We start from the raw sequence: 144179 nt of genomic DNA, 5'->3' as shown, positions 1-144179 counted from the left end.
TGTGCACACAGAAGGTCCTGGTTTTGCTCCATGGTATTTCCAAGTTTTTTTTAAAAAAGGATCTCAAGATTGGGGGTGGAGAAGAAATTTGATTCAGTTCACATTTTAGGGCCAACCTATCTAATGCACACTGACATTGCTTTCACTAATGTATTCTTTCATATGCATGCTTTCTCCTAATGTATGCACTTTTGTACATCTGGGTCGCTGGTGAAGTGCATTGCAAAAATGGGAAATGTGCAAATTTCATTAAAAAAATAATTATTGAGAATTTTCAAGATAAACTACAATAAGAATCAAACTAGTGCAAAATTTGGAAATGTGCAAAATTAAGAGAATAGCTATGTTTCGGTTAGCATATTGGCTTGGACTGTGTGGATTAGGAAGCTTCTCATTAAAATGCAGACAAAATCTCATTTATCACCTGTCCCTGATGTCGGCCTAGATCCCCCATTTCTGCTAAGCCCTTCCTTTCACAGGAAGAGAAGATCCTAAAAAGGAGTGTGATGATAAGGTCAATTCAGGAAACGTGACAGTGAGGGCCAGTTACAGAGACAAACTGGAATCTGTTCCAGGGAAAGGAAACAGTGGAAGGGGGAAGGGATTGAAAAGACACTTGTCTATATTTAGAAAGACAGGTGTTGACTTTACTGGTGCAACTGGATGGAAACTGAGTAGCGATGCTAAGAATAGAAGAGAACAAAAGGAAAACATTCAGCCTCTACACAAGCTAGGCTAGCTGCTCTGTTTCCAGGGAGTTTTGAACAACGTAACCCCATCAAAGTCTTTATTACCAAAGTGTTTGTGGCCGCTAAGCCTCTGAGCCAATGTGTCCATGTGAAGAAGAGACAAAAAGAGCCTTTGTGGTGGCAACATTAGGCAAGGCAAATGGGAGACCCTTTAGCGTTATAATTGGCAGTCTTCTAAACAGGCTGCGAGTCCATCCCAACGGCACATAGTCCGAACATTTCAAATACACGATCTTGTGAAGAAATGTGGCAGCATTGTTACAAGGAGTAAAGTGAATTTGCTCGTGTACATGTTTTGCTTGAAGGCAGTGCTTCTGAAACAGCAGCTGTTGAAACAAGACATAGCAAGCAGGGTAATCCCCAGGCTGATGAGTGGTGGATCTGTCTGCAGCGATGATTGTTAAAAACTGCATGACCACATACAGGGCATCCCTGCGGGTTAAGCCTATCTGTGCTGGGCCTGAAATTACCCTCTGAACAGGACAGAGGGTGTTCCAACAAACAGAATTCCCACTCTAGATGATGCAAGTGGATAGCCAATGGGATGCGTCCTGCTTGTTCTGGAGGAGATACTGGCTACCAGGGATGCACAAATCTGTCAATTCCTCTCTGTTACTCATTTCCCCAAGTCCTCCTGGAAATGCACCAGCATTTTAGTGCTAATTTCTCCTAATGCACACGTTTTTGCAAAGCAATATTGCCTGATCACACATTTCCCCAAAGCTATTTTCCCTAACAGATTGCATTTTTGTATTATGGCTTCACTAATATATGCATTTATAGGCACACTTTACAACAGTATTTTGCATTTTTGCATACATTACTTGGCTAGAGAACTGCGTTGCAAAATTCAGGTAAATGAAAGTGTTGAAGGATGGCTAACTGTATCAGCTCGCGTATGGTTTCAGAAAGTGTCAGTCAGGTAGGTTTGCCTTTAAATATGAACTGAATCAAACCCTAACCTTAACTGCAATCTCCGATTGACGTGAGATTCCTGGGGTTCCAGGGTTTGTGTTTCCTTTGGAATGAGGTACAGGAGAGACTGTGATGTCTTTATGATATATGGTTTATTCACACAAATATACAATCTGAGCCTACGATGGAGGGGTTCACAGCATTAACACTCCAAGAGGGTCTTTCCACAGCCTTGGATTCCAGCAGAAATTAGGCATGGCTTTGTCGCTCAGCTGACCTGCTCAATTTTGCTTCTAGCATCTTGCTCACATAACTCCACTCTCCACTCTGGCCTTTGTCCTTCTAACTACCTGCCAGTTGTGGAAAGGGTGCCCACTCATTATCTCACGAGGAAGCTAGCCTGGCTATTCCAGGAATTTAAAGGGTCTTCGCATACAACCTACCCCCCTCCCCAACTTATAACAGTAGATTGGGAGGAATTGTATCTAGGTTGAGGAACCTTCTAGATTTTGGAATTGCTCACACTGCGTGCAACCTGTGACTCTTTTTCTAAAAGTCAAGGGCCTTTATGCATATTACAAAACCACCAGCTACAAGTCGATATACAGTATGTTGTATCTGTGATGTACGCTAGACATATGGAAGCACTGCCCATCTTCCCCTCCCCTTCACCACATGTTCACCATGTGCACATGCCAAAGAAAGCAATGATTCATTCAGAATAAATGCACCAAGCAACAACAATGAAGTTTTGCAGTCTCATTGTAGTGGGTGTCTGCAGGGTACAGATGATGCGGCTGCTAATTTCATAGTTTGGTTCGGCTCAAGTTTATTAATAGTCCACAGAGCTTCAAATATACCCCTCCCCTAAATGGTTCCATACTATCAGAGAGGAATAGACTAAATCAGGAGCCAGCAAACTTTTTCAGCAGGGGCCCGTCCACTGTCCCTCAGACCTTGTGGGGGGCTGGACTATATTTGGGGTGGGGAATGAACAAACTCCAGAGATGCATTTTAAATAAAAGTGCGCATTCTACTCACGTAAAAACACCAGGCAGGCCCCACAAATAACCCAGAGATGCATTTTAAATAAAAGGACACATTTTACTCATGTAAAAACATGCTGATTCCAGGACCGTCCGCAGACTGGATTCAGAAGGTGATTGGGCTGGATCTGGCCCCCAGGCCTTAGTTTGCCTACCCATGGACTAAATTCACAGGAAGACTCCCTAACAATGCATTTTAAATTATAAATCTGAAATTAAGGATGGAGAATAACTTCATTTGGTCCATATTTTCCCATTGAACATACCTAATTTGGTATACCTAATTTTGCTAACATATGGCTCAGGGTGTAATTGTCTTTTGGATTTCACAATTTTCTGAATTTTATAATACAAGTCTCAATTTAAAAAAAAAATACCAGAATGTAGGTATTCTAGGATCAAATACATTTGGAAATGTGTAAAAAGGTAAAGGTAAAGGTACCCCTGCCCGTACGGGCCAGTCTTGACAGACTCTGGGGTTGTGCGCCCATCTCACTTAAGAGGCCAGGGGCCAGCGCTGTCCGGAGACACTTCCGGGTCACGTGGCCAGCGTGACATCGCTGCTCTGGCGAGCCAGAGCCGCACACGGAAACGCCGTTTACCTTCCCGCTGGTAAGCGGTCCCTATTTATCTACTTGCACCCGGAGGTGCTTTCGAACTGCTAGGTTGGCAGGCGCTGGGACCGAGCAGCGGGAGCGCACCCCGCCGCAGGGATTCGAACCGCCGACCTTTCGATCAGCAAGTCCTAGGCGCTGAGGCTTTAACCCACAGCGCCACCTGCGTTGATGAGCTAAAACATGTATTTATGTATGAATTGTTGTGATAAAACACATATTTGAAAACAGATAATTATATGGATTTTAAAGAAAATCAGGTTGATGGGAAAAGGAGACAGAACAGAGTTATGAGCATTTGAGATCAACACAGACCAGAAATAGACTGATTTGTCAATCCTACTCTGAATAGCAAATGTTGGGGACAAACAGCAAGGGAGGGCTATTTCCATCACACTCTGTTTGCAAGTATCCTAAAGAGTGTCTGGATGACTATTCTTGGGAACAGATGGCTGGACCAGAGGAACGCCTGATCCGATATGTCAAGCACTGCAGAGCTGTGCCTGTCCTTATCAAAGATGGCCATGTGACATGGGGACCACCACACTGCATACTAAACAGGCAGCATTGAAAGCAGCCAACCAATCATATAATGAATCTAACACTAGACTGGCATCCTTTAGAATCCGTGTGACTCATGGAGAAGGCGACAGTGCAAGAACTGGCCCATGTGCTAAATTGTGCCAAACAGGAGGACAAAGTGCATTTCAGGAAAGGCTCACCTTTTTCTCAGCATCAAATATGGCCCCAGAAAGAGGAGGATATGATCCTCTACCACAATAATCACCTTTTGCTAATGATGGTAAGTAAAGGTGGGCCAAAAACACAAACACACTTTCAGGTTCTTTCACTTTTTCTCACCTGAAAAATGGGGAATTTTGCTAACATTTTGGTGGTAGTGGATGTCAATAATAATAATAATAATAATAATAATAATAATAATAATTTATTATTTATACCCCACCCATCTGGCTGGGTTTCCCCAGTCACTCTGTTAAGCTTCCAACAAAATATCAAAAACAATACAGCATCAGACATTAAAAACTTCCCTAAACAGGGCCACCTTCAGTTGTCTTTTAAAGTAAAATAGTTGTCTATTGCCTTGACATCTGCCGGGAGGGCGTTCCACAGGGCGGGCGCCACTACCGAGAAGGCCCTCTGCCTGGTTCCCTGTAACCTCACTTCTCACAATGAGGGAACCACCAGAAGGCCCTCAAAGCTGGACCTCAGTGTCTGGGCTGAATGATGGGGGTGGAGATGCTCCTTCTGGTATACAGGACCAAGGCCGTTTAGGGCTTTAAAGGTCAGCACCAACTCTTTGAATTGTGCTCGGAAGTGTACTGGGCTTACTTAACTCCATAAGGTGACCAACTCCATAAGGTTGCTTTTCAAACTTAAATTTAAACTTCAACATCCACTTGTAGCATCACAGTGTCTCTCCAGGAATCTAGGCCAGAATACTCCTGGGAACGATGTTAAGTCATGACATAGCATGTCTCCCAGCGACATTCTTATGGAATAATGTTACACGTCAATTAATATATCCCCATGCACTTCAAAAACCCTCCCCGTTTTCTCACTGCAATTACCCCTCCCGGTAGGGGCATGCCTTTCTCATGGGGTGCATTTTCCATTTCAGGGGTACTGAAAAATATCCCAGCAGCACAATCAGATGTTTCAGTGCTACTATGCTAAGTCCTGCCTTCATCACCAGTTCTGTCCTTGTGGCATCATTCAAAGCGGTTGTCTCACTGAGAGATCTAGGAGACCACCTTTTCTCTCATGAACTTGCTTGCCACTTTAGACCTCTTCTTTAGCCTTTGAAGTTTGGATTTATGACTATCAGAGAAAGGGCCTTTTCCACAGCACTGTTGGGCTCCTGGAACTCTGCTCTGACATGTTCAACTGGTGCCAACTTTCTTATCTTCTAGGCAGCAGGCAAAGTCTATCTTGCACTTTTGTGCTTGTGACAGCTTTTGATGGTTTTTATGATCCTTCTAACTTACCTTTCACATGGAGCGCTTCCATATGAGTTGTTTATTGAACATTCATCCTGATTTGTTTGCAGGGAGATTAGACTATTTAAGAGCATTCATTCTGATTTAATTGCAAGAGGTTAGATGATGCTGTGTTAGAGCAATTGATAGCCTACACTTTCCAGAACATCACTTTCCTTACTGCAAAAAGTCCAGAACCTCAATATTAACTATAAAAGTGCAACCTGAATTTATTAAGTTTGTGGTTGAATCCCAACCCAAAATAGCAACAGTCAAGAAGTGCTCTTCCTGTCTTTTATCTTGATTGCTACTTGCTGGTTCTACTGATCTTTTTGGCTGATTGTGTAGGTGTATTTTAGTAGCTTTTCCAAGTGTGGTGAATTTTCGGGATTAGTGTACCGGGTTCACTGAGATAATGTGCTTCTATTTGCCTTCGTCCAAAGCACCTCTCTGTGACTTATTATTATTAATCCAAGCAGGTGAATTTCACCCCATAGCTGCATCCAAGTATACAAATAGAAAATGTGGAGTCGAGTTTGCATTTTTGCAAGCAAGAGAAGAAGAAGGAAGCTTTGCTTTTACGCATTAGGGAACAAGCCCATATTAGAATGAAAGCGCTGCTTTCCACTCTGGCAATTCCTAAGCCAATCCTACTGCAGAATCCTAATCTCCAAGAGCTGACATTTCATGCCTCGGTCAAGAGTAAAAGCTCTGCTTCCATTTGAGAACTTATCACAGAAAGCTGTTATGCACTGCTCACATATTCTATTTAAATATTGGGTACCCGCTGGATGAGGAAGCTCAGTTATCTGAGCTTTTTTTTTATAAGACAACCCACTTCCTTGCAATATTCATATTATAAAAACCACCATGTACATTTATCAATGGCTCCTTTGCTAAAGACTCAGAGTGCAGTTCATAAGGCACTGCTTCTCTTGGGTTGCCTACTTTACCAGAGCCTTCTATTTGATGATATTCTCTGCACTGGGCAGAGAATACATAGGGTTATGAGGTTTGAATCCAGCTTTCTCTCTTATTGAAGTCTTGTACTATTTCTAAATCATATAAAACCACTGCAGATTCAAGTACCAAGGTAGCCCAGTCACCCCAAATCTCATGCTTGTTTCTTACTCTCCTACGCATTGCTTTTTTAAAAAAATATGGGTTTATTTCTCCTCAAACTACAGGTTTTAGTTTTTATTTTATTTTTCATTTTTTAAAATTAATTTTCCACAAAAAAAATTTTTGTAGACAAACAAAACAGATACACAAACCAACATAAACCATAACCTTATTAAAACTAATCCAATTAACATTATTAAGTGACTTTCTTGTATCCCCCTGGTTGAATTTCAGTGTAAATCATTTTAACGGTTTTCAAAAACCTAAATTCTTAAAAATTTAACTAATTCACTTAACATCTTTCTTGCTTTGCAGTTTAACTTTGAGCATGTTATTTCATCACCCTACATATTTAATTCCTAAGCCTATCTGGTTTTTGCAAGCTTTCCCCAGTTAAGTTAGTTTAACATATTTAACTAAATAGTCTTTAAATTTCTTCCATTCTTCTTGGTGATCCTCCTCCTTCTGGTCGCGGACTCTTCCAGTCAGGTCGGCTAGCTCCGAAAAGTCCATCATCTTCATCTGCCAATCTTCCTACAGGTTTTAGTTTTTAATTCCCATCCACCAATGGCTGCATTTTCAAAAGCCAACATTTGATCACAGTGAATTCAAGGCAAGGTGCCCCCCAAAATGCCTCCTTCCTCAAAATGAGAAATGCACGTTAGGATTATTAGCTTGTGGGTGCCGAAGGGCCATCAAAGTTATAGACTGGTTGCAATTTCTGCCTCTGGCATCACCAGCTGCTTCAGTTTTTCTGCAGTTTGGTTTATGCCACATTCATCTCGCTGTCCGCTATTTAACGAAATTTCCGCAATGAGTTATGCAAGATACAAATAATCAACGTAATCCATGATGTGATTATTTCCACACCATAAATTCCAATGCAAAGGAAACAATTTATATAGCAGGGTGGGGTGGAGGAATGCAATCAGATGTGTATTGTTAGCAGGCTGAAAACAACAGCAGAAGCAAATATGGTTTGGAGTCGCTGGATTGATTTCTATTCTGGACCGTAATGTGCCATGTGGTCGCCATTAGTCACGTCTAGGCAGGTGGTAAACAACAGGACTGAGGAATGAGTTGCCCTGCAGGTGCTAGAATCACAGAATCATAAAGCTGGAAGGGACCATGCAGGTCATCTAGTCCAGCCCCCTGAAATGCAGGAATTATTTTGCACAAGGTGGGGCTGGAACCCACAACCCTGAGTCTGATACTCTACCAATTGAGCTATCTCAGCTTTGACAGACTACAGCTTCCATCCTCCCTGATTGACCATAGTGGCTGGGGCAGAGGAGGCTTTTAATCCAACAACATCTGGAGGGCCACATGTTTGTCAGGAGTTCAGCCTACACTCGAGTAGGACCCTGCCAGAGACACACGCCCGACTGGCATGTTCCCTCCCTCCTGGTCTTTCATTCAGGAGCTTCAAAAGCTTTCTTCTGCCCGAACATCACAGCGATGCCAACAGACATCTTAGGGATCCACAGAGTTTGCACACCTTGCATGACAGACCTCAGCAACTCAGCATTTTGGCTAATCTACTTTATTTACATATAAACACACACGGAGCGCTGCAACATGGCTCCCTCTCTCTCTAGCATCAGACAGCAAAGAGAAAACAACAACAAAGGACAATAGTCCCACTTCACGGAACACAGTAACACAAACATTCTGTCTCCGTCACTTCCCACTCTGTGGAGTCAAAACATATAACATCATGTGAAAGACAAAAATCCCATGACTGCAATCATGGAGCAGGAATTCTAACATTGTTCCCCATCCCCAAAGACCAGATCTCTATTTCCATAGGTTATTTACCAGTGTATATTTCCTCTGCCTACACTTCTTAAACATTTTCCTCTCCCCCTTTTTTGGTGTTGCTCTCAGTGCTCCAAGTGATAGGGAAAGTACCCACTTTGTGAGAGAGAAAGGGCTACTTCAGTCGGTGGCTGATTTTGCTCTGGGCTGCCATTACCCTTCTTTATGTGTCTAGAGTCCTCCCTCTCATCCGATTTAAATTCAAAGCTTTCAAACAGGCACGGAGTAGTTGCACAGACTGAACAGAAAGGGAGTAACAAGGCAATGCTTTAAGTTTCTTGCAAAGCTCGAGTTGTCTTGAAGAAAGTTGCGGCTCAGGCACTGAACCTTCAAACCTTTGTGTCTAATGCAAGGAAACAAGCGAGATCTTTAAGCTGCGAAATCCATAACTTCCAGGCACCTGGAGGCAGAAATATTTTCCCTAAAGCCTGCCCTCAGGCTCTGTGCTATAATAAACTAGGAGTCAACCTAGACTGTGCCTTCTCTGGTTGTACACTTGTCATTTTCCAAGCAATCTCTTGCGGGCTTGTATTATATAACCCGCTAACTTGATACACATACTTACCATGTGCATAACTGTAACACCTGATGGCGATCCAAAAAAAGAGTACACTGCACATCAGTGAATATGCAAAGCATTATAGGATCTTAGCCTTTGTGACATTATCATTGGCCTTGCTGTTTGACACTCATTTTAAAACAGAGGTTTGAACAGACCATGGGCTGAACGTCACATCCAGCCGACAATTATTATTATTTTTTGTGGAAACCCCCCCCCCCAAGCTCCCCATAAAAAAATTGCTGACTCTTCCCAAAGGTTCCAAAGCTATTGTACAGTACTGTCATATCCAAATTTTTCTATGGTTCTTCAAAACAACAAAAAATTTGCCTAGTTAATACGCTTTTACAAAATTAAACTAAAAAAAGAAAAGTTTCATTAGTTGCTCCCAGAGATACACTTTATGTAATGACAAAAGGTTTTTTTTTGCCTCCCCCCCCCATTGTCCATTTTTTAAAGAAGAATATTATATGTATGTTTCCTGCTGTGATTTGTTTTGACCCTCTCAAAATACCCTTTAAAAAAGACCACACCTACTTTTCAGTTTTGACACCCCCCTTTGACATGCCCCTGCAGCCCCCGAAGAGTTAACCACATATCTGTGTGTCCCTTGTCCCTTTCTGTCAAATGCTAGTCATCCCTGCTTTATTTTATATGCAATATATATTTTATATTTCTTACCTGCCCTTCACCGTAATGTCCCAGTGCAAGTCAACAACCATAAAATATACAGTTATAAAACCAGGTGTAATTATAAAAGAAAAACAAGTAAAACTGTACCAATGAGGGAAAAAGCCCAGGATAAATTCAGCAAAAGAAGTGAGTACAACAAAATAAAACATCTTAACTGCTGAAGACCAGGGTAAAGAGGGGTGCCTTCAGCAAATGGAGAAAGCTATACTGTACAGTGAAACTGGCAGACACAACTCTGTAGTGGGGAGCTCAACAATTTTGGGACTGCCACAGGGAAAGGCCTCTCCTGCTTCCCACACTTCTGAGAATGGCAGAACTACCAAGAGAGCCCACTCTGTAGATCTCAACACCCAAGAGGATGGTGTTTAAGGGTTTAAAACACGAATATGAACACCCTGAATTGAAGCAGGGTTCACATGAGCTCTGAATGGAACCCATAATTTTGAAACAAGTTTCCGAATCATCTTCGAGGGCAACCCCTTGTTTTTTTAAAAAAAATACTTTTTATTGACTTTTTCCAAAAAAGAGAAACAAAACAAACAAAATAAAACAATCTTTACAATCATCCTTAATGTCGTCTTATTTACATTGCGTAAGATTACGCTTCGACTTCCTTCCTTCCCAGTCGCGGTTTTCTTAAAATACATCCTCTCTTACAGTTTCTTCTACATTTCTATACACGTCACAAAAGTTATATTAACCCTGCTGTAGTTCTTAAACCTTTACAATTATTTCCTATATATGTTACAAAGTTACTCCATTCTTCTACAAACTTTGCCCCTTTTTGGTGTCGGATTTTATATGTCATTTTCGCTAATTCCGTATATTCAAAAAATTTGGCTTGCCATTCCTTAACTGTTGGGATCGCCGATGACTTCCATTTTTGGGCTACAAGAACCCTGGCTGCTACCCCTTGTAAAGCACATTGCAATTGTCCAATCTGGAGGCTACTATAGCATTTTATTTTTTAAAAAATGTTTCATTATCTCCCTCCTTTTTCTCCAAAGAGCTCCAGGTGGTGCTCATTGTGATCTCTCCCCCCCCGCCATTTAATCCCCACAACAACCCTGTGAGGTAAGTCACGCTGAGAGGCAGTGACCCAAGGTCACCCAACAGGCTTCATGGCCAAGTGGGGATTTGAGCCCTCCATTGAAAACTGGCTGCCTCCCATCTCCTGAACTCAAGAACTCGGAATACATAACGCCTCTGCCTTTTCGGGATTCAGCAACAATTTATTGGCTCACATCCAGCCCATCACCGCCTCTGCAATGTTGTTTTCCTCCCCAGGGAATGAGCAGCTGTTCTGTTTGTCAGCATCGTTTGGCTGACCCCTTCTCAGCAATTAGAAAGCTGCGGACATTTCATATTGCTTCGGTTGAGCCAAAGGCTATGCAGTTTCACTGATAAGCAATGTGGAAGCCTCATTACTCTGGCCAGGTACAAACTTAGAAAACACACCTCCTCCTTGTTTGTTTTGAAAAATTAGAGGATTGATTGGTGACCTCTAGCTTTTAATTCCACTTAAGCTCCTTACATATCTGAATGCCCCAAATTGTATATTTAACTAGCCACGGCGGCACAGATTGTACTACATTCATTATGCACAAGTGTTGGTTTTTTAAAAAAATGCTGTTTAGACACTGTTCTCTGTCCCTTGTGGTATCTTCCATACACTCCCGAGACCAGAGGCTTAACTCATTTCCTCTCTTGTGTGATTGCTTGCAAATCATTGCTTGCGCTCAGCCTGTAGGCTCTCGGAGAAGATGAAAAACCACAATACAACAAGTGGAAAACATATACAACTCATGATGACCTGCCACCAGCACTAGCTCAAACAGGATCAGCACAGAAATAAACGTAAGCTATTTCTGCAAAAGTCAGCTTGTCCCCCAAGCCAACCTGACTTTGGAAGTAAGTCATTCTCTTTCCCTCTCCAACCAAGCCACCTCAATTCTCCTAACATCTCATCGGCCTCTTGATTCTTCAAAGTCTTCCCCCACTTTACTTTGAACCTGAAATGGACCCTCCAGATGTTGCTGAAATCCCATTGGCTCAAACCAGCATAGCCACTGATGAGAGTTGCAGTTCAATAACATTTGGAGGGCCAGAGGTTTCTCGCCCTATTCTAGGTGCCCAGGAACTATGCAGAAACACCATTCCCAAGTTTTTGGAAGTTAGGCCACCAAGCATTGTTCTACTTCCCTCTCCAGAAGTTCAGTACACACACAGGAGAAGAGGGATGTTTGAAGCTCCCTCATTTCTCAAGAACTGCAGGGCGCAAGGTCCCAACAGGTTGTGGCAGTCACTTGGCAGCAAGAGACAAGGGCAAGAGCCATCATAATAAAGGACAGTGAGATATAAGGGGCAGTGGGACTTCCGGGTTGGCGCCATCACCGAATGGCGGACTCCCTCCGAGCTTCGGAGGGAGCCTGCTCGGCAGGGGCTGGGTTCTACCGCGCCGGCGACGCGGGGACCCTCAAAAACCATGGGCGCTGAAACCCATGGGCATGGTGACTCGGCGGGCACCGTTTGCGCCCCCCGACCCGCGAAGGAGCCTTTTTAAAGGCTGTGGAGCGGGTGACAGGGGGGGGTGCTGTGAGTCCTCTGCCTCCCCTGCCGAGCGAAGCCGCATGCCATTCGACGGAGAGCGCTGACTTCTTCCATTGAAAATTTGGTCTTTAAAAGAATAACCCGTGAGTAATTGGAACTTGGATTAAAAAAGGGGAAAAATTCTATTTAAATTCGGAGCGAGCGGGGGAGGTGCAAAAAGGAAGTTAGCCTCCCCCCTGTTGTAGAGGAGCTAAAGCAAAGGATTTGACAACTAAGATCGAGTGCAACCTTTTTTTGATAAAGTTATTAACTTTGCGATGGAAAATTATAAGACTGGGCTGGAGGAGAAAAGTGGAATGTGAATTAAAATGCAACCCCCCCCCCCCGGAAACCCCGGGAGCGATCTGTAAGAGCGCCGGGAGAGGAGAAATAGAGGTTTTGACAGCTGTTAAAGGAGCTGTCAAAGCGGAAGAACAAAAATAGAACTTTGTTACGAGGACTTTGCTGGTCACATTTGTTACAATTTGGATATAAATTGTTTAAAACAAGGAATAATAAGTTACTTTGACTGTTGGGTGTGATCGGGAAGGAAACTGAGTTACTATAATCCCTCTAGAGGAGCTGTGGGACACTACAAGTATTGCTGGCATCGAATTTGAATAGGACTTTTTATCGCCTGGGAAACTGCAGAAATGGAACACTATTTTGTCTACAGAGGTCTACACACTAAAGGAGACAATAGATTTATCTATTGAAGAATGGAAGGGACTTGACGTAATGTTTTGTTCCTGAATAACAAAGCCTCTGCAGAGGAATTAGAAGCTTTTTGGAATTAGAACATTTGTGCAGGAGAGTAGGAAAAAAAAAAAAAAAGAGGAGGAGAGAGAACAACAAGAACAATAAGAATAACAAGAACTGGACAAAGTTGGAAGATAGACTCCTTCCAAGATTGGACATGTGAAACCAAAGATGACCAAAAGATGGCAAAGACTAATAAAAAGACGGCAAAGCGGACTGGTGAAGGACTGTGGTTTAGATGTGGGAGCTCCAGGATGACAGTAGACATTGATGGACATTGGGAACGCAACCGGGAAAGGGGGGAGGGAAATTTGGAATCCAAAGGGTGTTAAATTACATTTTATTCTTTTTTTTTAATCTTTCTGTTTATCTTAATCTGTATTGCATATTAAAGAGGGGAACTCGTGGAAGGGAACAGGTCGATTTTAGGGGATGGGAAAATATTTTTTTTAAATTGGGCCAATGATAATAATTTTAAAATTTGGGGTAAGAATTTGTTGAATCTATTTGAAAGAATTGGAATACAAGAGGGGGAGGGGAGGGGAAGTCCTGGAAAGATGCCAATGAAAATAAGGTTTTAAATTTGGATGTTTTTCTTTTTCTGTTATATTTGAAAATCTTTAATAAATATTATTAAAAAAAAGAGAGAGAGAGAGATAAGGGGCAGTGGGAGCTGATGCAATTTACTGTAGGCTTCTTTCTCTCACCCACACCTAGAAGCTAAGCTATGCTTCTGAGGCTGTTCTGTGTCCCCCTGAAGCAAGGAAATTGGAGAATGGTATAGGGCCTTTTTGGTGGTGGCACACCAGCTAAGTAGGGAACAGCAGCTCGCTGCTCAGAATGTTGCTGTTTCTGTTCTTACACTGCTTCTAATTGGCTCCAGCAAATCTCAAAAGCTCTTATAGGAACTGGAGACCCCCAAACACAAAACAAGTTTTCATAAACACCCTCAAATAAGAACCGCAGATTAGTCTGAAACCGTTTTGAACTGACATAAGTTGTGGCTGCTATAGAACATAGAATCTCTACACTGTAATAAACAAACAAAGAAACAATAATTTGAGCTATTTTGGGGATCTTCTGGAGTAGCTGTTTATTGAGCGTTCCTTTGGAGAGCGTATGACCTGGCATAAGGCAGATTCTAATGTTCCTATGAACAGGGAAAAATTGAACGGAAAAAAATAGGATAATCTGCATCAGAAAGTTTACAGCCTGCATCAGAAATTTTTCAAATGTCTTAAGAGACTGATCTCATTTAGCTTGTTTATTTTACTTGCATTTAGTAAACAAAGCTAAAAATCTTTTGAAACTGTCAAGTTTGCCTAATATAATATTTTCACTTGGCATCTGTTCATTGTTACTAATGAACTTATGAAACGGAGGGGGGGGGGGGGAACCATGGAAAAACAAGGCACCCGAAAAATTTCCATCGCAGATCTTTGCCAATATGTTTTCATCCTTACTTTAGGAAAACGTCCATTCGTTTTTGCCTTCCATCCCTTTGCTGTTCTATGGATTTATTTCTATTTACCTAACTTTTTTCAATAATAATTTTTATTAGTTTTCAATTACAGTCCAATAATAGGCTCATTATAACAATACCAATTTATAATACAATTATTAATACAAATTGTTCAAATACCAAATTATATGATTTAGATAAATTGCCACCCCTGCATGCTAGATTTGATGGTTTGATTATTTTCTTTATTTCTGTGTTCCAAAATTACATTCCGGTCAAAATAATAATCCCTCGTACAACAACTGCAATATTAATAACTTCTATTCGTGTTGACACATTAAATGATTTATAAAATTACAGGTGAGGAACTCAAATTATATCCTTGTTCTTCCTTTGTGTGGCAATTATTCTGTCTGTGGTGTTTCTTCCTGTCCTTGTAAGATGTTATGTTTTTCTGTCCCCTGGTTGTTACTGTTATCCGTCATGTCTTGGGTGGAGCTGATATACCATTGTTACTCCAGAAATTTCTCCGTTCTCTGTTCCATGCATTGTTGCTTTGCAACTTTAACAACAGCTGCAAAAGTCACTCTGTCCCAGTAAATATTACCTGTTGTCACCATTTTACCTCTCAGCCTGGGAAGAAGAGTGGTCTGTCAAACTACATATGACTCAATAAAGTACCTTATCAGTTCCTTGGCAGTTCACAGACTCCTTTCGTCCTTCCTTCCAACTGAAGATATATGAGCAATTATACTTCCAATTAAATTAAATTCCAAGTCTTCTTAGCGTAATTCAGTTCACTTCGTAAACAATAAGGGATGGGGAAGGGTCAGCTCTAGGTTTCCATTATAAACCTTTTGCAAAATTGAGCTTCCCTCCCTTTTTCTTTTTACACACACAGTTTCATTTGATGTTATATTCCATATTTATAATCCAATTTCTTCCATCTTCGCTTGTACAAATATAATTTGAACTAACATTCAGAGGAGGGTTGCCGAATCATAAATGTAGAGAAGAAAACTTTAAATAAAGAAACTGTAGGCTCCCCCCCCCACTGTCTTTTGCACCAAATGAAGTCTTATCTCAAATTCAAACGTTAAAGTCTTTGCAGTTGGTTTGTTCCGCAGTTTCTGATCTCATCTCTTCTAGCACATGCCTGTACTTTAGTTCAATTATGCTCTAATTAACAGGAGAACTGCTGCTTCTTAATTATGGCGTTGGGAGGGTTTTTGCCAGGCGAAGTGCTTTTGTACTCAGCACCTCCCTTGCCCCGCCCCCACATTCAATGCCAGAGCGATAGCCAGGTACCAAGGCGAACTGCATTTGATGTGAGTTCAGGGCCCCCGTCCCTGGGGGGAATTTGCAAGGATAATTACCCTCGATCATCCTTGTTTTTCCTTCACCAATGATCTGCTATTGTGGAGGCTGCCTCCATTAAGGCAGAGCGGAACCGGAAACCTATTTTCTAATTACCCAACTAGCAACTTTCCTGAAATTAGACGTTCTCTGGCCCTCTTTCTTTCACCACCAGACATTTTATGTTGATCTGACTAATCCAGCTGTAAATCCCTGTGGTAGCCCTGATTTTTTTTTTCCAAAACAAAGCAATGCACTACTTTAGTTGATTGCATTTTTTTTTCAATTGAGCGATTTGCATCATGAATGAATCCGGACGAAATTAAGCAAATACACGTCCCATGCAAAGACTTTCACAATCCATTGTGCTTTCCTTTAAAAGTGACTCACAATACATTTCTTCTCAAGAACCGACTTAGTCTTTTGTATTGTTACAAAATGAAACGTTAATATTATGTTTCTACAAAAGCACTGATTTTCTCCTCTTATAGACCTGAGGCACTCAGTGAACAATGAGTGATGGTCTTTCCTGCTTCCTCTTTCAGCTCTGTGTGCCTTTTGTTGTTGTTGTTGTTGTTGTTGGCATCTGTCAAAGCTTTTTTAAGGCTCAGATTAATATTACTGGATCTGAGTAGAAGTCAGATCCTTGGAAAAATGAAGTCTGTGTGATGCATTTTTTTGTCTTTCTGTGTACTTGGTAGGGGAAGATGATCTGGGGGAGGGGAGAGGTTCCCAAAAGGTTGGTGCCCACAACACTCACTGAAAAATCCAAATGTGTCCATAGGCCTTGGATAGAAATTGCTGAATGCACAAAAAGATAGACATTTCAGGATTGCAGGCTGCATCCTGAGCAGAGGCAATTCAGCCCTGTGCCTTGGGTCCCCCACATCTGGTCAAACCATAGCTGTCAACTTACAGATTTGAAAATAAGGGACCAGCAGCCTCGAAAATAAGGGATCAGCAGCCAAAATAAGGGAATTTCTGAACACAGGTATGTTCAACTTCTGAGCCCCTCTAAGCCAAAGGCAGAGAGCCCAGCCAGCAGCCAAACGAAGCCTCAAGCGGTGGTTCCCACAGTGTAGCAACCCGGCAAAGGGGATGCAGCAAGGAAAACCACCGTCACCTCTCCGCTGGGAAGTGCTGATCAAAGGCGAGTCCCCAGGCAACACGGCCGATTTGATCGGCACAAGGCATGCAAGCTCCATCCCCCAGTCGTTCTTAGACTCCTTATTGGGTGAGCGACACAGCCAAGCAACACAGTTGGAGCCTCCCTCCTCCCTGGCCGGCAGGCAGGGAGGGAGAGGAGCTGCTTCCTTTGAAACCTGGGAAATTTAAGGGACATCATCAATAAGGGACAGCAGCGGGACACGGTGCTGAGATAAGGGAGTTTCCCGCCAAATAAGGGACGGTTGACAGCTACGGGTCAAACTTTGTTGTTTTTGCATCCCTTAGGAGATGGTTTCCAGGCAAAAAATAACCAAGGATACTGCAGAGGCAGTGGCTGGCCTTGCAATCTGAAGAGAAGGGCAAGGGAAAGTTGAAGCTAAAAGAGAGTAGATATATCTACCTGTAGACTTTCCCCCACCCCCATCCCCAGAAGCTAACTCTTTTAAAAAAGCACACAGCCAATTTAACACCTCTGATGGGAATACTGGAGCATGAACATTACAATTTTTAAAACCTGAGGCTAAGAAGGTAATGGAGAAAAATCACACTTCACCAAGGGACTGATGAGGATCAGGGAGGGAAATGCCACACAGCATGGAAAGCTGCTGCCAAGGTAGCGAGATGAAGCAGTTGATTAGCTAAGGAGCCTCCTGGCTTATTCCCAGTCCTCAGATAGAAGTTGCTCGCCTGCCTGAAGACGGAAGAGCTCTGCCCCTTGAGGCATTTGTTCTCCTGCTAGCCTTGAAAGACAAAGGCTGCCGGAGTCATCATTTTGGTTGTTATCACAGCAGACACAAGTCAGGAGGAGGAGAGAAGCAGAAAGGAACGGCAGAGGCCTTTGGCCTTCCTCAGCCGAGAGGCAGCCTCACTTAAATTTCATATATATATATATATATATATATATATATATATATATATATAATTTTAACATATAAATTATAAGGTGTACCACAAAACTTATCACTTATACAATCTTTTTAGACTTCCATTAGCACCTCTGATGATCTACCGTTTTAACCACTTCTTATGCATTTCTAAACTTTATATTGCCTTTATATCTCTTGACAAATCATCCTTCCCCTTATCCATTTTTTCAGTAATTCCATTAATACTCCTCACAAAACTTCTTGCAAACATTGTCTGCTCTTCACAAATACTTTTCAGATAATCTGTAAATTTACTCCAGTCTTCCGTGCATTTCTGGTCCCACCGGTTTCGAATCCTTCCTGTTAGTTTGTCTAGTTCCGCATAGTCATTAGCATCATCCTCCATTCCTCAATTGTCGGTAATTCTTCTTGCTTCCATTTTGGGGCCAGTAATATTCTTGCTGCTGTTATTGCATATAAAAAAAGGCTTACATTCCTTTCTATTTATAGCCCTCCCAACAATGCCAAGTAAAAATGCTTCTGGTTTCTTTATAAATGTATATTTCAACATCTCCCAGAAGCTTTTCACCTTTTTACATTCCCACCACATGTGATAAAATGTTCCCTCTTTTTCTTTACATTTCCAACATTATACATTTTCGCTAATTTTACTCTGGTTTCTCTTCAGATCATATAAATCCTTCGGCCTCACTTAAATTTCCATCAGGATCCCATGAAGAAAAAGGCATGGCCTACAGAGCGAGTTCTTCAACCTGACCAGACCTTTGATCCCAGTCTGGAACTTTAAAATACTTCACCACATTTGTCTATCTTTCTCCTTTTCTCTATGAGGAACAGATGGAAATGAGGACAGGAGGACAGGATACTTTCATTAGACAAAGAGCAAGCAGTAAGCTACTGACTAGGAGAGCCATCAGAAAAATATGAAGGAAGATTTACTAAGAACAGGATCTTCTGTTAAAGCATTACATGCAGTAAATTTAATACCGGTGGTCCATAACTGTTCCCAGTCAGCAAACATAATATCATGACCAATATCTTGTGCCCATTTAATCATTGCTGATTTCACCGTTTCATCCTGTGTATTCCATTTCAACAGCAAGTTATACATTTTTGATAAATTCTTAGTATTGGGTTCCAACAATTCTGTTTCTAGTTTTGACCTCTCTTTCTGGAATCCTATTTTCCTGTCCTGTTTGAAAATATTATGAAAATGATCTATCGGTGGTACATGACCCCAGTCAAGCTTGCAAAAATTTACCACTTGCCTAACAATAAGTGTTGGAAATGTAATGAGACTGAAGGCACTTTTTACCACCTTTGGTGGACCTGCCCAAAGGTTAAAGCTTTCTGGGAAATGATCTATAATGAAATTAAGAAGGTCCTTAGGTGGACTTTTCCTAAGAAACCAGAGGCTTTTCTCTTGGGCATGGTTGGCCAATTGGTGTTAAAGAAGGATAGGATTTTCTTTATGTATGCCACTACAGCAGCAAGAATTCTACTGGCAAAGTATTGGAAGATGCAAGAACTACCTACTCTGGAAGAATGGCAAACAAAGGTGATGGACTTTATGGGACTGGCTGAGATGACGGGCAGAATCCGCGACCAGGGGAAAGAGACAGTGGAAGAGGACTGGAAGAAATTTAAAATATATCTCAAAAACAATTGCAAAATTGAGGAATGTTAAGATGTCAGGGGGTAAGAGGTAAAGAATTGCAGCAGTAACTAAAAAACTAAAGGAAACTTTATGAAAGGGAATTAAGACAATTGACTTAAGGGTTGCTAAAGAATCATTAAACAAGGATGCAGGGATGGGGAGGTATGGGGAAGTCAAAAGAAAGAAGGGTATGAAATGATGTCTTTGAAGCTATATTGGTCTAATTGTTTTGTGTGTTTTGTTTTTCTTTGTTTTTCTTCTGTTTGTTTTGTTGTGTTTTTATTATCTGTCTGAAAAACGAATAAAAATTATTTTTTTAAAAAAAAAAGAACAGGATCTTCTGAATGGTGGGTCACTGACTGCTCCCCACAGAGAAATATTCCTAGCACCATCACTATCAACCTTTAGGCACCAGACAGAGATGTTCCCATTCACTCAGGCATTTTGTTATTAATTTTTCTTCATCCTTTAGTTGGGTGGGGTAGGATGTAATAACAATAACAATAATATTTTATACCCTGCCCATCTGGCTGCGTTTCCCCAGCCACTCTGGGCAGCTCCCAACAGAATCTTAAAAACACGACAAAAGATCAAACATTAAAAACTTCCCTAAACAGGGCTGCCTTCAGATGTCTTCTAAAAGTCAGGTAGTTGTTCATTTCCTTGGCATCTGATGGAAGGGCGTTCCACAGGGCGGGCGCCACAACCGAGAAGGCCCTCTGCCTGGTTCCCTGTAACCTCACATCTCGCAGCAAGGGACCTGCCAGAAGGCCCTCGGAGTTGGACCTCAGTATCTGGGCTGAACGATGGGGGTGGAGACGCTCCTTCTAGTATACTGTTTCATTTTGAAAATAATTACAAAAATGAATACTGGGGTAAAGTGTCAATAAAGCTGTTAACAAAATTAACATACAAAAATGCATTACGTTAGGCAAAATGTATTTGCTTGTATGTATATTGCATTAAAATGCTGATTAATTTTCATGAGGACTTTTTTTAAAAAAGCAAACTGACATGGAAATGTCAAGAAATGAATTTAGTGTTGGAAAAATGAGATCTTTTGCATATACAACAAAGTGTGTGTGTGTGTGTGTGTGTGTGTGTGTACACTTTGAATTTCCACTAAAGACACTCAAAATTGTATCACAGAATCATATAACTGTAGAGTTGGAAGGAACCCTGAAGAACATCTGGTCCAAACCCCCTGCTGGAATCTCAACTAAAGTATCCATGACAAATGACCATCCAACCTCTGCTTAAAAACCTCCAAGGGAGGAGAGTCCACCACCTCCTGAGGGAGTCATTTCCACTGTTGAGCAGCTCTTACTGTAAAAAAGTTCTTCCTGCTGTTTAGTTGGAATCAAATCACTTCTTTTTTTAAAATCATTTTAAAATCCATTGACAAATCAATTGAAACAGTATCATTTTAATCAAATAGGACACATTGCAATACTTAATAATTATTGCATCGTTCTAATTCTTCAAGTAGTTTATACTTAATATAGCTAAAAAATGGGGACATCCCCCCCAACTTACATTTTTCACTATTCTCAAGGAAAAAAGCACCTTTCAATTTTGTTCGCACAATACGAAAAGCTCATCTGTTTCTATTTTAGAATAGTTTAATTAAATCCCGAGGCTGGCAAAGAGAGATATGTCTAACTGACACCAGCCACTGAATATAGCATTAGGTTTCAAATATATGATACGGTAACAAAAGAGAAGGGGGAGGCAATGTTGGATTTCATTCCTTTTCTTAACTGCAAATTATCCATTTGCGATGTATTACCTCTCTACGGTGCAAGTGGAAAAGCCACTTTTCTTTTAACTATATCCACGGCTTTTTTTTTCCAGCTGGAACTTACCGGAACTCAGTTCCTGCACCTCTCAGGTGGGTGCCATTACCATTATAAGAGAACAAGGGAGGTGTTCATGGTGAGTTCCTGCACCTCTTTCTATAGAAAAAGAGCATTGACCTTTCTCAAAACTGCTCTTTGTAACAGCCTGTGCCATATACATTAGCCCCTTTGTATGTTACATGAAGGGGCAAAAGTAAATAATAATATAATAATAATAATAATAATAAATTTTTATTTATACCCCACCCTTCCCAGTTTAAAAACTGGGCTCAGGGCGGCTAACAACAAATTTACAACACTTAATTGTAAAAGCAGCATAAAATACAGTATAAAAACATGAATAACAATAAAATTCAAAAATCAAAAAACAATTTAGGGGAAATAAGCGTTAGATAATCCCCAGGGCTAGCTGGCTGAATTGGTCCTACTTGGGCCAGCAAGGAGGCCAGGGGAGAATTAGCTGTGAGGTCTCAGAGTGAGTAATCTTCATAAAAGGGGAAGGGGAAGGAAGAGGAGGGAAATAAAAGATCAGGCTGAATTCAGATTAAAGGCCAGGCGGAATAGCTCTGTCTATAGAAAGGGACTTAAAGTCCCACTTCTGGAAAGTTCCCCTCACTGGGCCGCAATACCTGCACATTAACTTAGAGAGCCTGAGGAAGATAAGCAAGCCTATATGTGCCAGTTTCCCTGGGTCCTAGGACCATGATTCCATGGGGTTCCAGGATCCAAGGAACCCTGTACATATTGGCTTCCCTACCTCAGATCTCCACTTCTCATGAGGCTGGCATAGGCAGGACATTTAGGAATGCAAGAAGAGGCTATTCTCTTTGCAGATCTTGACGCAGTGGACAGTGTCTGGGAAAGGATGCAGTGGCGTGGAAACAAGTCACAAGTCCAGAAATATTTAGAAGCGTCCCATGTTCTGATTTCCTGGTTGTTTGAAAACATCCCAACTGCATGCAACACGTTAGGGCACATTCCTGCTAATCCCCACTGTGATGGCCTGGGAATTGGATTCAGAGGCTGAACCTGAGGAATCCCAGCCTGCACAGGAGTCCCCACCTCCAGGACCAGCTGAGCCAGGGCTGGGGCTTGAACCTGAAGAGCCCTCACCTGTGCCAGATCCTCAGGAGCAGACACCAGCTGAGTCTGCTCTGGCTCCTGAGGTGATGGAGGACCCATCGCTGCAGGTGCTCCACTCTCAGCCCCGTCAGGGGAAGCTGAGGTTGCCTCTGGGTCCGGTAACTCTCCAGCCTCTCCAGAGCTGCAGAGGCTCAGGGCAGAGAGGCGGAGGGAACTAAGTTCTCGCAGAAGGAGTGCTCGCCTCCAGGCCAGGAGAGGCGAGTCACCTGTGGACAGGGGCCGCCCTATGTCTCGGGGCAGATAAAAGCCAGCCAGCCCTAGTCCCAGGTTGTGGGAGCAACATTGTTGGTAGCCTGTTCCTGCTGGCACCCTGTCCTGCTCTTCTGCCAGAGTTCGTGACCTCACCTGATCCTTGCCTTGGCCCCACTTCAGCCTTGATGGACAGCCTCCATACCGCACCCTCGACCTTGAACTGGACTCGGACCACGCCGCATGGTAACCCGCTGGGACCAGCACACCCACTCTATACAAATACCACAGATCACACACTGCCTCTCTGTTATGTGACGGCATGCGTCTGTATAGAGAAAATGAAAGCTGGTGCTGATGTTGCCCTCTGGTTCTATTGGAACCAAGAAACATAGCTAGTAGAGTAAAGGAGATCTGTCTGGTACAGCTGCTTGGCTATGAACTCCACACCTTGCAATGGCAGGACGACAGCTAATAGCCAGTAAGTCATGCCATCTCTGCTCAGCAAAGCAGAAACTCTATGGATTTGCAGGCATTTTAACTGCACGCTGCTGTGCCGTCACAATAACCATGTTTAGGAATACTGATTAAATCTGGGGAAAAACAGGAGAGTTTATGGTGGTGTCAGAGCTGCCTCCAGGTCCCAGCTCACAGAGGACCAACGCTAGGCTGTAGTTATGTACAAAAGTCTTTATTGAGATTCAGTCTCCATTTTAAAGCCGCAGCGTGCAGCTCTACGTCCCGACCTTAGACCGGCGTAGTCCTGTCTGAGTCTCCTCCCCCTCCACACCAGTTTAAGACTCTCGCTTTGCTCCACCTCTTCCTAAATTCCTTTCTCCTCTGGGTCCTCCTGCCCGCTAGGGTCTCATCCTTCCTGGACTCCTCTGACGCTGACCCTGACGATTCTTGCCCCTCCTTCCGGCGGGCTTTAGGACCTGGTTCCCTATCCGGGCTACCTTCTGTGCCGCTCGCCTGTACCTTTGAACTTGGCGCGCGCGCCCAGCCTGCAACTTTCCTCTTAACCGTTAACTCGCTCTCTGATGGAGGCGTGGTCCACCCTGACTCATCTTCTCTCGCTGGTGGTGCATGTGTGGGCTCTGACACCTGGAACTCCTCCCCCCCACTACGCTCTGGTGGGGAAGCTGGTCCTGATTTGCAACTGCTGCTCTGGGAGTCCCCGCTGGCCCCTTGCTTCTGGGGTGTCCCCCTTGGGTCGCCCCTTGTCCTGCCCACCGGCGCCCCCTTCTGTGAATCTTCCGATTCGCTGGAGAGGCTCATGGAATCTATCGAGCTGCTGTCATATTCTCCTACGCTGCCCTCGGATTGCTCCCCCTCGCTTTCCATCTCCTCTCCTCCCTGCGCTCCCGCTGAGTCCCTGACATCCATCCCCCCCTCGAAGCCCCCCCTTCCCCCCTCCCCCTCTTCTGGCGTGGGTTCCGGGTGCTCCAATGCTATGGGGGTGCCTGCCGGATACCGGTCTTCCCCCCTGGCATGCTGCCAGTCCGTGACGGGTACATCGACGTCGCTCTCCTCCGCTTCCATCTCGTTGCCGGCGTGCTCGAAACCAGGATCCTCCCCCAACCCGTCCATGCCCCCTTGTTCCCCCATGTCCTCTGGGTAGTCTGCGTGCCAGGGCCCTCTGAGCAGTCTCCTGCGCCACTCCTCCTCGGGTTGAGTGTCCCACCAATAAGAGCGCTCCGCACCCAAGTCTGAGACCGACCCCTCCGGCGAGGTAGTCTCTGGAACCGTCTCCTCAGCCGAGGAGAACCCCTGAAACGTACTGGCTGAGAGTGTGGGGGTGAAAAGATATTCATCAAAATAATCCTCCGGCATGGGCCTGTGTGGGAAGAGTGCGTGGAACTCGTCTTTGAGGTAGTGCTCCTCCACCGCATAGTACGGCACCCAGCTGTTGGCGCTGGCCGGGGCACCTTCCCTTGCGATGAGATATTCGACGCCCTCTTCCCCCCATCTCGAGTCCAAAATCTCCGTCACCTCGTTGAGTGGCCCCGCCCTCGGCGACCCCCCTGTCATGGGTGCATCTCTAAGCGGACTGGGAGCTGTTCCTGGCTCCTGAAACCTGTGAGGTGCCTTGTAGGGCGTTAGCACCGATCTATGAAAGACCGGGTGCATTCTGGAACCCTCCGGTAGTGTCAAACGGAAAGCCACTGGGTTGATCTGTGCCTCGACTAGGTAAGGGCCCAACTGCTTGTGTCCTAGCTTCTTCTTAGCTAAGGATCTGGCCGGCACTGCCTGGGCCGCTAACCAGACCCAGTCCCCTACCCGTATGTCCTCCCCCACTCTTCTGTGTTTGTCTGCTTGCATCTTGTATACGTGTTTTGCTAGGTCTAACTGTCTACGGAGCTGTTCATGGACCTCCTGTAACTCCTCTGCCAATGCCTCTGCTCCCTGTGGCTCCCCCTCCCCCTCTTTCTCTAAGCCCGGGAAGGTCCTGGGATGTCGCCCGTGGTTGGCAAAAAACGGTGTCACCCCCGTGGACACGTGTTGTGTGTTGTTGTAGGCAAACTCGGCCAGGGGCAGATAGTCCACCCAGGTCGAGGGCTGCTGGTTGGCGTAACATCTCAGGTACTGCTGCATGACGGCGTTGACCCTCTCCGCTTGTCCGTTGGTCTGCGGGTGTCTTGCCGACGCTAGGTTGACCTTGACGTTCAGGATTCCCATCAGCTTCCGCCAGAAACTCGAGATGAACTGGCGCCCCCTGTCGGACAGGATAGACCGTGGCAGGCCGTGCACCTTGAACACGTGGTCTATGAACAGCTTGGCTGTCTGTTCCGCTGTGGCCACCTTCGCGCAAGGAATGAAGTGCGCCATCTTGGTGAACATGTCGACTACCACGAGTACTGCTGTTTTGCCCCTCGAGCTGGGCAGGTCAGTGACAAAGTCCAAGGCTACCCTCTCCCACGGTTCGGACGGGGTCTGTAGCGGTTCTAACAGTCCCGCCGGCGGTCTGTGTACTGGCTTGGCCCTTTGGCAGGTGTCGCACCTCGTGACGTAATCCGCGACTTCTCCCCGCATCTTGGGCCACCAAAAGTCTCTGGCTACTAATTCCACTGTCTTTTCCTTGCCGAAATGTCCGGCGCTTGGTGCGTCGTGTAGCTGTTGCAGTACTGTCGCGCGGAGTTCATCTCCCGGTACGTAGATGGCCCCCTTGCGGAGGAGCAGTCCGTCGCGTATCTGGAACTCGTCGTCCTTTGCCGTGCCGCTGCGCACCTCCTCCATCTTGGAGCGCGCGAAGGAATCTGTTAGCAGCTCGCGCCGTATCGCTTCCAGGTCTACTGTGGCAGAAGCGCATGCCCACGCCTTGGGTGCGAAAATGTGTTTGGCCGCTACCGGTGCTGCTTCCTCCAGATACTGCGGCTTCCTGGATAGCGCATCAGCCATGACGTTGTTGTCTCCGGGGATATATTCTATCCTGAAGTCGAAATCCGCAAAGAACTCCGCCCAGCGGATGTGTCTCTGGTTCAGGAACCGCGCCGTGCGCCAGTACTCCAGGTTCTTATGGTCCGTGCGAACTTGCACCGTGTGTTTGGCTCCGATGAGGAAGTGCCGCCACGCCTTGAATGCTGCATGAATGGCCAGCAACTCTCTGTCCCAGATGGTGTAGTTCTGCTCCGACTTGCTGAGTTTCCTGGAGTAGAAAGCACACGGCCTCCAATCCCCTTGCGGGTCTCGCTGCAACAGGACTGCCCCCACGGCTCTGTCGGAGGCATCCGTCTCCACCCTCATGGGCTTGCTGGGGTTCACATGCAGCAGTTGTTCCTCGGAAGCAAAAAGACGCTTGAGTTTCTGAAAGGACTGCTCCGCCTGCTCCGTCCAGATGAACTTCTTCTTCTTGGAGCTGAGGGTGTCCGTGATGGCCGCCGTCTGCATAGCGAAACCCTTGATGAACTTGCGATAAAAGTTAGCAAAGCCGACAAACCTCTGGACCTCCTTCCGATTGCGCGGGCTCTTCCAGTCCAGTACTGATCGTACCTTGGCACTGTCCATGGCGATTCCCTTGTCGGACAGCTTGTAGCCCAGGAAATCCACCTCCGTCATGTCGAACTGGCATTTCTCCAGCTTGGCGTAAAGCCTGTGCTCCCGTAGTCTTTGCAGGACTTCCTTGACATCTCCCTCGTGAGCCTCCTGCGATTCCGAGAAGATCAGAATGTCGTCCAGGAAGCAGACACACTTCTTGTAGAGGAGCCCCGCTAACACGTGATGCATGAATGCTTGGAAGCAGTGGGAGCCATTTTGTAAACCGAAGGGCATAACCCTATACTCATAGGTGCCCAAGGGCGTGAACATGGCCGTCTTCCACTCGTCGCCCTCCCGCATGCGTATAAGATTGTACGCCCCTCGTAGATCCAGCTTGGTGAAGATGCGTCCCTTCCTCACCGTCGCGAGCAAGTCGTCGATCTTGGGCATCGGGAAAGCCGTGGGCTTGGTTTTCGAATTTAAAATTCTGAAATCAACTACAAGCCTCTTCTGGGGCGTGTCCTTCTTCTTCACAAAGAACACAGGACTGCCCCCCACTGCTTTGGATTCTCGGATGAATCCCCGCTTCAAATTGTGATCTATGAACTCCCTGAGCTCTTGCAGTTCGTCCTCAGACATGGAGTAAAGTTTTCCGGTCGGCAGCGTTGCCCCCGGCAGGAGGTCAATCTTGCAGTCGTAGGGTCTGTGGGGAGGCAGCTTGTCCGCTTCCTTCTCGCAGAAGACCTCCAAAAACGCCTTGTACTTGTCGGGTACCGCTTGCAGCATGCCCAGTTGTAGCTGTGGGTCATCCTCTTGCCCCTCGTCCTCCTGGTTAGTCATGATGCAATGTTCTGAGCAGTAGGAGGAGCAGAAGGTCAATTTACGCTGGTACCATGCCAATGCCGGGCTGTGCCTGTCCAACCAGCTCATGCCCAACACTATGGGCGTGTCTGACAGTTGGGTGACGTTGAAGCTGATGACTTCGCGGTGATTTCCAATGCGCATCACCATTGGCGGCGTTTGCTGTACCACCTGTCCCCCCAGCAATTCTCTTCCATCGACTGTCACTACTTTCAGGGGCATCGTGGCAGGCAGGAGCGCTATGCTATGTTGCTTGATGAAATCCACCCCCATAAAGTCTGCATTGCTACCAGAGTCAATGGTAATAGGCACTTCCATGGTGAGCCCATTGGGAAGCTGGAGTGTTGCGGTGAGCTGCACCACTGGTTTGGGCGGGAGGGGGTCTGTGGGCTGTAAGATTCCTGGGGACTGCTTTACTGATTCGTCTGGCTGGGCCCCAGCGGCTCTGCTTCCAGCCAGACTTCGTCGTTTCCCTGCTGCGGTTCCCTCTGCTGAACTGCTTCTGTTACTTTTGCTGAGGCTGCATTGTGCTTGTGGAGCCTCTGGGGGCACTCTTTTGCCATATGCTGAGCACTTTCGCAGATGTAACACTTCCTGTTCCCTCTAGGAGGCTTCACCTTGGCTGCTCCTGGTGTGAGGGCTCTGGTCGCTGACTGAGCCTTGGCACCACCTATCTCCATCGGCTCCTCTCCCCCTCCCAGTGGAGGCGTGGATTGAGCGCGCGCTGAGTCTCTGGGAAAGAAAGGAGGTGCCCTTGCTGGCGTGCGTCCCCAACGCCCTTCATCTTTGCTCCAGGGACGTTCTTCCAGCCGCACCCCAATCGTCAGCGCCTTCTGGACCACTTCTTGAGTGCTCCGTGGCCTCTCCCCCCTTGCGATTTCGTCTTTCACAGCCCCGTTCAGCCCCTCCCAGAACAGGTCCCTGACGGACGCTGAGTCCTTTTCCCATCCCAGCGCGTTGACCAATGCAAAAAAGCGGGAATGATATTGCCTTACAGTGGCTCTGCCTTGTTTCAGACCGTGAATCTCTCTTCTAGCGACATCCACATCTATCTCTGATAAAAAACAAGCATCCATCGCCTTAATGAAGGCTTTTGCGTTTTGGAGGGCTGGATCATTATCTCTCCACAGATTGCGCAACCACGCTTTAGCTTCTCCATGGAGATGCGTTAGTATGAAGCCTACTTTCTCCTGCTCATCTCTAAAGTCCTTCTCCAGCAACTTTAGCGCAAAAACTACGTCTGCTCTGAAGTTAGGATATTGCTGCAGACTCCCATCGAAATGCGACACCAGGCTCCCCCCTCTCTTCCCGAGCCCGATCCCTTCGGATTTGGCTGCCGGTGGCCCCTGTTTAGTCAACATTTCCAACCTGTTTTGCAGATCCTTGCAGACAGCATCTGATTCCTCTTCTCTCCTCCTTGCCGCTCGTATTTCTGCGTTAAGTTGTACCACTGCTTCTTGCAAAGCTGCCAGTCGTTCTTCTGTAGTCATCTTGTGCTGCTTTTGTGAGCTCGCGAAGCACCAATCTTCGCCCCTCGCTGCGTCCTCTCACGTTGCGAGGTTCTTTGAAATTGGAGACAGGACTTACTGTCAGAGCTGCCTCCAGGTCCCAGCTCACAGAGGACCAACGCTAGGCTGTAGTTATGTACAAAAGTCTTTATTGAGATTCAGTCTCCATTTTAAAGCCGCAGCGTGCAGCTCTACGTCCCGACCTTAGACCGGCGTAGTCCTGTCTGAGTCTCCTCCCCCTCCACACCAGTTTAAGACTCTCGCTTTGCTCCACCTCTTCCTAAATTCCTTTCTCCTCTGGGTCCTCCTGCCCGCTAGGGTCTCATCCTTCCTGGACTCCTCTGACGCTGACCCTGACGATTCTTGCCCCTCCTTCCGGCGGGCTTTAGGACCTGGTTCCCTATCCGGGCTACCTTCTGTGCCGCTCGCCTGTACCTTTGAACTTGGCGCGCGCGCCCAGCCTGCAACTTTCCTCTTAACCGTTAACTCGCTCTCTGATGGAGGCGTGGTCCACCCTGACTCATCTTCTCTCGCTGGTGGTGCATGTGTGGGCTCTGACACCTGGAACTCCTCCCCCCCACTACGCTCTGGTGGGGAAGCTGGTCCTGATTTGCAACTGCTGCTCTGGGAGTCCCCGCTGGCCCCTTGCTTCTGGGGTGTCCCCCTTGGGTCGCCCCTTGTCCTGCCCACCGGCGCCCCCTTCTGTGAATCTTCCGATTCGCTGGAGAGGCTCATGGAATCTATCGAGCTGCTGTCATATTCTCCTACGCTGCCCTCGGATTGCTCCCCCTCGCTTTCCATCTCCTCTCCTCCCTGCGCTCCCGCTGAGTCCCTGACAGGTGGGTTCCATGCTGCACTGTTTCTGCAGGGTCCACCCAATGTCGCAATCAAATTGCCAGTTGGTGCTTTTTCCTTTGTTTGATTCCTTACAATGGAGAACCGTCCTAAGTAAAAATAATCCATTACAGTGGTACCTCGGGTTAAGAACTTAATTCGTTCTGGAGGTCCGTTCTTAACCTGAAACTGTTCTTAACCTGAAGACCACTTTAGCTAATGCGGCCTCCTGCTGCCGCCGCGCAATTTCTGTTCTCACCCTGAAGCAAAGTTCTTAACCCAAGGTACTATTTCTGGGCTAGCGGAATCTGTAACCTGAAGCGTCTGTAACCTGAAGCGTCTGTAACCCAAGGTACCACTGTACACATCTCCATCCACTGCTGGCATAGAAGCTTTTTAGTGCTGGTTGCTGTTTTTTCCCCTTTAAATGGATGGTTTATCACATGCATGGCGATGTGTGATTGGACAGCGTCATTCTATTTCCATTTTCTCCTTACATGAGCAGACTTGCACAAGACCTGTAATAATACAAAATATTTGGGGCTGCATAGTGCATAGCGCCGAGTGGTGTGTGTGTGTTTGTGTGTGTGTGTGCCAATCTTCCTGTAGATTAAGAAAATGTCCCTCTTTCTGCCTTCTCTGACATTCAACTTTGCTCAGAGTAGGAAGGACAATCAAATCATTCCTGAGTCTCTTCCCACTGTCTCCCGCCACCCAAAAAGAAAATTCTCTGGGAGTTACCTGTCTGTACACTCTGGGGTGTGGGGAACTTTAGGGAAAGGCAAGTATCTCCACTAGAAATGGGGAAGGAATTCAATTCAGTACTCATTTAAAGGCAAACTTGTCAAATTTGCCCTTTCCAAAATATTATGAAAACACAGTCATCCTTTGAAATCCTCACTTCTCCCAATTTTGAAATGCAGTTCTTCAGCCAAGTAATATGTACAAAAACGGAGATACTAGGATAGTGTGCAGAAAGATATGCATATATTAGTGCAAATAACATACAAAAATGCACTTGGGGGGAAAATGCAAATTGTGCATATTAGGGAAAAATGCATATAATAATGTGTATATTAGGATAAATTTGCACTAAAATAACTGATGGATTTTCATGAGGCCTTTGAAAACAACAACAAATAAACTGAAAACTGTTGTGGGAATGTGCAGAACTAAACTAAAGGATGGAAAAATGAGAATCGGAGAGCTAGTGAAATTGACAAATTCATCCATTTCTAATCTCTACACAGAAGGAAGCCTTCTTGCGCTTGCTCTCTCTCTCTCTCTCTCTCTTTGTGTGTGTGTGTGTGTTTTAAACCCTCTGATGCTGCAGGATTCTCTGGGGAGGTTTGAAAGAACAGCTAGTTATTGGATTTCCTTCTCTCCTCTCAGCAACATGATCGGTTTCCCTTGATACTTTAAGTTAAAGCTTAATGTCAATTGGAGAGGGATGGGAGAGGCGAAAGATTACAGAAAGACTGGCACTGACACACACACACTCACAGCACTAAGCAGTCACAATGTGTTCTTATTATTACAGATTTTGCCCAATTCTGTGAAATTGTACAAATAATTTTTTTATAAGATAAAGTGAACAGCGGCAGGATCTTTCAGGATGAAAATCACCCTATTAATTGTACACTGCCTTGATATTTTGTATGAGTTAGTGGTTTATAAATACTCTTATAAATAAAATAAATCCTATACCACAGCCATTCTAGACTCCTCCACCCTCTCTCATATTAACACACACACACACACACACACACACACACACACCAGGCAGACCTTGGTTCAATAAATGAGCCTGTATTTACATGGTTCAAAGTTAAGCTTTTATTTGGTTTTAAATTAAAAAAATAAATTTCATTATTAAAGAGTGGAATGGGTCTAAACTAATGTTTACATATTAGTTTTACTTGGTTGAGAATACCACCAGAGAAACAATAAAGGTGTACCGTTATCACCTCAAACAGAAATCTTTTTGTTAGAAAGTTTTGACAGTGGTATAATTCAGCTTAATTGGGGGGAAAAAAGTCTTACAGGTTTACAACGAATGTTAGAAGTAAACACCTGGCGTCCGTGCTATGCACATCTAATTTCCACCTCGCAGTCAATCACTGAACCCGGGGCACTATACGACAGTGCTTATGTCATCTGCTTCCTCTGGTTTCTTTTGCCTGCTTGGCAGGGATTTCAAGTATTCGAGGTGCCTGCGCGCATCCTCTTGATTTTGCCGCACGTAGTAAACGACGTAGGATATCACCATGGTGAACCAGCCAAACATGGTGACCAGCATAGCATAATCAGTAGTCTTTTTAGGGAGGTTGCAGAGGTCGGCGTCGGCAGCGTTGAGGAACGGCCTCCCGGCGTGTTCGTCGATTTCCGAAGTCTTACAGATGATACTGTTGGCCGTTTCGTGGTTGGAGGCCATGCTCCTCAAGACCTGCTGCAGAGTACAATCACAGTGCCAGGGATTGTTTGCGATCCTAGCCCTGGCCTTTAAGTTGTTGAACGCGTTTTTGTGCACACTTTTAATCCGGTTGTCCGACAAGTCCAACATCTGCAAGGTTTCGGCCACCCCTTTGAAGGAATGTTCATCTATGAATTCGATAATGTTTTTGGACAAGTTGAGGACTTTCAACTGGTGCAAGTCCTTGAAGATTTCGTTGGGGATGGAGGTGATCTGATTGGAGTCCAGGTAGAGGAGGACAGTTTCAGGAGGCAAGTCTCGGGGTATTTCCTTGAGGTTTGCATTGCTGCAGCTGACATTCAAACCTCCAGAATGGGAACAAAGGCAACCTTTGGGGCACATACTGGCAGAATGAAAACACAGTATCATGAGGACAAAGCTTTGTAAGAGCAGACACATGGAGAGGGAGCGAGTTAACCACAGGTCTACCAGATGCATGCTGGGATGTCAGCATAATCACACAACCACTTCTCATTTACCCAGCAGTGGTGGCAAAGGGTCTCAGGCACAAAACTCCAATCTCATCTTCTTCAGCGACGTTGCTCAAAAATGTGTTAATGCGCGGGCTTCCTCATGGTCGGTTTTCTTTTCGAAAGAACATTCCTGGAAAATCAAAACAAAAGGACAACAACCACCAATCAGACTAGAAAAGACACTCATTTCAACAAGGCACAAATGCAATTTACGGTGCAATCCTTGGCATGTCTACTCAGGAGTAAGCCCCAATGAGGTTCAGTAGGACTTATTCCCATGTAAGCTGCTGTACTCCATCTCCCATCATCTGCAATGTTCAGGCATGATGGGAGTCCAACACACCTAAAGAGTTCTAAGTTCCCCATCCCTGATGAATAGGAATATAGTCTTAATTGAAAAATTCAATGGGATAGTCTATTATTTTATTAACGCACAGTGCCAACGTGAGTTTCATATGTATTTCCTTCAGAGTACAGACGTCATCCCATCTAATATTACCATTCTTGAGGGACATTGTTTTTCCCCCTTTTCTTTTTTTAAAAAACAGAGGTTTTCTAGAACAATAGTAATAAAACTTAATTACTTTCTTCCTTTTACAGTAGCAGACACATTAATAAGATTTACAGTGGGTCTCCAGCAGCAGTAACAAATTAGGCAAGCATTTTTGTGGTTAATGGCCTTGCAACAAAGTATTCCGTATAGCTTTCAATTCAAATAAAACTATTTAAAGGAGGGCACATTCTCACAAGAAGACTGCACTCCTTTTCAAAGCAAACCAAAATATTGCTGGATTTCATGGCACAAATACAAGCTTTCTTGCCCAGTTTCCTTTTCCTTCAGAATATTTCAATCTACCTGCATGAAAAGGAATTTTGCTACATGTTTGTGGCAGGGACACTGGAAATAAAAGATCTTAAACAATAATATATTTTATTTTTAATTATCACTAGCACTATAACAGAAATGATGGAATACATCCCACTGTAATAATTAAAAAGCTCTCTACAATTTTACAGTATCTAAGTGTAACAATGAAAACAAGTGAATGTGTTTTTGTCTTTGAACTCTCTGAAGAAAAGTGAAAATATTCAAATAGTTTCCCCTTAATTAAATTTGAACAGAACAGGAGAGCAGACAGTGAAATGTTAACATACAACATTTTGCGACACAATTGCTTTGTTGTCCTTTAAGTATGAACTACAGTCCAGTTTTATAAATGAAAGCAGGTTCTTTATATACAGACATTTTCTTTTATGCAGAAGCTGAGAGATTTGCCCACCTTCCAAGCTATATTTACATATAAATTATTCTTATTTTATACACAAAGGGAAGTTACTGCTAATTGAATTCCTAGAATGTAAGCTGGGTGAATCATCTTCAATTTTGATTCCTAAATTTGGGGATAATTTACATATCATCTGTTCTCTTAATTAAGGACTGGGCACAGTATATTGGATATAAAGAGAGGGACAAGAATATGAGAAATCTCTAAGAACCCTAATTTAGCTATAGATATTGTGAATTTTGGCAACTCCCAACAGTTTAGTCTTTGCTTCCCGTATGTAAAATGGGAACAATAATGACCCAACTTAAAGAAGAAGAAAAATGGAACAAACCCAACTTGCACACCTAAAATGCTATATAATATGGAGGTATTAGCAATTTGATCCCCCCCCCCCCATGAAGGTGTTGCAAGGTAAAGCATTTCTATTGTGAAATTCCTGCTACAATATAAGTTAGTAGAAGGCCATTTTTAAATAAATACAAAGCATGCACAACTTAGTTTTGTGGAAGCACCTCAACAGAAAGACCATGAGTTTTGGCGCCTGACTGCTTTTCTTTTTAATTTAAAAAAAAAATCAAGGAAATGTAACATTTATTTATTTAGGCATTTAATTAGTGCTTAATATTTCAAAAATCTCTAAATGGTGTACAGTCAAACAAACAAACAAACAAACAAACAAACAAACAAACAAACAGAATATCATTAAAACACTAAAAAACCCAAACCCCTATAACCTAAAACCAGTAAACCAGCAATATAAAAGCAAATAAAACAAAAATTCAGAGAAAACATGTAAAAAAATTGTCCAGTCTTATGAGTTGGAGAAAGCTTGGGCAAAAACACAAATCTTCCCAAGACGTGTTAACATGGAGCTCTAAATCACATGCGGTTTGGCCCCAAGAATGTAATCCTTGAGCTTCCAACGTTTCCAATCATAAGTCCATTGATGTGCTAAAGTCAACTAGATGTCACAAAAGAATGACTCTATACTTCAGGAAGCCATTGCCTTGAGGGACTCAACTCATTCCAATACTGAAGGTTCCATGTGGGCGTTTCAGTGGTGTAATCACTCTCTCAAAATTTCACAAAGTACATGTTGTGGCTATAAATTCATAGATGTAGGTTATCACACAGACACAGATGGGCTCACATTAGCGATTGTCCATCTGAATTCGGGTGCAGAAATTTCAGAATCTCATCAGTAGGGCTTAAACAAATCTCGGTATTGAATTGGTTTTGTTCTGCTTTCTGCATATTGAATCCTAGGACTAGTTTGGAACAACTGTATGAGAGCTTTATGGAATACAGTGGTACCTCGGTTTATGAACTTAATCCACTTTGGAAGTCCGTTCTTAAACTGAGGCACGCTTTCCCCAGTGAGGCCTCCTGCAGCCTTCTACCATTTGGCTTCCATTCTTTAGACCAAGGTAAAGTTCACAAACCGGGACACTACTTCCGGTTATGCGGAGTTCATAAACCGAATAGTTCGTAAACAGGGCTGTTCATAAACCGAGGTACCACTGTATCAGATAGTGCTGGATATAAATGTGCTAGATCTTGGCTTATCCCAACCTACGTCACATGGTTTTTCTAAGATAGGAAAATCACAAGGAAGCAGCCCTGAGCTCCTTGGAAGGATGCTGAGGTACTGCTATGGCTAAGCCAAAACAGACCACCCAACATAAGAAGATAGGAAAAGGCCTGATGGATCAGGATCCAGAATCCTGTTCTTATAGTAGCCAACCAGATGCCTTTAAGCAAGACCTGGCCACAACAGTGGTCTCCCCACTTGTGATTCCCAGCATCTGATATTCAGAGGTGGAACATCAGAGGTGGAACACAGCCAACAATATCCTTATTCTCTGCAAATTTGTCTAATTCTGTTTTAAAGTTGGTGGCCATTACTACATTTTGTGGGAGAACATGGCATAGTTAAACTATGCACTGTGTGAAGCAGTACTTACTTTTGCTGAACCTGAATTCTGCAACATTCAGATTCGTTGGATGGCTCTGAGTTCTAGTATTATGGGGTGTGTGGGTGTGTTTCTATCCACTTCCTCCACATCATGCAAAACTGTATACACCTGTGTCATGTTGTTTAGTCGTTAGTCATGTCCGACTCTTCATGACCCCATGGACCAGAGCACGCCAGGCACTCCTGTCTTCCACTGCCTCCTGCAATTTGGTCAAACTCATGTTGGTAGCTTTGAGAACACTGTCCAACCATCTCATCCTCTGTCGTCCCCTTCTCCTTGTGCCCTGTGTCATGCCCCTCCTTAATTGCATTATTGATAAACTAAAAAGGCCCAAATGTTGCAACCTTTCTTCATAGGGGAAATGTTGCTACCATGACTGAGACTGAAAAGTTGGGGACTCTTTTCAGCAGTTTGGGTATGGGAGCCGAGATCAAGTACAAGCATACATTTACCATTGGTGCCATTCACGCTTCTCACTACAGTTCTACTCAAAAGACACCAGAGAGAGCGGGAAGCACTGCTTTTACCCTTAACTCAGATCTGGCTTCATGACAATGGCATGCACCAATTAGGAGCACAATTGTTTTTCCACCAGGTAGCGACGGCAGTGGAAAAGGTGAGGGGGAGCAATTGTGTGAAACCATTTTTATGACTTCCCCATATGACTCCCACTCGACCATCTCCGTCAAAGTTTTGGCTCAGCTGAGCTCTAAAATATTTTTACAAAAATGACAAATAACAACATAAATAAAGTTAACAGTGATGTATGCATGTGAGGCTGAGTTCAAACTACTGGTTCTCATATATAGAAAACCCCTGAGTTCTGAGTTTTAGGAAATAGCTGCTATGCCATCTAAATAATCTTTTCAAAAATTAAAGCTGGGTTTGAGGAAATTCAGAGACACAGTGTGTAATAAAAGAAATCTGAAGAACCTGCCAACTTATCGTAGCTTTGATGTTTTGGTGAGAAGCCTTGGAAGGTTGCCAGGTAGCCTCCTATCTGATGATATCCTCATAGGGTGCTGCTTTTTTCTGACAAAGAGGTAGAAAGAGATCTTGCTGAATGAATCACATGGTGCCATCTCATATCTTATGGGCGAGAGGTCTTGGGGACAAAAAGAAAGAAAATGATTGTAGAAAAGGTTGCGCAAAAATGTTTATTTAATGTTAAAAAACTACTCTTCTCTTCCTTCTAATTTCATAATGTGGAACTTATCATAGCAATCAAGCCAAGCAAAAATCGACTGTGCCTTATCCCTGTTACTAATAATGATGATGGTAAAGGTGGTGTTGGTCTAAATATTTTTAGAGTGAAGAAATATGGAAGGATGAATACCCCTGCAGACAAATCACAAGCAATGAAAACTGATTTTGATGAACAAAATGTATAGTGCTAGTCTATAAGATATCTCTAAGCAATGAGAGGTTTCTAGTGGGGAACTTAAATGAAATGCAAATTTTGGAAATGACTTTCAAGAACATGATAGTAAGAGATAACAGCCTTGAAAAGGATACTGGAAATAGCAAGTTGAATGCTGAAGAAACTAAGGGTGCATTTACAATGTGTGTTTGCAAATTTTCAACAATGAAGCAAAATATTTCTGTAGCTCTGTGAGGAGTAAATTCACTTTTAAACAGAGTTCTTATGATTTGATTCTGGCATTCATACATTAAGCATTACATAATGAAACAGGGGTAAAACTGTTGTTGTACTGAGAACAATAATTTATTTACTCTTGTACCCCAGTTTCATCTCTTAGGTGTACATTTTTTGGGGGGGATAAAAAAAAGGAAAAGTATATGGAGATCTTGAACCTCATTGCAAGACTTCCTTGCAAAAGATTCGTAAGACCCAGAATCTTATGAATTCATCTCATTTGATGATTTTCTGTTTCCATAATTCAGGAATATCTCAAGAATATGTCCTAAGCTAAAATCGTGACAATAACTTTTTTAAGAAAGCTTTCTATAAAGTCTTTAAAAAGTTTACCAAAGTCATAGTTCTCATCACTGAAAAACAACATTTCAAAGGCATCAAACCTTTAAGCCTTTAGTAACCAAGCATCAGGGATTCCGAATTACCCCTCTAGTCTTTCCAAATCAGTTCCATTATAAACAGCAGAAGCTGGCTGAGGAACATGCACAGGGCACCCATTAATCACCATCTGCTACATTTAGCAACAATCCACAATACTATATAAACCCATAAATTCACGACCAAGGAGCCATACACTTCTCTGAACATTTCTACACTTGTACCTGTATCTTCCTGAATGGTCTGTCTTAACACAAACTGAGGAGTTATCCTGATAGGATAAAAACAGTGCTTTTATGCTGTTGTTTTTGTTTTATTTTTTAAAATCCCTCACTGTAGAGAAAGTTAAAGGGCTCCTGTAGTTTTCTTAACCATGTATTTCAAAAACCCTAAAGAAATTTCAAAAACCCCTAAAGAAAATGAAAAGTGCTCCCAGCTTAATTGGGCTCCATCCACAAACAGGGTTGGATAAAGCCAGCCAATCATAAAATGATATATGAAGAATGTACTAGAAAAGAGCCAACGTTGGCAACTGTGGCCAGCAAGGAAGTTGCAGAGGTGGGCAAAATATTGGCCAGGTTACATAGAGGCGATTGGGTAAAAGGGTAATTTGTACTTGAAAACACAGGTGGTAAACTGAAAAAAATATTACAAGTTCTGTGAGTCACTATAAAAGTCCTAGGCCGTATTTTTCCCCAGGAAGCATTGTCTCACAAAATGGTTGCCACTTCTGCAGATGGCAACAGACATTTGTGTTCACAGAATTGTAAAGCTGGAAGGGACCACGAGGGTTATCTTGTCCGTGTCCTGCAATGCAGCAATCTTTTGCCCAACATGGGGCTTGAAGAACATTACATGATGGAAACACACTCTTCTGCAAACTAGCACACACATATACATGTTTTTGTGTGTAAATACATGCATGAATACAACCACAAACACTCATCCAGTTACAATATAGCTCTTACATGTATCTTCAGAATTCGAGGAGGCTTACTCGCAGGTAAGGAAGTACAGAAATGCAGCCTAAAATAACAACTCCGAGTTAAAACTGAACAAAGCTGCTACCTATAGCTCTATCCTGCTAAGGAAAACAATTGCATTTTGTGGAAACATATAATATAACATAAAAATAAAATTTGTGTGTGTGTATTAAAGGAGAAAACATTGTTATGTAATAACTCCATGACTGAAAAATGCAAACAGAGAAAGAACATTAAGGGATTGGGAAAAATCATTAAGAATGTTTTTACTTATTACATCCCTAGTTAAAGGTATCACTGCTAAAGTGATTAAGACAACTAAATTGGAATGTTTTGTTCTATTAAAGAACATCATCAGAAGTCACTTGAATGAAGATAATCTATGCAGGCGTGAGAGCAGATCATGTTGTTTAAAGGAACAATAAACCAAATGAGACGAATGCTCTAAAACAAAACAGGACCAGATAATATCTTCGAGACAGATATTCAGTGCTTTTTTCCTGGGGGTACGCATACTCCTAAACATTTTGTGAATCTAAGTCTGACCTCCTTGAGGGGCAGTATTTCAATATGACTAGGAAAATGAGAGTACCCCTAAACATTTTTAAAGAAAAAAAGCACTGAACATTGCATCTTTAAGAAGTGTGGCAATAGGAACATAGATAGTCACCATCTAAACACAATGTTGAACACTTCTGAAATTTTAAAGAAAAGCAGAAAGGCTAAACCACCAACAAGTACAATTAGGAATGCAATATTTCAAGCCACCATAATAGTCCCTGGCAAAACGTAACTTAGAAGGATGCAATTATAAGATTTGTAGCTATTGTCTAAGGCAGGAGATGACAAGAGAGACCATTGCTGCCTTGGCATACAAATCTCCACAGGAAGTATCTGGAACTGAACAGCTAGTAACAATCACAGCCATGCAATTAAATCCAATACCCTCTTAGGAAGCAAATTGCAAAACAAACAACCACAGAAGATATAATTTCAGAAAAGGGAATAATAAAAGAATGGTATGTGGTCCCCAATTACCAGTTAGAAAGCAGCTAATAGGAGAGGTAACACACATACAAACTGTATAGAGACCAGTTAAGAACACCAAAATGGAGGCTTGGGGAGAATGCATGCCCCCAATTCATTTATTTAATTTTTAAATAGATAATCCATTCTACTTTGGGGAGTGCTTTGCAGTATTATGAAAAACTGCAAAGCAAGTTTTTCATTTATACAAAATAAATAAACAAATCTTGAATCAGTTAACAAAGGATTTGTGCTTGACGTCTCAGCTTGGAACCCTTAGCTATTTGGAAGAAATTCAAAACTAACAATTCAGAACCTAAACTGATGCATTCTAGTAAATTCTCATTCATACACACCCACCCAGGCACACACCTCAGTTAATGATCAAAAGAGGAAAAATTCCAGAAGTGTATTGCACAGTACTGTGTGCTCATAGCAGGGAAAGCAGGGAAGTCCCTCCTTCCTGGGATACTGGTACATTTTTATGTTTGTTTAGTTTGTTTGTTAGGGGCGCAGGTGGTGCTGTGGGTTAAACCACAGAGCCTAGGACTTGCCGATCAGAAGGTCGGCGGTTCTAATCCCCGCGACAGGGTGAGCTCCTGTTGTTCGGTCCCTGCTCCTGCCAACCTAGCAGTTCGAAATCACGTCAAGTGCAAATAGATAAATAGGTACCGCTCCGGCGGGAAGGTGAACGGCGTTTCTGTGCGCTGCTCTGGTTCGCCAGAAACGGCTTAGTCATGCTGGCCACATGACCCGGAAGCTGTATGCCGGCTCCCTTGGCCAATAAAGCGAGATGAGCGCCGCAACCCCAGAGTCGGTCACGACTGGACCTAATGGTCAGGGGTCCCTTTACCTTTACCTAGTTTGTTTGTGCATAATAAAAATGCAAATACATACACACACAAGAAAAGAAGTGAAACAGACATGCGCTGAAGCAGGGCTGCTGCCTTGCCCCTGAGACTGAGGGGGCTGGGGTCCAGCGAACTTGGCATGCACCTATGACATCAGCACACCGCGTGGCATGCGTGTGTGGCCACCACAAAACTTTGTGGGCCCTTTCACTGTAAATATTGGGAGTGCCTATACTTGGTGGCTATGCACTGAAGCAAAGCCAAGGAAGTGCTATCCTGAAGCTTAATGGTATAGTGCAGGGGCCAGCAAACTTTTTCAGCAGGGGGCCGGTCCCCTGTCCTTCAGACCTTGTGGGGGCCGGACTATATTTTGAAAAATATATATGAATGAATTCCTATGCCCCACAAATAACCCAGAGGTGCACTTAAAATAAAACCACACATTCTACTCATGTAAAAACACACTAATTCCTGGACCATCCGCGGACCGGATTTAGAAGGCGATTGGGCTGGATCTGGCCCCCAGGCCTTAATTTACCTACCCATGGTATAGTAGAACCTCGGTTTTTTAACTTAATCCATTCCAGTAGACCGTTCGGCTTCCGAAAAGTTCAAAAACCAAGGATCAATGGGTTGGCTGCAAAGTCAATGGGGGAAAGGGAAATGAAAAACGAGAATCGGAAGCTGTTTGGCTCCCAAAAATCGTTTGAAAACCGGAGCAGTTACTTCCTGGTTTTGGGCGTTCAGGAGCCAAAACATTCCAAAACGGAGGCGTGAGGGAACCAAGGTTTGACTGTAGCATTTTTGTATCTTGCTGAAGAGCCAACCAGCAGAAGATGAGGAAAGCAGCCAAGATTTAATTCCTTCTGTTATAGAATGGGAGTTATCCCCTTCACTTTTGCCATTCTTTGGTGATAAGTTTTACCAACATGCTACCGCATGAACTGCTTGTAGCTCATATTTCATCATGGTCCTTTAAGAATATCAAGAGGTGGTGGCCTTGCTGGTGGCTCGGGGCCACTGGTGCTCTGGCGCAATAAACTGTGGTGCAGAAACAAAGCTATACAGAGCTATACTTGTGGATGCTTTTTGCCTGGAACTGCGATTGTTCAATGGGGAAAGAGGCATAAGACTATGGAATACTTGGCCTCACAAAGTCTTAATACTTAGGCTTTGCTCACTCCAAATTGTGGAATACAGCTGAACCACACATAGTAGTAGCAGTAGTAGTAGTAGTAATAATAATTTATTATTTCTACCCTGCCCATCTGGCTGAGTTTCCCCAACTATTCTGGGTGGCTTCCAACAAAAGATTAAAAATACAGTGGTACCTTGGGTTAAGTACTTAATTCGTTCTGGAGGTCCGTACTTAACCTGAAGCTGTTCTTAACCTGAGGTACCACTTTAGCTAATGGGGCCTCCTGCTGCTGCCGTGTCGCCGGAGCACAATTTCTGTTCTCATCCTGAAGCAAAGTTCTTAACCTGAAGCACTATTTCTGGGTTAGTGGAGTTTGTAACCTGAAGCGTATGTAACCTGAAGCGTATGTAACCTGAGGTACCACTGTACATTAAAACATCAGTAATTAAAAACTTCCCTAAACAGGGCTGCCTTCAGATAGCTTCTAAATGTCAGATAGTTGTTTATTTCTTTGACATCTGATGGGAGGGCATTCCACAGGGTGGGCACCACTACCGAGAAGGCCCCCTGCCTGGTGACTGAATGGTCCTTTGTCGCCATGCGTGGTCCTCTAAGACACAGTGTGGGAGTTCACAAATTGCAATGTTCATCAGACTGGCTCTTGGGACATTTGCATGGTTAATTTTGTATCATCAAAGGAATCCCTGCTTTTCTCCCACTGTGGTCCACAGTTCAGCCTAAGCTTCTTTTTAAACACTACTGATATGTATGCATATAATATATTTAACATTCTATATTTAAAGAAACAAAAATCTAAGATGGAACCTCTGTACAAAGCAAGATGAACCACTGTATCAAGTGCATATTAAGTATTTTATTGTTACCAATGGAAAAAACCAACTATGTTTACTGAGTTGTTATTTGGCTACCATTTACAAGGGAGAAATAATTAGAATTGTAATGGTCTGTGAGCACACATATAAGTGTAATAAAAGGGCTCTATTTCATGTACAACAAGAGCACTAGAGGCTATTTAATGGTTGGCATAATTTGGGAAAGCTGAATCCATGTAATCAGGTTCATCAAAAGCTGAATTTCCAACTTCACTGCCAGATACCCAGCTTTTTAATTGCTATCAAGGTGCCAATTCCACTTCCTAAACTTGTAAATTTTGTTTCCGATAACATTACACCAAAGGCACAACTTAAAAAATAAAAATGCAGATAATCATTAAGGCAAATGGCTAATCAAACATACACCCACCCACCTCTAAAGGTATAAAAAAAAACTCTTCAGGAGATGCCTGAAGGTGGAAAGCGAAGAATCCTGCTGAATTATTATTTATTTTGTATTTCTTAGTCGCTTTATCTCGCCCAGGGCAACTCAAAGCAACTTACAACCAACCAACAAGACAACGCACTTCCCCCACAGATACATCAAAACCAGGAGGAAAAAGAAATACATTAAAAACATCCCACCTACTTCTAAAAGGCCACAGATAGTTAAAGGCCTGGTGTGGCGTTTGTCCATTCCTTGTGATTATGTTCGTACAGGGGGGTGGAAATGGTTAATGTAGATTGACCAATGAGAAAGCTCAGAGGCAGAGCCTACCTGGTTTTGAGGCTCAGCCCAGGGTTTTAAACCATGGAGAGATAGAGGAGTGAGAGTCAGACAGAGGCAGTGAAAGTCGAACACAGTGGTTGTGACAGAGTGAGAGACAGGGATAGAACTGAGAGAGAAGAGTGTGACAGTGTGAGATAGCACCACATCTAGTTAAGGACGCACATTTGAGAAACCGTTCTGAACATATTTAAAACTTGTTTGTTCTTCAATAAACTTTAATCTTCGTTGTTGACTTTACAACCTGACTGAAACTCAGTATTTCACCTGGTTGGTGGCAGCGGAAGGATAAAGCAGTGGTGTACAGGTCAATAGTCTGTGAAACGACCAGGGGCTCTGTACGAACGCCACACCTGGTTATAGAGGAAGGTTTTTGCTTAGCACCTAAAGATATATAACGATGGCGCCAGGTGAGCCTCCCTGGGGGAAAGCATTCCATAAATGGGGAGCCACCATGGAAAAGTCCCCGTTCTTGTGTTGCCACCCTCTTGTGGAGGGGGAACCCAAAGAAGGGCCTCCGATGAAGACTGTAGTGTTCAAATCTCCAAAGGAGGAGTGTTCCATGCTCTGGCAACTAGTGCTGGGCGATGTATTGATACATCGTCAAAAAGCAGTTTGAATAATTTTCGACATGGCGATAGATCGTAAATCACGATGTGCATGTGTGCAATGCAAAAAATTGTGATGTGGGAAAACTGTGAAACCACTCATCACTCACTCCGAATCTGACCGGACACAGGTTAGAGCTCAACGTCGAGCCTACCAAGCGGCGATAGTGACGGCGAAGAAGACTTTCTTCGCCGCCTCTATTGCATCTGCAGAAAATAGTAGCAGGAGACTCTTTCAGGTGGTTCGTAATTTAACGGAACCACCTTTACCACCGGGGCCTTGTAAAGACCCCAAGATCTCCTGCAACGATTTTGCAAAGTTTTTTGCAGATAAAATCACTCATATTCGGAAGGAGCTAGACACCACCGTGGGAGCAGTGCCGGGGCGGGAGAGTGCTGGAGCTCTGTCTGGTCAAGTTGCATGAAATCAATTTCAATCCGTTACCCCCGAGGATGTGGACAGGCTGCTTGCATGCGTGAAACCAACCACCTGTCTCCTGGATCTTTGCCCATCCTGGCTAATAAAAGCAAGCCGGGAAGGGCTGGGCGATGGGCTCTGCGGGGTGGTGAATGCTTCCCTCTGTGAGGGAACATTCCCAGATCCGCTGAAAGAGGCGGTCATTAAACCGCTTCTTAAAAAAACATCTTTAGACCCGGCCAGTATGGCCAACTATCACCCAGTCTCAAATCTTCCTTTCTTGGGCAAGGTGATTGAGCGCGTGGTTGCTGAACAACTCCAGGCACGCCTGGAGGATGCGGACCATTTGGATCCCTTCCAATCGGGATTCAGGCCTCATCATGGGACTGAAACTGCCTTGGTCGCGCTGGTTGATGATCTCCGGCGAGCTAGGGACAAAGGTGAGAGTTGTTTCCTAGTTCTGCTGGATCTCTCAGCGGCCTTTGATACAATCGACCATAACAATCTTCTGGACCGTCTAGAGGGGCTGGGAGCTGGGGGCACTGTTATACAGTGGTTCCGCTCCTTCCTCCTGGGCCGTGTTCAGAAAGTGGTGGTGGGGGATGAGTGTTCAGACCCCTGGGCCCTCACTTGTGGAGTGCCTCAGGGTTCTGTCCTCTCCCCCATGCTTTTTAACATTTATATGAAGCCGCTGGGAGAGATCATCAGGGGGTTTGGACTGGGTGTCCATCAATATGCAGATGATACCCAGCTCTACCTCTCTTTCAAATCAGAACCAGTGAAGGCGGTGAAGGTCCTGTGTGAGTGCCTGGAGGCGGTTGGAGGATGGATGGCGGCTAATGGATTGAGATTGAATCCTGACAAGACAGAAGTACTGTTTTTGGGGGACAGGGGGCGGGCTGGTGTGGAGGACTCCCTGGTCCTGAATAGGGTAACTGTGCCCCTGAAGGACCAGGTGCGCAGCCTGGGAGTCATTTTGGACTCACAGCTGTCCATGGAGGCGCAGGTCAATTCTGTATCCAGGGCAGCTGTCTACCAACTCCACCTGGTACGCAGGCTGAGACCCTACCTGCCCGCGGACTGTCTCGCCAGAGTGGTGCATGCTCTAGTTATCTCCCGCTTGGACTACTGCAATGCGCTCTACGTGGGGCTACCTTTGAAGGTGACTCGGAAACTACAACTAATCCAGAATGCGGCAGCTAGACTGGTGACTGGGGGCGGCCGCCGAGACCACATAACACCGGTCTTGAAAGACCTACATTGGCTCCCAGTAAGTTTCCGAGCACAATTCAAAGTGCTGGTGTTGACCTTTAAAGCCCTAAACGGCCTCGGCCCAGTATACCTGAAGGAGCGTCTCCACCCCCATCGTTCTGCCCGGACGCTGAGGTCCAGCGCCGAGGGCCTTCTGGTGGTTCCTTCATTGCGAGAAGCAAAGCTACAGGGAACCAGGCAGAGGGCCTTCTTGGTCGTGGCGCCTGCCCTGTGGAACGCCCTCCCATCAGATGTCAAAGCGATAAATAACTACCTGACATTCAGAAGACATCTTAAGGCAGCCCTGTTCAGGGAAGTTTTTAATCTGTGATATTTTAGTGTATTTTTGGTTTTTATGGAAGCCGCCCAGAGTGGCTGGGGAGGCCCAGCCAGATGGGCGGGGTATAAATAATAAATTATTATTATTATTATTATTATTATTATTATTATTATTACTTCTCTCATGACACCTCCCACCCTTGTTGCTCTGTACTATAAAATAACAGTTCTCTTAATATATTAAAGGTAAGTAGAAACTTATCAGTTTTATATACTAACAGTCGCCAGGACATTGCCCCGTTTGCCTCTATGCAGTTACATCCTTATTTCAGACTTTGTGATATATCGGTACAGTGGTACCTTGGTTGCTGAACGGCTTAGCTCCCAAACAAATAGACTCCGAAACGCCGCAAATCCAGGAGTGAGTGTTCTGGTTTGCAAATGTTCTTTGGAAGCCAAATGTCTGATGCGGCTTCTGATTGAGTGCGGGCAGCTCCTGCAGCCAATCGGAAACCGCACCTTGGTTTTCAAACGGTTCCGGGAGCCAAAGGGACTCCTGGAATGGATTAAGTTTGACAACCAAGGTACCACTGTATATTGCAATGTTCAGCTGGTTCGGCATCATGACATCACTCAGCCCTACTGGCAACACTAAATGTTTGACTCCTGGTTGAGGCCAGTCTGGCTTCTGTGACGCAAAAGGACAACTAAGATAGTGCAATGCATAGAAAACTAGAACTTTAACAAGAAGGGTTCACGCTTCCCTCCTTCTTCATATGCTGTGCAAAGGGATGTTAGTGTCTTGCTAGCTTGCTAGTGTCTCAGTTCTGAGTGGCACCTGGCAACGCGCAGAGTGCCATCAATCCCTAATGAATGACCAAAACACCTTGAAGGACAGAACACTAATGGGATAGGAGAACATAATTTTTAAAAGTGAACAGCAGATTAGGCAGAAAGAAAGAAGTTCAAAAGATCACCGATTCAATGAATAATAAGAGATGTCATCATTGAACAGTAAGCCTCACCTTCAAATTATGTAATACCACTGTTATCTAATAAAATAGCCCCTGGTACCCCTGGTATCAGGAGTTACATTTAGAAAGGAGAATCTGCCGGGTTGTCTTCTGTAAATTCTTCTTTACTTACGACGGTTTTTCCTAGCGTCTGAAAGGGCTAATGGCTGGATAGAGTTAAGGACCTCACACTATGAACCATTGACTCTTAACAATTATGGAATTATCAAATGCTAAGGAGAGCCACATGAACATTTATAGCCATAATTATGCTATGATTTCACAGTCATTGAATGCATTGCTCCTTATTCCAGATTAAAGACTTACTTAATTATACTCTGTGTGTAAGTGAATCAGCACTCTCCAATTGATGGGTGCACGACATGCTAAAAATGAATTTAACTCTGCTTTCCCACCTCTCGAGTCAAAATTATTGAGTAAATATTACTTCATTGTTTGACTGTGCAAGTGCCCCCAACCCTCGCATTCTAAAGAATTGGAACGAGGCAGGAAGTAGCCTCTTTCCTTCAACATGTTTTGTCCTTCAAAGTGCCAATTAAATAAAAATAAGTAGATTTAAGTGAAAGCCTGATTTTCATATAAGAAACAGCCATTAAAAATAATGAACAGCCATAAAGGTAAGCATTTCAGATCACAAAAGGACTTTTTGAAAATTAATTGCTATTCAGTTTCTAAAAGTTCAGAATTTCTGCCATTCAATTTCTTTGCCTCCCTTTTCTTCTTCTTCTTCTATCCTGTCCTTCCCTTACACACTTAGAAACAGAATTAAAGATAAATATACCATGGCCGTGACCTCACCCTGAATTCAAGAAATGTGGGTTCTGAATGTTGAATATAATGATCTCTAGACTCTCTGTTCAGACTTTATTTTCATGGCATATTCCTAACACACATTAAGAAGAACAGGAATCATCATGCCCACTGCCCTCTCCTTTTGTATTTCCTTGGCCTCACTGCCAGTGTAAAGGTATTTTGAGCCCCAAGGTGTCATGGACTTTGAAGATGCTTGTCCCACATGCTCCACCTCAAACTAAGCTGAGGAAGGTCTAGGTCTAGGAGGAACCCCCACAAAGCCTCAGAAGAAGTGGGTCTATCCAGGGCCGTCTTTAGCATATGCACCGCTGGGTTGCAAAGATCCGCCCAGTGCCCCCAAATTTAGTTTAGCCGCCCCCAGATTTTTTTAGTTGCTGAGGTTTTTGGGGAGGGGGGAAGCCAAAGTTGTTGACCATTTTGGGAGGAGGAAGATCGCTCACCTGTAACAACGACGCAGCGGAAACAACTCCTGTTGTTTCCTGACTCGTCGGGAATATTTGACGCTATGGAGTAACAGAGTGACGGAGGAGGGGCGCGGGGACTTTCAATCCATTGTTTTTCACTGCCATTGATTGAGAGGGACTGGTATACAGTAGGTATACATCTGGCACCCCCCAGAATACATTTGGTGCCCCCCAGAATTTGGCGCTCGGGTGCACCACACCCCTTGCACCCCCGGGTAAAGACGGCCCTGGGTCTATGCCACTGGTCTACAACATGTGGTTGATGATTTTGAGGAAATTTTGGTGCTTCATCAAGTTTCTGGAACTTTCCTCTTGGTGTCCATGAAAACACCAGAGCCTTGGCCACTGTCTCCGTTTCCCAGTGGTCTGAGAGACCATCGGGGAGCAAAATACTGAAGTGCACAGGCACACACACCAAACTGAAATTGTGCAGGGACACTTCTGGCATCAGTCAGGAGTTCTTTGACCATCAGCCAGCACTTGAGAAGGGGAAGCAACTGGACTGGGTACCAACTGTTTTCAGTTAAGGCAGGAGGCACTATTCCAGGAAGTTGAATGCTTTCTATGGTGCCGGCCACCAAGTTCTGCTTGAGAAAGTACCAGGCAAAGTTGGGATTTAAGTTTATTGTGGCACATGTGCCTGAATTATGCTCTTGCCAGTACCATTCTAATGTTTGAAAATGTCCTGAAATGCTATTGACTGTGGATGAAAAAATATTTTTATTTAAGGAGCTTATTCCAGTGTTTACATACCAGCACGTAAGCAGAAGAAACCTAATATTTTGCTAAACTGCCCACTGCATTGTACAGTTTCTTCCTGTTTAGACAATAGCTTTCTCCTGCATAACGTAAATGAATAAGGCTAGCTGACATGTGCAAGGGTTTAAAGGGTTCAGGAAATCTCTTTTCTATACCCTATTCAGTGGGCAGCATATAGACTAGGAGTGCTTGAAGAATTTGATCTTTGACAATTCCAACAGAAACAAATCTGATTCTAGCCTTCTGGACTAATGAACAATTAGTGCTTGGCTCTTCACGAGCTTTCACAGTTTCTAAACATTGTGATGTATTTCTCTGCTAAAGAAACACATCAAAATATGTTTAGAGATGTGTATTTTGAGAGAAGATGCATTTAAACATAAGGGTTATTTAAAATGTGCATTTTTAAAAAATCTGATTAATGGTGAAACAGAACAAGTTCAGTGAGTGAATGTATGCAAACCTGACATGGACTGATTTACCATTCCCTAGTGCAGCCCCATCACTTTGTCAGAAAACAGAGAATTTCAGGCTTTTGCTTTCTCATTCCTAGCCTGCATTTTTTTATAGAGAAAGGCAGATAAGCAAGGGCACCCAATTTTCTATGCTTTTCATCATCTAGTACAGTGCCAGCTCATTTCTTGCAATTAACAATTCCAGATGATGTTTGCCACAAGCAGAAGTTTCAATTTTGCACACCACTGCTCACCTCATATCAAGGAAGACAGAGGATATATTTTTAAAAACACAGCTTTACTCATTGCTAAACCATGTAATTTCTACCCCTGACTTGGCTCTGCAGTTCACTTTCATGATCAGGAGTCTTCTGGGAAATGATTTATAATGAGATTTTAAAAATGTGAGGCCTCTCTCCAGGTAGAAAAGAAAAGCTTAGGAGCAATGGGGTTGGTGTTAAGAGTGAAGTAACCAGGAAGGGACGCGGGTGGCGCTGTGGGTTAAACCACAGAGCCTAGGACTTGCCGATCAGAAGGTTCGAATTCCCGCGATGGGGTCAGCTCCTGTTTTTTGGTCCCTGCTCCTGCCAACCTAGCAGTTCGAAACCACGTCAAAGTGCAAGTAGATAAATAGGTACTGCTCCGGCGGGAAGGTAAACGACGTTTCCGTGTGCTGCTCTGGTTTTCCAGAAGCGGCTTAGTCACGCTGGCCACATGACCCAGAAGCTGTACGCCGGCTCCCTTGGCCAATAAAGCGAGATGAGCGCCGCAACCCCAGAGTTGGCCATGACTGGACCTAGTGGTCAGGGTTCCCTTTACCTTTACCTTTAACCAGGAAGCAGACAGGCAGAAGAGGAAGGATGATTATACTATGGAATAAGCTGGTATATTTTGGGGTGCTGTTGCTGCAAGCCCCTCCATAAGTAAGCTCAGGTTGTATATATGTAAATAAACCACATTATTATTATTATTATTAATTTGCATACCACCCTTCACCCACAGATCTCAGGGTGGTTCACAACATAAACATACAATAAAAACAAAAAACAAAATACATAATAAAAGAACACTAAATAAAAACAAAGACACTGTAGCCTCTGTGGTGCCTAGTTTTCCAAAGGAACGCAAACCCTGGAATCTCGCTACTGCTCTGCAGATTGAGGATGGCATGTAACAATGTTATAGCACCTATTTTATTTGTCTCAATTGCAAATTTTGTTTCCAACTTATTAGATACAGAGGCTTTAATTCTTTTATGTTAGTACTGTCCACATTTGCCTGGTTTTTGGGGGGAAAATTGCATGTGAAAATAAATAAAACCTTTTGCAACTAAAAAAGGAAAAACACAAAAACTAGTTAGTCCATTTGCAGCAGGCCAGAGAGAGAGAGAAGTTTGTATCACTATCAGAATCATCTACATGTTGTTATTTGGCAGCTAACATAGAAGACAACGACAATAAGGGTAAAAAGCAGTACTATTGTGGGTTTTTCAGGGGGTATTCAGGGGCATGCAGCACTGGCGCTTCTTTTGTTGTTGTTAAAAGGTGTCGTACTTACTGTAACAATTTCACTGTGAGTACCAGCACCTATTTTTCTAGGAAAAATGCACTGGTAAAAATCTATGCACTTTTATCTGGGAATAAACTCCACTGAACTCAGCTGGCTTCCATGCACAGGATTGTGTTGTAAGGTAGGGGTTTTTTTGTGATACTGCTTTCTTATGTGCATGAAGATTCCAACCAGGCTTTTAGCGGCAAACAGATTCCCTGGCTATGCTTTAATGATTGTCTGCGCATAAGATTAATGCTTTCAGCAAGACAGGAGACGTGACGTAATGTGTACATTTTCACAGCTCTACGCAAAGGATGGGCCACGGCTAAGAGATGAAGCTCAGTCTATATTGGGCAGGGGGCAGAGAGTACCGATTCTCTGTTGTTACATCATATCAGCAAATTCACTGTATATTCACATACCACCAACAATCAAATCTTTCAAAAATGAAGTTTAAAGTCTAGTTTTAATAGCCTGCATTGATGAAAACAAGAGAGTTTAAAAAGCCCATACCAGAAAATAATTCCCCCCTTTTCTTTTTCTTCCCTGGGTCTCTTCAAAGCTACCTCATGGTTTCTCTAAAATCAGCTGATGGGAGTAGTAACACCAAACATCAGGTTGGTAAAAGGCTGCTTTAAATACAGTTGTAGCTTGGATCCTGAATGCCTTGCAAGTCAAACGATTTGGCTCCCAAACGCCGCAAACCCAGAAGTGATTGTTCCAGCTTGCAAACCTTCTTTAGAACCTGAACGTCCAAAGCGGCTTCCGCGGGATCTGATTGGCTGCAGGAGCTTCCTGCAACCAATCGGAAGCCGTACCTTGGTTTCAGAACGTTCTGGAAGTCGAACGGACTTCCGGAACAGATTCCGTTCAACTTCCAAGGTACCACTGTACTGCACAATTTATAGATCTATGCATACAGCACACAGGGGGAAATGTCAGAGGTCTTTGGAAATGGACTGCTTGGGGTGAAGAAAGGGAATTCCACCTGTATTGAACTACAAGGCAAAGCCTAACAACGGATGCAGCAAGTCACATAAACAGCCCATAGTTGTGTGACATAGGTAAAAGGTAAAGGACCCCTGGACGGTTAACTCCCATCAAAGGCAACTATGGGGTTGCGGTGCTCATCTCGCTTTCAGGCAGAGGGAGCCGGCATTTGTCCACAGACAGCTTTTCAGGTCATGTGATCAGCATGACTAAACCGCTTCTGGCACAATGGAACACTGTGACGGAAGCCAGAGTGCACGAAATGCCATTTACCTTCCTGCCGGAGCGGTACCTATTTATCTACTTGCACTGGCATGCTTTCGAACTGCTAGGTTGGCAGGAGCTGGGACAGAGCTCATCCCGTTGTGGGGATTAGAACCGCCAACCTTCTGATCAGCAAGTCTAAACCACTGAGCCACCTGCGTCCCTTTTACATAGGGGAACATGCATAAACAAGGAAGCCTCGGGAAGTAATAAGGCAGAGCGCAACATTTCAGCCCCTGCTAGCCTGCCCTAATTAACACATGTTTTATACAGTGAGACTGTTTGGAAAGAATAATAAACGAGCTGCACATACCAGGAACTCAAAACAGGAAACACCAAAGAAAGCATCAGGGTAATTAGCCCGAGGAAGATCTGTTGATAATAAGGTCAGCGAGGTGGAAAAGACGTAAACAACAAAGGGATATATTCAGCAAGGAACACATTAGTACATAGTACCTACAAAATGTTAATTCGCCGCGGCAGCACAAATCGTTTAGGAAAGATGCTTCCACCAGCCACCTGAGGATCTCCTGCCAAGAGGGAATTCAGGCGAACGTAAGAGGGGGAAAATGAATCAGAGGCCACTGTTGAAAAGAATGGCTAAAACGGAATGGCATTGGCATTGCGACATCTGAATTATCGCAACTTGGGGGCCTTATTACTTTGCAGGTAGCTTAGGTGGTGCATGTTCCAAGGAACTCTGCAACCCTACCCTAGGTATGCTTCCTTGGAAGCTAACAGGGTTGAGTAGGATTTAAAGGTAAAGGGACCCCTAACTGTTAAGTCCAGTCACGGATTACTCTGGGGTTGTGGCACTCATCTCGCTTTATTGGCCGAGGAAGCCAGCGTACAGCTTCCGGGTCATGTGGCCAGCATGACTAAGCCACTTCTGGCAAACCAGAGCAGCGCATGGAAACACCGTTTACCTTCCCGCCAGAGCAGTACCTATTTATCTACTTGCACTGGTGTGCTTTCGAACTGCTAGGTTGGCAGGAGCAGGGACCGGCAAGTCCTAGGCTCTGTGGTTTAACCCACAGCGCCACCCGCATCCTTCTAAGTAAATGTGCAAACAATCAGGGTTCATAAAAAGGAAGAGGGAGCCGAGTTGGTCCACAAGGGAAAAAAAACCAACTCCAACTTTGCGTATTACCTTTATTTGGGAGGATCAAATGAAGTCACAGAAATGTGGCAAACTTGTCACAATATTGAAAGCTTCTTGCATTGTTGTCGGCCCTAATAAAGATATTCCTCAAATGTGAATATCGGTTGCTATCCCTAGCCATTTTGTAAACCTGGGAGCCTGCAGTAGTTTACAGTGCATTTGTGGTTTGTTTGACACTCTCGGTGCAACTGCTGTTTGGTTTATATGTCAACATTTACATGGGGGAAAATGGTCTGTTTCTTCAGCGCCACCAGTTGGAAGTAGGGCCGGGCGATGTATCAATACACCATCCAAAATCGGTTTGAAGTCCATGCCATGGTAATGGATTCATAACGTTCGACAGGGCTATATATTGCAAATTGCGATGTGTGTGTGCTATGTAAAAAATCATGATGTGGGGAAAACAGTGAAGCTATTTGTCACTCGTCTATGATTCCTGGAGCCCCTGTTGCTCTATACTACAGTATAAAATAACAGTTGTAACAACACGTTAAACATTAAGTAAAAATGTATCAGTTTTAGACCCGCCAAGTAGCAGCAGTTGCCAGGACATTATCCCATTTGCCTCTACATAGTTACAACCTTATTTCAGACGACATAATATATTGGTATATTTCTGGTGATATATCAGTTGAGAAACTGAGAAACAGTTTCTATCCAAATGCAATTTTGGTTTTAAACACAGTGTAAGGTAGTCTCTATGGGAGTGTATTGTATTTAATTATGGGGTATCAGTGTTTTTAGGGGGTTAACCAGGCTGGGATAGCAGGCTTGTTGGTTTTTGAATGTCTGATGTAGATTTTTTCCAATTTCGTTGTTCTGTATGGGACAATGATAATAAAGATTATCGTATCGTATCGTATCACAATGTTGAAAACCAGACATCTCTCAGACCTAGTTGGAAGAACCATGCCTACCTTACAACTAACTGGATGAAGAAAGAGTTTTCTGAGAAAACATTATATTCTTGCAGCAGGCATGCAGCCTTGAGGAAAGTTGTTTATATTCTGCAATGCATAAATCAGTGATCGAAAGAAACTATTGCTGAGAAAGACTGAGCAGTCCAATCCTATGCACGTTTACTTGATTGAATGGCAGGGTTATATTTCTAAAGCTTTAAAATTTGTACTTAAAAATAAATCTTTTAAAAGATTTTTGCATTTGCTCAGAAAAGCAGCATTTATGTATACATGTGTGTGAAGCTATGCCACGTTTTATCTAGTTTATGCTCAGGTAAGGATTATAGCTATAAATAAGTCACACTGAATATAGTGGGGTTTATTTCTCCTCTACGCATAGAAGCTTAATTACACTTTTGTGCACCGCTCTACAGTGAAGTCTCTAACTAAATTAAACAAAAAGCCTTCATAACTAGCCTTGTTGATGTTCATGGAAATATAAGCACATAGGGTTCATCATCAGTACCTATCCATCCTTGACTCTACACTGAAAGGGCTATTTTTGTCTTCTTAAGAAGTACAAACATATCTATTGATGCCAAAAATATAATTAACAACAACAACAACAACCCACTGTGTGCTTGCATAGAGAAACGCAAAGGCAAAACATTTGCTTCTCATACAAAACCCCCAAGATTCAACCCCTGGGATCTCTAGGTAGGTCCAGGAGTAATCCCTGTCTGACAGCCTGCCAGTCAATTAGGGCAATACAGTGGTACCTCGGGTTACAGACGCTTCAGGTTACAGACGCTTCAGGTTACAAACCTTCTTTGGCATACATTCCAATTCCCCATTCCTTCTAACTGGAAAAAACCCCACACTTTTATTTGAAGTTGATAGACCTGGAAAAATTTTCTCTTTCTTTCCTGAATATTAGGTCAGTTAAACATGCAGTTGGGTCATTTTAAAACGTCCATCATCGGACGTTTAATTCTCATACTCTGTAGACAGAAATCTTGTACAGTTGTACCTTGGTTTTCGAAGAGCTTAGTTCCCAAATGTTTTGGCTTCCGAACGTCGTAAACCCGGAAGTGACTATTCTGGTTTGCGAACTATTTTTGGAAGCTTCCATGGCTTCTGATTCGCTGCAGGAGCTTCCTGCAGCCAATCAGAAGCCACATTTTGGTTTTCGAATGTTTTGGAAGTCGAACGAACTTCCAGAACGGATTCCGTTCGACTTCCAAATTACAACTGTGCACCATACAGTGGTACTTGGGGTTACAGACACTTCAGGTTACAGACTCTGCTAACCCAGAAATAGTACCTTGGGTTAAGAACTTTACCTACGGATGAGAACAGAAATCGCGAGGCGGCAGCAAGAGGCCCCATTAGCTAAAGAGGAACCTCAGGTTAAGAACAGTTTCAGGTTAAGAACAGACCTCCAGAACGAATTAAGTTCTTAACCCGAGGTACCACTGTACTAAGGGATACATGAACCATAGATCTGACTTGGTATAATGTAGCTTCCAATGTCCTGCAGTAACAGGTATTGTGTAGATGCATCTGGTCCGCAAACCAAAGGCATCAGTTGGTTTAACGCTAGGGGGTGCCAAAATATCCACAAACTACCATCCATACAAAGTGTCCGAAACAGCAGAACTTCATCTGCTCAGAGACGTGAAATTTTTTTCTGGCATGAGCTTTCAACACTTTGTGAGATGCGAAGTTCATGCTTTCCATAATGTTGTGCTCAAAACATTTAAGCTGAAATAAGGAGCAACAGCCTCCATAAGGAGTGGGGTGCAAAATGAACTATGATACTATATTGCTATGAAATTAGATAACAATGAAAGATTTCATCCAGGACTGCAAGAAAAATAACGAGTAGCAGAAACTGTGACCCACCTATTAAAAAGCAAAGGAACAATGAATTCTTCACCTAAATAGGAATATATTTCACGTGGAAAAGCTCAAAAGGCCCAGAAATTCTTTTTCATGTGAGATTTAAACTCAGAATGAATGTTCATTATGATAAAAGCAGTTTATTTCATCTGAACTATTTTAAGCTGCTTGAAAGGGGAGGGAACCCCCCCCCCAAGGTGGCATGTAATTAAAATAAAATATGGTAAAACAAACCCATTAAAAGTCAGCAAAAATAAACCACAAACATCAAGCCCTGAAATTCCAGAATACATAAGTATCAGCAGAACGAAATGAAGAAAAAGCAGGCAAAAATAAGTGGGTTTTCCAAACATCTGAAGTGATGATCTGTCATTCACTGATCTTCTACATTAAAAAATTAAGTCAATCATCTATTCAACATAAATGTTACAAGAGGCTATGCAAGCTGACGAGACACACTTATTCACAGCACAATTTGCAGACATTTATTAAGGATTTTGTTTCCACTCAACCATAGCATTTCTTCAAATGTACAAAAGCAACTTTGGACATGTGCTAAAAACCCAAACAAATTTTCTAGGAAACAAATATGGCAAAGGCTTGCAAGTGCAAACAATATGATTTAATTTGTCTGGCTTGGATGTTGAGGGGGTGGAAGGAGGGGGAGAATAAAAGAGATTAACATGTTTTTGTATATCTAAAGACTTCTACACTGCAATTACAATCATTCCCCAGAGCCATTCAAGGGAAGGGCAAAAATTAAACGGGATCTGGTATCTGTGAGGCCATTTCAGGAAGAACTGGGAGATTCATATTCCAAGATCTGCCTTGACAAAGTTCATTGGAGAGCCTGCTACTAATTACTACCTCACTTTTAACTACCTCATGGTGAAGGTAAGCTGAATCTCAACCTAAAATACATTAATTAGCAATGGTTGCAAGGGAAAATTTTCTCGCCATAAGAACTAGGTCAATTCCACAGAGATCCTCTCTTCCTCATGTACCTTCTTTGGCATACATTCCAATTCCCCATTCCTTCTAACTGGAAGGGAAAAAAAATATTTGAAGTTGATAGACCTGAAAAAGTTCTCTCTTTCTTTCCTGAATATTAGGTCAGTTAAACATGCAGTTGGGTCATTTTAAAATGTCCATAATCAGATGTTTAATTCTCATACTCTGTAGACAGAAATACTGTACAGTCATACCTTGGTTTTTGAACAGCTTAGTTCCTGAACGTTTTGGCTTGGCTTCCGAACATTGCAAACCTGGAAGTGACTGTTCCGGTTTGCAAACTATTTTTGGAAGCCGAATGACCAGCGGGGCTTCTGATTGGCTGCAGGAGCTTCCTGCAGCCAAGCAGAAGCCGTGTTTTGGTTTCCAAATGTTTTGGAAGTCGAATGGACTTCCAGAACAGATTCCATTTGACTTCCAAGTTATGACTGTACACTGGTACCTCGGGTTAAGAACTTAATTCGTTCTGGAGGTCTGTTCTTAACCTGAAACTGTTCTTAACCTGAAGTACCACTTTAGCTAATGGGGTCTCCTGCTGCCACTGCGCCGCCGCTGCACAATTTCTGTTCTCAACCTGAATCAAAGTTCTTAACCCAAGGTAATATTTCTGGGTTAGCGAAGTCTGTAACCTGAAACGTATGTAACCCGAGGTACCACTGTACACTATACAGTGGTACCTCTGGTTACACACACTTCAGGTTACAGATGCTTCAGGTTACAGACTCTGCTAACCCAGAAATAGTACCTTGGGTTAAGAACTTTGCTTCAGGATGAGAACAGAAATCGTGCGGCGGCAGCAGGAGGCCCCTTTAGCTAAAGTGGTACCTGAGGTTAAGAACAGTTTCAGGTTAAGAACAGACCTCCAGAACGAATTAAGTTCGTAACCCGAGGTACCACTGTACAGCAGGTGTTGCCAACTGGATACCCACAAAGTCCTTCACTGGGGACTCCAGACTCTCACCGCTGTTTTTATGTGATAAAAAAATAAAAATAAAGTTAAAGGACCCCTGACAATTAAGTCCAGTCGCAGACTACTCTGGGGTTGCGGCACTCATCTTTACTGGCCGAGGGATCCGGCGTTTGTCCGCAGACTGTTTTTCCAGGTCATGTGGCCAGCGAAACCAGAGCAGAACACGGAAACGCCATTTACCTTCCCACCGGAGCGGCACCTCTTTATCTACTTGCACTTTTTGGTGTGCTTTTGAACTGCTAGGTTGGTAGGAGCAGAGACTGAGCAATGGGAGCTCACCCCGTCGCGGGGATTTGAACCACTGACCTTCCGATCGGCAAGCCCACGAGGCTCAGTGGTTTAGACCACAGCGCCACCTGCGTCCCTTTTATGTGATAGCAAACCATTATTAAAAGCAGGGGAGATTCATCGAAGACTGGGGGAAATTTGTGGATTATCTGAAAAATATATGTGGTGTGAACACAACGCTAGCGGGATTTAAAGAGGCACTGTAAAAAAAGAAAATAAGTATTGTTTATGAGAAATAATAGGAGTAAGGAGGAAAAATGGCAATACGAAAGAAGGGAATGTGTACTAAAGGTGTAACTACGGATGATTGTCAGAGACGTTGAAGGAAGTCAAAAAATAATTATGATTTGTTGTATGCGGGATTGAACGAAGAATTGGAGGAACTTTATAAAATGTATAATAATAAAAATTATTATAAAAAAAAAAATAAAAGCAGGGGAGATTCCTGCTCTCTCACCCCCATCCAACCCCCCACCCCCCGCCCCACAACTATGTCTACAACAACATTAGTGACTGGTACATCAAGTCCACTTTGAATGGATGGTCAATAATTACAGATAACCAGTTCACATGGTCACAGATGCCTTTTGCTCAGAGGATACAGGCATCCATCATGAAAGCTCAGTCATCATCTGATACTACTAGAAGGAAGCTAACAAATGACTGCAGAAAGAAAAAGGACCATTTGCAATGTCAAACATCAATAACTAAGGAGGAGCGCCAGGCAAGGAAATTAAATTAAAATTTACTGAAGCAAGTAATATGAATTATTTTGATCTTTCAATTAAAGATCTTCCAAAATGTTACTGCAAAAAAATAAATAAAGTAAAAATAAAACCTTTGGTCTGCAAGCCCACACATACAAATTACAGAAATTTAATATTAACAAAAATTCCTTTATATGCTTTCATCCGCACATGGCTTTACAAAATAAACAAAGTTCATATTTTTGTTAGTTTAAGCAATGAAGTGTAAAGTCGCTTTTCATGAAAATAGCACCTGAAAGGCCTGTTTGAGTAAGCACTTCTTTGTCTACAGGCCCACATGGTGGTGGTGTGTTTTAAATACTGTACAATTTGTAATTCTTTGTAATTAAGAAACCTGAAGATGACTAACAATATAAGCCTACATGTGCATGCTCAAAATTCAACAGAGCTTATTCCATTGCTTACTCCAGAGGTCAATGGGCCTTGTGCCCAGGTAAAGCAGATTTAAGACCACAATCCTATGGCACATCGAGTTTGGAGGAAGACCAGTTGAATAAAATAGGCCTTAGCACATAGGATTTGTCTATGCCTTTGCAATCCTGTGCACACAGGGCAAAACTAAGATGACATCAGAACCATATCTGTCAACTTACAGATTTGAAAATAAGGGACCATCAGCCTCGAAAATAAGGGATCAGCAGCCAAAATAAGCGACTTCTGAGCCCCTCCAAGCCAAAGGCAGAAAGCCCAGCCAGCAGCCAAACGAAGCCTCAAGCGGTGGTTCTCACAGCGCAGCAACCTGGCAAAGCGGGTGCAGCAAGGGAAACCACCGTCACCTCTCCGCTGGGAAGCGCTGAGCAAAGGCGAGTCCCCAGGCAACGCGGCCGATTTGGTCGGCACAAGGCATGCAAGCTCCACCCCCCAGTCGTTCTTAGACTCCTTATTGGGTGAGCAATGCAGTCAAGCAACACAGTTGGAGCCTCCTTCCTCCCTGGCCGGCCGGCCGGCAGGGAGGGAGAGGAGCTGCTTCCTTTGAAACCTGGGAAATTTAAGGGACATCATCAGTAAGGGACAGCAGCAGGACACGGCGCTGGGATAAGGGACTTTCCCGCCAAATAAGGGACGGTTGACAGCTATGATCAGAACCCATTTTGTTAAATGTTGGTTGCTTTCCTGAAGTAAGCAGTGGGGGCTCAGGGGCGCCTACATTTGCAAACTGGGGAAATGTTCATGGGCACTCCTCTTACCTTGCAAACTATTCTACTGGCTACAACAGAGTGCTGCTTTCATGCCTAATTTTGGTGGGGCAGTTGTGGTGGGAAGAACCCTGTGGGCACCAGAGAAGGCTGTGGGCCCCCTGGCATACATCACACCACCAACTGGAACAGATCGGCAGGCATGCTGGCACTGTGTTGTCTTTGGTGCTATGGAACTAGCAACATAGGGAGATACTGTAAATCAGTGTTACTAAAACTTGGGACTCCAGCTGCTTTTGGTCTACAATTTCCATCATCCTTGACAACTGGTCTTGCTAGCTGGGGTTGACGGGAGTTGTAGTCCAAAAGCAGCTGGCGACCAAAGTTTGGGAAACACTGCTGTAAATGACAGTAAATAAAGAAATGAATAAAATGCCAGATATGTGTGTGGAATTTTATTCATTTATTTTACTTTATTTACATATACAGTAGTACCTCAGGTTACATACGCTTCAAGTTACAGACTCCGCTAACCCAGAAATAGTGCTTCAGGTTAAGAACTTTGCTTCAGGATGAGAACAGAAATCGTGCTCCGGCAGCGCAGCAGCAGCGGGAGGCCCCATTAGCTAAAGTGGTGCTTCAGGTTAAGAACAGTTTCAGGTTAAGAACGGACCTCTAGAACGAATTAAGTACTTAACCCGAGGTACCACTGTGTGTGTGTGTGTGTGTGTGTGTGTGTGTGTATATATATATATATATATATATATGTAAATAAAGTAAAATATAGAAATGAATAAAATACCACACACATATATGGAATTTTATTCATTTCTTTATTTACTATACAGTGGTACCTCGGGTTAAGAACTTAATTTGTTCCGGAGGTTCGTACTTAACCTGAAACTGTTCTTAACCTGAAGCACCACTTCAGCTAATGGGGCCTCCCGCTGCTGCCGCTGCACGATTTCTGTTCTCATCCTGAAGCAAAGTTCTTAACCCAAGGTAATATTTCTGGGTTAGCAGAGTCTGTAACCTGAAGTATAGGTAACCCGAGGTACCACTGTGTGTGTATATATATATATAGAGAGAGAGAGAGTCAGTCCTTTGGTTTATCAGGCTCAGTGTTGTCTACTTGGACTGCAGAGGTTCTCCATGGAGCTTTTCAGAGGCCTATATAGAAACACCCAGGGTTGGGCCTCGGACCTTTTCCATGCAAGGCAACATAGGGAGATACCACTACGGATCTACCACTACGGATGGCTGATGTCTGGTTTTCCACACTGCTATATCACCAGCTAAACGTCACAATATATTGATATATCACAATGTCTGAAATGATGGAGTTAAGTCCAGGCGCCGGCTGGCTTCACAGTTTCCTCCACATTGTGATTTTTGCAAAAGCAAACAGTTACACACATCATGATTTGCGATATATTGTTCAAACATTATGACACCAATATCACACATATGGACTTCAACTTGGTTTGGGACAATATTCTGATATATCACCCAGCCCTATCTACCACTGAGCAATGGTCCTCATAAAAGCAGTTCTGCGTGGGAGAGGAGAGATGTGGACGAGAACTGCAGTGGGCAGGGAAATGTTTTAAGCAAACAAGCGCACTGTTAAGTTGTAGGTGAACATATCAGATGACACAGCGATTCTTCAAACAGCTCTTGTTTATTCACAGGCCAGAACAGAACTGAACTGAAGGGTTCAGCCAGCCTGCTTACATAGAGCTCCAGTACAACGCAACTGTAACATCTTTCTGTAACTATCCAATCAATGAACGTCACTTTCAATCCCTTATTTGCATATGTGGACCTGAGTGAAAACTATCTACAGCATTCCCCCCTGCTGGTCCAGGGTGAGAACTTCAGTACATAACACGCACCATAAGGTTGCTTCTCCACTTCATGCTGCCCACGTAGTGAGCCCAATTTTCCCCAGACAAAAATAGTAGGGCTGCTGGGGGCTTGCCACACACACATTTTGACCCGAAGTCTAAAGTGTAAACAACCACAGCAGACATGCTGCAGAAGATCTAAGAGTAACAGAGTTGGTGGTGTTCCAGGGAAAAGAAATCATTCTGTGGCAGTACAAGATCTACCCTTGGATGCTGTTAACATCTCATTAGAAACCTATTAGACCTTAGGTACGTTAAGCGATAGAATCAGCTACAAAAAGTCAGTAAGGCAAAGGGGTGAGTCATCAGTCTGCTTGCTGAATAGCAGCCCACACTGTATTTTCAGACCAAATGAAGCACTGCATTGAATGAAAAACCAGTTCATAAAAACTACACCTCTGGGGAAGCAATCTAGAGAGAGCAAACACATAAACATAACACGTGCACTGCCCAGGATTAAACCACGCAAAATAAAATCTGCCGTGAACGTTTAAAAAATTTCCCATATGATTTGTATTTCCATATGATTTCCCATAAAATTCTGAGGAGCTCAAGAGAAACCTGCTTGCATACGTCTTTCCCCTTCTCTCCCTGTTCAGGTGGAGCCAGCTCTGCCATTGGACAATTTGAGGCGGCTGCCTCAGGTAGCAGAAGCCCACAAGACGGAAGAGGCGGCACTGGTATTGGCGCCTGAAATTGACATTGAACTACACACATTGCTCATCGCATATCTAAGTGTGTGCTTAACCTAACTGCTTTTATTTTGGGGAAAGCTGTAGACCCCCAATCTGGAACATCTTCCTGATCTAGATCGGGGCCTTGCACCAGTTTTTCTGCTGAAAATTGCTCCCTCTGGGATGCTTTTTGCCTCCGAAAGTGACATTTGGTATGAGCAGCCCTTTGAGGGTCAACCAAGTAGGGGGAGACATTCAGCAGAAAATGAGCACAGAGATTCAGATCAGGCTGTGCAGCTGTTTTTTCTCCAGAATTCTACGCTTTAGGCATCTTACCCATCTGCGAAAATGAGACGGAATAAATCTAATTGATTCCATTGACTGAAATGGAGCCTAAAGGCAATAATTTCATCTCGATCCAAAAATATGATTCCAGCATCCTACTGCTAATGATAAAACTGGATGAGACAAACTCTCCTTTAACGTATCAAATGTCTTAATTCGGAGATTCAATACGGTTTCACGAAGAGCAGTCCAGCCCATTAAAAAGTAAAGAAGCCAAACCGCAGATCTTGCAAGCAATACACAACGAAGGTCACAATAAACAGTCAATGTTCATCCAAGGGTTGCTGTTGTTTTTTGTCACTGAACAGCAGAAACATGACCCCAAAGTACAAGTCTACAGCAGATGTGAATTGCTATCAATAAGAAACCCAGTAAGCCCTTCAGGATACTCTTGTGAATTAAAAACTGAGGCGCAGCCAAGAACATCATGACACAATGGTACAGGTTTATGCGGCTATTATTGGAGCTTTAGTATCATGTAAAAGGATATAGCCTGTGCTTCCAGGTACCGCGGGAGAGAACCAGAAAACCAATTTTCTCCCAACTTCCTTTCAAATACAGTGGCACCTCAGGTTACAAACGCTTCAGGTTACAGACTCTTCAGGTTACAGACTCCGCTAACCTAGAAATAGTACCTCGGGTTAAGAACTTTGCTTCAGGATGAGAACAGAAATCGGGCAGCGGGAGGCCCCATTAGCTAAAGTGGTACCTCAGGTTAAGAACAGTTTCAGGTTAAGAACGGGCCTCCAGAATGAATTGAGTTCTTAACCCGAGGTACCACTGTACGTCTATTTACAATAGGCCTGGCAGAAGTGTGTGCTATCAAACTTACTGCACCAAAGTCCTTGCAACAGTATTATGTGTCTGTCTTCCAAATCACTGGGAGGGACAAGCATAGCATCTCTTGCTTTAAGCAAAGTGCCCTCTGCTGGGCTCATTCTTCCATCAATGGGCCCTGGCAGGCTTACCTGGTGATTGTGGGAGGCAAGCAGCAGCACTCCAAGCAACCCAGTCTTGCTGGTATTTAAATTTACTGGAAACCTGGCTCCCAATATCATGCATTTTGTTAAATTTAAGTGGCAGGGAGAACTCAGGTCTGTCTGGAGTGCCCAAACCATTGGACTGTTTCTGTTTTGTTTTAAATGGGGGCACTGAGCAAGCATCAGCATTTCAGCTCTGGAAGCTACCTAAGGATGCCACGTTTTGACATTGGCCTTGCCTGATGGTCTCCATATTAAGGAATTGGACAGATCCAGACCCGCTCAGCTGCAGTGATGTATCTGCACAGTGCGCTTTCAAAATATGTGACCCCCAAAAGTTTGAGTTTCATGTGGGAATGTAGAGAATTTTTTAAAAATTGGGAAATGATATATAATGAATTGAAAAGAAAAGTTTAAAATGACATTTATAAAGAAACCGGAAGCATTTTTGTTAGGGATTATAGGACGAGACCTGCCCAAAAAATTAAAGAATCTATTTATGTATGCTACAACAACGGCAAGAGTCTTATTAGAACAAGGATGAAAGAAGGAGGAAATCGCAACGAAAGAACAATGGCAAGAAAAATTGATGAGTTATGCAGAGTTGGCAAAGCTGACAAATAAGCTATGGGAGATGGACAATCGGGACTTCAAAGAAGATTGGGAACTTTTTACAGACTATTTAGAAAAAACACACAAAATGATTTGGACTCCGTGGCAGGCTTTGAATAAACATCCACAAATTTATTAATAGAATATAGGACAGATGATGTAATGATATGTACAGTTTTTTACATGCAAAGATATCAGAGAGGGGAGCTGAGGGAAGTCCTAGTCGGGGGGGGGGGGAGAGGGAGGGATGAGGGGGAATAAAAAAGGGGGGGAAATAATGTAACTGATTATTTGAATAATCTGTTTGATTGAAATTGTTTAATAAAAATATATTTTAAAAAAACACAAAAAACCCCAAAGGTTTGAGTTTTGTGAGCGCTCACATGAAGTGCTGACGAAAAGCTCGTAAAAAGGCTCATGCAGAGAGACAGTGTGGTATAGTGGTTAGAGTGCTGGACTAGGACCTTGGAGACCCAGTTCAGATGCTTTAATTGGCCATGAAGTTTATCAAGTGACCTTAGGCCAGTAACTGTCTCTCTTCCCAATGTACCTCACAAAGGAGTTGTGAGGATGCAATGAAGAGGGTGGGAACCACGTTGGGCTCCCTGGAGGGAAAGTGGGAAACAAATGTAAGAATAAATTAAATTAAATTAAATTAAATTAAATTAAATTAAATTAAATTAAAAGCACTCAAATTAAGCTCCACCTCCTTCTCCTTCCCCACCCCAACCTACCCCCAGAAGATCCCAGAGGGTAAATGCTGCTGTTTACATATTACATATTACTAGGGAGAAGACTTGCTAAGTTCCATCTCTTATAATTAAAGAGGCTCCTCTAAGGATAGGGGAATATGTACCATTTCCCTACTGCTCAACCCAATGCCAAGTTTTTATCTTTGGGGCCAAGGAATGGGGAGGCAGCAGAATGAGATGAGCAGGCTGTGCTCACCTTGGATGCACACATTTGAATTAGGGGTGTTCAGCCCTGGTCAAATGCTCATGATGCTTTACTGAAGTATTTTTTAGGGGTACAGTGTCCTGAGATGCAATCATGTGACACCATGTCTTTGGGAACTGGGCCCAATTTAAGGTTCTGAAACTTGTACAGTGGAACCTTGGAAGCCGAACACCTTTGAACTCGAACATTTCAGCTCCCAAGCAATTGAAAACCGGAAGTGATTGTTCCGGTTTTTGAATGATTTTCAGAAGCTGAACGTCCAGTACGGCTTCCGATTGGCTGCAGGACACTCCTGCAGCCAATCAGAAGCCGCACCTTGGTTTTCAAACTCATCTGGGATTCAAATGGACTCCTGGAACGGATTAAATTCTAAAAGCAAGGCACAACTGTATTTTAATGGCTTGGGACCCAAATACTTGAAAGAGGCTTCTAGCCCAATATGTACAGGCCCTTCCAGGAGGGCGTGTGTGTCCAACTCTGTGAGTCTATCAAGATTTTTCTCTCAGGATTTCACTTCTTTCTTCAAGCCTCTGTCACCCATCATCTTCAAAAGGTGTTTCTTGTGCACACTGCGCCAAGCCTCTGACAGGAAATGTAAATACAGCTAGTGAGAAAAGTTCTATGAGCTTTTCTGGTTTCTTTCTTTTCATATGAAGGATCTATCCATCACAAACCCCCACGTATAATGTGAAGTAGCACTGCACAGCTCTGAAACACTGTGAGTCAAAGCCTGGAGTGAAACTCTTATGAGGTGACGTGCAAAACTCAGTTGGGAGATACCCACTTTTGCAGCTCACCCAAAGCCTCATTTTCAATTCCATCTGGGAACCAGAACAATTACATTCCAGCACAGCAAACACAGTCCACATCAACAGAAACCAAGTTACAAGACTCTGTCTGCTTTTAATTCATTTGATGAATACGTCAATGCACAAGGCTAGCGCACAACGTTTTATCAAGAGTTAAGTTTGCCAAGCGATGCGGGTGGTGCTGTGGTCTAAACCACTGAGCCTAGGGCTTGCCAATAGGAAGGTCGACAGTTCGAATCCCCACAATGGGGTGAGCTCCTGTTGCTCGGTCCCTGCTCCTGCCAACCTAGCAGTTCGAAAGCACATCAAAGTGCAAGTAGATAAATAGGTACCGCTCTGGTGGGAAGGTAAACAGCGTTTCCATGCACTGCTCTGGTTTCGCCAGAAGCGGTTTAGTCATGCTGGTCACATGACCCGGAAAAACTGTCTGTGGACAAACGCCGGCTCCCTCGGCCAGTAAAGCAAGATGAGCACCGCAACCCCAGAGTCGTTCGTGACTGGACTTAACTGTCATGGTTCCTTTACCTTTTTTAAGTTTGCCATTAATGCGGCTATTGCATTATTCTCAAGCAATTAATTAAAACCAATAGCCCAGACCATCAATGCTTAACTTGTAAGTTCGAAAGAGACTCACGTTTACCTGGGGAAGGGGCAGAACATCTGCTTTGAATGTAGAACGTCCCTGGTTCAGACATCTTCAGGTAGGGCTGGGAGAGGCCCTGGTCTGAAACTCTGGTCAACCGCTGCCAGTCAGTGGACAATGCTGAGTTAGATGAGCCAATGGCTCAACATAAGGAAGCTTCCAATGTTTCTAAAGAAGATTAAACTAATGGAATATGCTGAAATGGCAAAATTGACAATGAAACTAAGAGGAAGAGATGACAACGAATTTAAAGAAGAATGGAAGATGTTTATTGACTTTATACAGAAGCACTGTACACAGGTTAATACATTAGCAGGGTTTCAAAACTACTTGTAATTTTCTTATGAATGGATAATAGCTGGTAATTTAAATGGGTTTTAAATTTAACAATGGACATGCGGTATGTTGATATATAATTGAACCAAGGAAGGGACTAGCGGGAAGTCAATCTATTTGGTTTTGATTTTTGTATTGTTTTTATTTCTGTTATTTCTGGAAAATTAATAAAATGTTATCCCAAGAAATACAGAAGATGACAGGGCTCCCGCAACTCTAATAATTGTGTAGAAGGGTACAGCTTGTCATGCATTCAAGATATTAAAGCAGCACTGGAAACACCTGCTGCCCTAGTTGGCATGACCAGTTGCTGGGCAGCTCTATAAAGTCTGCCTGTCCTGGGGGCCAGGGCACCCCCCAGCCAGGCCACTCCTGAAGGGTAGACACCAAAGGGAGTTATCTTCAGAGGCAGAACAAGGGTATGGGCCAGCCCTCTTGTGCTAAAATTATTTAATGGGGCATGGGGTTTTAACTTGGGTTGGTGTTGTTTTATTTGAGAGGGTTCTTAAATGTTTTATGTTAATTTGGGTGTTTGTATTTATGGGCTAGGGCTTTTGTCGGGGAGTATATTTTTATTAGTTTGTATACCTATGGTCAATTGCTATATTGAAATGTATTTTGTGCTTTTATATTGTGTAATTTTGTGTTGCGAACCGCCCTGAGACGGATATAGGGCAGTTTACAAATTTAAATAATAATAATAATAATAATAATAATAATAATAATAATAATAATAAAGGTAATAATAATAATAATAAAGGTAAAGAAGACCTGTTCTCTTTTGAGTAAGGAGTAATTACACAGGAGGCAAAAAAAGTTTCCTACCCATGTATATCCTGTCAGGAGCTCGTTCTACACTCAGGTAGGACCTTGGTAGAGACACATGCCCAACTGGCATGTTCCCTCCCCCCGGTCAATCGTTCGGGAGCTTCATAAGCTTTCTTCTGCCCGAACATCACAGCGACCGATGCCAACAGACATTGGCACACTTAGGGATCCACAGAGTCTTAGCAGCTTGCATGACAGACCTCAGCAACTCAGCATTTTGGCTAATCTACTTTATTTACATAAATAAATAAACACACACACACGGAGCACTGCAACACGGCTCCCTCTCTCTCTAGCATCAGACAGCAAAGAGAGAGAACAAAGGACAATAGGCCCACTTCACGGAACACAGTAACACAAACGTCCTGTTTCTGTCATTTCCCACTCTGTGGAGTCAAAACATACACTGCCATGTGATAGACAAAAATCCCATGACTGCAAACATGGAGCAGGAATTCTAACAGATAGTTGCAGCCAGAGCTTTTTTTCAGCAGGAGCTCAGTCCTGGCCGTTCTCAGGTGGGCACCATTGCCATTCTAAGAGAACAAGGGATAGCTCTGATTAATTTCTAGAAAACTAGCACTGTTTGCAGCCAATCATGATTTTAGATGAGGTGCCTGTACAATGCAAGCATTTATCGTATTCACATTTTACTTTTTAGATGCACATCCTAAATATGGAGTGCAAAACATGGTTTAAGGCTGGAGCTTTAGGGCTTAACAGATATCCTGTCTGAACCCTGGTTTATGCTTTCCCATTGCGTGGACAGGCGGAGTCCCCATATCCCGAGTGGTCCCCCCCGTCATGTGGAATAACGACTCTAGACAACGCGCTATGGGATTAAATTGGCCACAACTTTATTAAATTTCAAATGTGGGTAGACCTTGGCTCAGGCATTGGGCGTTCTCCCTCCCTAGTCCCCAGCCGGGGACCTAGGGAGCATCAGGGTTATCCAGTGTGGGGGGGGGGGATGGGCCGGCTCTGGAGAACATATGTTCAAGCAGAGATAGCCGCCCCCGTTACGCCGCCGCAGGGGAGAGCAATGACGACCTTTCGGCGTATGGCCAAAGCCTCCCTTCAAAAACCCCTTTAACGGGGAACCCTGGTATCGCCGCCGCAAAGAGGAAGATGGACTAAAGGATTCCGCCCAAGGCCTGATACCGCCAAAGTTGTGACGTTTTGCTACGGGAAAGGCGAAACCTGCCAATGCAGGGAAATTCCTTTCCGGCCCTTTAACAGCGACCTTATCGTAGCAGCGCCCGCATACCTGTGGAGACAGGTTAACCGGCAAAACCTATGAAGAAAAGATAACCTGCAAAAGAAGGCATTAACTGAGGGTGGGTAGGGTGGGAGAAGCTCTGGAGCCAAGTGAGGATTAACAATTAAGATCCACCCTCTATTGTGTGGGCAGGTAATCCCTCCCCCTACCTGGCCTGGTTTCCCTGGCAACGCTTCCCCCAGGTGGGATTGGACAACTCACTGGGGTAGGCGGGGACCTCCAGGTATCCCACCTGAGGGAAGGCAAAGCCTATGCTGATGGGGCCACTCCAGATCCAGGGCTGCACGCGTCCCCGCAAAGGGCGCCCCCCGTTTTAAGTGGGGAGCGGTCATTACCAGCTACTACTGTTGCTTCCATCAAGCTGATTCACGTTTTGTCCCCCAGTTGCTGCTTCCCTTTTCAAGGGAAGAGCTAATCCCAGAACCTAATTACTTAAATTTTCTAGCAAAATCTTTGCTTGCCGCTTCAAATAAAATGAGTATGCCAAATTACCAGAAAAATATCAGCTGCGGGCATCTTTACTATTGTAAGGTACTGAACACCAAAGAATAGAAATGGGAAAGCTTATGGAACAAAGCAGAATCCAGAGGATTTTAGGTTGACTGTATTTGAATTTATTCCCATATTCTCTTGTTAAAAAAAAAATCATTTATTACAACATCAATCATAACAAAGCTCAGAAATGAAAACTTGAAAAAAGGCATGCTAAGCGATAAAGGGTTTATCTTTTCAGGATTGCAGGCAAGACAACTTTAAACGGATGCACGTTTTGAGTGTTTGAAGCTGCAAGCGCATTTACAATAATTATTTCCGACTACATGCTGATTGCAAGATACTGACTTAAATAAAATCTGCTGTTCGGATGCTTCCATTCTTACTAAGACGCCTTGAATATATTAAAAATGAATGGTTATTTAGAAGCATTTGTACACAAGGCATCAAAGCTTTTATTTAATTCTTATAGATATGGCAGAGGTCATAACAAAAAAAAAAGTCTTGATGACATCTTTCAGCAGACATAAACCAAGTTGGGCAAAATTCTAGACCTCATCTAAATAAATCAAGTTGCCTTTGGTCTCAAATCACAGCTGCTTCTGTAATATCACAACACTATAATTTGGAGATCCTCTGTCTTCCCTATTTTTTGTTTTGTTTCTGTTTTTTGTTGTATGTCGAAATGTCTCAATAAAATTATATTTTAAAAAAGAGACGTATTATTTGTAACTTCAACTTTAATCTGCAGAGGTGGCAACAACTGAAAACATCCCCACATTTTTCATTTAAGACAAACAGAAGCAAATAGCATCAAAGCTCTGATAACTTTTAATGTATTACACTAGGCATCCATGTCATTTATGCCCGTGCTTCATGTTTCCCTACACCAGGAATGGGAAACTTATGACCCTCCAGATCTTGGCCCAGTATACCTGAAGGAGCATCTCCACCCCTATCGTTCAGCCCAGACACTGAGGTCCAGCTCCGAGGGCCTTCTGGCGGTTCCCTCTCTGCGAGAAGTGAGGTTACAGGGAACCAGGCAGAGGGCTTCTCAATAGTGGCGCCTGCCCTGTGGAACACCCTCCCATCAGATGTCAAGGAAATAAACAACTATCTGACTTTTAGAAGACATCTGAAGGCAGCCCTGTTTAGGGAAGCTTTTAATGTCTGATGTTTTGTTTTATTTTTAGTATTTTGTTGGGAGCCGCCCAGAGTGGCTGGGGAAACCCAGCCAGATAAGCGGGGTACAAATAATAAATTTGTTGTTGTTGTTGTTGTTGAACTCCAACTCCCATCAGCCACAGCCAGCATGACCAATGGTCAGGCATGATGGGAGCTGTAGTCCCACAACATCTGGAGGGCCACAGATTCTCCAAGCCTGCTGTATACTGCGTTTGCTGAAGACACACATTGCCAGAGCAAGAAATTTTCTAATGCCCAAGGAAGACCTGCTGCCCTAGACACCACCAGGCACCACCCCATACACAGACCACCCCCTGCTGCTGCGGCTGCATCAGTCGCTGCACTACTGCTCCAACCCGAGGAACCTTCAGAATGGAGTTGCTGCCACAAGCATTATGTGGATGTGTGTTTTAATGAACTGAATAGAATGAAAAATTATGAGTCACAGGGCTGGGGAGAGAGAGTGTGTATGAACTTGACAGTGCTTAGTTTATTCTTTGGCAGCTATTTTGTTTACTATTGTTTCTTAGATTATAAATGCCGTATTGATTTGTTAATCGTATCATAAGACTTTTGCTTTAATTGTGATGTTTGGTCGCTGCCAGACACTGGAGAGACCTGTCAGGAGTAAGCATGGACCAATGGTATCAAATAGAATGGGAAACAGCCTTATTAGAAAAACTAACCAATAAATTGAAACTGACACGGGGACAAATGGAAGAGGATGCCTTCACCCCAATATGGTTACCCTTTATCACATACACAGCCCAACAAGACAACAACAAGAACCCGCCAACAGCATTCAAATCAATCTGGCTAAGCTGACCGAAACACACACACATACACCCCACTCACACATGAAAACAAAGTTCACTACAGCCAATCACAAACAAATACAGTGGTACCTCTGGTTACGTACTTAATTCGTTCCGGAGGTCCGTATCTTAACCTGAAACCGTTCTTAACCTGAGGTATCACTTTAGCTAATGGGGCCTCCTGCTGCCGCCATGCCGCCACCACACGATTTCTGTTCTCATCCTGAGGTAAAGTTCTTAACCCGAGGTATTATTTCTGGGTTAGCAGAGTCTGTAACCTGAAGCGTATGTAACCCGAGGTACCACTGTAACCACACCCTAGACCAACCCCAACGTCTTTCACCACCAAAGGAATACAAGCGAATAGTAAAGAGAACCCACACAAGTGACGCTGACACAAAACCCCACACATACACTAAGAAGAATAGAAGCATTGCCACTTGACCCCACCCCACCCACCATTTCCCCCTCCACCTCTTCCCCCCTTTTCTTCCTAATGTAACACTACTGTCTCAACAAACAAAACTGATCTGTAGAAAATGTAACTTGAAAAATGAGATATTGCACATACTTTTGCAAACCAAGAAATCTTTAATAAAAATACATTTTAAAAAAAATTGTGATGTTTAGCTCATTCCTTAGTTGTGGCTTTGTTAACAGTGTTTTATATTGTAAATGTTTCACAGAGGATTTGTTAATGATTCTATATTTGTGATGCTCTGTTATGTGCTATCGTGTTGCTGTTATTTATTGTTGTAAGCTGCTTTGGGATTCATTTGAATGAAAAGCAGCATAGAAATATAATCCATCCCTCAATCAGTATAGGCGTGCAAAGGTTCTCCAGGACCTCATACCCAATAATGTCTCACTCTGGTGAAACCCCCTGGAGCAGTGTTTCCCAAACTGGGGTCTCCAGCTGCTTTTGGACTACAATTCCCATCAACCCTGACTGCTGGCCTTGCTAGCTAGGGATGATGGGAGTTGTAGTCCAAAAACAGCTGGAGACCAAAGTTTGGGGAACACTGCCCTAGAGCTAGGCACTGTTGGTGCGGAAGCCCAGGAGAGTGCCTATGCCAGCTTTGTGATTCGTTATGAATAGGAAAGGTAAAGGGACCCCTGGCCATTAGGTCCAGTCATGGCTGACTCTGGGGTTGCGGCGCTCATCTCGCTTTATTGGCCGAGGGAGCCAGCGTACAGCTTCCGGATCATGTGGCCAGCATGACTAAGCCGCTTCTGGTGAACCAGAGCAGCGCACTGAAATGCCGTTTACCTTCCCGCTGGAGCGGTACCTATTTATCTACTTGCACTTTGACGTGCTTTTGAACTGCTAGGTTGGCAGGAACAGGGACCGAGCAACGGGAGCTCACCCCGTCGCGGGGATTTGAACCGTCGGCAAGTCCTAGGCACTGTGGTTTAACGCACAGCGCCACCCAAGTCCCATTTGTTATGAATAAAAGGTCCCAAATTGAAACTAAGGCGATTCTTCTGACCCTAAGTCAGGGCCACCTCAATTGTATGCTCTTTCAGAACCTCTAAAAGAGCCGCAGACACAGATGGCGATGTTTGGGGCTGGGTCTGCATGCAGCAGTTTAACCTTTCACAAGTTCAGACCACCGTCAAGACACGGTCTTAGGTTTTCCACCATACAGAGCTGAAGCTCAAGATCTGCTATTGTGTTCCAGTCCATCCTCTCCAACACTGGCTGTGTGAAACAAAATGGCCCTCTTGGTTGTTCCGCCTAGTGAAAATAGCAGTGGCCCTGCTCTTGCTGCCAAGAGACTTGCTTTCCCGCCAGGGATGAACTGCCTGCTCTCCTCTGCTCACTGTGGAATCTCTTGTTTTCATAAGGCTGCCAGTATCCTTGCGGTGCAACTGTCTACAGAGAGGAAGCGGAAGTGATGACAAAACTGTAAACAGAATGTTTTGAACCGACAAACGAATTGGTTTGAAGTAATCTGAATCAGGAACCAGATCCATCTCCTAAAACATATATATTTTTTCCAAACAGTAAAGCATGCTTTCCCCATTCCCAACTCCACAAAGAACCTTTGAGCAGGTACAAATCCCCTGATCATGTTTCCAACTGCCACAAGATTTGTACAGAACTCTGAAGTGTTCAGAGAAGCTCACATGTGTTATCTAGCTGTAAATCCTTACGACAACTCTGTGAATATGGCAGTTTTTAAATACAGTGGTACCTCGGGTTAAGTACTTAATTCGTTCTGGAGGTCTGTTCTTAACCTGAAACTGTTCTTAGCCTGAAGTACCACTTTAGCTAATGGGGCCTCCTGCTGCCGCCACGCCACCAGAGCACGATTTCTGTTCTCATCCTGAAGCAAAGTTCTTAACCTGAGGTAATATTTCTGGGTTAGTGGAGTCTGTAACCTGAAGCGTATGTAACCTGAAGTGTATGTAACCTGAGGTACCTCTGTACTGTCTTCCTTTGCTCTTACCCACTGACAATTAAAAACTGAGAATAAAAATAATACAGATCTCAATTTCTATTCCCTGTTCCGCAGGTTTAATTAAGGGCTGGTAAAAAAAAGTAGTTCACTATATAAATGGATTCAGCTGGAGTGTGTGGGGGTGGGGAGGAAGAATGCACAAAGAAACAAAATTTTGGATGCCTTTCAAAAAAATACAGCAGATAAAAAAGTATTCCTGCTGGTACCAGCAGTTTTGAGATGTTGCATCTTATTACACTTTGTTTCACTTCGTCACCTTCCTTCACAAAAGTCTTGTTAGTTTGAACAGGATCACCATCCATGGAAACTGAAGAATACCATTTTGACTCAAGAGAGCAGGAGACTTTTAATGCACGGCTGATCTCCTCATACGAAAGCAAAACTCCGAAAGGAAGTGGCACAACAATATGAGACGTTTGAAATAAGCTACGGGTAATTTAGGCGAGAACGAACGCAGGGACGCAGGTGGCGCTGTGGGTTAAAGCCTCAGCGCCTAGGGCTTGCCGATCGAAAGGTCGGCGGTTCGAATCCCTGCGGCGGGGTGCGCTCCCGCTGCTCGGTCCCAGCGCCTGCCAACCTAGCAGTTCGAAAGCACCTCCGGGTGCAAGTAGATAAATAGGGACCGCTTACCAGCGGGAAGGTAAACGGCGTTTCCGTGTGCGGCTCTGGCTCTGGCTCTGGCTCTGGCTCTGGCCAGAGCAGCGATGTCACGCTGGCCACGTGGCCCGGAAGTGTCTCCGGACAGCGCTGGCCCCTGGCCTCTTAAGTGAGATGGGCGCACAACCCCAGAGTCTGTCAAGACTGGCCCGTACGGGCAGGGGTACCTTTACCTTTACCTTTTAATTTAGGCAAGAACGAAGTGCCCACAGTTTCCGACAGGACAAGACAACTCTATGCTTCACAGTTCTAAATGGCATTTGAAAATGCCAGTCAGCACAATCCTTTGAATAGCTGCTCAGAAGTTAAGTCGGGAATCCTAAGCACATTTTTCACTCCTAGGGAATAAGTCCTATTGAATCCAAGGAACTTACTTTTGGGCTTATTGGGGGGTGGGGGGGGAATGGTGCACAGAAGATGGATTTGGAAAGAGATATCATTCTCACAGAAACTGCTATTATATGCAATTTATTTCTGACTTTACACCAGCCTCAGGTCAGGAAAGGTTGCTTATACATGGTTTTCTACCCCAAGTCCATCCCTGCTTGCTGTAGAAGATTTGCTGAAATCTGTCCTGCTGAGATAAGGTGGGCTAGGTACCTTTTTAAAAAAGTAAACAAAAAAGTAAAAGTAAAAATAGCATGCATACCCTCCAGCTACAACATGAACCCAATTTTGACCTTCATTCTACATCAACTCCCCAAATCAAGCTGAAGCACAAATAGATCCTGGGCTATATGGGAATGGGTTACCATAAATCCCAGATAGAGTTCTTTGTATCCAAATGGCTACATCTCTGCATTGGAGTAACCTTGCTGAACTTGTGGTTAATTAAAAACAGCTTTGCTGGCAAGATCCACAGTGAAACAGGACAAGGACAGGGAGAATTTGACCCCCGTTTAAATATGCAATAATATATCATGATCAATGAAAACCAACTACGTTTTTTTTATTAAAAAAATAGTACTCTCGATAACGGGGGGGGGAAAGGATGCTCTTTTCAAGGGTAAAGTTATATTTCAATCAGACAAGTTCTGAACCTTCTGAAGAAGCTGGTGGCTTATCTGCATAGAATTTGGAATAGGGAAACCTTTGGAAGCTCATACTTTATGCATTTTCAAACCAGGAAGATCATGGCGTTTCTGCAGCAGTTTGTCATCTCATCTGCTATGACTTTGCCAAGCCCATAATTGCACTTTAAAAAATGCATTAAGGTCATATGAGCTGCAGTACCAATGCCAACCTTGGATTTAAGCCCTGGCCTGGTAGCCATAGGCGACAAGGAATTCCATGCAGGCGAGTGAGCAAATGACCGGGGCAGAAATTGAGTGTTCTGTTTTCTCTCAGTGGCCAGCACAAAAACTAAATAGGAAGCCAGAAGAGGGAAGCCCCTTCCCTTGTGTCCATCACAGAACGGTAGTGGATGAATGTAAGTGAGATCTCAGCCTCTCCTCTGTCAGCCCCTAGCAGGCTAAAAACTTTTGTGGGCTTATTCACAAAGCAGAAGTATGCAACTGTTGTACAGTGGTACCTCGGGTTAAGTACTTAATTCGTTTCGGAGGTCCGTACTTAACCTGAAACTGTTCTTAACCTGAAGCACCACTTTAGCTAATGGGGCCTCCTGCTGCTGCCGCGCCGCCGGAACCCAATTTCTGTTCTTATCCTGAAGCAAAGTTCTTAACCTGAAGCACTATTTCTGGGTTTAGCGGAGTCTGTAACCTGAAGCGTATGTAACCCGAGGTACCACTGTAGTTTGCTTTTACGGTAACCCAAATGGTACCAAACATTAACTGCCAAACATACAAAACTCACATTATTGGTAAACAAACAGAATGAAAATTACAAACAGCTATCACAACGTTACATACAAAAAGAGGAAATATTTCAGGTATTCTCAACAGAAGCTTGACTGATATCAATCTGCAGATTCAGATCCCTGACTTAAACCCTAGCTAACTTTGCCCTCAATTAACACTGGTGCCAATGAACGGCTAAATCAATAGCCTATGAGGAAGGCTAACCACGATTTGCAGGAAGTCAACATTACAGTTGCATTAATCCAGGCATAGGCAAACTCGGCCCTCCAGATGTTTTGAGACTACAATTCCCATCATCCCTGACCACTTGCCCTGTTAGCTAGGGATGATGGGAGTTGTAGTCCCAAAACATCTAGAGGGCTGAGTTTGCCTATGCCTGCATTAATGCAATTAAGCTGTGGGAGGACAGGCTCAATCAGACTCCAATAACTCGCAACATTAACGCAAATGTAGTACTTTGAACATCAACGGTTTTCCTGTGTGTGTGTTTTAATCAACTCTTTCTCCTACTACAGCTATGGCATGATTAGACTTGCTCAGATCCAATAGTCAAATACCACTGCAGTTTAAAAATCTTTATGAACTGATTAGCAACTGCCACAGGCCATAAACCCCAGTACAGGTCAATTCATAAACTGCCATATTCCTTTCATTTGATTGGCCTGCATAGTTTCAATACCAGATACCAGCATAGCAGACTCGGTCGGCAAATTCTGTCAAGGGCACTTAACGAAGGATTTTTCTTACACAGTTATCACTTCCCTTTGGATGGGCCAAGAAACAACCACATGTTAAAGATGTATTGTAAACAGTCCTTAAGGAAACATACATACAGTGGTACCTTGGTTCTCGAATGGCTTAGTTGTTGAACAAATTGGCTCCCAAACAAACCCGGAAGTGTTCCAGTTTGTGAACGTTTTTTGGAAGCCGAACGACCGAGACAGCTTCCATTTGAGTGTAGGAAACTCCTGCAGCCAACTGGAAGCTGTGCCTTGGTTTTCGAATGGTTTCGGGAGCCGAATGGACTCCCGGAACAGATTAAGTTCAAGGACCAAAGGTACCACTGTAGATTAATTCCACTGGGTATACACGCAATAGGAATCTACTGAGGCATCTAATCATAAGCCTGCATTTTTATCAAGCTTATATTTTGATCAGGGCCTGTATCTTAAAATGAGCTTAAAGATCTTCAAATGTTTCATGCCAGGCAGAAGAGCAGCTGCCTAAGAACCTTGGCAATGTTTTTCCTCCTAGACAAGGGGGCCCCCTGATTTATAGCAGAAAACAATTCTCAAAGTCAAAAAGGGAATTACAGGCTGAGAGCGAGGACACTGACCCTACATATTACAGAAGATAAAAAAGCAGAGATAAACATAATTAAGAGTGAGTAAATAGTAAAATAAAACCATGTGCCTCCCATTAAACTTGAGCCATATTTTCCTAAGGTTCAAAGGTCAAGAGCAATGGAAAAGCATCTAGCTGGCAGAAAGGAAGAGAGTATTTTGGGAAGTCTTTTTCTAAAGTTGTTTCTTTCTTAAACTGAGATCCTTTTAAGATTTCTTTTCCTTTTAAAAGGTTATTTATGTTATGTATTAAATATATTGGCTTAAATGTAATTATGCAAAGGAATTAGAAACTAAGAAATGTTAAATCCTTATGCTAGATTCTTATTTCATATAGTTGGAAGAGATCACAGGGGCCATCAGCCACCAGCCCAGCCCCCCTTGCCAAGCAGGAAACATCATTAGAGCATACATACGGTTGTCAAGCTTTTGTTTAGAGACCTCCAAAGGAAGGAGATCTTTCAATGATGATCCTTGACATCTGTTTAAGATAAAAATTTAAGATTAACCATCTGTTTTGGAGGGCAATAGGGCGAGGTGAGCTGGTAATTAAGGTTCCTTGTTGAGACACATGTAAGATATATTACTACTTATTTGTCATTTATAGATAGAAGAATATATAGCTTTTTGTTTCCCATAAAAGGGCAGAAGGAAATGGGTGTATCTTTTGTGATTGGTTCTAGCAAACAGCCAATAGGAATTTCAACCAGGCTGATTGGACAGAGGCAGCCACAGGAGGAGCAAGGGGGCTGGATTAAAGAAATATAAGTGCTGGCCAGAATGGCAAGAGGCCAGGCCAGAGCTTGGTAACCATATACCACTGTGCCTCATATTTATTTGTCTGACAAATAAATTATTATTTTAATTTCTCTATTGCTGCGTTGAATATTTCATTCCAGCTAAGCGTTAACCACAAGCAGGGTGCTACACTACAACTGGCAGCAGCTTCCAAGACTTGTACATTCTGCTAATTAAATGTTTTTACTGTTTTCACCCAGATGGCACACACAAATGTCATGTGTGAAGCCGTCCTCATTCTTGAACACACACAAAAAAGGCAATTTATCCCACACTTATCTGCAATTACTTTGGAGATTCTGGATTTTCGTTTAGCTACAAGCTAAAAGAAACGAGGGGAGGAGGAAAAGGCTGGCTCATCAACAGAACAGAACCTTCAAGAAGCTAAAATTAGTGATCTTTCTAAAAAGCAATGAACTCTGAAAAAAAAAACACACAGGGCAGCCAACAGGGCAGCTTCTAATTTCCCATTCATTCACCTGCGGTGAACAGCAATGTCAGTATCGTCAGAATGCCGCGTCGAGACTCCTTACGGGGTCCTTGCTGCGAGATCACATTCACCTAGTGCTATAACAGCTGCACTGGCTCCCGGTGGAGTACAGGATCAGGTTTAAGGTGCTGGTTTTAACCTTCAAAGCCCTATACGGCCTAGGACCCTCGTACCTACGGGACCTCCTCTCCTGGTACGTCCCACAGAGGAACTTATGGTCTGCAAATAAAAACATTCTGAAGGTCCCAGGCCTCAGAGAGTTTAGGCTGGCCTCAACTAGAGCCAGGGCTTTTTCGGCTGTGGCCCCGATCTGGTGGAACGCTCTGTCACAAGAGACTAGGGCCCTGTGGGACTTGACATCTTTCCGCAGGGCCTGCAAGAAAGAGCTGTTCCACCAGGCCTTTGGCCAGGGCACAGCCTGACCCCCTCCTTTGGCAATCCTCACAGAACTTTAGCTTAATGGTTGCCATCAATTTGATTTTAATTAATTTTTATAATGAAATGTTTTTAGAATGTTGCACTATTTTATTGTTAGCCACCCTGAGCCCAGCTTCGGCTGGGGAGGGCGGGATATAAATAAAATTTATTATATTTATTATTATTATTATTATTGTGATGGCAAAACCAAGATGCAGGGTAGTGACGAGAGCAACCAATGGAAACTTCGCCCCACAATTACAATGCTCTCTCTAGCTTTTTTTCCAAGTAAGAAAAGAGAAGAAAATCAGAGAGCCTAACATGGTGGCGACATGGAAACTGGAATGGAATTAATCCCTATGCTATTTCTGGTCGGGAGAATTGGACTTGTGGGTCCAGGAAAGGCAAGATGAAGGGGCAGCACAGAGGGAAAGTGAGGCAGAGAGTAGAAGTGACCGCAGGCCCGCAACCTGAGTGGGAATTAGCTACAAGGCTTTGGTATTAGTCACTTATAATCCTGTCCTCTCTCTATGGGGTTCAGACAAGCATAAACAATTCTCCTCCCACTCAGGTTATTAATATGGCAACCCTGTGTAAAAAACAAAAAACCCACAAAAAGTCAGGCTGGGAGAAAGTTACTACTACTACTACTACTACTAATATTTATTTATACCCCGCCCTCCCCAGCCAAGGCTGGGCTCAGGGCAACTAACAAGCAATAATAAAAACAAGTTGAATGAATACAACTTAAAAACAAGATTAAAATACAACATTAAAATATTGAAACATTAAAATATTTAAATGCAGCCTCATCACAGGAGGAGAAAGGAAAAAGAAAAAAGAAAGGGGGGGAGGGGATCAAATTGGCTCCAAGCCAAAGGCCAGGCGGAACAACTCTGTCTTACAGGCCCTGCGGAAAGAAATCAGATCCTGCAGGGCCCTGGTCTCATGAAGCAGAGCATTCCACCAGGCCGGAGCCAGTGTTGAAAAGGCCCTGGCTCTGGTTGAAGCTAATCTAACTTCCTTAGGGCCCGGGACCACTAGGGTGTTGCTATTTATGGACCTTGAGGCTCTCCGTGGGGCATACCAGGAGAGGCGGTCCTGTAGGTACGAGGGTCCTAGGCCGTGAAGGGCTTTAAAGGTCAAAAGCAGCACCTTAAATCTGACCCTGTACTCCACCGGGAGCCAGTGCAGCTGGAAAAGCATTGGGTGAATATGCTCCCATGGCAGAGATCCCATGAAGAGCCTCGCTGCTGCATTCTGCACCCGCTGGAGTTTCTGGGACAGCTTCAAGGGCAGCCCCGCGTAGAGCAGTCACTAGAGTTAACTAGTGCAAAGTCAACTGACGAGCTTTAAGGGCAAGTAGGGATTTCTATGATTTCTTCTGTCCTAGACCAAAATCTGAAACGCTACGTAGAGATCAGCAAACCTTTTCAGCAGGGGGCTGGTCCACTGTCCCTCATACCTTGTGGGGGGCCAGGCTATATATTTTTTTAAAAAACAGAACAAATTCCTATGCCCCACAAATAACCCAGAGATGCATTTTAAATAAAAGGACATATTCTACTCATGTAAAAACAGGCTGATTCCCAGACCATCCGCAGGCCAGATTTAGAAGGCGATTGGGCTGCATCCGGCCCCCGGGCCTTAGTTTGCCTACCCATGCTCTAGAGTAAGAAAGTTGGAAGAGACCACAAAGATAGTCTATTCCACCCCACTTGCCAATGCGGGAAATCCAGCTGCACTTTGTACTGTATTTTTATTTTATTTTATAATTTTTGATTAGCGTATTTTTCACTCTATAAGACGCACCAGACCACAAGACGCACCTAGTTTTTGAATATTCTGAATCTCAGAAGCCAGAACAACAAGAGGGATCGCTTCGCAGTGAAAACAGCAATCCCTCTTGCTGTTCTGGCTTCTGGGATAGCTGCGCAGCCTGCATTCGCTCCATATGATGCACACACATTTCCCCTTACTTTTTAGGAGGGAAAAAGTGAGTTATAGAGCAAAAAATACGGTATCTTAATGTACACGAACTTGACAGTTTATAAATATTCTTATAGATATATAAATCTCCTATTAAAATATCTCTAGAATATCATAAGCAGTATGCTAATCAGAAATATGCTGCCTGTCCTAAAAACTTTAAACAGACTACACACTAGACATTCAAAAGCAGTGGCCCCATAGCATCCATACTGCAGACACCTATCAGAAATAACAGCTGTAGCTTAAAAAAAATTTATGTCTTTATTATGTATTTTATGTATTACGTATTTTGTGTTCCCATTTTGTATTTTTACCGTATTTTCTGCTCTATAAGACTCACTTTTTCCCTCCTAAAAAGTAAGGGGAAATGTGTGTGCATCTTATGGAGCGAATGCAGGCTGTGCAGCTATCACAGAAGCCAGAACAGCAAAAGGGATTGCTGCTTTTACTGCGCAGCGATCCCTCTTGCTGTTCTGGCTTCTGAGATTCAGAATTTTTTTTTTTCTTGTTTTCCTCCTCCAAAAACCAGGTGCGTTTTGTGGTCTGGTGCGTCTTATAGAGCGAAAAATACGGTATGTTGTGAACTACCCACTGATCTTCAGGTGAAAGGCAGTTTATTGTTGTTATTGTTATTAAGTCAAAGTTAAACATTTTTCAGCCCCACTGATTTAGGGGAAAGTTTAAGTACATTTAAAAATGTAATTTTTGAAAATCAACGGGATTTAGAAGTGTTTGTTTTTAGTAGAATTGTGCCCATTACAATTATCTTTAAGAAGCTTTCTTCTCTGCTATTTTATTCTTTCTCCTCTTTCCTCACGTTTCTCATGTGCTTTTACTACTTTACAGAACCATCAGAGCTTCCCCATTATCCTCATTTAAATGCCCCAGGGTAAACAGTCAAATATTGGTGCTCCTGTATCTTACTGAAAACCCCTCTGACTGGAGGTGGGTGGGTTTTTTTTCCAAGAGAGCATATACTAAGAAAAGATCCTTCAACAACCCAATCCTACCCCTCTGTGGGACTTTTCTGCTGGATCTGTTTGCGCCTAGAGACCAATTAGCAGCTAAGGCACAGCTGATGAGAATATAATGAGGAAATGGAAAGAGATAAACCGAGCTCTAGGGGGAGAAAGGAGTTTGACAGGGAACTGGAACTTAAGCTGGTGTAAAAGAAGTCTTCAGAAAACTCTTGATAGACTTGCAGACTGACTCAAATTGAGAATTAACAAAGCAGTAGACTCTTGCAAGGGAGAATTTGCACACTGGCCAAATTCCATGTTTTTCATTATTGCCTCACATTCAAAAGTCTAAAACGACAGATTCACAGTTCAATAGGAACTGTAACAAAAGGCTTCTACAGTTCTAAAAGCTGAACTGTTCCAGTGTGCAATTCTAAATAAGAACAGATCAGGCCAGTGGTCTAGTCCGGCATCCTGTCTGGCCACATCACAGATTGCCGCAAATAAGGGCCTACACAATTATTGGGAAGAATGGTTGAATAAATTATAAGAAAATGAAGGCCAACCTTTTCCCTCACAACATCAGCTCATCTTTGCCAAACAAAGCAACCATATTCAAAGGCCAGACAACCACTCCAGGTTGACATTTCAGCTAATGTACACCACACTGTACAATCTACATGCAATTAAGTGTGGACAATTCTTCGTTAATCGTGAGTAATCTACTTTGTGGTGCTTTACAGCAGTGTTTCCCAACCTTGGGCCTCCAGCTGCTTTTGGACTACAACTCCCATCATCCCTAGCTAGCAAGACCAGTGGTCAGGGATGATGGGAATTGTAGTTCAAAAACAGCTGGAGGCCCAAGGTTGGGAAACACTGCTTTACAGCATGAGCTTTAAGTCTATGCCCTCCCCTTCCATAGCCATTTAAAACTCTGCTCAGCTGCGGACTCAACACCTCCACTTCCTCTTACTTTTAAAAAAGGTAAAGGTACCCCTGCCCGTACGGGCCAGTCTTGACAGACTCTGGGGTTGTGCGCCCATCTCACTTAAGAGGCCAGGGGCCAGCGCTGTCCGGAGACACTTCCGGGTCACGTGGCCAGCGTGACATCGCTGCTCTGGCCAGAGCCAGAGCCAGAGCCAGAGCCAGAGCCAGAGCTGCACACGGAAACGCCGTTTACCTTCCCGCTGGTAAGCGGTCCCTATTTATCTACTTGCACCCGGAGGTGCTTTCGAACTGCTAGGTTGGCAGGCGCTGGGACCGAGCAGCGGGAGCGCACCCCGCCGCAGGGATTCGAACCGCCGACCTTTCGATCGGCAAGCCCTAGGCGCTGAGGCTTTTAACCCACAGCGCCACCTGCGTCCCCCTCTTACTTTTACTATCTGTCAAATGGAGCTGCAAATTTTGGCCTTCCAATCCTTGTTAGCAGAATTACAGAGATGATGTACGTGAAGCACATCGAGCACTGAAAATCCATACCCTTTATAAACAAAAAAACAACAACAAAAAACCCAAAAAACAGTGTTCCCACATAATGTCTGCTGGAGAACCAATAACACCCAAGAACTTGATTTTGTTTTGCTTTAGCAGTAAGAGCAAGCTAATGCTTATTTAAAAAACGAGACAATACATTGTTAATATTCAGTGCCAAGAAATATATAATACAAATGCATTACTTTTGTCCCAGTTTATGTCCAAGGCAGACAGGACCCCCTCCTCCCCAAAACTAGTTTCCAAAAACGGAACGGATAACACATGAGTAGGAAAAACAATTAAATCTCAGTTAAAATCTGTGGAGCTCTGGACAACTTGATCACAATAAGGAAATTTTGCCCATGGTATGACTATTTTCTACCTTCCCATTTTGACTCTCTGGCACTCTATCTGCATAACCTAGCAATTCCAAAATATACACGCGCTTTTACTCTCGCAAGATTGAATGTATTGCTCTCGGCTGTACTTGAGGGACAATTCCAACAAATTCCACACGAAAAACACTTACGTCCCTGTGGAGATGGAAGTACCGAATCGGTGGCGCATGCCCTTCTGGCTTGTACTCTTTATAAAGACTTGAGGAATGAGATTATCACCCCTCTTTTATTGTCCATTCTGGGTCACCCAACCACTGCCATGGTGTCCTTTCTCTTGGCAGATCAAGATGAGCAGGTGACAGCAAAGGTTGCAAGGTTTTTAGATGGGGCAATTAGAACAAGATCCACTATTTGACTATTGAGTCAAAACCCTAAAATGTATTTTATATAATTGACTTTTTGTTTCTATTATTTGTATTCCTTCATTGTGAGTTCCGGCACCTCTTTTTCTAGGACAACAGCACTGTGTACGGGCTTAAAACACCTATCAACGCATTTCCTCATTTTTAGATGCATCCCTTAAACAAGCATGTGGTCCATCAAGCTACCTGAGGGCCTCCTTAATCCTCCTGCTTTGCTGAACACCTAGAACTACAAAAATGAGACAGCTGTCAAGGTGGCAGGCCACCATGCAAGGCTGGTGGGTTGGATTCAGTTTTCTTGCTGGAGAGCACTGTTGCAGTGTCATTTTGTGTGTCCTCACCCAAGCACGTTACTCAAAAAGCTGCATTTTGCCCAGGAAGACAAATACTTGTGAGGACCTAGCAAACTAGGAGAAGGTGTATTTGAAAGTTTCCTGTCAAATCCCTCTACTGAAATTGGAGAGGCCAGGGGGTCTGGTTTTTACATTGGCTCCCAGTACGTTTCCGAGCACAATTCAAACTGTTGGTGCTGACCTTTAAAGCCCTAAATGGCCTTGACCCAGTATATCTGAAGGAGCGTCTCCACCTCCATTGTTCTACCCGGACACTTAGGTCTAGCACCAAGGGCCTTCTGGCAGTTCCCTCACTGCGAGAATCCAAGTTACAGGAGGCAGAGGGCCTTCTTGGTAGTAGCACCCGCTCTGTGGAACGCCCTCCCACCAGATGTCAAAGAGAACAACTACTACCAGACTTTTAGAAGACATCTGAAGGCAGCCCTGTTTAGGGAAGCTTTTAATGTTTGATGCATTACTGTATTTTAATATTTTGCTGGAAGCCGCCCAGAGTGGCTGGGGAAGCCCAGCCAGATGGGTGGGGTATAAATAAATTATGATTATGATTATGATTATTTTCGTTGCCATGCGAGTCAGATGAAGTAATGCAGGTACTGGGCCTGTACTTGGAGGAAGAAATGGGCTGGATGAGGGGTAATAAACTGAGGCTGAATCCCAATGTGATAGATGGAGCTGCATTCCTATTGAAAGAGCAGGTGTATAGACTAGGGGTACTCCTTGATCCAGGCTTGTCACTAGATGCTCAGGTCGCTTCCAAAGTACAGAGTGCCATTGCACCAGCTGTGACTGACTCGACTCACCAGCTATGGCCATTTGTAGACTGAGATAACCTAGCCACAATGACGCATGCTATGATAACCTCCCACTTGGCTTACTAAGACGCACCTTACACATTGGAAATGGTCTGGAAGCTACAGTTATTGGAGAACACAGCTGCCAGAATGTTGACTGGAGGAGTTAGAAGGGATCATGACACTGATTCTGAAAGATATATAGTGGCTTCCTATTCATTTAAGATACTGACAAAGAAGTTAGGATCCAGACATATGAAGGAACACATCTCCCTGTATCAGCCTTCCCAGGTCCTTTGCTTTGCCCTACCACGGTGGATATACACCAGGCGGTGTCACACTGTAGGGTTTGCTCTGTGGTGGCATCCTGACTAAGGAATTCTCTCCCATTCCTTACCTAGAAACATGAGTGGAGTCAACACTTAGGTCTTCTCTTGTTGCCCAAATGCCCAATCTGTTTCACTGGCTTCTGCCACGATTCTGGGTGTTTGTATGGATGAACTTTAAATGCTGTGTTTTAAACCTGAGTTTAACTTAAAATTGTTTAGGGAAGTTTTTAATGTTTGAAGTTTTATTCTGTTTTTAGTGTTCTGTTGAAAGCCACCCAGAGTGGCTGGGGAAACCCAGCCAGATGGGCAGGGTAGAAAGAAAAAGTTGTTGTTGTTCTTGCTGCTGCTGTTTCAATTATGTTGCAACCAACCCTAGGATCACTAAAGCTAAAGAAGATACTTAAGAAACAAACAAACATTAGCAGGAAACATCCTGAGATGCTTAATGACCAGCATTCCTCCACTTCCTAATCTAGTAAAAGCCACACTTTATCACCTATTGATTAACTATGAAGAGCCCTGAAATCTCTAGTATGTTTTGTAAAGGTAAAGGTAAATGGTCCCCTGACCATTAGGTCCAGTCATGGACGACTCTGGGGTTGCAGCGCTCATCTCGCTTTATTGGCCGAGGGAGCTGGCGTACAGCCTCCGGGTCATGTAGCCAGCATGAATAAGCCACTTCTGGCGAACCAGAGCAGCGCACGAAAACACTGTTTACCTTCCTGCTGGAGCGGTACCTATTTATCTACTTCCACTTGGGCGTGCTTTTGAACTGCTAGGTTGGCAGGAGCTGGGACCGAGCAACGGGAGCTCACCCCATGGTGGGGATTCAAACCGCCGACCTTCTGGTTAGCAAGTCCTAGGCTCTGTGGTTTAACCCACAGCGCCACTAGCTTAATTCCACCTAAAGCCTAGACCCTCCCTCTGTTAAGCAGGAGGGAGAAAATCACCTCCCCTTTCTGTATCTAGAAATCAACACGGCATGATCGCCCTACTCTTTGGTGAGTCTTTGTCATCAAAGCTATAGCTGGGTCCCTCTCAGACCCCAAGATTCCCCTTAGATATCCCCAGAGAAACTCTACAAGGCAGCACAAGTGATTTGATGTCAGAAGCAGTTTTATATTTCTTTGATGGGTGCCTGGTCTTTCATCTCCGAAACCTTGAAGTCCCGGTGTTCCCACAAAAGGATCTTGCTGGAATAAACAGCTTGGCTGAATCAGGAATCCTGGCTTTGGTGCTCTTTTTCTGCACTCCCATTCCAGCGGACTCCGTCCAGGAAAGCCTTGCCATAGCCAATGACAGTCTCCTCTTTTTTACTTTCTCTTTTGGACCTTAGCCTAATGTGAATAGTTCCTGCACTGGACAGAGCATATGGAAGGAAAGGTACAACCCTCATTTTCTCTTGATGGATTTTCAGTTTCTATGCAATACCCCCCCCCCATCCAGTTTTCCCCTGTAGCCTCTGTGGCTAAATACAGCATCACTTTTCCTTCTTTTCTTTCCCTCCTATCCACAGTCAACTGTCACACTGGAATTTTGCTATTCTCTCCCAATAATCAATCAATCAATCAATCAATCATGTCATTTGTATGCCATATCAACAGCAAATTATTATAATCAGTGCTATTTTTCTAGAAAAATAGGTGCCAGAGCTCACCATGAACTTATCCCTTGTTCTCTTAGAATGGTACCTGAGAGGTGCCAGAGCTGAGCTCCAGTAAGCTCCAGCTGAAAAAAAAAAAGAGTCCTGATTATTATGATGCTGCTTTCCCAAAGTTAAAACCATGCTCAAGGCAGCTTACAACATATAAACAATCATATAATTACAAAGATAGCAAAAGTAGTCATTAACAATAAACAAAATAGCAGAAGTACACAACCAAATCAAACCGTTTCCACATAAAACATAAGATCCAAAACAAAAATACAAAAAACAACAACATCAGCAACAGCAACAAACCCACTCCCAACAAAACCCCAGCCCAAGACTCTGTTCAGCAGTCTCTGCTTTTGTAGCTGGAGTCAGTCAAGGCTGCCTTCCCAGGCCAGATGGGAAAAGGCCTGCAAGGCAGGGGAGCAGGTCTTCTAGGACTCACAGCAAAGTCCTTTTCCAGGAGTTCACTTCTAGAAAAGCTCTGATGCTATCTCAGTCTGTCCTTTACAAGGGAACTCCACTACCTTGACTAAACAATCAAAAGTTACTTGCACTTCACTCCTGCGTATTTGGAAAATGTGTTAATATCTGGGCCAGCAATGCCTGCTATAAGCAGCCTGTCTTCCAGCAGAACAGAGCCAGGGTTGCAGTGGAAAATAATTCCCCTAGAACATTTACATTAATGCCACCCCCCTTTTTTGTTTTGTTTTCCATAAGGGCTTCATCCTTGAACACAGAGCCATAGTCCATATAGAGGGTGACACATGTCAAAGCAAGGGTGGTAACAGTTTGGTGGGTCCTTACATTTTACAAGCTTTCCACATGTGAAGTAAGCCTGAGACTAGAGAAGGGAGAAGCAACATTTAAACCACATGGTCCCTCCTCTCTACCCACCTATTTTTGTATACCTTGGTTTGAAACCCCAGGGCTTCCCCTTTGCTGCAAAAGTCTCTGCCCTTTGCGGCTGTCCTCAATCAACATACATAAATTAAATAAAATGTGGCTGTGTTCTATGTCACTGTTAAAAATACACATGCTGCTTGCTGGGCAGGGTGACCACCAGCCAGCACCAATATGACTTGATCCACAATAGCAGAACATACCGTCATTCTGCCACAGCGTGACTGAAGGGTGAGCCATCTGTTAAGAAGCGTGGTGCAACAGGAATACATCTTGTAACATTCACATCAGCATTTAAGATCTTTCTTTTTCAGTGTTGGGGCGCAAGTCTGCCTAGAAGCCACCGCCTTTGACCCAGAAGTTTTGCATTTTAATTACAAGTGCATAAAAACTGATAAGTTGTGTAGGCAACAGAGGTGCTTGCTCCACAAGCTCCAGAGCTGAGCCTGGGCGCTAAAGGCAAAAACCAAGGCACAAAAGCAGGCTGAATTCTCCTTTTTCTTGGCAAGGGACTCCAGAAAGTCAGAAACGCTTTGAGGCTTTCTTGTTACCCTGTTGTTTGGAATTTCTCCTTCAATGAAAAGAAGAATGAATGTGCATACTAAGGTCTCCAAAGCAGTGCACCACAGAGCAGTAAAAAAGAAGAAGTAATATCTCATAAGGTTGTGCTTTCAATTTCTAATAAATCCAGTATTGGGGGAAACAGGTCTCTTGGCTCTGTCTTGGCATATTTACCAATGTGACACAGATTCTCCCGTCTTTCATTTGCTAGTTCTGCAGCTTCGAATACTCCAGCCACTACTCTGAAATCCTCAAATATCACCCTCCTGTTGCCAGAATATTGCTCGTGGCTGTTCCTTTTTTTACTTGATTTTAGCAGAAGGAAGCCTACCTGGGGCCCAATCTAAGGAAGGATAATTAAGCAAAACAATTGACTAAAAGCACAGGACCCCAAGGGAAAGGTACTTAACTATGATGGCCAGTCCTCTGATTGCTACTGTGACTTCTTAGCCACAATACATAAATGCCATATTTCCCCCCTTTTCTTCTTACCTAGCCAAGCATTTACTTAATCCTCCTTTTGCCCATCTTTCATACATCCCCCCTATAATCTCTATCCTGAAAGCAGAACGAGTAATGGTAGATGTCATTTCGCTCACTACTCCCTTGGGAGACTCAGTGGTTTGGAGTTGTCAGGGGCAGGCCTTGGTAATACAGTGTCCCGTGCAAGGCCAAAATTTGATACACACACCCCATAGCCCTTGGGATGCCTCCCCAAAGTCACTTTGGGAAGGAGGTGTGAGGCTCTGGCAGCATCCTAGAGTCCTTCTTCCTCCTTCCTAAAGCTGGGAAAGCTTTGGGAGGGAGGCAGGGGGCTCTAGGACCCTGCCAGAGCCCTCATGCCTCCTTCTGCTTACTAGGCTAGGGAACTGGTCATGCTCCCCTAAATCCGCCTCTGGAGTTGTGATCACTCTGTGGGGGAGGGGAAAGAATGTAGGACACCAGCAGAGCATATGCTTTGCATGCAGAAGGCCTCAACTTTCATCCCCAGCATCTCCAGGGAGCCTAGGAAAGATTCCACACTGGAATTGTAGAAGGTAAAGGTAAAGGGACCCCAACCATTAGGTCCAGTCGTGACCGACTCTGGGGTTGCAGTGCTCATCTCGCTTTTGGCCGAGGAAGCCCGCATACAGCTTCTGGGTCATGTGGCTAGCATGACTAAGCTGCTTCTGGCGAACCAGAGCAGCGCAGGGAAACACCATTTGCCTTCCCGCTGGAGCGGTACCTATTTATCTACTTGCACTCTGATGTGCTTTCAAACTGCCAGGTTGTCTGGAGCAGGGACCGAGCAACGGGAGCTCACCCTGTCGCAGGGATTCGAACCGCCAACCTTCTGATCGGCAAGTCCTAGGCTCTGTGGTTTAACCCACAGCGCCACCCGCGTCCCGGAATTGTAGAAAGCCACTGCCGAACAGTGTTAGTGGGTTGGGACCCACTAACCGAGTTGCAACGGAAGCACTGCCACCATGCAAAGATTAAGAAATGGGTCCCCAGATGCACGCTTGGGTTAAAGGCGGGTCTGAAAAGGTTGAAGATACCTGGTGTCCATTTACTGAGCAAAATGGACCAATGGGTGACTAAGCATAAGGCACTTTCCTATTTTCTATGAATGAGACATGCCTTCACAATTGTACTCATGACACAGAGCCATCATAATGTGAAGAATGGAAATGCTATCCTTCTGGAGAGGTAGAAGCCAAAAATATGAGGTCCCACCCTATCATTCCAACGCTGTCCCTGTTCAACCAAATACAGACGCTCAGCTCACAGAATTGCACTGGCCAGAATTAGAAACAACCATTGTATGCTCTGAACATAAGGAGCTTTTCCCCCCTTAGTCGTTGATGATAACAAGCTTTTGGCTTGACAACTCTCTAAATCAAGACCTGGAATCAAATACTGCATCAGGAAATGTGATCAGGAAGAAAGATGCTTCTCACATCGGTTCATGTTCCCAGATAATTGAAAGCTTAAATTCAAACAGGATGCAGCTTAAAATATATTTCAGTAAGGACTGGATGAACAAAGAATTTCCATGAACAAAAGCAGGTCCAAGTTGTGTTTGTCAAGAGCTGTACTTGTCCAAGTGTTGCAGCAGTATTTTAACATCAGTTTTTATTTGTAGGTAAACACACATACACACAAACACACACATATATATGTAGTCACAAATGACTGACCCTCAGAAGTATTTTTAATTTATTCTCTCTGTGTATTTTCTCTTAATACGAGAGGGGGAGAGCAATTCAAAGTTTGTCCACGATTTGCTGTGTACAGGGGTCTTCCCTGCCAAACAGATGGTGCTGTCAGCTCTGACAGGACTTTTCACTGGTGGGATAATGGGAGGCAGGATGACTGGAAACCAGTGGCTTCCTCCCAAAACAGGTGGCTACAGTGCTGGGGAGGGTGAACCAGGATTTATATCTCATTGCTATTTTAACTAAATGTGAAGAATGGCATAATTGAAAAGTCTGGATCCACTGAAAGCCACAAGCATCCGCAAAACGGTTCCCAATGATTCAGCAAAATTGCTGGCTAAAATTCTATACCCAAGCAATCCTTTCCCACTTACCTGGAAGCAATTCTCATGTATGATAATTATTTGAGCATTGGTGTCAATGGGAACTAAGTGCCACTAACTTAGGGATCCAACCCTATGTATTTTTCAAGCATAAAATGTTTCAGTTAATGTTGCATCATTGTGAACATGCAAAGCTTAAATCACTGAGTTATATGGAACTCTGTAACAAGGGCCTCATTGGTAAGTGGTTGCCTAAGGAGAGCACTGTTTTCATTAAGAGGAAGCACATTTATCTACACAGAAATAAATGTCTATGAGGCCCTACCTCTTGCTGACACACACTGTACAGAGCCAAATTATAATGCCCATGAAGCAACAGCTGTCTGCTCCGAAATAAATATGATCAGACTTGAACTACTGTTTGCTGTTTTCATTCCTCCATTGAGACAGCTCCAACCAGACATTCTAAATCCATCACAGAGTGGGGAGAAGACTGCTAGCTCAATCTCTCAACCAACTTCGCCATCATCCTTCCTGACTCAGAGGCAAATGTCTGCAGACCAAATGCCTGGTCTTGTGTAGGTTCTCCACAAGATTTAGAACCATGAAGGATCAATGTGATGAATGCTTTAAACTGGTCCCCAGAACACCCAATTAGGTGAACACAAACGTATTTCCTCATCAGATCAAAGCAAATGACTTCTTATTAAGAAAACTGTTTTAAAAGCCTTACCAAAGCTTTCAAAATGCATTTGCTAAATAAATTCCAGTGCTTTAGAAATTGTCTTGTACGGTTTTTAAATCACTTGCTAGAAATTCTAGAAACTTCATTGAATTCAGTTGATATTCTGTAGAGCATCTACCATTTTGAAAATCCATATGACCAATTCCCCCTTTTCTTTTTGTGGAGAAAACTCCAAGCCCAGTGAAATATGTGGAAATATTCTTATTGTTCTGGTCTCTAGAATCAATGAAATCAGACAAAGGGATACACAAATATTTCAAAAGTGGCATTTAACAACTCTATAGAGTTATTCTTCCCCTTTCCCCACACTGCAGTTTGACAACAACAACAAAACCGGCTTTCCACCAAGGGTCTAATCCTGACAAAGCTAAGTACTTTAATTTCCCATATGATTTAAGTATATGTTTCACTCTCCCACTGAAATCAATGGGATTGAAAAATGCTTCACTTGGTTGGATCATGCCTTCATTTTTTTCAAACACTAGCCTTGTTCAGAAATAATCTTGAGCTATAAACTATAGTTTATAGCACGAATGAGCTCCAAGCAACCCACAAATGATAGCCAAGGTTTGTTCTTGTTTGGGGAAAACAAACTACGAGCCCAGGGTTTACATGCCATGCTAAGTCAAACCATGGCTTAGTTCCCTCAGTGCAGCAGCAACACAGGAGTAGCAAAGTGGTTGAAATTTTCCGAGTGTGAACAAGCATGCTTGCTCGTTCACACTAGGCCAAAGTTTGACTTAGTGTTATGTGCAAACTGAGCCAGTATCTTTTTGATACGCATGGCAAGTTGCTATATCCTTCATTTTTTTGATCAAGTAACTAAACTCATCAAGGCCAAGGAAATTTCCCCATAAATAAGGCAAAGCAGACTTATGTGATTGCAAAAGTAGGCAAACTACATTAAATATGAATTAGTATGCTACCCTTTTTTAGTGTCAAATGGAAATGTGATCATCTTTAATTTTTCAGTAGTTTCCAATATTTTGTCTTCAGATGAGAAAGGACTGAAATTTTCACTTGGCTTCTGTTCACCTTCAAATCACCGATGGCATGCTAATAAAGCTTCTGAGCTTCTTGAGGGTATTGGCTTAGGACTGTTAACCTGGGATGCTTAGTTGCTGATTGAGCTAATCAGCAATACACCTCACTAATAATTTCAGGTTATTAATGCACCAACATGAGGCTTGCACGGAGCAAAACACTCCACCAGAGTTTGCACAGAACAAATAACGATCCTGTTGTTGTTCATACAATTGCTTATCCTGGGTTAAAAGAGCAGGAAGTCAACAGTTCCTGACTATGTGATTTCACAACTCACTTTATCTTCCAGTTCATCCCTTGAGTGTGTAAACAAACCAAGAGCTAAAGTGAATTAATGGTTTGTGATCCCAGGATAAATGATCACATAAACAAGCCCTCCATTACAGATGGCCTTGCTTTCCAGAGCTGTTTCAGATGCTTCCCATTTGAGCGACTTGCAGTGCAATCTATAATCATTATATTAATATTTATTAATTTATTTATACCCCAACTTGCTTGACAGATCTACTCAGAAGACATCTTATTGAGTTCAATAGGCTTTACTCTCAGGTAAGCAGTTACAGCTTTAGCTTGGTTCAATATACAATGACAAGCACAAAAGATACAAACTGGCCCAAGACACTTGACACTTTTGAGCCAACTCCCTGTTTAAAGCACTACAAACTCCAAACCCATTTTTATTTCACTCTATCTTAAATCACAGTTCATCATCTGAATATATACTTATTTCTTGCAGTTAAGGTTATATTTGAGGCCTTTTTTAAAGCACTATGAAGAGAAACTCCTGACCCATCCCATCTTTGTCTGAATATATCCATACTTCATTTGAATCAAAGCTCATCAGATAAATACATGCTTATTTCATTTATTGCAATTAAATCTTTATTTCCATTGCCTTCTTCTTCTGGCACAACATGTGACTTACTAGTAATCATCTTTCTCAACATCAAAAAGCTACAATTATGATTTCTGCAGTCTCACTCGGAAAATAGATCACTCAAGGCCCAAACAGCACAAAATGTTAAATGTCTCCCGAGAGGTAGAAGTTCTTAGCAACTTAAAGGCAATGGAAATTTAGGCTGTAGCTGGTGTATTTTTTTCTGCTGGAAGACAAACAGAATATTACTCATTGTTTTCAGAGGTCAGAAGGACCAAGTCCAACTTTAATTTTGAGTGTAAGCCACAGTTTCTTGAGGTCAGTGGCAAAGCTCCCATTCACATTTAGGAACCTGGATTTCACCCTTTACAGTATATCATTACTCTTTTAAGAGATCTTGGATTCTGTAAGCAAAACAAAACCCAACAAACTTATCTGAACACATATTTCACTATCAAATATTATTTGAAGCAATAGAGAATGCAGAATTGGTCCAAATATTCCTCCAATTATTCTGGCTGTACTAAACTGGACCTAATACAGAAATATCAGAAACTGATACTATGTGGCTGAAGTAGGAGCGAGTCAGTTTATAAAACAGGTTACATATTCTGGTCTTTGTCAACAAACCACACACTTATTCACATCTGTAATTTACAGTCCAGTAATGGAAGCCAAAAGCAAAAGTTAAGCATGCAAACCATCCTGTATCCCATCACAACACATTTCCAAGATTCGAGTTCTCAACAGGCCACAACATGCACCACACAAGACATGGAAATGTTACAATATCACCAGAATCTGTTCTGCCTCAAGTTTTGGTTTAATGTTTTCCTTTTGTGGGTTCGATATACTTTCGTTTGTATTTTAAAACAGGTTCCCGCTACCTCTTGTGTGGCATTTCAAATTTTATTTTATATTGCCCTATTTCTTAAGTAGTTTGCCAGTTTGCTCCACTCTCCCAAGTTAGCAAAACACTGGACCAAAGCGCACATTTCATTTGGCACAGCCTTGCTGTGTGCAAATATAATCAATACACCAAGGGTGGGGAGTTTGAGACACATACATAGCAATGCATTACACACAGAGAGAGCCAGTTTCTACTTGCTGAGAACCTGTACTATGCACAGCCATAGAATTTCTCTCCTTAGTTCCACATTTTAAGGTCACGACCACAGCGTCCCAGCCAGAGCATGCCACTATATCACCCATTTCTGATTTTTGGGATACGAACTCCCCACCCTTCCTCCTCTACTACAGGCGTCACCAACCACTGGAAGAAGGGGGTTAGTTGGCGAACTGCACAAATTTCAAGAAAAGGGGGGGGGGACACACACACCACACCCTCCCCGCGTATGAAAGTGAAGTTGGGAGAGGGCTCTTTGCTAACCTCCCCCACCCGAGGGACAGGGGATTCGAGCGCCTTACCGGGTGCAGCGGGGTGACTCAGGCGGCGTGGAAGGCGAGGCGCAGGCGGGCATGGAGAGCTGCAGCTTTGCCGAGCCTTTTTGCGCCTCACCTGGGAGTCGCTGCTGCTGCTGCTGCTGCTACCGCAGCCCGGATCACAGACCTGGCTGCCATTTGTTGCGCGCCTTCCCGGGGACGACGCAAGCGAGGCATTGGAGGGAGGGAGAGAGAGAGATCCTTTCCTCCCCACGATCCCGGAGGAGAGTCCGCTCCGTAGCAACCGATCCGGATTAGAAGGGTTTCCCCGCTGGTTTTGGGTCTCCCCCACCAGCAGCAGCAGCCTTTTTTCAGTGTGGCCAAATCCCAAGGCAACGCGAGGCGCTCTCCGCCGGCTGCTCGCTCGCTCTTCGCCTCATGGTGCGCGGCGCTGGCCAGCCGGAGGGCACGTCCCGATCGCCCGATCGCTTTCCCCGATCGCCCCCCGAATGCTGATCAGCGGCGGCGGCGGCCCCAGCAACTCGGCGGCGTCCTGCAAAGCCGGGCGTGGCAAACCAAGCAGAGCAGCGCCTTGCAAGAGACAGGAGCACATGCACGACTTCGATTCGCTCTGCGGAGCCGCGGGGAGGTTGCGGGAAAGGGGTGGGATCGAGTGGACTCGATCGCCTCGTGCTCTACAGGTGCTGCCGCCTAGGAGATCGAGGGGGGGCTCCTACACTGGGCAGCCAGCCCCCCTCCCCAGCCATGGGGGGCTTTTCGCCCTTGGCAGGGAGGGCGCTTTGGAGACGCGATCGGGGAGATGACTTGCTTTGGGCGCGCCAGATCCCCCCTCCCCCAGCTCCACGGCCGCGAGAGTTTCTCGGGACGTGCAGGCGGAGAGTCACGGACTCCGGGTGTCTGGCGCGATCCCCGCCCTCGCCTTGCTCCTGGGAGCCTGGGCGCGAAAGAGGCGAGGCCGTTGTGCCGCTTCCTGAATGGGCACCTGATCTCTCCAGGTCCCTCTCCCTCTCCTCCTCCTCCTCCTCCTCCAGCCCGGGAAAGGGTTCGCGATCTCGGGCAGCGATCACTTCTCTTCCACCCAGGCATGTCAATCCATGACCCGCCCGCCGATCGGCCGCTCTCTCTTCTCCGAGAACACGTCCTCTGCCATGTACTCCGCGGTTACTCCTGGTTTACTCAATCTGGGCAGCTCCGTTTTCATTCCAGGCACCCCGGGGGAGGCGAGGGGGAGGTGGAAGGATCTCCTCGGAAGAGATTTGCTGCTGGGGTTGGGCGTCCGACCCTCTTGCCTCTGCACCTGCTAAGGCCAACCTCCCGCGCCCCCCCCAAAAAAAACTCCTGCTCCTGTTGCGCTTGCAGCCTTGTCATTCAGGGACACCCCTCCACCCCACCCCACGGTCCCCTCTGGCTGTAGATCCCCGTGGAAAATACTACGTGCTGCCCACCGAACTATGGAATCGGTACCAGCCCCAAAAATGTGGATTTAGCAGCCTCATTTCCCAAAGATGCAGCTTTATCGAGGCTCCAATCCATTCCGGTTTAAAAACGGGAGTTGTTGGGGTGGGTGGAGGGGAGGAAAGCGGGAAGGAAATGGGGTTTTGATGTGGGGGGGGGGGGTGGATTTGCCGCCGGATGGGAGAATTCGGTTCCGTGACGGTGGCGCCTCGTGCGCAATCCTTTGGGCACCGGATTAAATCCGCGCGCATCATACCCAAGCGCACTGCGCCCGAAGCTTCCCTCCGCGTTTTTCCATTTTTATCAACTTTAAAAGGCGTGTTGTTACGGTGCTTGGGGGGGGGGGGGGACGACGCCTAGGCAACGACGCCGTTGAATCCTTGCCTGCCACGGATTCCAAACCGCTTGTCTATATAATGCATTCAGAGGCGTCAGGCTCCCCCCAACCCCGACCCCCCCCCCCCCAGCCCTTCCCTGGGAATCAATGGTCGCCATGGGGCGGCGGAGAGAGAGCGCCTATCCCGGGCAGGAAATGCAACAGGCGGCGGCGGCTTACCTTCCTTTGCCCAAATCTTGCGCCTGCCCGCCTGACCATATAAGCAGAAGAGAAGCAGTGGGCGCTTTTTTCTCTCTTCCCCTTCCAGAGGGAAGAAATGGCTACTGGAGAACGGATCCCGCTCGCTTCTGCCTGCCGAAAGGAGCAGCTCCGAGGCTCTCGTGGGGCCAAAGGAGGCTCTGCCTTCGAGTGGCTGAAAACCAAAAACCCGCCACGAGGGAGGGCTAGAGCAAAGGCTTAAGCGGGGTAGAAGGCCCGGCTCGGGGTCAGCATGTCTAGGACAAATAGAGTCTAAAGACCCTCTGCGCTTCTGCACAGCTTTATTATCTCACGCGTAGGCAATTAATTAATTAATTAATTAATTAATTTTTTATTTCTGCTTTTCAGATACAGCGGTACCTTGGTTCCCAAACTTAATCCGTTCCGGAATTCCGTTCCAAAACCAAAGCGTTCCAAAACCAAGGCGTGCTTTCCCATAGAAAGTAATGCAAAATGGATTAATCCGTTCCAGGATTTAAAAAACAACAACCCCTAAAACAGCAATTTAACATGAATTTTACTATCTAACAAGACCATTGATCCATAAAATGAAAGCAATGATCAATGTACTGTACTATTGTAGATGATGAAAAGTAAAATTATTTTTTTCCTCTTACTGCACTGATGATAGTCATTGTTTGGATGGGGTGGGGGCTTTTATCCATTTCTGCAGTCACACAATCAGTAGCTGTACTGGGTTCCAGTAGCTGTACTGGGTTCCAGAGAACCAGTGTGGTGTAGTGGTTAAGAGGAATAGACTCGTAATCTGGGGAACTGGGTTCACATCTCTGCTCCTCCACATGCAGCTAGTCACACTTCTTTGAAGTCTCTCAGCCCCACTCACCTCACAGAGTGTTTGTTGTGGGGGAGGAAGGGAAAGGAGAATGTTAGCCACTTTGAGACTCCTTCGGGTAGTAATAAAGCGGGATATCAAATCCAAACTCTTCTTCCACACAGTCACAAAAACAAGTCATAAAAACAAAGTCACAAGTGAGTCCCATAAAACAAAGAACAAGTTAGTCACAAAAACGGAAAAGCCACACAAACAGAAACGTCCCAAAAAGACACTAATCACAACCATGCCACACATTTAAATCATATTTGAATGAAAATGCCCATCAACTTGGGGGGGGGGGGCGGCTCAAATATTTTATTGAGGCGAAGGGATCTCAACCCCCAGGAGTTGACTCCTATGGGTCACATTCACAACATACCTTTAAATCACATGGCTTCCCCCCAAAAGAATTGTGGGAAGTGTAGTTTGCCCCTCAAAGAAGCTGCAGTTCCCAGCAACTTCGGCAAACCAGAGTTTCCAGGATTCTTTGGGAAAGCCATGTGCTTTAAAGGTATGGTGTGAATGTGACCAATAGAGGGGCCAACTCCTAGGGGTTGAGATCCCTTCACACACACCCCATAAAATATTTGAGGGCTCTCCCCCCCCCCGAAAAAGTTGATGGGCATTGCTATTCAAGTGGTGTGCTTGTAGCATGTCACGTGATCAATCAGGATACAGGGCAGGGCTTGTCTGCCCCCCCCCCATATTTTATACAAGTTGGCGCCCCTGAATGTGACCTCACAAAAGAACAAAATATTACAGTACTAGTTAAAAAGACAATAAAAGTGGGCGCAAAAATCAATTCAATCAAAGCGCAAACAGCAGCAACTTGAGCGTTTAAGATATTTAGATGTCATAACCTTTAGATTTTTGCTGTTGCTTCAGATCGCTGTAGCTTCCAGACACTAGCATCCTTGGAATTTTAAGACTGAAGGGAATTCTCAAAGGTAAACTGCTGCATTTGGTTTTAAAGCAAAATGGTTGTTTTTTTACTAATCAAAAGGGTAGCTTTTTTGAAGACAAGCTGCACTACAAGCAACAAATATTGTACTGCCCAGGAACCAATTATCGTGCTGGGAACATAATTACTGTATTTGAGTACAGTTCAAGAGTATGTTATTGATCATTGCAGGGAGAAATCAAACATAATGTAGGCTAAGCCAGTTCACCAGTTATCTGTAGCGTTCAAGATAATTTTTAATTTTGGTAAATACATTTTATATATCAACGTCCTATCCTGCTGTGCTAGGCAAAATAACATTCTGTTACTGCTTCCGTGGTCAAAGTCAAAATGAGGTTTTTGCCACAGTTGTGGGGATTGGGGAACCAGATGCACCCCCCCATTTACCTTTAATTAGTTCCTAAACCCAGTATACAAAGTCATTAAATCTTAAGGCACATCAGAGCTATTGTGCAAGGTGAGCGATCTCTGGAATACATGACCTGCCTAGAACAAATATTTAATCTATACTCTTCACCCATGTCTAAGCACATGTCTAAGTTAACAAAATGTTATGGGATGTTAGGCTATATGTTGAGACTCTTCTAATCCCTGGATTTAGCAAGTGTTAAAATTTAATCAAGGCTTATGATTCTTGGAATAGCCAAGCTAGCCTCCTGGTGAGGTGATAGCATGGATGATGTGCCATTATGAAGAGCAAAGGAAGGATATCTGTGGGAGACAGCAAATGGGTGGGAGCCCCACTCTCAACTCGCAGGTAGTTAGAAAGACAGAGGCAGAGTTGAGGACAGAGGGTTTTGCCATGACGTGAGCTAGAAGCAAAAGCAGCGAGCTGGAGAGCGAGTCAGAACAATGTTTGATTTCTGCTTGAATCCAAAGTTGTGGCTATGTGCGAAACGAGATACTTTTGAGGTGTTAATGCTCGTAGGCTCAGGTTGTATATATGTGTAAATAAACCATATATCATAAAGACACCACAGTTTCTGCTGTGCCTCATTTCCAAAAGGTAAAACAGATCCTGGAAACCCTGGAATCTCAAACCGCTCAGAGATTAGGGTGTTGTGCTACAGTATGAAGCTACATCATATACCACAAGACTAAAATTACTTGGGTTTGTGGAATGTATTTCAACTCGTTATATCATCCAAAACCCTCACAGTTAGTCCTCAGTCATTTTCTGTAAATGAAGAAGCACTATGGGTGAGTCTCACAGTGGCTGCCATTGACTTTTGCAGAAGAGGTTTATAGAGTTGCAGCAGAGGTGTAGACAAAAAAAAAAGTCCCTTCTGTGGATCACCTACTTTAGAGATCATAGAATTGTAGATTTGGGAGGGACCCTGAGGATCATCTAGTACAACCCCCTGCACCCAGGAATCTCAACTAAAGAATCCATGACAGATGACCATTAAACCTCTGCATAAAAGCCACTAATGAAGGGGTGTCCACCCTGGTCTTCTCAATTGCAGCTGTTTTGCTTTCTCAGTTTAATAAAAGTTAAAGAGGTTGAAGATGGGACTAGTGATGGATGAGCAACTGGATGAAATAAAGTGGGAGCATTCCTTCTAAATATTTGGAGACCTCCAAGGGGAGAGAGCCAAGTCTCTCACTGGCCAATGTAATTTGCCACTAGGAATCTCAGTGGGTATGGGTCATGAAAAAGATTGCTAGCATCTTGCTAGCCAGGAGTTGAGAAAGAGGCCCAGTAAGCCTCTTGCATATTTGTGGCAGCCTCCCACTTCCTACTACTATGTTCCTGTTCCCAAAATACTTTTTCCTCCCTTTGGCATATAGGGTTGGGGTATGGTAAAGGGACCCCTGACCTTTAGGTCCAGTCATGACCGACTCTGGGGTTGCTGCGCTCATCTCCCTTTATTGGCCGAGGGAGCCGGCGTACAGCTTCCGGGTCATGTGGCCAACAGGACTAAGCCACTTCTGGCGAACCAGAGCAGCACACGGAAACGCCGTTTACCTTCCTGCCAGAGCGGTACTTTATCTACTTGCACTTTGACTTGCTTTCGAACTGCTAGGTTGGCAGGAGCAGGGACCGAGCAACGGGAGCTCACCCCGTTGCGGGGATTCGAACCACTGACCTTCTGATTGGCAAGTCCTAGGCTCTGTGGTTTAACCCACAGCACCACCCACGTCCCCACAGGGTTGGGGTAGCAGGGGGCAATGGGAATTGGGTGTGCAAGCAGAATCAAAGCAGGGTGGACTGCTTACAGCAGGCAGAACCTGCTTCAGTCCTGCAAACAATTCAAGCAGGGGGCTTGCTTCTAATTCTCAGGGCATCCCTCCTTTGATAAATAGTTGGGGTGCAGGAATTACCTCTCCAAATATAGCTATCTGGTCATCAGTTTCTTATGGGTGCAGATTTGCCCCTCTATCTCCCATAGAAGTTAAGGAAAGTTATTTACTTTCATGAGGAACGGGGTCTACACAGTTTTAGAGTGCTTGACACATTTGCTTAAAAAACAAAACATAGTTGCAAGTTCAATAGGATACTGTACAAGCATTGAAATCTAGCTCGAGCATCTGGTTTTGTTTTCCAGATTGTGAAACAAAGAAAAAGACTGCAAAATGCATTTGATATGGAAGCTCTGCCCAGCCTGCGCTTCTGTGTTTTTCTGTCACAGAGCCTGGGAAGCTACTGTTTTCCACATTTGGTTGAGAAGCCGAAGCACCATTATAAAGGGTGAAAAATCAAGTGTCTTCTCAGCTGGCTCCAGGGCAAATGTGTTTGCTACTGAATCAAAAGAAATTCACCATCCCACACAATTGTTCTTCTACAATGGAAGGATTTTAAATATTCTGTCTATGAATCAAGTTTAAAAATAATAATAATACTGCACACAATGTGTTTGGTCCTTCAAAATTTTACTTATATATTTGCCTGTATTCATAGACTCCCTGTGGCAACATGTGTGCATATACAGTGGTACCTCGGGTTAAGTACTTAATTCGTTCTGGAGGTCTGTTCTTAACCTGAAACTGTTCTTAACCTGAATCACCGCTTTAGCTAATGGGGCCTCCTGCTGCCGCCGTGCCGCCGGAGCCCATTTCTGTTCTCATCCTGAAGCAAAGTTCTTAACCTGAAGCACTATTTCTGGGTTAGCAGAGTCTGTAACCTGAAGCATATGTAACCTGAAACGTATGTAACCCGAGGTACCACTGTAATAACAATGGTGCCCACCTGAGAGGTGCTGAAACTGAGTTTGGGTGAATTCTGGCTGGGGGAAAAGCTCTGGTAATAGAAGTATCAGGAATGATCCACTGGGCTTACTACCACACATGTCTGTATGCAGTCCAAGACGCTCTGCGTCCGTTGATGTCTTAGAAATCACAGTGTGAAGAAATCACATGACCACTCTATCCTCCAGAATCTGCATAACCGCATTCTGTTCTTCAGTTTGTGTGAGCTGGCCCCATTCCGTCATGAGGTGTCAATAAGGCACATGTTGCTTGACCAAGTGTATGCCTCAGATTAAAAATGAGAATTCTGCTTCTTTTATTACAGTGTTTGTTGGTGCTTTTGTTCTTTCAGTATGGAATGGGTTTTAACTGGAATAGTGAGTTAATTTTTGACGACAGTTCTGAAGATAGCATACCTGGGAGCTTCTGTGCATTATCACACTAGCTAGCATGTGATTTTCACACCATTGTTAGAAAATGAAAGAGCTGTTCCTCCTTTTTAAAAGAAGAATATGTATTTAATAGGTCAAAAGAAGAGGTCACCTGGCTTCTCAGTGTAGTAAGAAGCAATAATATGCACATAGTCATAAAAATGAGGATGGAATGCAATATACCTCACAGTTTTCAACTTTCAATATTAAGATAATGTTAATTTATAAATATTTAAGAATCAATTATGAAAATTTTGCTCAATGGAAGATCAGGGCTCCATAAATACTTTTTATCTACCAAAGCAAAAGTATCTGTGTCGATGATAGCAGAGACTTAAAAATTATAAATATTCATTAAAATTGTTTAATGGGCTAATTAAGGAACAAAGCAGTGCAGTCCATTCATTTTAGTCACCTTGGCTGTGTGTAGAAGTCAGCAAACATTGCCCATACTCTAGGAAGTGAAGAGCAGCCAAATGACCTTCTCTTTTGCTGTTAAACTTATATTCCTTTTTAATAGAGGATTAATCTGCTCACTTCTAATGGTGCCATAAAATTCATATGCTGGCTGATGCATTAATGAACTAAGTCTTCCTATTGACCAGCCCACACACACTGAAGAAAGCTGCAGAGGTTGGGGCCATCTAATAAAATCAACCTAGGCCATAATCTTATATGGAGAAAGATTCCAGTGATATTCATATGGCTGATATGCTTGGTCAAACTAAACCCATGGGTGGAACACATGTATTGGTAACAGAACATGACTCTCTCACACACATTCAAGTGCTTTCCAGGGGTCAGATACATGTGAAGATGTCCTCTTTCAACCCAGGCTTATCCCCCCTTTGGGCTGATAAGAAAACATTAAGATTACTTAAAGAGAGAACAGTTTGATAAGAAAACGTATTAAAGATTTCTTAAAGAGAGAACAGTTTGAAAGACTCCCCAGAGTTGCAGTGGTAATTAGAGAGATATTTATTGTGTACCCTCAGTCCATGTCAATATTTTTATCTGCTTACAACACGTATCTCAGAAGGGAAAGCAACATGCTTAATCTGTCATAAGCAATTGTCCAGCAAAAGTGCATTTTGTGTCCAAGGGGGAGCATATTTTTGAATGTTACAAGAGGAGGGGGCAGTTTTATAAAGAACTTGGGGAGCTGCAAAGGTACATTGCTGCTTCTGAAGGACTGGCACTGCTTTATGATTCCCACGCTAAAGTCAGGTGGTTCCTACCTCCTTGTATATTTTTGTAAAGGAGCAGAGTTAGGATCCTATGTTGTTGTGGCTCTGTGAATGGAGGGGACTATTTGCGTAGAGCAGAAGAGTTGCATTTATGGAAGCACATCTTCCTTAAACAGAAGCTCACCTATTATGAAGAGAAACTCCCATCATTAGTGGACCAGAAGCTTAGGAACCAAGTCCATTTGTCTTTCCTCTGGACTCACCATTCTCCAGTTCTCAAATGCTTTATACAATAGCTTTCGCTCCTATGGCTTTGTTCTCAGCTGTCCGTATAACTTGTCCAGGAGGAACATCTTCAAAGTGTCCAAATAACAAGGACATATAGAATGGTATTTTGCTTCTATTAGAGACTTCCAAGGTCTTAGAAGATAGCAAAAAGTATAACGGCACTTTTAAAGACCACCTAATTTATTGCACCGCGAGCTTTTATAGGCAACAGCATTGTAAGATTCAGTCATGCCTGTGCTGGATTACAATTCCAGGGTTAAGCTGCTACTTGGGATTTGTAACAAATGGTTGGCTCCTGTGACATTTCTATCTATTGGTTTATATGGAGTAGTTTTACAGGCTTTTGGGTTGTTAAAACATAAAACAAAAACCCCCACCAACCCTACTGCAGTTTGTACTAAGCCCCAGAGATAAGATGGAAGAATGATTCAGTCAATCAATCATAGTATTAATCATTTTTATTACTCAACCTAGCCTCTATAGCCAGGTCCCATTATGTTGCAGAGCCAGTGTGGTGTAGTGGTTAAGAGCGGTAGACTCGTAATCTGGTGAACCGGGTTCGCGTCTCCGCTCCTCCACATGCAGCTGTTGGGTGACCTTGGGCTAGTCACACTTCTTTGAAGTCTCTCAGCCCCACTCACCTCACAGAGTGTTGTTTTGTGGGGGAGGAAGGGAAAGGAGAATGTTAGCCGCTTTGAGACTCCTTCGGGTAGTGATAAAGCGGGATATCAAATCCAAACTCTTCTTCTTCTACACATAAATATGGTGCGGTGGTAAGAATTTCCCAATGCAAATGTCCTGGGATGTATCAACATTGTGTGTGTATTTCGTTCAACTTACGCAGGGTGGAGGAAAAACATTTAGTATTAATAATAATAATAAATAATAATATTTATAATAATAATAATAATAATAATAATAATAATAATAATAATTTATTTATATCCTGCCCTCCCCATCTAAAGCCGGGCTCAGAGCTGCTAACAACAGTAAAAATAGCACAGTTTACATAAAATCACAGTCAATTAATTGAAATACATTCTAAAATCAGTTCAGAATCAAATTAATTGCAATCATTGTGCTAAAGTTCTATGAAGATTACAGAAGGACAAAGGGGGTCAGACTGTGCCTTGGCCAAAGGCCTGGTGAAACAGCTCTGTCTTGCAGGCCCTGCGGAAAGATGTCAAGTCCTGCAGGGCCCTAGTCTCTTGTGACAGAGCGTTCCACCAGATCGGAGCCACGGCTGAAAAAGCCCTGGCTCTGGTTGAGCCCAGCCTAACCTCCCTGTGGCCCAGGATCTCCAAGATGCTTTTATTTGAAGACCGTAAGGTCCTCCGTGGGACATACCAGGAGATGCGGTCCTGTAGGTACGAGGATCCTAGGCTGTATAGGGCTTTAAAGGTTAAAACCAGCACCTTAAACCTGATCCTGTACTCCACCGAGAGCCAGTGCAGCTGGTATAGCACCGGATGAATGTGATCCTGAGGCGAGGGCCCCATAAGGAGTCTCGCCGCGGCATTCTGCACCCGCTGGAGTTTCTGGGTCAGTCTCAAGGGCAGCCCCACGTAGAGCGAGTTACAATAATCAAGCCTGGAGGTGACCGCTGCGTGGCTCACATTTTGGATTGGAACAGGTGGCATGATAATGCATACTGCCTCTACTGTGGACAGCTGCTGATTGCAGTCCCATTATGTCTGCAAATGTATTTGTCTTTTTTTCAGGAGTGGGGGTGCTATCGAGGTTGTCTATAATAGAATGGCTATGGCTATTTTAAAACAGCAGCATAAACAGTGCAAGGCATAATACACACAGCACAGATCAGCATTTCCGTTGCGTGGGCACACATTTCGTAGTTTACAAGGTCATTTTAGAAAGAATGATTTCCATGCAAAGCTAGGTGCAAAGGAAGCGAGGCTGCAGACCTATACAATGGGCAACATTTTAGGAGCAGAGGTTTCATTTTCAAGGGTGGGGACAAACTCAATGGCAGGTGAGACCAGTGCTGGGATCCCCCTTGACTCCCTCTCATTCTTAAACACACATTCATTCACCAAAACCTCTGCCCCCCCTCCTGCTATACACAATTAGGCGTAAAGGTAAAGGGACCCCTGACCATTAGGTCTAGTCATGGACGACTCTGGGGCTGCGGCACTCATCTCGCTTTATTGGCCGAGGGAGCCGGCGTACAGTTTCTGGGTCAGGTGGCCAGCATGAGTAAGCTGCTTCTGGCGAACCAGAGCAGCACACGGAAACGCCGTTTACCTTCCTGCCAGAGTGGTACCTATTTATCTACTTGCACTTGGGCATGCTTTCGAACTGCTAGGTTGGCAGGAGCAGGGACCGAGCAACGGGAGCTCACCCCATTGCAGGGAATCGAACCGCCAACCTTCTGATGGGCAAGTCCTAGGCTCTGTGGTTTAACCCACAGCGCCACCCGCGTCCTGCTATACACAGTGAGGCACCTCTCTCCCCCCCCCAGAAAAATAGCATTGAATATACACAATGAGGCATATTCAATGCTATTTTTCTAGAAAAAAGAGGTTCCAGAACTTACCCAGAACACCTCCTTCTTTTAGAACAGGTTTCCTCAAACTCAGCCCTCCATATGTTTTTGGCCTACAACTCCCATGATCCCTAGCTAACAGGACCAGTGGTCAGGGATGATGGGAATTGTAGTCTCAAAACATCTGGAGGGCCGAGGTTGAGAAAGCCTGTTTTAGAATGGTAACATCACCTACCTGAGAGGTACCAGAACTGAGTTCTGGTAAGTTCCAGCTTTAAAAAAAAAGCCCTGGGCATACCCTTCCCTCCACTGTCATCTTCCTTTCACATGCACACAGACTTTTAACATTTCTCCTCCTGCATTAGGATTGCTGAAGGGGGAGGCATCAACCTCCCCAACACCCACAAAGCTGCAAAGATTGCTGTGTAACCAATGGGACTTAATTCTGAACAAGTATGGCAACTGAACTTGTGATCTAATGGGTATAAATATTTTAATTGTTATGCTGTTGAACTGGCTTGCTTTATTGCATTTTTAAATCATGGGTGCTTTTAGTGGATTTGTTTTATTACATATTTTAAACCTGCAAACTGCTTAGAATTCGTTTTGGCAGATAAGCAGTGTACAAATCAAAATGTAATAGTAACTACTACTACTCGTAGTGGTGGTGGTAGTAGTAGTAGTAGTAATGATGATGATGATAGACATGTATAGAAGTGTGCTGTGAATGTGTCCCCCCTACCAAGCCCCAGGATTTCTTGTCTTCTGGAGTTTATTATTACATGTGTGTTTAAAAAAATAGAAAGGAAACTGATTCACTGTTATTAAAGTTACATGTTTCTGAAGGCTTGACAAACAATTTATCATCTAAGACAATGGGATGCTGGATTTTCTGCATTCCCGGATTGATTTTTAAGGCTAAACAAGAGAGACATGATGTTTATATTAGCCAAGAAAATGTGCAGACCAATTTTGAAATCAAAACAACACTAACAGTTGGTATTAGCAATGTCGCTCCTCACTATTTATTTGTTTATAATGAAGTGTAAAGCTTAGTGTACACTGTTAAGATATATGCCAAGAGCATATATCAATTAAGGCGACAATCCTACGCCCCCTTAGTTCGAAGGAAGGCCGATTTACTTCAAGGGGACTTATTTCTTTAATGGGACTTACTTCTAAGTAAACATGCTGCAAGCTGCACATCACAACATACAAGTCAATAATGAAACAGCTCATTTCATTATGGAGAATCAGCAACCCTAAAACATTGACTAATATTGCCAGTCTGGAAACTATAGAATTTTTCTTGTTGAGGATACATTCTCTTTTGGAAATTAATCAAACCTTTAAGATCTCAATGAATTGCTTGTCATCTTTGGCTTGGTTCCTTGACTTCCACTGAAAAAAGACCCGTGGAATGCCTTCTGTGTTCAGTTGTGGGTGAACATATCAGACGACACAGCGATTCTTCAAACAGCTCTTGTTTATTCACAGGACAGAAGTGAACTGAAGGGTTCAGTCAGCCTGTTTATATAGAGCTCCAGTACAATGTAACTGTAACAATTTTCTAAAACTATCCAATCACTGAACATCACTTTCGATCCCTTATTTGCATAACTATCTACAGTATCCCCCTGCTGGCCCAGGGTGAGAACTTCAGCACATAACATTCTGCTTAGTTTTGCAATAGATGCCTTTCACCTTCTGCAAATGCCATCCAGCCAGAGAGCACTGACACTCCCTGATTGATGAATTTGGCTCTCTAAATGTGGGCCTGTTACACTGTGGTTAATCCAAAGCAGGAGCCAAGAAAGGAAGACCTGTGCTTCTAAAGTGCTTGGGGAATTGAAATGACGTGTGACGAGGACAGGTTGACACGACACTGGGAAATGGGGGAGAAGGCTAAAGATTCAGCAGCAGACGGTGAAGATGCAGATGGATGGAATAAACCTTGCTAAAATAAGGATTTGGGCACTGGTCATTGCTCTGGGAAGTTGGTGGAGGAGTTGCAGCAAATGGAATATAGTGAAGAAAAAGAGAAGTTCAGCAGGAATCTAGGAGCAAAAGTACAGTGATACAGAAACTGTACAACTAATATCCACCAAGAACACGGAATTACTGATTTGCACCCTGATTCATTCATTGATGTCCACCATATTTTATATATGTTGTGGATTGGTTGACTCTCATTGGGAAAGCTGGTTGGAACACCAAACCATAGTTTAGCATTACATGAATGAGCTTTAGGCTCATATGCTTCCCTCTCTCCCCTGGCACAGCTAAAAGGAGGAGACGGGAAACATCTATTTCCATTATATAGTTATTGCAATTTCTTATTTCATCTAAACTGCGACAGACTCGGAAATGTTATAAATATCAGAATGTACACTTTCCCCCTCTTGACTGCTGGAATATCATAGAAGATTTATATGTATAGGATTTGGCAAGATCTACTCATTCAGTGTAATAAATCAAGAGTCAAGGTTTTCATGAATGAAATATAATTGGAAACATTCTAGAATAAAAGTGCTGTAGCAGCCTAGGAAGTAATGTGATTCTGCTAGCAGTTCAGCTCACCATTCTGTTCACATTTTTTTTTAATGTTTTTATCTCTCCAACTGCATAGGGCAAACATTATATAATAATTCACAATTATAAAACAAATAGGGGAGATGTCCTTACGAAGGCAAGTGCTTTTTAATATACATTTTAATAATTCATTCTCTCTTCTCGGGGATTTTTGTAATCATTTTTCCATTTTGAAAAGCATTTTGGATCTTGATTAAAAAGCGTTCTAATGGGTTGAGCCTGACAACCCATCAGTTTGCCAGCAAATCCAATTTTTCTATCACTCTTTGTCTCAAGTGGCTTTGATTAAAACAGAATCAAAGAGAAAGGGTTAGGCAGTTGCTGTCGCTGAAATGAATGAAAAGGAGATCCTCAATTCAGCTGGGTTGCAAGGCCATTCACAATTATTTAGGAATTAAAAGAGAACTACTGCTGTTTAATTCAATGCCACTTTTCATTATCTGAATATCTGAACACGCAGGTGGCGCTGTGGGTTAAAGCCTCAGCGCCTAGGGCTTGCCGATCGGAAGGTCGGCGGTTCGAATCCCTGCGGCGGGGTGCGCTCCCGCTGCTCGGTCCCAGCGCCTGCCAACCTAGCAGTTCGAAAGCACCTCCGGGTGCAAGTAGATAAATAGGGACCGCTTACCAGCGGGAAGGTAAACGGCGTTTCCGTGTGCGGCTCTGGCTCTGGCTCTGGCCAGAGCAGCGATGTTACACTGGCCACGTGACCCGGAAGTGTCTCCGGACAGCGCTGGCCCCTGGCCTCTTAAGTGAGATGGGCGCACAACCCCAGAGTCTGTCAAGACTGGCCCGTACGGGCAGGGGTACCTTTACCTTTACCTTTACTGCTGTCAGTCAAATACAGCAGTTCTGTTGGAAATACAGAGAAATTGACTCCGATGAATTGTTCTGTTTTTTGTACTTGTGTGTGAACCCATACTAGCCTCCTATAAAACCACATAAAAGCAATCAAGGAGAGCGCAAAATATGGTCTGAAGCTGAACGTCAAAAAAACTAAGATCATTGCCACTGGTCCCATCACCTCCTGGCAAATAGAAGGGGAAGAAATGGAGGCAGTGAGAGATTTTACTTTCTTGGGCTCCATGATCACTGCAGATGGTGACAGCAGTCACGAAATTAAAAGACGCCTGCTCCTTGGGAGAAAAGCAATGACAAACCTAGACAGCATCTTAAAAAGCAGAGACATCACCTTGCCAACAAAGGTCCGTATAATTAAAGCTATGGTTTTCCCAATAGTGATGTATGGAAGTGAGAGCTGGACCATAAAGAAGGCTGATCGCCGAAGAATTGATGCTTTTGAATTATGGTGCTGGAGGAGACTCTTGAGAGTCCCATGGACTGCAAGAAGATCAAACCTATCCATTCTTAAGGAAATCAGCCCTGAGTGCTCATTGGAAGGACAGATCGTGAAGCTGAGGCTCCAATACTTTGGCCACCTCATGAGAAGAGAAGACTCCCTGGAAAAGACCCTGATGTTGGGAAAGATGGAGGGCACAAGGAGAAGGGGACGACAGAGGACAAGATGGTTGGACAGTGCTCTTGAAGCTGCCAACATGAGTTTCACCAAACTGCGGGAGGCAGTGGAAGACAGGAGTGCCTGGCATGCTCTGGTCCATGGGGTCACAAAGAGTCGGACACGACTAAACGACTAAACAACAACAAATAAACCAATCATTTCAATTTGTAGTTTTTCGTACTTGGTTGGGATGCCTGTTTTCTCTAAAGTTTATTTGGAACCTCACCACTGGCTATGACAATCCATAGGATTAATGTTTAAAACACAGGGCAATGTAATTCATTTGATTAGCCTAAGGAACTTGCAGTTGTTCAGATAATGAAAAGTGGCATTGAATTAAACAGTGTTGGGCCTGTTGTATACCAGGCCAGAATATTTGTTCCCTTCCTAGTTTCCTAGCAGGACATCAAGCTGAGGTCTTTCACATCACATACCACTGAATTCTTTTGGAGGGAAAACAACCACCACCTGAAGTTACCAGAAATCAGCCCTGGGACATTTAATATCTAACATACACTTTACTACCAAGCAGTTCTCCTGCCCTGAGCAAATGTTTGCTTGGCGTGAGAGCTTTTGCTGTTGATTCATCAGGTTCCACGCCCAAACCAACACTAATGTTCTCCACTACATACAAGAAGCAGAACTGCTACGCTAGCTTCCTGGCAGCTGGGCCACTGTTGCTTATCAGGAGGGGCACAGGAGGGGTGGCAGGGAGGTCATTGTAGTGCAAACGCACTAGCAAAGCCAATCTGCTGCTCTGCAAGATGTGTTTGCACTGCAGCAACCTCTATGCAGCCTCATCCCTGCATCTCCCCCTCCTAATAAGCAAGAGTGACTCACCTGCCAGGAAACCAACATAATAGCTCTGCTTCAACTGGCAAGATGTTTCTGGACTCCACCATCTTACCTGCACGGTTCCAGCCTCTGAGGCTTCTACATGAAATGCAAATAGTCCACCACTGAAGTATGGTCCATGTTATTAAAGTATAAGATTATAATGCTTATTTATGTATTTATTTATTGCTTTTAACTTGTTTTTAACTTTTTATGATTTTATTGTCTGGTTTTATGTTTTTATATTGTTGTAAACCTCTGCCTCGGTGGTTCAAATCCCCACAATGGGGTGAGCTCCCGTTGCTCGGTCCCTGCTCCTGCCAACCTAGCAGTTCGAAAGCATATCAAAGTGCAAGTAGATCAATAGGTACCGCTCTGGCAGGAAGGTAAACGGCGTTTCCGTGCGCTGCTCTGGTTTGCCAGAAGCAGCTTAGTCATGCTGGCCACATGACCTGGAAGCTGTACGCCGGCTCTCTTGGCCAATAAAGCGAGATGAGGGCCGCAACCCCAGAATCGGTCACGACTGGACCTAATGGTCAGGGGTCCCTTTACCTTTACTAAACCTCTGCCTTCCTTGGTCTCAGCTGCAACAAAACATGTCTATCCTGTGTCAGTCTCTACAGCCACAGCAGCTGCTGTAACTCTCCGATAGTTTGACTTTACCCCCAAAGGCACATTCTTCAATTGGCTCCTAAAACAGATGGATGCTGAAACCTACATCTATCTGTCTGTCTATCTTAATCTATCTATCTGTCTATCTATCTCTAGCATCTATCTAATAAATATTCTGATAAATTAATTAAATAAAAACATAGATAATGGAAATGTTGGAAGTGCCCTTACATTGAATTGCAGTACATTGGATGACAATGCACACAATGGAATTCAGATATGTTCCTAGGCAGAACAATAAGAACCCCAATGAAGCAGAATGTCAAGACCTGAGCCTTGTCACCATTTTGTTGCAAATTTCTCCTTATAAACATATTTTTGCATGCAATTTTGCCTAACAGACGAATTTTTGCAAGGCAGTTTCCTCTAAAACAATGAATTTTATATACTATTTTCACTGATATAAGCTTTTGATGCACATTTACGCCAATATATGAATTTTAAGACTTACTTAGCTGGGGAACTGCATTGCAAAAGATGGAGCAGTGACCATTTGAAAGGACGGTTGAGTTTTAGTTTATGTATTGTTTCAGAAAGCACAAATTAGGGTAGGTTTGTCTTTAAATGCTAATTGAATCGATACCGTGCACCATCCCTACTAACAACAAAACCCTTAAACAACCAAAGAGCAGCGTCTTTGCAGCATTAACAGCCCTTGCAATGCTGGTACAACATTATGTTTTATGGCATTGCATTGCACTGAACCAACGGTTATTTGTAAACATCACAAAAGAACTTCAATGCAGGTTGGTTTACATGCTCTGGTCAGGGGTGTTCATTTGTGTGTGTGCACGTGTGAGAGAAAAAATAGATGTATAATTCCTCTCTAAGATTAGCAGCCTCTAGTGTTCTGTGGGGAAGAAACCTCTGAAAAAGTCACTTCAGTGATAGAGAGAAAAGCTACACACATTTCTCTCTCTTTAGTTAAAACCTCATTAATCTAATCCACAGTCTAAACTCTCCAGAGTAATTCTGGTAACAGGCTTCTTAAATAAATCTCCTAAAAAAAAATCTTTACTAGCTCTGAAAATGAAGAGAATAAACCTTTCCAGTTTCACAAGAGAAGAGAAAGATTGTTTTTCATTGTGGCAACTCCAATCAGATCATCTCCTTTAGGAGGGAAAAAAAGACAAGAGATTAATTAAGATTGCTTGCTAGGAGGTTTTAATTCTTTCATTTTATAAGTCAGCTCAGACAGAAATCTAGAGGAGAGGGCTAGAGGGAAGGAGATGTCTTTCATTAATGTAGTTTCAAATGAATGCTTATCACACCATTAGTTGCAGTACTAATTAGGAATACCATTAATTTCCCAACTATTTCAAATTATTTTTACTTGGGGCTAAATATGAAGCAGCATTATGGTTCCTTAAAAGTGATGGAATCAAAACAAAACAAGAAACTTGTTTTGATTTAGGTCATTTTATCAATAATATTACTGATTTTTTCCCCAACTGAGAATAAATACAACAACATGCAAATAAAGTAAATAGTAACAATGAAAGCTTTCCTGAAACTTTAACATAATGTTTAAATACTTATTTCATTGTTGAGATCCATTAGGAACTTTCCCAACACTGAGATCACATTCACATCAAACATTTAAAGTGTCAAATACCAATTTAGACAGTCATGATTCCCCCAAACTATCGTGGGAACTGTAGTTTGTTAAGGTTGCTGAGAATCATTAAGGAGACATCTATTCCCCTCCTAGACCTACAATTCCCAGAGTGGTTGAACAGTCAATCCCTCTAAGCCAGGGAACACTTGGAATTGTAGCTCTGGGGAAGGAATAGGGGGTCTCCTAAGAGCTCCCAGCACAAACTTAACAAACAACAGCTCCCAGAATTCTTTGGGAGAAGCCATGACTGTTTAAAGTGGCATGTTATTGCTTTAAATGTATAGTGTAAATGTGGCCTGCGTTAGGCATGCATTAACACAGTGTTGACCATACTATTCAACAGAGTTAGGCAGCTGCCTCTTTCCTGTTTGTGCATTCTTAGACACACACACACACACAAACAAACAAACAAACAAACAAACACACACAAACACACACACACCAGCCATTCACTTTGCTTACACAGTACCTCCTAAACTAACAGTTCCCTTCAGCTAGATGCTGCTCCGCAGTTCCTATTGTGGGTGTAAGATTCAACTGTCACTGCAGTTAGTTTTTGCATATTGAATGGGTGAGGCGCGTACACGTCTTGTGCCAGCCCTGCAGAAACACACTGATTTCAGCTGAATTGTGTTCATTGTGGCAGTGGCCTAGAATGGTGGTGGTGGTGGTGGAAGCACAGGGTTGGTTGCCCTTGCCGCAAAATTGTTAGGGGCACCAAATTCCAACACCCAGTGCTGCCTCAATACAGTTGTGTGCTTCGGTCGCTGGGCTGCGTTGAAAATGACTTCTCCATGCAAACCAGGGAGTGGCCTCTCCAGACAATGGAACAACTCTTCTTTTCTTATTTCTGTGGCTGTGATAGATGCTATTAGGCAGTTGAATGTGCATATGTACTCTGTCCATTTCCCTCCCCCCTCCCCCTCCCCCGCGTGGCCCCGGGCACAGGCAACCCATGCTACACCACTGTGTTGTGGACTTGCTACTATGTATATGCCCTGTGTATTATTTGCTGGTCATTATCATGGAATTTCCTTCTAATGAAGGTTAGTTCCAGCTAGGTGTGCCATCGCACACTTGATTTGGTTTTCTCCTCCACACATGTGAAGTTTTCTTCTTGTTCATGTTCTAATACATGAAAGCAACAAAGGCCCCCCTCCTCTCTCTCTCTCTCTCTCTCACACACACACACAGTAGATGAGGTGGTTAAACCTGTTCCTGGACTGTATCACTTCAAGCGACAGGTAATAGGTTGCATGAGTTAATGCTCCTTCATACCAAATGACTCCCTTGCAAATAGAAAACTAATATATCGGGCAAGAGGCTACTCTGAAGCCCTTCTCTGCGGCATCCACATATTCTACATGCAGGGACATTTTTTTAGCTGGGGCAGGGGAGTATTCATTCTTGATCCTTGCCCCCCCCCAATTAAATAAATAAATCACAAGAATGTACTGTCCGATTTATTATTCACTCTGGAAGCACAATAGTGTTCAATAGGAATATTCTCTGGGTGAGGACTTAATGATTTGATCTTAAGAGACGGGCAGCAGGATTGATCATTATTAAGCCATTCATATATACAGGCAGCAGGTGGCTGCTATGCCGGGTCAAAATATTCATATTTAACATTCATGCCAGAGCGCATTTTCTGAGTTATGATCCCACTGTTGTGAAAAGCACAATAAACTGGGGATATATTGCATGCCTTTAGAGGGCTGTTTGTAAGAATACAACTGATTTGTCCTGGCACATGAATTATATTTATAGAATATGAACTCCTTTTTCATTACAAAGTGCATACCAGGGTGTGAACTATTATATTTTTATCCTAGTGGAATCTAGTGAAATAAAAGAGGAGCCTTAAACAATGTTTAGGAGAAGTAGCGACAGTCACTTGAATGAAAAAATGCTTTCGCCTTCTGCACTGCAAGCTTTCTGAAGAAACCGTAACAGCCTACAAACATGTACGTGCATGCCTATTTTTGAATGAATTAATTTTCAATTTGGAAATACTTTCCCTTTAATTTATTGTCTGACAAGGGGTCGTGAGTACTTGTACTTATGTACTAGTACACAAATTAGATTTTATATAAATAACTGCAAAATAAAGTGGATGGAAGCGGTATAGCAAAAATCTGCTATTCAGAATGCACTGTTTCCCCCTAAAACATTAGCGAACAATTTCTGTATCTTTGAACTAGCCCCGAGTGTATCGTTCTAGCAGCCAAATCTTGCGCTGCTGCGATTCAGCTGAGAAAAAAACACAAACCAAGGGTATGTTCACATTGGCAGCTTGAAAATCTGTGAGGTCCATTTCCTCTGCTGCTTTTCCCAGTCGCTTTCTTCCGCTGCTGTTTACACCAGAGGCTTCACCTGATGCCTCCAGTTCAGTGAAACTTTCATCTGTGCGTGCACTATCATCTGTGCATGTGGAAAAGAAGAAGAGTTTGGATGTGATATCCTGCTTTATCACTACCCGAAGGAGTCTCAAAGCGGCTCACAATCTCCTTTCCCTTCCTCCCCCACAACGAACACTCTGTGAGGTGAGTGGGGCTGAGAGACTTCAGAGAAGTGTGACTAGCCCAAGGTCACCCAGCAGCTGCATGTGGAGGAGCGGAGACGCGAACCCGGTTCCCCAGATTACGAGTCTACCGCTCTTAACCACTCCACCACACTGGCTCTGTGTGAACTGCCCACACCACAACAAAACCACGGCTTCCATTTTCAAATCACATGGAAACTGGTTTGAGAAAAAGCACATCAAAGAAGAGTATTTCTCTAAAAGCTAAAGGATTGTGGGTAATGTTGTGTGAACCTGACTTTAAAAAAACCAATGGTAGGAAGTATGCTGGAGTCACAGTAAGTCGTAATGTGAACATAACCCAAGTTCCACGCTAGGAATGGTGTACTAAAATAATTTTCTCAAATCCTGAAGTTAAAAGTGTGTGAATTGTGTACCTGTTGGAGTCTCACAGGTTGAAATGTACCACTTCCAACTTCTATGAGCTTGGCTGAGGAAATATTTCTGTTACACCAAATCCCATGATTTCAGTAGCTTTGGACAAGCTCAGCGGTTCTTGGTACACACTATGCCATTGATATTTCATTGAGGGGGGAAATGGCCTCATCTTGTCCTCTTTATGGGCAAGTTTGGCAGAGAGAGAGGGGGAGAAAGCTAGAGAGGGCAAATCAGTGGTGTGCAGTGATTTTCATAGGCAAACAGTTAGAGTCAGAGGCGCCAGCGTGTGATGGTGATTATGGAGGACCGTCACACGAGTGAACATCACACCTCCCTCCCTAAGCTGGGCAGAAGCTTTCTGAGCTTTGGGAAGGAGGTGCTAGGGGAACATTTATGGGACGAACCTAGTCCCCCTGGTCCACTGACTGCACACCACTGATTTGAATGAATAGGCAACACTAGCCTTGAGGAGAAATTGAAACATAGGCTTCTCCCATGTAGTCAGAAGCATCTCACAGTGGTTTGGTGGAGTGGGCACAAATTAATGTACCATTGTCAAACGGACTCCTGTACCACTAGTGCAAGGGCTAAACTACTTGCTATGAGAGGAGATCAATGAGTGATCTCTCATTGTTTTTATTTATACTAAATGCAGTTCTGGGGTGCTAATTTGATCAGAAAAGCAACATGGTTTGACCCTTTCCCACTCTTTCAATCTAAACCAGGTGCATACTCAACAATGCTCCATGAAAGTATGGGGCAGCCATAATTCAAGTCCTTGTGTTTTCCACCTTCAAGCAAATAGCAGCTTGAGTGGGGGCTGGAAATGGGGTTAAATTCCTTAAGAACATGTGTTGGCTTTCCTTTAAATTAGGCCACAGGCATATCCGTTCTTATTTCACAAAAAGGTGTTGGGAGATCAGTGACTGGTCTTTCTCTATAACGCGGACTCACACAGGAAAATTTTTTGCCACTCACACAGGAAAAATTCTTACCACTTCAGACATCTGGGAGATTTTTAAGTAGAGGGGCATTTAAAAATATGACCACCTACTTGCAGTCTGGAGTGGTAAATTTCAGAGCGTACCATCACCTCCATTTAGCACCTCATTCTCTGTAGTGTGTAAAATGGCTCGTTCTCTGTGAACATCTTATATGCTAAGAGTGAACTCAACTCTCAGAGTGCAGATCATTATGTAGCCAAAATAGCTCCCACACACAAGAGGGAGGCATTAACAGACTTGGGGAAACTGCAGGGCTTTGCAAAATTACAGTAAAAGAGTTGCAGGGGTCCCAAAATCAGCCCAGTGGGAACTGGGTATGTTCAGTAGCCACTGAATGCTGGGCATAAGCAGCTTGCTGGCTGAGGCAAAACCACTACAATAGCTTCCCAGCAGATGGGTGACTGTTTCCTACCAGGAGAGAGAAGGGTGAAGCACAGCGCAAAAGCAACAGCAGAGACAACTGGATGCTCCTGCAAGTGCATTTGAACCATATTGGACTGCCTCGCCCCCTGCTCCTCCCAATACGAAAAAGTGACCCACTTGCTGGGAAGTTAGCAGAGTAGCTCCTCAGCCCCACCTGGCGAGCCACAGCTGGAAGAGGGAAATGGAAAAGTGGAGAGAGGGGAATGGAAGGGACTTCCGGGTTAGCGCCACCGACTAATGGCGGATTCCCTCCGAGCTCCAGAGGGATTGGCTCCGCGGGATCGGGTCTCGCCGCTGCGGCAAAGCGGGGACCCTTAAAAATCACAGGCGCTGAAGCCTGTGAGCGTGGGGACTTGGCGGGCACCTTTTGTGCCCCCCCGAGCTGCGAAGGAGCCTTTTTAAAGGCTCCGGAACGGTACGGGGTGAGCGGCATGGTGCTGAGAGTCGACTGCTTCTCCTGTGGAGTGAAGCCGCACAGCCGTGGTCGGTGAGCGCTGATTTCTTCTTGTGAGCAATTGGACTCTAAAGTAACAACCCGTGAGTAGTACAGAAATTGGAACCTTAAAGAAAAATTCTTTTTTATGAATTAAACAGGAAGTCTGCCTTCCCTCTTTGTAAACAATCTAAAGCAAAGGACCTGCTAACTAAGGTCGAGAGAATCTTTTTTTTTCCGCAAAAGACTTTAATTTCACGGTTTGGCACTATATGAAATTTCACTGGAAGCAGGGGAGCCTGCAGACAAAGAATTAATTTTGGGAGCTGAAGTGCCACCCCCCCCCGGACCCGGGAGTGTTCCGCGAGAGAGCCTGATGAGGTACTGAAGAGTTTGACAGCTGTCAAGTTAGCTGTCAAAATGGAAAAAGAGAATTTTGTTTCTGTTGCTTTCGCTGGTTCTATTTGTTACAATTTGCTGAAAATAAGGAAGGGCTGACACAAGCTAACTGGATTTTTGGATTTGAGCTGAAAGGAACATTAAGGAACTAAAACCCCTCTAGAGGGGGTTTTGGGACACTACACGAATGGATGGAGGAGGGAAAATTCAGGCTGAACTGAACAGAGCATTTGTTCTCTTGGGAAAGCTACAAGGCCAAATTGATGTTTTGGCTACAAGTGTTACAACTCTGGACTTAACAGTAAACACCATCATTGAATTTGATAAGGATTTGGAACAGGAAGCCTATTCAACTGGACAAACAGAGAAACCTGAGAGCTTTGAGTATTCGGAGGAGATATATGTTGTCCCTAAAGAAAAGGAAGGAGGAGCCGTAATTTTGCAGATGCCAAAGGAGAGCTGTAACTTGAGGCCTGACATGATGGCAACAAAGGAAAATAAAAATGTGATGTGGAAAGTCTGGCCTGAATTGGAGAGTGAAAAATGGAGAGATCTCCTTATGTGGAGATCTGAAAACCTAAGGATTACAAATTTGATTAAGGTGGAGGTTGGAGCTGTGGGGACAGTCGGACTTGAAAGGAGTATGAAACAAGATTTGGATTACCCCATAGGCTTCACCTTTAAGTATGGAGGTCTGACTGGAAGAAATATGGATCTTGTTGGGCCGGAGCTTCTCCGAGATTTGGTGTCCAACATTAAGGACTATCAAAAAGACCGGCAGAGAGGAAGTGAGAGAGAATTAAGAGCCTCGGATGTTAGATCTCCAGGCTGATTGTATATTGAGACTGATAGACATTTGTTGGGGACGGAAACCGGGAAGGGGGTATGGGTGGAATAGAAACTGGGAACCTAAAGGGTATATAACTATAATTTGTTTTCTTTTTTGTTTTGTTATTTGTATGAAAATTGGGAAATTCGTGGAAGGGAATTGTGGTCTATCTTAGAAAATGTTTTAAGAATAAGTATTGATGTATAAGTTTGGATGAGAGCTAAGATTAGATAAAGTAAAATTGGTTTTTAAAGTGAATTTAAATTAGGTGAGGACTTGCTGAGTTAACAACTTGAATTGGAATACAGAGAGGGGAGGTGCGAGGAGGTCTGAGAAACAAGATAAAAGAAAAGTAAGCAATTGAAATTCTATGTGTTTTTTAATTGTTTTTAAGTTTTGCATTTTTGTATTTTTTGTTATTTTTGTTTTTCTTTTGTTTTTGTATTTTTTATTATTTTGGAAATGCTAATAAATATTTATTTAAAAAAAGAGAGAGAGAGGGGAATGGAATGGAGTGTCCTGAAAGAGGGCCTGCCTACCTGGATGGATGGCGTCCCAAAGTGGAGCACTCCACACTAGTGGTGTGCAGTGAAATCTTTCGTAGGGGAACAGTTGGGGCCAGAGGCACCAGCATGATGTAGTGGTTAAGAGTGATAGACTTGTAATCTGGTGAACCGGGTTCGCGTCTCCGCTCCTCCACATGCAGCTGCTTGGTGACCTTGGGCCGGTCACACTTCTCTGAAGTCTCTCAGCCTCACTCACCTCACAGAGTGTTTGCTGTGGGGAAGGAAGGGAAAGGAGACTGTTAGCTGCTTTGAGACTCCTTAAGGGGAGTGAAAGGCGGGATATCAAGTCCAAGTCCAAACCTTTGGGGGATGGAGAAGCACGTGTGATGTCATGAGGGCTCTTGGACCCATGTTAGTATTGTCCCCCCCTTCCTAAGTTGGGCAGAAGCTTCCTGGGCTGCGAGAAAGAGGCACCAGGGGAACACTTAGGGGACTAGCTTAGTCCCCCTAGTTCACGGACTGCACACCACTGCTGAACACATTTTGTTGCTAATCCCGCTTGCCTTCTCCTTTGTCTTATAGTGCTGACAGTTTTTCTTGAACGTGAGCCCATGGCATTGAATTCTGCTGGAAAGAAAATGTATCACAACAGCAAGGCACTTACTTGCTACTTCTCCCCTTATGCGTTATTCATGCAAATCTGTCTTCCGAAATTTCAGAAACAAGCAATGGCGGGGGGGGGGGGGAACCCAACAGATCAGCTCTTGCTCCCCGGTTAGCACAGGGCTGTTGCCTACAGGGTACTTGGCAATGCTTCTTGTCAAATGATTTGATTGTTTCAAGCAACAGGGCCTCTTCAGCATCTCCCCTGGGAGTCTATTTGGAATTCAGCAAAAACTGAATGTGAGGAAGTCTCCCGGTAGGCACTGCAGAATAACCCATAACAAACAACCTCTATGTGAAAAAAAGCAAGCAAGCAGTAAAATCTGCTTTAAGAATAATTTTTAAAAGCTTCTACCAATACACGCCATCTAATTAGAAGCTACCTTTCAGGTAGGCCATAGATTAAACATAGTTCTCTGTTTCCATCATCAAAACCATAAAGTGGTTCACTTTAGGAACTAGTTTGATAGGCTCAAATTACGATATCCTTTTCTTTGCATTTTTTTTAAGATTCAAAGTAAGCCTAGGCAGGCTGCTAATCTGAAAGTAGGAAGGAGCTCTGATTCTCTGCCTATTGGAATTTTTCAGCTCAAAACCACCCGCTCCAAGGAACTTTTTAATCCACAGACGGAAAGACACAGGATCCCTGCAGCTTCTCTGTGGGTTCCCCCCTGCAAGATTAAAAAACAACAACAAAAGAGATTGGGACGGGTAATCTCGAACAGAAAAATACCCGGAGGCAAAATGCTTAAGCGGTTTCTCCCCACCTGCCTGTCTGCGCTCAGAATTGCACCCAAGTTGTTTGAGTTTGGTTTTTAAAAGAACAACCCTCAGAAGAAGGAATAACTGACACCCAACTTAGAGTAACCCGTTGCCACAAAAAACAAAACACTGGTGTTCTGCTAGCTGGAAAACTAAAGGCACTGCAATAGAAAAATCAAGGGATTCAGTGATTCAAGGGAATCACTGGGCTTGTTAGTCCATGCCCCACATTGCTGATCCCAAGAGTCTCCTGGCCCCTGCTTTTACTGCCTATTCACTTGCTCTTTCTCCAGCCAAGGAAGTACTGGGAGGAGCAAGGAGAAGGAGCAGCAACCTTCACATGCCTTGTCTTCTCCCCTTTAAGATGGCATGGATTAGGCGCAAAGGGACAAGCAAGTGAATGGGCAGCAGGGAAGAAGAGGTGATGGAAAGCAGCCAATGAGAGCCCCTTGCCCAAGAGGCCTCAAAAAACTTAACCAGTATTGAATATTTTTCATTCAAGGCTTCATTGCTCTTGCGCTTGACCTTCATATTAACATACCAAGCCACAAAAGACTTAATAAAAACATACCCAGTTTGAAAGAACGCTTGTGTAAAAGTAACTACATTTCTTCCTAAGCTTTATATAGCAATTCTGGTGTTAAAGTTCATGGGCTGAGTCATCGCAGGATGGGGGAAAGAAGGAAACAGATGGGTAGCAATAAGCCACAGCTTCAAAAGACAGCTTCAAAATGACACAATAAGCAAGACCAATGCAGAGGTGTTGGTTCTAACTCCTAGGGTGGTTCTCCAAAAGTTGACTAAAACTCCCATTATCCTTAGCCAATGGTCAGGAGTAATGGACAGTTGGAGTCAAATAACCTCTATATGTGGAAAAGTTAGCTGAAGCTCTTCCTCTCATTAACTGACACCAGACTTCATTGTATCTGAGAAGAGTCAGGAGTTTCCTGTGACTGTTCTGTTCTCATTTTAGGGAGTCAATAAAGCTCTTGTCTAGGTTCCTGACTGGTGCATCCTCTCAGCCTTCCATGACATTCACGGTGGACAGAGAAGCCTTTTCAGATGGCCTAATCATATAGCCGTAGTTTATAGCCCCTTGCCATATCTGAGATCCAACTGGTGAACTTCTAAGCTGGAATGTTAAAAAGAAATGAAGGAAGGAAATAATACATACACACACATATGTAAACAAAAACAAAACAAAAACGGCATGGACACACTGGGAAAGGCCTTTGCATTCAGATTATTTCTGGAGCCTGCAGCAAAACATTGCAGTATGGGTTTCTCAGCCAGACATGCTTTCTTTCAGGATATTCCATTCATTCCCCCTTCTCCCCTGTTTTCTGTTCGCCACGCCCCAATATACTGTGTTCTGTGGTCATTGAACATGTTTAGTCCTCACTTGGGTAGTTTTACAGGTGATTTTTTTTGCCCCATTAAGGGTTTTTCCCCTGAATCATTTTTTTCTTCTTCCCCTGCAAATTTTGAGGTTCCCCTGAGCATGCTAACCCTTCCCTCTTGTGTGTGTGTGTGTGTGTTTACTGATTCAGTGTTGGCAATGTAATTTAGTGTAACTTGGCACCTGGGTTTGCTATTTGTGTAAGTGATTCTAAATGATTTACACAGTGAAATATAAAAGAGACGTTACATTTATATGTGTATGTTTTTATAGACTAATAGTGCATCCCTCTGACGGGTGGCCCTTTTCTTTTTTTCCCACTCCTCCATTCACCCACACAGATTATGAATCATTGTTTATCTCAATGATGCATGTCTCCCCAAAGGCTGGGAATTTACTGCAGCTCCCTGTCAATAGAATCTATGTGTCGAATCATTAAGTTGTATTCCTCAGCTATTCTATTCTGCAAGAGAAGCAAATAAAATACTTGAGGATCATTCTTTGAATGTATGTGTCCCAGGTTAAATCCCTGCATTATGTGAAACTCTAAAAGCAGTCCACCAGCATCTGTTACACTATAATGACTGTATTATATACTTGACGTATTTAATATTCTTATTTTATTAGCGTTCTTGTCAAAGGCTGACTGCAAGGAGATACACACTCAAATCTCTAGTATGTTTTGTAAAGGTAAAGGGACCCCTGACCATTAGGTCCAGTTATGGACAACTCTGGGGTTGCAGCGCTCATCTCGCTTTATTGGCCGAGGGAGCCGGCGTACAGCTTCTGGCAAACCAGAGCAGTGCACGGAAACACCGTTTACCTTCCCCCCAGAGCGGTACCTATTTATCTACTTGCACTTTTGACGTGCTTTCGAACTGCTAGTTTGGCAGGAGCAGGGACTGAGCAATGGGAGCTCACCCCGTCGCGGGGATTCGAACCGCCAACCTTCTGATTGTCAAGTCCTAGGCTCTGTGGTTTAACCCACAGCACCACCCGCATCCCCCCCCCGTATGGTAGGTCAGTATTATTATCCCCAGGTGAACCTCCCTGGTAAGAGCATTCTACAAACAGGGAGCCACCACAGAGAAGGCCCGTTCTCGTGTTGCCACCCTCCAGACTTCAGGCGGAGGAGGAAAATGAAGAAGAGCCTTAGAGGATGAATGTCCGGGACAGTTTATATGGGGAGAGGGCAGTCCTTCAGGTATTGCATTGCTGAGCCATATAAGTCCATTGATTTCAGTGGGTCTACCTTGACTATTTCTTAATCCATCGGTTTTAGTCTGCTTATTTTTTAATCCTGTCCTTCAGCATCGGTGCTCTCAGGATAGACTAATAAGTTTTCCTGGAAAGTACATTCCAATGGCAGAGTACCATCACTGAAAAGATTCTGTTCTCTGTTGCCATCCATCTGACCAAAGAGATACCAATGGATTAAAGCTGACCAAAAGTCCAGAGGTAGCCATTATTATCAATTTATGATGGGGTGGAAGGTTCACAGGCTATGAAGGACTTGCTCACAAATTTGACAGCTGCAAGAATTATTATAGCTAGGAAATGGAAGGGGCAAGCGGAATATAAATTGGAAGAATGGCATAAAGAGGTGTGGGATATAGCTCTTAATGATAAATTAACATGTGCCATTAAGGTAAGATGGGGAATATGCAGGAGAAATGATTTTGAGGCGATACGGAGGGTGTTTTTAGAATTTGTACTGTTAAAACAGAAAGGGGTCAAACCATCGCAAGAGGTATTGAAATTTTGGCAGGTTGGATAGTTACAATGGAATGGTCTTGGCGGTGGCGTGCATATTTTTATTCTTATTTATTTATGATTATTACCTTGTCAAAAGAGAGAGAGATACCCAGAAAGGGACTTCTGAATAACATATACAAACTAAGAAAGGTCTATAATTTTGAAATCATAAGGGTTTTGTTTTTGGTTTTTAATGCAATAGAAACTGACATGAGGGGCCCACCATCAGTACCGCCATTTTCAAGACATTTCAAAGCAGATGAACAACCAGCAGAAGTGATCCCAAGGAAGCCGAACGGATCTGTAGCGACTACAAAGCTGCCAAAATTACGAGAGGAATGAGGCAGCACACGTCCTCCCACTTTTCATCTGTCTCCCATATATCATCTGTCTCCTAATAATTACAGCTGTGTTCCGAGCCATTCCACTCGCTGGCTTTACAGCTAAGAGAGTACTGTGACCTTTCCCAGAGCAATGAGTCCAGCACAGCACCGGAGAACTTAGAAGCGAAGACCCCAGGCCTTAGCAGGAGAGGGGTGGGTTAAGTCACTGTAACCGCTCTATGATTCTGCTAACACGACAGAGTCTGATGGGCACATGTGATGTTAGCACCCTCGCTGAAGCAACACAGGTCTGGGCCTAGTTAGTGCCTGATTAGGAAACATATGTTACCTTGATTCCATGGTGGAAGAAAGATGAGATATACCTTTAACAAATTATTTGTCCTGTCCTATAATCTAAGAGGGACGCGGGTGGCGCTGTGGGTTAAACCACGGAGCCTAGGACTTGCCAATCAGAAGGCCGGCAGTTTGAATCCCCGCAACGGGGTGAGCTCCCGTTGCTCGGTCCCTGCTCCTGCCAACCTAACAGTTCGAAAGCACGTCAAAGTGCAAGTAGATAAATAGGTACCGCTCCAGCGGGAAGGTAAACGGCGTTTCCGTGCGCTGCTCTGGTTCGCCAGAAGCGGCTTAGTCATGCTGGCCACATGACCCGGAAGCTGTACGCCGGCTCCCTCGGCCAATAAAGCAAGATGAGCGCCACAACCCCAGAGTCGGTCACGACTGGAGCTAATGGTCAGGGGTCCCTTTACCTTTGCCTATCATCTAATACAGGGGTAGATCACCACACTGGCTTCCCTGACCTAACCCAGTTTAGGTGTGTTTGACTATCTGACTTGAAAACTGTTTTTCTTACCATGCGCAAGTTAGTTTCCAGCGATGTCGTTGCCATGGGAACAGTGCTCAAACTATGTCCTTCTATAAATTCTCTCCTATATTTTTAATCAAATGACTACAGTATTTAGCTCCTTCGACAAAAATATGCATATATCAAATATAAATGTGTAAGCTAATCTCCCTAATGCTACATGTCTAAGGCTATATGTCTTTCTCTGGACAAATGTTAATCTTAGCTCAGTGAAGTTAGCAGCAATGAGAAATTGGCAGTAACGAGAAATTTAATCCACAAACGAGACCCTGCCTCACTAACGGCTTTTCTCCCCCTAGTGTTCTGCTTAATTTTGTGACCAAAACAAAAAGCTCAGGAACCACAATATCCCAAGGACTGCCTCTCCCCATATAGAGCACACCGCCCTAAATCTGCCTCCATTGTGGCGGCATAGCATCATTGCGAAACTAACTTCTGCTGTTTGAAAGAATAGTGGGAAGATGGCAGGGATGGAAACCATGGTTTGGGATAGCCAAAGGAGACAGCGTCAATAACGCAGGAGTATTGGTGAACATTTATGTAGCAGGAAGAGGAGCTCATGGTCCAGTAAATCTACACGGGAAGTGTAAAACACTTGTTGCTGCACACAACAGCAATAATACACCTGTCTGTAGGCGCCTTTGGTATAAAGCAATTTCCTATGTTAACCTTAATCATCCCTGACCATTGGCCATGCTGGCTGGGGCTGGTGAAAGCTAGAATCCAACAATATCTCAATGGTCACAGGCTCCACATCACTGGAGAATGTATTTGTTCTGGATACCCTAGCAGGAAAAAAGAAACTTATTGTTGACGATTCTGTATTTGTGGTAAAAGATAGTTGCAGATTTACTGTATTACTTGCTTCAGTGCTGTATATATCCAGTACTGTCTCTGCACTGAACCCTGACTATTTCTCAAATTGGGGACAGAATTTCTTTTAGCCAAAAGAGAAAAGAATAATGAGAAAAGTGGTTTTTTGTGATAAGCGAGTCTTTATCTTCTGTTCTTATTGTAATTTTGTTTTTGTTGCTTCCTGTGGTCTAGACAAACTGATCCAATAGCAATAGGAACTAAAGAATGAACTCGGCAGAGAAAAGGGAAAGAAAAAATGGGTGGGAAACATTTTATTATGCTGTCATCTTTGTAAAAACTAATGCCGATAATGGAAGATGTTGCTGTCCATAAATTTGCTGTTAGAAGAGAAAAGGTATGAAATTCAAAAACACCTCCAATTAGAACAATTTGAATACTTTTATTTATATTCATCCTGTTGATAACAGAGGCCATAGATTTTTCTAATTTTAGTCAAGCAAAATTCTTCACCTTACTCATTTCACTCAACTAGTCATACTATGTAATTTTGTTTCTCTAAGGTGAGCAGACAATTATGATCTTTATCTCTGGAACGACTAAGGAGCTATTTTGCATACCAGGTCTCAAAAAGACATTGCATAGAAGACATGATGTTCTATCAAAAATCATGGAACTGGAAGGTGGAGAATTTACTTTAAAAGTATAGTTTGTTTGAACAGAAAGAAGTGAGGAGACATGAGTTGGGCAGTCTAGATGAGACTTTTTGGTGATATTTTGGATGTTACCAAAAGCCAAACTAGGTGTGGTGCCAGATTTCCCATGGTTATTAAAATAAATAGCTTCCAAAGCAGCAGTGGCTTCCAAAATTGAATTGTGGGGGCTAATTTGTTCCCGCACATTCCATTTTCCTGATTAAAATTTCCCCAGAAGTTGTTGTTTGCCCATGGAGGAATCCATACAGGTACGTGGGATTTTGCTTAGCTGTACAAATAACACCTTGGGGTGATTTTAACTGAGAAAACAGGATAGACTCATTTCATTATAAAATGGGGGGGGGGAGTTTAAAAGAAAAAGAAAAGAATGAGGTTGCAAGAATCCTAAGACCATAGAGTGGATTGTGCCATTTAACCCTACAGGAGGTATCAAGGGTGGGATGGAGGCAGTTTTGAATCAACACCCACCTGAAAACGAGTTCACTGCAAATAAAAAAACGTGTGTTAGGGAGAGATGGTCCAGCCCAGTTTATTCTCTGTTGTCCTTCCTGCTATTTGCATATGCTTCTTCCGCAGGAAGCATTAAAAATGTGATTACCCTGGTTCTCCAGTTTGATGGCTTACAGACTGTGTATAGATCACAGTCTGCTTTCTCCAGATATACAGTGGTACCTCAGGTTACATATGCTTCAGGTTACATATGCTTCAGGTTACAGACTCCGCTAATCCAGAAATAGTGCTTCAGGTTAAGAACTTTGCTTCAGGATGAGAACAGAAATCGTGCTCCGGTGGCGCAGCAGCAGCAGGAGGCCCCATTAGCTAAAGTGGTGCTTCAGGTTAAGAACAGTTTCAAGTTAAGTAGGGACCTCCGGAACGAATTAAGTACTTAAACCGAGGTACCACTGTACACTGGAAGGCCTTTCTGGGAAGAGAAAGCAGGTCTGCACAATTCCCTCCCCACATATGTAGCAGGGGGCCAGCAGAAGAGGAGAACACAGCTTTTTGCCTGTAGTCTCTTTATGCATACTCAAGAATGCACTTTATTCTGCATTGCATGGTTGGTGATGTTGGCAGTCACTGGATTCTAAACTCCACTGAAGGTATCTTTCCAAGCTTTGTTTACCCCAGAAGCGAGCTACGTTAGGCAGCTTGAAAGCAAATGGGACTAATTTACTGCTGCGCTGTTTTCACTGCACTCTGTCAATACTGCAATAGCTGAGGCTTAGCAGTGCAGCAAAGGAAATCTATTCTGATTTTAATTTGTAACAGGTTTTTCAAAAGGGAATCATTATCATGATTATGATTCAATAAACAGAAACCTGAACCCAGGCCAGGCTCCTTCATGGCTGCCAGAGCGAACAGTAGGGGAAAAGCACAAGAGAGTCCATTTTTTTCAGGCTCAGACGAAGCTTAATGCAGCAGGACATCAAGCAACATATTTACTTGTATGCCGTTTGTTTCTAGCGAACTAAGAAAATATCAACAACCTCAGATATGCAGATGACACAACCTTGATGGCAGAAACTGAGGAGGAATTAAAAAACCTTTTATTGAGGGTGAAAGAGGAGAGCGCAAAATATGGTCTGAAGCTCAACATCAAAAAACCGAAGATCATGGCCACTGGGCCCATCACCTCCTGGCAAATAGAAGGGGAAGAAATGGAGGCAGTGAGAGATTTTACTTTCTTGGGCTCCATGATCACTGCAAATGGTGACAGCAGCCATGAAATTAAAAGACACTTGCTTCTTGGGAGAAAAGCAATGACAAACCTAGACAGCATCTTGAAAAGCAGAGACATCACCTTGCCAACAAAGGCAAGGACAGATTGTGAAGCTGAGGCTCCAATACTTTGGCCACCTCATGAGAAGAGAAGACTCCCTGGAGAAGACCCTGATGTTGGGAAATATGGAGGGCACAAGGAGAAGGGGACGACAGAGGATGAGGTGGTTGGATAGTGTTCTCGAAGCTACCACCATGAGTTTGACCAAACTGCAGGAGGCAGTGGAAGACGAAAGTGCCTGGCGTGCTCTGGTCCATGGGGTCACGAAGAGTCGAACACGACTAAACGACTAAACAACAACAACAAGGAAAGTGCATGTTTTGCAACCAGAGTCATAGAACCGTGAGATTATCTGACCTAACAGTGGATTTTGTTCATCCAAAAACTAGCTGAGTTGGAAACAAGCAGCAAGAACTCATTGATAACTGCTCAGGAGGAGAATACTAAAATAGTCACAGCGAGCATGAAAGAAATTGCCTGCTCCCCCGGTGCGACTGTGCCGATGGCCACCGCCCAGGGCCCATATTTTATTTCAATTAAACAATGACCTTTCTCTAATGCTGTTTAACAAAGCAGCCTGTTTGTTTCTTCAGTGTGGAGTGAGCAAAGATATCAGCAGAACGAGCTGCAAATCAAAGGACGCGTGTAGTAGCACAAGGCAGGCTGGAGCTTTTCTTGACAGGCATTTAAAAATAAAAACTGCACTTATACATGCAGTAACTGGATAAAGCAGAAAGCCAGCCTTCACGGAACACCTCACTCTTTCTCCACGGAGAAATCTCTTTGGCAGATTGTCACACACACAAATCAAGAAGAATACGCCGTATAAGCTGGTGACTGATGGCGTTTCTAAATCCTAGAGGTTGTTTGCAAATGGAAAGGTATTATATGCATTGAAGTCAGTTGTGTTCATCCGTCTTAAGAATGCATTCTCAGAAGGCTTGCAGATATGAAGAAAGGATGCTGCAAACTGGCCTTGCTCTTAGGGATAGCTGGTCCACCTTGGATGGTCAATTCTGAGGTACCATTTGCAGTTTTGGCGTTTACTATTCAATTGCTCAAAAATGAGATTGGTGGCTACATGAACACGCAACATAAAAAAGCAAAGTGCATATAAAGTTACCTGTCTTTAAGTTGCTGTGGCATGTAATTGAAAACATCATGTAGTTGGTTGTACTGCAGGATCTCAAGTCAAGAGAATCCTTGCGTATTTTCATTAGTTCTTTATGAGGGTTTTGGCGGACCACTTCATGATTTTTCTGCCTGTTATAGCAATTTTAATGTATTATGATATATCCTGCATGACTTTTAATTGTATATTTATTGCTTAAATTTTGTATGTTTTGTTTTATCATATGAAAATTTCAATTCCATAGAATTCAGATTGAGTGTTCTTCCCAAACACACCATGGGCCATCTGAATGAAGCTTGCGAACCATTGGTGGTCCATGGACCACATTTTTAAGGGAACTCTTTGTCTATGAATGGGCAGCTCAGCTAAGAGAGGGCCTCTCATCATTGTCACCACCCCCACCCACAGTTTGCCCCAATCACCCCATAACTCATCCCAGTTCCAAGATGCTGATGCTGCCACTTATAGAGAATAAGAATAAGAATTTATTATTTATACCCCGCCCATCTGGTTGGCTTTCCCCAGCCACTCTGGGCAGCTTCCAACAGGATATTAAAAAGAGAATAAAAGGTCAAACATTAAAAACTTCCCTAAACAGGGCTGCCTTCAGATGTCTTCTAAAAGTCAGATAGTTGTTTATTTCCTTGACATCTGATGGGAGGACGTTCCACAGGGCAGGCGCCACTACCAAGAAGGCCCTCTGCCTGGTCCCTGTAACTTCACTTCTCGCAGTGAGGGAACCCCCAGAAGGCCCTCGGAGCTGGACCTCAGTGTCTGGCCTGAATGATGGGGGTGGAGACGCTCCTTCAAGTATACTGGGCCGAGGCCATTTAGGGCTTTAAAGGTCAGCACCAACACTTTGAATTGTGCTTGGAAACGTACTGGGGAGTCAAGAAGAGAAAGTCTATCACCCAGTGTTGGTGCCCTGTTCCTTCTGCCAGCGGCGTGGAGAGAAGGGGCAAAAACTTTCACCTCACCATTACCTCATGCTCTGCAAGTAGCACTGGGAGCAGGATCATGGGACTGGAGCGATTGGTGAGGGGATGAGGAAGGGGGAGTTTGGGGTCAACTGTGGAGGGATGGGGATTGGCAACAGAGTGGGGGGTGGCTGGGGGTTGAAGACGCCATGGGGATGGCTGAGGGTAGAAGGACCTGTTGGGGGACGCCTGGTGGCCGAAGGAGCTAAAGGGCTGGGAGGTTGGGTGGTGTGCAAAGGGTGGGGGGTTGGAAAATGGGGGTGGGGGGATAGGTGGGGTTGGTGAGCAATGCAAGCTGCAGCGTCAGCCACTAGTCTTTAAAAAATGTAATGTTACAGGTAAGAGTAATTACGGTATTTCACTGGGAACTCTGGAATAAGATCATTTTGTTGAGGTATATTAAAACTGAAATTTAAGAACCTGACTTCAGCATTCCACTTTTTATTTCTTTCTGAAAGTGAACTGGCCAATAATTTTCATCTTGCAGCCCTTCGATCTGTCAGAATTGCTTTACAAGCAGCTTGTCCATACACCTTGAGCTATTTTAATTTTTAATTAAACTACCACTAAAATCGAAAAGAGCTTAGTGTTCTGGGGAAAAGAAAAAGAAAATTCAAATCTATCATAAATACTGGGTCAGCAAGGCTTGGCTAATTGAAGGGTGGATTTCAAGTGAGTGGGGATATCTTTAGCGGGGCGGCCCGTCCTGTTTCTCCACCTGAGGTAAAATGCGAAGATGCTGCCCCACCACCTGACCCTCCCTTGCCTAGATTGTGTGGCGATGCCCACAAAATAGTGGTGGAAGGTTCCGGTGAGATATCACTGGAAGTTGCCATTGCTTGTCTGCCAATGGTGGGGTGGCCAGTGCACCCATGGGGCCACTGCCTTTTGGGATTCTGCCACCCAGGGCGGCTGCCTCAGATGTGTTTTAAGCCTTCCAAGGCTGCCTCCAGACTTTCAGTCTTTGTGGGAGGGATTTAAGCACTGGAAATGTACTTCCTTTGCCAAACCTTTATTAGGCGTTACAAATATAAAGGTAAAGGTAAAGGTACCCCTGCCCGTACGGGCCAGTCTTGACAGACTCTGGGGTTGTGCGCCCATCTCACTTAAGAGGCCAGGGGCCAGCGCTGTCCGGAGACACTTCCGGGTCACGTGGCCAGCGTGACATCGCTGCTCTGGCGAGCCAGAGCCTGCACACGGAACGCCGTTTACCTTCCCGCTGGTAAGCAGTCCCTATTTATCTACTTGCACCCGGAGGTGCTTTCGAACTGCTAGGTTGGCAGGCGCTGGGACCGAGCAGCGGGAGCGCACCCCGCCGCAGGGATTCGAACCGCCGACCTTTCGATCGGCAAGCCCTAGGTGCTGAGGCTTTAACCCACAGCGCCACCTGCGTCCCTGTTACAAATATAGGCCATCATAAAACATCCATATATTTAAAAATTTGGGGACATGATCTATGAGGAACTAAAAAGAATACTAAATACACATTTTTATAGAAACCTGAAGCTTTCCTATTAGGCATTCTAACAATAAGCATTCCAAACGAAAATAAGAGAGTGTTTCTCTACGTGACAACAGCGGCCAGCGTGCTAATAGCAAAATATTGGAAAAGTGAGTTAACACCAACAAAAGATGAGTGGCAATTAAAGTTGTGCAAGTGCCTCAGACTAGCCAAAATGACAGACCTAATGAGAAACCGCTCAGGCGATAAGGTAAAAAAGGAATGGGATTGCTTCAAAGACTACCTGATAAAATATGGTTCCAAAAATAATATTTGGTTGTGCTCAGATTATTTTCACAGTTATATGGGATAAATTGATGTTAACAAATGAATACAGAATACTCGCTACTTAATGAAAATATTGAAACCGCAAAGAGATAGAGGGAAGTCAACCAACATAGAAGGGATTCAAACTAGTTTTCCGGAACAGAAGAGACTGGAAAGGAAGAAAGAAAATCAGGAGTACAAATGTAATCTCTTTCCGGTAACTTGGTGTATAGAATAATCAAATCACTGTTTGTATCCTTTGAATAATTTAGTATACTTGATCAATTTTTTTTATTTTTTATTTTTGAAAATTCTCCTTTTCCTCTTTTTCCAATTCTTTCCTTCTTACTTTCTTTTTATAATTTTATTTTGTTTTATTTTTATTTCTTGCTTGTTTTTTGTTTGGTATTTTTTCTTTCCTGGTTCTAAGATTTGGATGTAATGTTTAATATATACTTTCTTTGTAATTTAAAAAAATGCAATAAAACAACAAAAAAAATCCATATAACTTTTTAAAATATATACAAATAAACAGCCATGTAAAAATATGTAATATCGAGGATTTTCATGGGAGTTTCTTCCCGCTAAATAGTGCCATTCACCACTCTAAGAGATACTGTCGATTAAAACTCAGCCATCCTTGCAGTTACTTCCGGGTTAATGTCAGACAGATGGAATCTGATGTTTTCATTGTGCCGTGATGTTGGACTACCAAGAAATGGGGATAGCACACATTTGCATAGCTGGTTGTACAATGGACAGCACAAAAGAATATGTTCTACTGTGTCCAGCACATTCAAAAAACATCCACAATGTCTATCATTTCGGAGGATGTTTAAATATCTGCCCTTGACAAAAGCTGAGGAGGAAACGTTCAGTCGGGCTAGCATAAAGGCCCTGCATTGGACTGGAATTATTAATTTTGAAATATAAGTGACCCTGTTATCTGTTGTATTTAAACCATAAAACTTAGCGGAGCAAATGTTATTTACAGATGACTCAATGTTTTGTTTTTCAGTGTCCCTTAATCTGATTTGACTATTATGATAAATATATTGCTCACTTGAATTATACAAGTGAAATGTAGGTTTGCAGAATTAAAGGGGGTTCAAGTGCCCAACAAATCCACTTTAAAAAAACAACAACAAAGCCCAAACTTGTAGTGGTTAGGAAATTGATGGGGGAAAGGACTGAAAAGTGTGGGGTGAATGAATGGTTAACAGAAACACCCTGTGGTTGCTCATTGTTGTATAACCTCCCCACAAACAAATCGGAACAAATGTACAATATATATATATATATATATATATATATATATATATATTCAAATAATATTTATTCAAATTTTCAAAAAAAATACAAAAAGGAACACAGAATACAGAAACACAACATATCCAAAAGAAAAGTAAAATAAAAAGATAAAAAAGCAAAAAACAGCCAAAAAGAAAAAAAAATACAATAAAAAAACCAACCTTAATATAATTCCCTTTCTTAACTTATTTCCTTGACCTCCTTACACCTCCCCTCTTTGTATTCTAATTCAACAAATGCACAATATAAAGGCCAAATACAATCTAACCACCTTGTAAGCTTTGTGCAAACAAATTAAAATGAATGCTCAAATAAATGTGTCATCTGGAGGAGCCACAATAAACGAATACTCATCAGCCCTCACCAGACATCTAATAACTGAGTTTGTATGTGGTATCCAAGGAATTAACTACAATGTGAGATTTGTGAAGCCAGGAGAGAAACCAAAATATGGAAGACAGAAAAATGAATGGGCGAGGTGCCCTACAGGAACCTGCAGGTCACTCACACCAGTGATTATATTAATAACTACTGTGAGCCATTCAGTTCGGAGAGCATCTACCAGATTGTATCAGAGACTGAAAAGAGCGAAAGGGCTTTTATTCGAGGGTTATTTTAAGATGGCTGATAACGCGAACAACCTTCCACTAAGATCCACAAAATATCTTCCTTTGGAAGAAATTACAAAGATTTCTCCTTTGGCGTTATACTCTCGCCAGCCATACCAGGTGTGAAGTGCTTGCACGTCTTTTAATAGGAAGTAGTTCATTCCAATTCTGGCACAATTGCTCAGGCTTCAAAGTGCTGCCATACACTAGGGATGAGAAACTTCTGGCTTTCCAGCTGTTTTTGGACCAAAACTCCTATCATCCTTCATCATTGCCCATGCTGGCTGGTGCTGATGGGAAATCGACTCTATCTAGAGCAGAGTTTCCCAAACTTGGGTCTCCAGATTTTTTTGGACTACAGTTCCCATCATCCCTGACCACTGGTCCTGCCAGCTAGGGATGATGGGAGTTGTAGTCCAAAAACAGCTGGAGACCCAAGTTTGGGAAATCCTGATCTAGAGGACCATAGAGGAGCGCATTGATGCTCTACATGATCCAAGTACATTAGGGATAACTTCTTTTATGTATCTCCTCTCATCCTTTGATCAAAGGGATAGGTGACCCATTACAGTGGTACCATAGGTTACAGACGCTTCAGGTTACAGACTTCACTAACCCAGAAATAGTACCTCGGGTTAAGAACTTTGCTTCAGGATGAGAACAGAAATCACGCGACAGCGGGAGGCCCCATTAGCTAAAGTGTTACCTCAAGTTAAGAACAGTTTCAGGTTAAGAACGGACCTCCAAAACGTATTAAGTTCTTAACCCAAGGTATCACTGTATTAAGAGACATAAAGGAGTTTGGGACCATGGCTTCTTCATGACAGCACCTACTTACAAAAGTTTTTTTTTTTTTTTGTCAAATTGTCAAGTCATGGCTGTGCAGGATGGGAAATAGATTTCTTGGAGTTGAGTTTTTTTTGTTCTTGGTTGTTCTGCACCATTTCTTATGAACTGGAGCTGGATTCCTCACAGCCAGCAAATGTACAGCCATTGGGTTTGCACAATCCCATTCCACCTTCAGGTATAAACTGATCACACAAGAAGAGTATCTAAAAACATTCCTTTTGTTCCATTGCTTCTCTTCCATTTCCCAATTACCCTGTTTGATTTACAATCTACTTTTTTTTACATTTCAAGTATGGGCGCATTCCCATTTTCTAAAAGAACAACTGTTTTCACCAGCACAACATCCCTGAATCCTGCAAAAACAAGCATTTTAGCATATGATGTCATGCCAGTAATTTGCAGCCAACATACCTGAAGCTTAGTTACCCTAAATCCCTGCTTATCCAAATTAATTCAGGAGATGCATTCAAATATTTTGCCTCCATTCATTTGAACATCACAGTCACTGTTGTGTGTGTGTATCTCCTGTGAATATTATAGAAATAATAATTATAAAGGTAAAGGTAAAGGTACCCCTGCCCGTACGGGCCAGTCTTGACAGACTCTGGGGTTGTGCGCCCATCTCACTTAAGAGGCCAGGGGCCAGCGCTGTCCGGAGACACTTCCGGGTCACGTGGCCAGCGTGACATCGCTGCTCTGGCGAGCCAGAGCCGCACACGGAAACGCCGTTTACCTTCCCGCTGGTAAGCGGTCCCTATTTATCTACTTGCACCCGGAGGTGCTTTCGAACTGCTAGGTTGGCAGGCGCTGGGACCGAGCAGCGGGAGCGCACCCCGCCGCAGGGATTCGAACCGCTGACCTTTCGATCGGCAAGTCCTAGGCGCTGAGGCTTTAACCCACAGCGCCACCTGCGTCCCTTAATAATTATAAGGAAACCATAATTATACCAGTGAAACTTATACATGGAAGGATGTGGTTGGGTACTGGGTTCTAAAGAGCATTATGTGGTTTGGAGAACTTTTTTTTTTCGTTTTTTCTTTTTCTGCAATGGCTTGTAACTATGAATGGCTTTGTCAAAATGACAGGTGGTTAAGTAAAGCACAAGAATATCAGGTAGTGGTTTGTTTGTTTTTGAAGTGCTCAGCTTCTGACCACTTTAGAACCACCAGCCTTTTCACATGTCAAAATCAACAGAGAACTAGAGTCCAGTTATAAGAAAAATTAACCCACAATCTGCATTTATAATGTGTTTGTGGGCGGGGGGGGGGGTGGAATCCGAAATTTTTCCCTTCAATCTTTGTTGGAGAATGTGCTTTCTGAAAACAGTGACAGCATATATGATTAAAGAGCTTGTGAGCTTAGCTTATTTAAGTAATGTAAAACTTTGTATGCAGAATAGTGTTAGTATTTTTTAATCTAGGGTAGTTTGTCATTGTTGTTTATAAGAAGTTACAAGAATAGATTACATCCAGAGCCAGCACTTCTACAGTTCAGCAACCATTTATTTTTTTACAGGCAGTGAATCCTCATGTTGTCTGAAATGCAAAAGCCAGGCTGCTATTTTAAGAACAGTTGTTTGACAGTGTGTGATCCTATGTAGGTTTACTCAGAAATAAGCCCTACTAAGCTCAGTGAGACCTATTTCCAAATGAGCACGCATATGATTGTCACATTACAATCCTGCTTGAATGGTACAAACTATTAGCAGAGTCACTTAAATAACACAGAGTCCACACACACACACACACACACAGAGAGAGAGAGAGAGAGAGAGAGAATGAATCCTGATTACCCTTTACAGTGGTACCTCAGGTTAAGTACTTAATTCGTTCCGGAGGGCCGTACTTAACCTGAAACTGTTCTTAACCTGAAGCATTACTTTAGCTAATGGGGCCTCCTGCTGCCGCCACACCGCCAGAGCACGATTTCTGTTCTTATCCTGAAGCAAAGTTCTTAACCTGAAGCACTATTTCTGGGTTAGCGGAGTGTGTAACCTGAAGTGTATTTAACCTGAAGCGTATGTAACCCGAGGTACCACTGTACTGAGAAAACTCAACAATAACATGAGGAGAAAGGAACAAAGAGATTTTGCCTTTCTCTCTTGGAGGCCTTCATCAAAGCAGAGTGACATACAATGAAATGTACAGAGGGAAAAGTCCCTCAGAACTACAGAGCCAATCAGGACAAGAGTTACCTCAGCAAACATCATGCTATTCTGAGTGCTAAGCAACAACTCCTCCTCTCCCTGTCTTGGCTAGCTGACTTTATACTAAGAGAATTAACCCTTAAATTGCATATGGAATGATCTCTGCTGTTACACTTCCAACACAAACCACTTGTCAGAAATGGGGTGGGGGCAGACATGTTTTAGAGCCAAGTTGCACATCAAGTTAGTCATGTGTTTAAAACAAATGTGCTTAACCTGCTTTTATTTTGGAGAAAATGCAGCCACGGGAGTCTAATCTAGAATATTCTCCTAATCACCTAACTCTGAAAAATCACACTTTCCTGGCTGCTTTTGCACTTAAAGATACTGTTTACTGCAAAAAAAACCACACACCACAAAACACCTCCTTGGTCAAACTGCAGCCAGATAGGGGGCAATATTTACAAGAAAACCAGTGTGGGCTCCATGCAGATCATGAGCATGTTTTAGATTGGTGCCTTGTGACTGCTTAAGTGTAAATCTTGTTAGCATCAGCTTAAGAGACAAAGTGTTTACATATATTACGTTTCGCATCATTTATCTAGGGACAATAGCCCTGACTGCAGACTACAATGCCCCCATATATTCACCCATCTTTACAGCACTATCTCTAGCAGCTGCCTAAAGGCAAAATTTTAGTAGCCTTCCAGAAGTAAACAAAGGAAATATCTGCACTATATAGGTTTTATGTCATTTTTATCTGTCATGGGAATTGGAGTCTCACGAGGATGCTAAATTACAGTTCCCAGGGCTCCCTGGGGAAATGAACTGGCTGCTAGACCAGTTTAAACACAAAATATAAATACTTCCTAAGTACCTGCCTCTTCTTGACACATTTTATTTTTTGGCACAAGTCCAAAGTCCCATTTTTAAAAAAATTCATGTGGGCTGCAATAAGCTTCTAAAAAGAGAGTTGATGGAACTCAGGTATCCCTAAAACAGGGAGGAGGAACCTGTGGCCCTCTAGATACTGAAGGACTACAACTCCCATCATACCTCACTGTCAGGGGACTGCCATCGGAACAGGGGAGGGAGGCAGGGGGGCTGCTGGGATACAGAGAGCCTCCGAAACTCCTGAGGAGCAGTTCCTCTTCTGGAGGTAGGAAAAGCCACACCTCCAGTGGAGAAGAGAGGGAAGGGGCCAGCAAAGTGAGGAAAGGGCTTGAGGATGCTGCTGAGAGCCGCAGCACCTCACCTCACCAGGCTGGCCAGGAGGGACGCACGCCACTTCCATCGCCCAGCTTGCGCAGAGGGGTGAAACGCAAGGAGGGGAGGAGGAGGCTTGGGGTGCTGAAGTTCTTATGTTGGGGGAGAAGCCGGAAGGGGCCACTCCCGGATTCTGCAAGTGACTAAGACGGAGATGAACTTTGTAGATCTGCACTGTAAATAGTTTGCATAATAAAACCTGTAAAAGGCAGGTCGGAGTCCTGCCTGGTTACTCAGGAGCAACCACCATCAGCATCTGACGCTCACCATTGGGCAGGTTGGCTGGAGCTAATAGGAATTGGAGTCCTGCAACCTCTGGAGAGCCACAAGTTCTCCATCCTTGCCCTAAGACTGGCTTCTGGCACAAAAGCCCTCAGTAGCCTGGCATGTGGGAGGCTGGTTGTGCTTCTTCAGTGATTAGGAAAGTGCACTCTGCACATGTTTCGGGAAACTCTTAGAACTTTCCGCAAGTTTTTGAGTTCCCTGGTTTGAACACACTCTCATTTAAAACCTAGGGTTAAGCTCTCCCTGAATGGGAGCCAAAATGATATTTGCAGGTTCTCCCACAATATATCCGTTGCATAAAGAGGATCCAAGTTTCAGTCCCTAGCTGTTAGACTGGGCTCCGGGCAGCAGTTGAGGTGTCAGGGGCTGGACTGAGAAGGAATAGTGGGAACCACCACCACCCCTCTTCCTGCACCTTCCCAAGAAGAGGACAGTATAGATTTAGAACAGTGGTTTGCAGAAGGTCATAGTTCAGAGGCTGCAGATGGGAGAAGCAAGGAAATATTGGGAGAGGGGCAGGAGGAAGAAGAAGCACCAGGGGAGAGACAGCTAAGAGACGTACCTTGAGAGTAGTAGAACAGAAAGCTCAGAGGCAGAAAGCACAGATCAGCCGGCGCAGGGGTGACGTAGAATAGGAGGGACTGAGGGGGTGGGACTTTACTTGGAGCAATGCTTTACTTGGAGCAATCTAAGAGAGACCACATTCCTTCGTCTCTCTCTGTGAATATTGAATAAACTACTTGGTAAGAACTCTTCTTGTTTTTCTGTTTCTTGGCATCCCACTGCAGGAGGGATAGGATTCCCTGAAGCCTTCATGAGGTTAGCCAGGAATGAAGACCTGTGGGACCAGCCTGTAGTATGGACTGAAGAGCATGCCAGGACCAAAGCACAAACCAAGAGGCAGAAGAAAAGTGCAAGCTGGAAGCCACCAATCACCTTTAGCTGGCCTTCGGTACTGACTTCTGGCTTGCTCCTTGATACAAGAGCACACCAGAACTCGGGATGGCTTTGTTGTTCAAGCAGGGTGTCAGTGGGAAAGTGGGACAGAAAGCCCTATTATTCCCTTTCATGTCCTTTAGCCAACCTATTTTGCAGATATTAATATTGCACAGTTTGAAACGACTGGATGCATAAGAACTGACTCCTTTTGGAAAGGAAGCATTGGTCAGGCCCATAAAAATATTATCCAAACTTTTACTCTTCAAAACAAAACATAAGCATCAAAGATACAACCAAAATATCCATACAATGCCTTGTGCTGTCTAGAATAGGCTGAGCATCTTAGAAAATATTAAATAATCCAAAGAGACTTATAAGCAAAGCTCTCTCTCGCTCTCTTTAACAGCAGCCATTTCCCTGGAACTGTTTTTCTTGAGAGCTTCATTTACATCTCCTGTTCCCTATGGCGTTCAGAGATAGACTAGCAGCCACCACCCTTTCAAGATGGCGAATTTACAACTCAGTACTTTTATCACATGATCAAAGGTTCACTCTCAGCACAGAGTAGAAAACTATCAACTAGTTGCAGTTTAGAGAGAGCACTTATTTCCCAGCCTCATGGGAAATCCGCATGTTAAACCTTTTCACACCAATACACATTTGGGCATTCTCATTTCAGTGTCAATTAAACCATGATATTTAACAGCCTGGGTGTTCAGGACCTTATAGGATGCTAAACGACCTGTGCAGAGGCTACAACCCAGGTCAGCTAATGGACCTGAAGTCACTTACTACATGGCACAGCTGCACACAAACTCAAAGGCTCCCATTTCAAGATATAGTGGTACCTCGGGTTAAGAACTTAATTCGTTCCGGAGGTCCGTTCTTAACCTGAAACTGTTCTTAACCTGAAGCACCACTTTAGCTAATGGGGCCTCCTGCTGCCGCCGCACCGCAGAACACGATTTCTGTTCTCATCCTGAAGCAAAGTTCTTAACCCGAGGTACTACAGTGGTGCCTCGCAAGACGAAAAGAATCCGTTCCGCGATTCTCTTCGTCTAGCGGTTTTTTCGTCTTGCGAAGCAAGCCTATTGACGGCTTAGCGGATTAGCGCTATTAACGGCTTATCGGCTTTTAGCGGCTTTTAGCGGCTTATCGGCTTATTGGATAAGCAGATAAGCGGCTTAGTGGCTTAGAAAAAGGGGGGGGAGGAGGAAAAAAAGTCGGAAAAACTCGCAAGACATTTTCATCTTGCGAAGCAAGCCCATAGGAAATTCGTTTTGCGAAGCACCTCCAAAACGGAAAACCCTTTCGTCTAGCGGGTTTTTCGTCTTGTGAGGCATTTGTCTTGCGGGGCACCACTGTATTTCAGGGTTAGCGAAGTCTGTAACCTGAAGCGTCTGTAACCTGAAGCGTCTGTAACCCAAGGTACCACTGTATAAACATTTGAGCAAAGCCATATATCCCAATCACCTCAGGCTATAGGTGGGAAGTCACACGCGGGCTGTAACACTGCATTCCTTCATGCCTGAATCTGCCTTTAGGGTCAACCATGAATGTACTAGGCACTCTGCATAAAACAGGGTGGCCAGCCTTTTTCCAGTTCTGGTGTTGCATTCCCTGTCTGTAACCTGAAGCATCTGTTACCCAAGGTACCACTGTAATGCCGGAAGAACATGCACACAACACACTGCCATTTAGTTTCAGAAGGGGGGGGGG

General features: G+C 43.7%; 1 protein-coding gene across 5 annotated transcripts; it reads right to left on the bottom strand.

Moving 5' to 3' along the window:
* Window positions 1-31571: 31571 nt before the first annotated feature.
* Window positions 31572-99039, bottom strand: LRRC3B (leucine rich repeat containing 3B). Of its 5 annotated transcripts, none has more exons than XM_079947438.1 (3): window positions 98865-99039; window positions 36901-37072; window positions 31572-32835 (listed from the first exon to the last, which is right to left on the bottom strand). In XM_079947438.1, the coding sequence occupies exon 3, from the start codon at window positions 32668-32670 to the stop codon at window positions 31894-31896; it is 777 nt and encodes a 258-aa protein (XP_079803564.1). In that variant the 5' UTR covers window positions 32671-32835; window positions 36901-37072; window positions 98865-99039; the 3' UTR covers window positions 31572-31893. The 5 variants fall into 5 exon arrangements, with proteins under 5 accessions (XP_079803564.1, XP_079803563.1, XP_079803565.1 ...); XM_079947437.1 differs by lacking the exon at window positions 98865-99039 and adding an exon at window positions 96878-98335; XM_079947439.1 differs by lacking the exon at window positions 98865-99039 and adding an exon at window positions 96878-98335 and having other exon boundaries at window positions 36905-37072.
* Between the last annotated feature and the right edge of the window lie 45140 nt (window positions 99040-144179).

Source organism: Podarcis cretensis (genome assembly GCF_951804945.1).
Source record: "Podarcis cretensis genome assembly, chromosome: 12".
In the NCBI taxonomy this organism is placed as follows: Eukaryota; Metazoa; Chordata; class Lepidosauria; order Squamata; family Lacertidae; genus Podarcis; species Podarcis cretensis.
Note: the sequence above shows the minus strand (reverse complement) of the source record. Positions and strands in the feature narration are given on the sequence as shown.

Excerpts from the sequence above, each read along its gene's own strand:
- LRRC3B (XM_079947438.1), bottom strand. The coding sequence starts at position 32,670 with ATGCATCTGGTAGACCTGTGGTTAACTCGCTCCCTCTCCATGTGTCTG.